Below are 104,071 nucleotides of genomic sequence, written 5' to 3'. Positions count from 1 at the left end.
TTTGACATAGGGCCCACATACAATACAGGTAGACATGAGAGGTCATAATGAAGGAGATGATGTTGTGCTTTAGTGTTGCATATTATATTATATATCAATACATCAAGAGTATGGGGCCCTCGGGGACCTTGAGAGGTCAGTTTGTCTATCCAGCCTTAAAGGTGCCAGTGGTGCATAAACTGAGCTGAGATGTGTATTTTGAACGCCACTCTGATACATGTTTGGGGTATAAATCTCGAGTTTAAGTATTACATTAATGCAACAATATCCTATAAATAATGTAAAATATTATTGTAATATACAGTATATTGACCCCAGCAGCCTACCACACAAAATATGACCAAAACCATGTTTTGTCTCGTGTGTGATTGTCAACTTAATCTAGCGAGGTGAAACAGGTGAATGGGAAAGCACCGCGATAACGCGAGATAACTATATCTTTTTCTTCTCTTTATGTGAGTCAAATGCACATTGGCTCGGCTCAGGAGAAAGTAACTAGCTAATACAGATCCTTCCCTGAACAAAACCATTAATTTTCTGTGTAGGTTGCATGCTGTTGACCAATTTCTTCCTCCATCGTCTGTGGGGAAGGAAGCCACAGCCTCTTACTACTCTTTCCCAGCAGTGAGCGGTGGCTTCCCAGGCTCCACGGCGTTAACACGACCGTTGGTGATTAAAAACATGTCTGACGAAGAAGCAAACATGTCGACAGGGAGGAAAACAGCGTTAAGGTAATAAACCGACTGTATTTGTGTTATCGGACGCGAGAAGCTCTGTACAGTTAGCCGCTGTAGCTAGCTGTTAATTCATGCTAACGTCTCTGGTGTTGAGGTAAACTGACAGCAGGAGGTGCAGGGTGATAAGGCGCTAAGCAGTTTGAACCTTTGAACGTTACATCAACTCAAGTATTCAGGTAAAACCGCTGTTAGCATTTAGGCACAGATTGTTCAGTCATAACGATGCTAACCACAGCTAGCAGCAGGAGAGGCTGGGTTCATCACATGACTGGGAGACAAGAATTGTCGATACATTTATCCAACCTGTTATTATCCTTTTAAGAAAAGATACAATGGCTTGTGTGGAAAATCGTCAAGTTTGGTGGGAAAGCAGCGGGAAAGGTTTTAGTTTTTGATACCAAAACTGATAACAAACTTTAACATTAGCAAAGAAGTTAAACATTAATGTTGCTGTCAGTGAGGTGACTGCTTTTCACCATAACGTGAAAGGATTTTGTATTTATTCAATGTTTTTTATTTAACAAATAAAAAAAAGGCAGGTGTCGCAAACTTAAGAGCTGTTTAAGTTATTAACATTTAACGTTTGTTAAATGTGAAAAAAGACAAAGACATGAAACGATTAATGTAGCAGAATATACAGTAGAAAGAAAAGCTGTTAAAAATGTATCCCGTGTCTTTTAATTAAAACATTAGCCCAGCGTCTCAATATCATGTCCGTTTCGCGTGTCTAATCATCCGTAATGAAGCACTTATTAGCATAACATTAACAGTGCTGGCATGCAGTTTGTGTCTTGTTGACATTTCGCATATTGTTAAGTGAACTGTGCGGCGTTCACTTGAGTTGTGGAAAACTTATTTTTCAACAGAATTATACATAGTTACGATTCTGAGTTAATATTTAAAGCCAGTAAGAACGAATGAGGACGTTTTCTACAGACTTGATTTGCTCTTGAATAAAACTTAATTCTCAGACTGTATTTGTGTTGTACAACACAGTCAATCAAAACTGATTTACAGTGCAGAGACAACAAAAAAGGACAAATAAGAAGAAAAATACAACAAAACAAATGTCACATGTTCATGACAGTGCACACAGAGACAGTAAACAACTTTATGCTTCAGAAGTAATGTGGGAGCAGGTACGGTTACGATTTTGACAGTAGGATAAGCACATGGGTAAATCATAAAATTAGGGTCCTGGTATTGTGCATGTTGGCACACTGTCAGGGCTTAATGGGACACTTATATAGGACAGAGCCGTCGTTAATGTTATTAGTAACACCTGTGCTTTTCTTACTGTGCATAGTTTTGGGGTGGCTGTTGAGAAAATCATGTCACCATAGCACCAGTCCTGCACCCAGGAACAGACAGGAGCTTTTAGGGAGGCTAGAATGTGAGTAATATGGTCCCTCTTGTTTGACCTTGTAACATATTTACACTTTTAATCTTTATAGTAAGCAAAAAAATGACAATGCCATCACTAACTGCTTAGTTTAGTTGACATTATGAGAAGGAGGACATTAAATCACTCGCTATAAAAGTGTCAAGGATGGCACAATATACTGTAGTCCAAGAATACTTTATATTCATTGTGGTCCTTGATGTAAAGATAGCAAAGATGCAGGTGACCAGGCGATATCATACTACCATCCACTCAACATCAATAAATACTTATATCATCATCAATAAAATCACTCCAAGTCAAACATAAATAGATATTATAATGACAATAAACAATTCAAATTATAACTAGGATGATAGGGTTACACTGTCAAGTTTCCCATAAACCCTAATTTGAACTTCTTTGAAAAAGTGTGATTGTTTGGTATTATTTTAATGTATGCCACAGAACCTAAAGGAACAGGTAAGGAACAATCTCACCAACAAAATTGAAAACACACAGGGATTAGGACTTTCTCTTAATCCCATTTAGATTGAATGGAATACCCATTTTAGATATAGAAGAGCTACAAAATCTTAGTTTGTGTTTTCTGATGCTGTTTTTACATTGTGTTTTTTATACAACTACAAAACTTGATGACACTTTCTATTATGATCACTTGACAAAATATGCAAAATGTGGATTTTTCTATATATAACTCAAATTGTTGAATTATGTGTAAATAAACACATAATGTGTTTGGTTAATCCCTTAATTTCAGATTAGTCCTTTAATTAGTCCTTTTTAACTTTATGGCTGGTATTACTGTTTTCCGCGGGGTCCTTCTTCTTTCCAATTGGCCCCAAACGCAGCATAGACAATTTTACAATAATGGGAACATGTGTAGCCACTCATATGCCCAGAAGATACTAAGGCCCGCCCACTTCCTCCACCAACCAGTCAGTGTTGGCCAAAGTGCAGCTGCAGTTCCTGTAGTCAAAAAGCACATTGCTTTGACAGAGAGGAACAAGCTGTTGACCATTTCATCATCAGGTTAGACTGCTGAGTTTTCTGACATGATGCCAACTCCAAGGTAAGATCCAAATGATAATATCCTTTTGTCTCTTTAAAAATAGTATTGCCAGTCTTTCAATAGGTTGAATGAACACTGCAAGCAAGCATATAATGTCAGACTTTTAGGCTGATGCATTAAGTTTGAATGACTTCAGTGAGTCTGGATCTTCTTGCATCCAATTTTTTACAGATAATTTAAAAGCCAAACGGCTGCACAAGAGCACAATTTTTTCTCTCTGTGATCTTCACCAAACATTCAATGCCTTTTTGTCTTGTGTTTTATGAAAGTTGGGTAACCTGTTATGAAGACTCTGTTGTCAGGAGTAGACTTTGACCAAGATGATATCTTCTTGCTGAAAATGTCCAGATGAAAGGGTCATGGGAGTAAAAAAAATGCTTAGTTCGAAATGATTCAAACAGAATATAGTTTTTCCTGCTTTTTGACCCATCAATTTTAGTCTAAACATGCATTATCCTAAAGCTTTTGCATGCCACACAAGCTACACATGTCTTTGCATGAGAATATTGACATATCAGTTGTTCAGAGAATGATGATCCTTTATTTTGATCTTTTCAATGTGCTGTAGTGCCTGCTTTTCATTTGACTAATCTCCACCTGAATGGTGGAAAAAGGAACTCTATCATTGGCAGTTTTATATTTGTCCGTTCAAACTGAGTAGTGATCTCTCCCAAAGTCATGCACATTAATTCATTAGTCTGTTATGAGCTCATATGTTTGCAATTGTATGTGTTTCTGTAGCTTTATTTTCTCGTGTGTTGGCTGTAGAGAGAAGGTTAGGTAACAGAGTTGTCGGTGAACAATAGTTCATCCCTCACCAAAGTTTCAGTGATTTAATTCAACAAATCAGAAGCAGATGATTTCCTGTATCACAGAAGATTGTTTGTGTCCACTGCTCGTGCAGAACTGGCGAGTGGGAGTAATACAATATGTTTTTGTCTCCCCACAGTGAAAACACACTCTTTGGGATGGGAAATCCCTTGCTCGATATTTCAGCTGTTGTGGACAAAGATTTCCTTGACAAGTAAGTCTAAACAGCTCATTTTGTTTTCACTGACATCTTCATATTCTGTCTCATCTGACTTATTTTTTGGCATTCTTTCCTAAAGGTTTGGACTGGAGCCTAATGACCAGATCCTCGCTGAAGACAAACACAAAGCCTTGTGAGTCAAAGCTTCACTGGGACACCACGTGCTTCAGTAGAGTAACGCAAAGTGTTAAAATTACGTGGAACCAAATAAGGGATACACTGGTCATTCATACCCGCTACTACCATCTTGACACTTAAGCTGTGCTCAAAATAGCCAAGTTATAAATCAACCCTCTGTAACTGGGAGCCTCAGAAGTTGACGCCCACATTTTTCACATACTGAATTTGTGCCAAACTATACCAAGATGCCTCTGAATTTACTACTGCTTTGGACTAAATAGTAGATCTACATAGATATTTTAACTGCATGTTTAACAGTTTATATTGACACAATATAAATTAATTGTTATTATTTATTCAGAGAAGGGTTTCATGCTCCTTTCCCAAACCCCTCCCTTCTTCACATTGCAAGGGGATACAGCAGTAATATTATAGCCTTCCTCGAAAACGTGGTTGCTTGTCCCTGAACGCAGCGCTCCTCTCTTTAGAAATACAGCTGAAGGTAAACACAGACTAACAGAAAAACGAACTAAAATTTAAACGGGATCAAGCCTTAATTACTGACTGACCTTACACCGCCCTCCGCTGTTGATAGAGTGCAGATGGTGTCTTTTCAGGGAATTTGTTAGCTAATTTTAGTGCTGACATAAAAAGTTCACAATCCGTAAGTAAGGTGATGGTGAGAGGCAGGTGTCATAAGTAGATCGCATATTCCACATTTTGGGATATGTGATCATTTGTTTAGTGCTAGTCTCTATAAATGAGTGTGAAAATGTTAATGTTTAATAATTACCTTGGTAGCAAAAGACACGAGACTGTCTGGAGCTTGAAAGTTTTACATTGCATACACAGCAACAGGTTTTTCCAGAGCTGTAAACTGTGGCATTATGCATTCATGGCACATTAGACTTTTTTTTTTAGGGATCAGCTCTATTCCAGTATGGCGGGCCCTTTTCATTCAACTAAGTGTAAGAGTTCATGAGAAAATGGGAAGATACTCAAAAATAACAAATGTCACGATGTTGTGAAAACCTTTTCAAAAATTCCTGCGTTCAGCTTTGCACCAAAAACCCACTTGTTTCTAGGCCAACGGTCCAACTTTTCAAGAGATGTTATCAACATTTTGTAACAGACGAGATAAACACTGAGAGAGAAAACATAACCTCCTTGGTGGATCAATGAAGTTTAAGTTATTGTTCCTATGAATATTTGTCACGATTAGTAATTTCTTCCCTTTTGAAACCAACATTTCCTTTAGTCATGAATGGGAAAGCTGGTACTGCGGACTCTGTGCTGACTCATGGCTTCACTGAGAGGATCCCTGAGCTTCTCTTGTCATTTTGCTCATGATGGAGCTTACCAGACATTGTATGTAATATTCATACATAGCCTGTAGCCAGATTGCTTGCCTTCACTTGGCCCGCTCTTTATTTAACCAGGGTGGATTCACTGAGCACAAATGCTCTTTTACAGGACTTCATTGCTCCACACTCAGGCACATTCACACCTCGAAGCCGCCCAGTACAACCACAGTCTTATCTGTTGAATGTAAGATAACCATGTAACTCTTATCTGCTGGCCACTGAGCAGCTCCACTTGAGCAGTTTGGTTTTAAATACCTTGCTCAAGGGCACCTCAGCGGTGGTAATGAGGAGGGAGGGACAAGTGCTGTTCTTTCACTTTCTAAATGCAAATTCATCCTTCTGGACTGGAGATGGAGCCAATGACAGCCCAAGGCAACCAGGATTTTCCCACAATATCTCCTGTTTGGTCCAGCACCTGTCTAAGACTTTTTTTTGTATGTGCATACATTTTGTGTCTTGACATAAATTGTTGTCAGGACAATCATATGATCAAGACCATTCATTTGAGATTTGTAACCATGATCAAATAATTTGCAAAGCTCCACACAAGAAAGCCAAATGATGATGATAACATAAAATATGGCCTTTACATCTGCCGAAGAGGTTATGTTTGTTTGTCTGTATGTTTATTAGCAGAATATTACATTGTTTTTACAAGTTTGGTGAACAATTTTTGGTTGGGTATCTCGTCATTTTTTTAATATTATGAGATGGTGCATTATTTTTACATTTTCTCATGGGCTACTAAAATCTGGCACACTATTCCATGATTATAAGTCACTGCTCGTACTTTGATACAGATCTGGATCCAGATGCAGATCCAACATTTGTAAGCGTGTTATTTAAATGGCAAATTTAGAGGATTATGCAGCCTTTGCTTTCTGGTTTGATGACGTCTAATTTTGAGTGCATGTTGATGGAACGAATTCAGACCTGAGAAGTGATGAATTGTCTCGTGTTGGAAATTCTAAGCAAACCACAGTGCAGTAATTGTAAAAATCGTAAAGCACCAGAGTAACGCATGCACAATATAACGACAGATCAGTACATCAGACCGTGTGTACCTTACAATAGGCTACCTTGTCAGGTCTTGTTACTTGACAAAGGGACACATGTGACCTTGGGCGGCAGCAGCAGCACAAAGCAGCATCATCAGCAGTGTTGTTCTCCTCCAGCACAAAGGCAGCTGTGTTATCTTTAGCCCCACAGACACCGTTCCCTCCGCATTCTGCACAAGGTCAGGGCAGGATTAACATGCGGCTTTGGTGGTTTATTCCCAGCACAATGCATTTCAATGCATGTCCCCTCCAATACCACACACAACAGCATACTCGCCCTCATATCCCTCAGTTTATATCTTAATGTCCATGTGGCATTTTTTATCACATTATCTATTAGCTTATAGCAGCACCATAAGCGTTTGATGCTGTGATATCAGCCACAGTATTCCTATTAAGGATGTTGGGTGAGTGACAGGAGTGCAAAGAGGTCATCCACAAGGTCACTGGTCCATGGAAGAAGGAGAACTTGACTGAAGTGTTGTGACAAATAACACCATTACTTAAAAGACCACAATAGACTTACAAGGCTAGTCGACTAACACTATTGTTGTGCTTCTGAATCTACAGAGTGTAACACGATTCATTTTTTCTCCCCATCACCCTGGTGGGAGAGAGATCATTGGATGCAGTGCACTGTGGCCATGCCTGAATTCAATTATCTAGTCACAGCAGAGCCCATATAATCCTGTTGTGGCTGAGAAATTGCCTGCTGTAGAAACCATCAACATCCCTGTTAGTACTGGCTGGGGACTTAATGTTTTTTTTTTTTCCTGAAAAAGCTTCAACTGTGACTTTTGATGCCTTTTCATTTCACTTCAAATGTTTTGCAAGTTACAATTAATTCCCACTTTTAATTAAAAACGCTTTAGTTTATCAATATGAAAACTACAGCTGAAATAAATAGTTGATTAATCGATTAGTTGATTGACAGAACAGATTTGCTTCTTCTCTCTGCTTTACATAATTAGAAATTGAATATCTTTGGATTTAGGACTCAACAAACATTCAATAGACTGTTACTTTTTTTACAAAACTATTTTGATAATAAATTAATTGTGAGTACGAAAAGATTAACTAGGTATGACTTAAATGTGAATATTTGTTGTTTTCTTAATCCTCTATGCTGATAAATTGATATTTCATAGACTAAATTATGAATTGATCAATTGAATTGCATTTCAGACTGCTCGTTTTCTGTCTGTTATCTACTGTTTATTTCTCCTATCTAATAAAGGCAGAAATGCCAAGAAATACTAACTTCTAATTAAAGTAAATTCATAAAACATGTAGCGCACTCTCAAGCACTGCTATAATCACGCACCAATAATGGCATCACTCCGTCCTCCCTATAAAGCAGCTGCTGCTTGTCAATACTTGTATTTTATACAGGGTTTACAGTGTGGTGGTTAGTGAGTCATGTTTCAGTAAACGCTCGGCTCTTGTACTGTAACTGCGTTTATTTAGATGATATTTCCACTGTGGTTTTTTTGAGCTGCAGTTGAAAGGTTTGTTTTTAGCAGATGCTGGTTTTACAGAGGACGCCTCAAGTGTTTTTACACTGGGTTATGAGAGGAAACCAACTAACCAAAGCACTGTGTTTGACTTCCTTTCTGCCTGCCGAGACATGCATCATTATATATTTCAGTGGGAGATGTCAGGTGTGATGCTGTACAGGTTTTGCTCACTTTTTGTAGTCACTGCTGCCATCATGTGGCTAAAAGTGTAAGTTTGGCACCTGCAGGGTTAGGGAACATGTGATGCTGTTTTGTGACTTGCAAAGATTCAGGGTGCATATTGTCTTTTTCTCAGATGATAGGACAAATTAGAAAAACAGTATATTATAATAAAAGTTGCACTATTCACGTCTTTAAGTGTTAGTTTATACTGTTGCATTTTATTTTTGATTGCAAGCCTTTAAAATATTTAAGTAGTTAGCAGCTGGTTGATCTTTTATTTCAACTTTTCACTTTTTTCTTGCTCTTGAATTGCAGTAAAAGGGGTATGTACCTTTCATGTCCAGCAGGGGGCAACAGTAGCCTGCTGTTTTTACCCCAAGGAGTCTCCATAGGAAACAACATGTCAACATAATGAAAGCAGGAGATTATAATGTGGACAAATAGGAATTTTATATCAGGATAACTAGGCATTACAGGTTTCATAATATACCATCCACCCAAACCCTCTTGGGCTTGTTAACCATATCATATTAGAGCTAATCATTATTAGTCTGTCAAATGAGTGAGTCATTGTTACAGTGAGTGCATTGTCACCTCCGAGCAGGGAAACAAAAAAAGAAGATCAGCTGGCTCCTGAATATTAGTCCCGCTCAAACATTTGTTTTATGACTCTCTCTGTCCGATGATAATTAATTGTTTACTTTCTCATCTCTGGATGATGGCGTGACTCTTTTCAGAGGTTGTTTGCTCACAGCAATTAAGTTCATCAGTGCTCATCCTCCCTCCTCCTCCCTCTCCCTCTCTCTACACCCCCCTTCCTCCCTCCTTTTCTCTCTTTCTCTGTGCTAAATGCAGATTAGCAGCGTCACAATCGCATCCAGAATGAGAGTAAACTCCTCATTATGCCGTGTGACCCTCTGCTGCATGAATAATTCAGGGGTGCAGCGTTAGTGGCTGGCTGTTATTAGCATTCCGGATGGCGAAGGAAGGAGAGAAAGAGGGAGAGAGAGGGTGAGAGAGGGTGGGAGGCTCATATCACTGACAGGGCTGACTCAGGGGGATCAGCCCTGGATTGAGACACACATCACACACACATCATCACACGACACAGGAGATCAGTGGAGGTGCCTCTCCACTCACACCCCGCTGTCTGTGTACATCTTACACACCCCTGCTGCTGCCGTGCAGCTCAATCTGCTTACTGGGAGGAAAACAACAAAGGCCTCTCTCACTGAGTACATGCTAAACACTCTGGCTCCTGGGTGTGTGTGTGGGATAGATTCTGCTCTGTAAACACACTTGACTCTACCCCTCTTTTTTTATTTCATTTTTTTCAATACATAACGAAGAGAATTGTGAGTGCTAGAAATCCCCGGCGGAGCTATCCTGGTGTGTCAGGAGGAGAAACACTTCTCCTTGTGTGTGTGTGTGTGTTTGTGTGTGCTCACATGCAAGCATGCGTGCAGAAGCTGCATGTGCTTGCCATGGTGCCACTTCACTGGATGCACTCATGCTTGACTGAGTGTGTAGACACATTACAACCCCCCCTTTTTTACTTCCCAGCTCCCTTGTCTGTTGCTGAGGCTGAGTGCTGTACTACAGTACTTAAACTCACCTCCGCTGGCCCGCTGGGGGGTCACAACATCCGGCTCCCGCTGCTGCTGTGGGCAAAGGTCATGGGCCTGCATCCATCAGCCGGCCTCTGAGCCAAAGAGAGAGAGCAGAGATTAATGGCACTCAACTGGTAATTGAGACATCAGAAACATGTTCAGCCGTCAGCCGCGCTGCTCTTAATGTTTTATTGATATGCATGAATCCGACGATTTAGGGCACTTTCATGAATCTCACCAGAGGTGTACTCAACTGTAAGAAATGTGGATCTAGCCCTTTTGAATTATAAAACAAGAAAACTTTTCAAGTACTCCAAATAAATAAGCCTCATATCTTGTTCTGCTGTAGTTGTTTTTTGGTGAAATAGGTTAACACACTGTGATGCAGGGTGATTGCGCTGCCTTTAAAGCATACATGCTGCATCATGAGAGATGGCTGATGCAATCATAATTAAGGCTCGTCCTCGCCGGAGCTGCAAATGCCTGCCTCTTATTGACAGCGGCTGCCAGCAGGTGGTGCCAGAAGGAAACATCACAAGTCAAAGGGAGTGTAACAAACATAATCCACATCTCTGTGCATGTGGGCGTCCCCCCTCCTCCTCCCCTCCTCTCCCTCCAACTACCCCTTTTTAAAAGAGCGTTTTATAATTAAAATGTGGGCGTCTCAGCCAGTACATACAGCATGTTCAGTTCAGAAAAGCATGCTCAGGGCTATTTTTAGTCATCTTTGATCCCCGGCAGCCACACAGGAAAAGCCACTGATGGCAGCAGCCGTGATACATGTAGGCTAGTTAGTATACTATCTGTGCTGATCATTTCTCTACACCTAGCCTGTGCGGGGGTAGAGATGGGAGGCCTGACTGGTGAGCAGCAACACTCCCCGTGTGTTTAAAGTTCACACTGGGCCATATGGTCCCCGCAGTAGGGGGTGTTGGTGGAATTATTCACACGGAGCGCTCTGAATCACCGAGATCCTGGTATCAACCTCCAAGATAAGGGGAATGTCTCAAAGACTCTGTGCTTGGGCTTCAAATCTCAATCCTCAAGAGAACACCAGAAGCTCCATCCTTGCTTACACACTCCGTCTTCCCACTCTCTCCCTCGATGTGTCCCTCTTTCTCTCTCTTTCATGTCCTCACACACACACAAACTCTCACACTCCCTCTCCCACATCCACACAGTACAGTGTGACAAACAACGCCACCCTCTGCCGCGCGAAGCCAAAAACCTGTGACATTTTAGAGGAAATAATATGAACTCATCCTCCATGACCAGATTTTGCCCCCTCTAATTCTTGAGTGCAGCCTAATTAAGTACAAACAGCAGTCGTCGGTTAATGCCAACAATAGGGCTGCTGCTGCTGGATCACCCGATTATTAAAGGGATGCACATTTGTTGTTTCTGCATTCTAATGCAATTACTCACCCATTATGACCATGTAATTGTGTACTCATTATTTGCGCATCCAGTCTAAAATACAGAGAGGCTCATCATGGCTGGAGTCGTGGCGTTTTCTGCACTGAGGGACTTGAGGCGGGTTGAACAGGGGTCGGGCTGAGATACCTGAACGTTGACAATATCGTAATGCTTTTGTGCAAATCAACATTCATCCCTCACTGTAGTATATTAGAAGATGTCAGAGGATGGGAACAAGGCCTCGCTCGCTGTTTGAATCATGACTCATTTGTGTTCAGTACTTTTATGCGCCTCATTCTTCGCCATCTATTCCCATCCTGCCCTAATGTTCCACTGATAAGAATGTCCTATTCATTCTGCGTTCTTCACCAGTTGCTACAGAGAGAGAGAGAGTGAGACTCTACAGGCATTGAAAGGAAGGCACATCTATTTCTGAGGGGGAGCGTGAGCATGGTAGAAGATAATTATTGATTTGAAATAAGAAAAGATAAGGCTCAACCTTGAGCGGCCCGGCGATAGCGCGCAGAACAGAATAATTAATGGGCCTGTCTTGTGTCGGGACAAGCTTTCACACTGAGACGAGCGTATTGATTTTAAACAGATAAACTGCGTAACCCTTTGTGAGGGGTTTGACAAACAATTTAATTGGGGGGAAAAACAACAATATTCCTCACCCTTTCCATCTCCCTTTCATCACGTCCCCGAGCTGTTTTTCCTCTGCCTGACCTATGGAAACAATTACTGTGCATCAGGCCTTGTACTGCCTCCAGACTACTAAGGAAGGCTGGTGTAGGATGCACACACTGATTGGGAATCTAATCAATGGTGGAACTGTCTCCACTCCAGATGCCTGTGTTGAAACTGGGATTACCGAAGCCTTTTAGCTGTATTACCCCCATCTCTGCTTCTGTCAGCGAGAGAGAAAGATGGATCTGCCTGTTTAAGTGTACCTGCCTGCTATAGCTGAAACAGAGATAATTTACTGTTCCTGTACAACCCTCCTCCTTCCTAATCCCCAAGGAGAGCAGCAAAGAAGCCCCAGTCCTCTCACTTCTTCTCCTTGCCCTCCCTTGATTAGTGATATGGGCTGTTTGATCATGTTTCCCTGCCTGTCCTTGTGATTTGTAAGCTGTTTAAACGTGAACGAGGCAATTAAATAAGGACGAACGGAGGAGAGTGGGTGCCGCGGTGATCATTAGCGATGAATTACCCCGGTGTGCACTCAAACACTCGGGAGGACTTTCGTGCGGACCACTCCCGAGGATCCAGATCCAATCTAGCCATTGATTAACAGAGACTTGTTCTTCCTGTGAAATCACTCGACGGGGATTTTAGGGCACTCATCCGGTCTTATCGAGACAGGCTAACATCAAAGGCGAATGAAGAGGGATTGGGTAAATGGGCTCGCCTTGCCCTCCATGTAAGAGACTTAGAGGAGCAAATCTTGAATTATTGCCTCATGTAAATAATCTACTTGGCTCGTTTTTTTGGGGAGGTGAGAGAGGAACTCATGAGTCACTCGGGGCAGAGAACACTCATAGTACTTTGGAAGCTCTCATATTTCCCTTGATGGGAAACAACGGTGGGGGCTTCATCCCCAGGAATGTAAACAACGTTGTTCCTGACTTGTGTGATCTGCCCCAACAATTTGAATGTGTTAAGCCAGGGAGATGTAGTGGTATTAGTTGTTGAGGAGGACTCTCATATCCATTGAATACAAATATTCCATTCAGTAGCCTAATTCCCCTAATTTGATTTAAGCTGAATAAATAAGTGCCTCTATTAGTCTCAAATTGGAAGGTATGAAATTGAAAAATAGCACAGTGAGTTTAGTTTAGAGCGGTATTTAACCAGAGTGTCAGGGCCAGTCTCTTGTAAAGCATGTGTTATATAACACAGGCTGTCTATACATTAGTGGAATGCATGGCATAGCTGGAATTGCTCTTCCATTGAACAACACCAGTGGGTTTTAAAAGCAGAGGTTACTGGCTGAGGACATTTTGTTCAAAACAATTTCTTTTTCTCTGCTCCCTCCCATCACAGAGTGAGCTTAGACTGCAGTAGATGGAATGGGATTTTCTCTTCCTAAATGGCCAAGGGGGCCGTTTACGGTGTCACTACTATGGGATCACATGATGTTTGAGGGTGTAAAGGTCTCCAGGCAGCTGCTCCTTTTCGGATGGGATTTTCGAGGCATCCAAGAGCAGGGCCCCATGCTGTCTGCACTGAAAGGTGGAGCAAATACTTCTAGGAGGAAAAAAAAAAAAAAAGCTGAAATCCTCAGAAGCTGTGTGTCTATTTGAAATGGGTTCTGGAGTCCCTCGGCTGCCTTCATGTTATAAACACCCACAGTGCTCAAATTCTTCCTTTGTCAAGGAGTCATAACAGGTGTCTCAGGAAGGATTTTTTTTTCCCGGTTAGCATATTTTCCACTTGCATGGAAAGTTTTTTTTCTTTATTAGGAACATTCTGCCCTGGGTAGACCCCTTGCCTTGAGACATGATATGCAGACTTTCTTTGAAGCAGTAAAGGTTACTTTCACACTTCGGCCATGCCTAGTTAAACCAGGTTGTGCTGAAGTATTGAACACCTCTGGCTGACATATGTTGGTAAGCCATGATGCACCTTGCATACATATTACTCTATGTTCACAGAGTACATGCAATAGACATGACATATTTCTAGGTTCAACCTTAAAATTCAAGTTTGCTCCCACAAAGCGTGCAACCTTTGACCTCCCCTGAAAATGTTTTTCTTTAATCCTAAAAAGGGAATGCAATGGCACTCAATAGCAGATCCTTTACATAACCAGCACCCCTTGAGATTACACTGAAGCATTTTCTCAAAAACCCCTCTTACGCAGTTAATTTAAGGTGAAAGTACACATAACAGCAGTGGGAATGTTAAGGTGCACCTTGAACTATTTACCATGTCATTGGAGTTTTTCCCTGATGTAAATACACTTACAAATGGACAGTCTTCAATTTACAGTTGAGGGAAAAAAAAGCCAAGGACCTCCTAATGTGGCGTATCATCTTGACTGCAGTTAGGTCAATTTCCTTAGCAGGGTGGATACGTTTATATAGCCAGCCCCCTGGGAGGCTGTTTGTGTGAACGATGTGGAGAATACACATTATTCATGTTCTCAGCTCCCCAGATAAAGACTCTATCTCTTAGCGTAGCCCAGCTTTGCATCACGTTACGCCTAAGCATTGAAGCTATTGATGTTTGAAATGGCAGTGTGATGGGAAAATACAAAAATGATAGAACCGGCTTCAGTATTCCACTGTAGACCCAAGGGTGTTCCTGTGTATTATGTTTGAAAACTCAGCGGTTGTTTACTCCCCATTCCCGAATGTCATGTCTGTTTTCTTGACTCATTGTGTTTAGTCTGTTACAGTCATTTCTAAACTCTGCTGTATGGTTCATACATCAAACATTTAATCACATGTGGTCTCTGCCTAAACAAGTTATTTGGCTATGAGGTTTTAGTACACAAGGACATTGTATAACTTGTTTTTCTAATTGCTCTGAAAACATCACCTATGAAATACAAAATAGCTGCTTATCTCTGCCAAGTGAAAGATGAATCGTTTCTATTATTTTAAGCATCCCTTTGAGGAAGCAGTTTAAGTTCCTCAGAAATAACTTTCTCTGCTCATCTTGCTTTAATACTGTATGGCTAACTACAACCATGTGTGGACAATGTTCCTCTTTTGCTTTTATCAAGCAGACATTTAGACCCTAACTGCCTCTTTCAAACTTCAGCAACATTTGTGGTCAAGTATCCTATTTAACAAAATCCAGCATTTGCTCGCTATTTTTTTTCTGCCTCTTTTTCTTTTCAAGCAGTTTATATAAACAGCTTGCACCTGGAATGTCACAGTTGAAAGATGGCAAAAAAAATGTCTGCCACTTTCATGTCGTTGACATACTGCTATCTTCTTTACAGCCCAGACAGAAAGGAAATAAAAACATTTTGATAAGTTAACCCAGTGATTCCCAACAAGGTTGTAGAGTAGCTCAATGAATTTAAAAAAATAGAAATGATGTTTTGATTAGAAAAGTATATCCACATAGAGTAAGCTGTAACACCTGAATATTATTTCTTGTGATTGAGAGTGCAGGAAATTAGTTAGCAAGCAAGCAACGAAGCAGAGAGCTCTAAACAGTTAGCTAAAAGTAATGTATAAATAGTTGAAATAGCTATATGTATTGGATAAGTGGTTGAAACAGTTAACTATGTCATGTATAAACAGTTGAAATGCCCAGCAGTAGTACAAATGCAGGCTCAATTAAGCTAAACTAAACATTGGTAGTTAAATTGTATGAAAACATTATTGTTTTATACAGTTAATAGTGTTAACCAATATTCAATGTAAAGTCATTTCAAATGAGAACATTTTATTTCATGAGTTCATCTGACAGGGCTGTGGGGGTACCATGTATTTGGCATGCTAAATACGTATGTAGCATGTACGCATGCAAATTTTAAGATGCTAACATTAGGATTTCAGCATGCTATGGTAGCCTGGTTCATATTAAGACTGAGACTCACTGGAATTTGGTTATTTTACTTGTGTTGAACTAGTGGAAAATATGACATGTTGATAGTGATAAAGGCTGAGGGATCACCAGAGTCATTGGAGACATTGGGATCCGTTCTCTGGAGACCACGAATGTCTGTACCACATTTCACGGCAATTTTTTTAGATATTTCACTCTTGACATTTTCACATCCTCTATGTTCGCAGCTGCTCCTCAACTGTACCCATGTAACCTCTCCTAATGGATATTGTATTGACTAATTTGTGGTGCTTATGCCTCACTCCTCCTACACATGTTGTAATATGACAAGTGCTGAGAAACCTGTTACAGGTGGTTTTATCAGGTGTTTACACTATGCCTTTTTTTCAGCAGGTCTGGTCTAATTCAGTCTGTGGTTAATCTTGAACGCTGTCTTTTGTAACAACTCGTGTACTTCTTTATTTCAGGTTTGAAGAAATTGTCAAGAGGAACAAAGTTGAATACCACGCCGGTGGTTCGACCCAGAACTCAGTGAAAATTGCTCAGGTTAGTCTCCTCTGGCCCTCTGCAGTGTGCCTGAATGTGTTTGGAATATACACTGGTATGCTTGTAACCTTAGATTTGTCAGCCTGGCAGCCCTGGGAATACGGAGCATAGCTGCACAGCATGTTGACACATTACAGTTTTAGGTGTTGTGAATTCATCAGACCTGCCATGGAAAGAGAAAGGCGGGGAGGATTCATAATATTTGCAGTGTTATCTAGTTGGCCTAATTTCCTGAGACATATCAAACATCAATTAGAGAGAATTACAAGTAGATGCAATTAACATGTCACAACAAATTATATCAAACAAATGCTGATCTTCTCCCTGGCTGTTAGACAGACTTGAGCATCTAAAAGAAATTGGTGATTGTCCAAATCTAAAATGGCAATCTGAATATGAGAAGATTATTCACTGAATCCTTTTTTTTTTTTTTAAGTGACTGCAGTAAGTCTGTGGATTTGACATGCAGTGATTAGCTGCTGATAAGGCTTTGGTCTGCTCACAATAAACAAAGAAAAAGCATCCAGCTGAAAAATAATTCTCTTCCGAGGAGAAATGAGTGCAGAAGCTAATTGAGAGGCTGATGTTTGTGAAAGCGCAGACTCTTTCTTGTGTGTGGGTTTTTGTTTGTACAGTGTGTAGAGTTCGTATTTGTACACATGTGCTTGTGTCTGTGTGTGTGTTTTTTTTGTGTATTTTGCACAAGATGGATACAGAAAGAGGAAAAGGAAAGCAGGCAGGCCCTCAGGCTGCCACCATCTCCATGCTTTGGAGACAGTAAGCATCCTTTTAAAAAGACATGCAGAGCTGTGCACCTCCATACAAACACTGTTAAATTATCAAGATCAAAAGCACTTACATAAACCTCAGTCACTCACAGACATTAAATGCCAACTTCATTTTATTCTTTGGGCAACAACTCCCCTTAGTTTTTAAATCTTGTGTGCTTGATGCTGGATTTTAAAAACTGGTGGACTCACTTCCACTTGAGTCAATTGCAACATCCAACGAGATTATCTCATCCTTACTTGTCATTGCACTAGCTAAAGCCAGCTAGATTTAGTTTGGCCAGACATAGACAGACACCTTTACAAGTATTTTTCATGTTTTATTTAAGAGGACACTGAAGGAGGTGCCCCAAGTTGTGTATCAACTCCCTTGTGAAATCAGATGGAGAAGGAGATTTTTATTGCTGGCCCTTGCTGGAGAAAGAGCCGTCATGGCCTCTGTGCCCTGTGAGAAGCGTTTAGTCAACTAAATTATTCTGTCTTGTAATGGCATGGCAGACCTCAGTCAAATGTTATTCTACTCTGTTTATTTGGATATTTACCCCCTTCCGAGGGAAGATGTAGAGCTGATTCTGAAATGCTCAAGATAACAAGAGTGTTTTCGTCCCACACCCAGAAGTCTCAGAAACAGTTTCTGTCAATATATACCTTGAAGCGCTGACTTTTCCACATTTCACTTTCAGGTGATGGTGTTCTTTTATGAAAAATGTATAATGCATAACCGGCTCCCAGATTATCACATTGTAGCACTTGCAATATGTGAAACTTCAAACCCTTCTGTATTGTGGAAGCTGAACCTTCAAACACGAATGATATGCACTGCAGCACTGAATCCACATCAAAGGGCCCAGTGACTAAATGAGATGCTCGATCCAGGGCAGGTTTGCTCAGGAGCACCATCGCTGCTGGAGGAGAGAGAGAAGTGTTCAGAGGCTTTGCACAGGAATCGCTGCACACGCTGGGAAAACCCAGGGTGTGGGAGGATCAATGCCTTCGCCAGTAGAACTCGTACTTTCCACCAAAACCCAACCGCTTCATCGGAGGCTGTAATAGGTTAAATACTGCCGCTTCATCCGAGTTAAGATTTCTGCACTATCAAGGAAAACCTAAACCTCGGCTTTAAGAAGATGCAGAATCGATGGTAATTGGATTTAGTCAAATGAGAATTGACCAAGCTGAAGCTTAGATGGATAAGTATTGTTTCCAACGTCTCTGCCCCACTCTTTGATCGAAATCATCCGTTGCAGTGCGTTGCTAGTCGTCAATTGGTTGCACCCAGTGCTATCTTTAGCACTGGGATATTACTTCTGCTTCTGTCACTACTTATCCATATTCAAAGCACACATTGTGACAAACTAGAAGTCCCAAGGTAGATGTATCAACACATTTGTACTTCCTTAGCTGTGCACCAGTGCTCCTCAATAAGCCTTAGATCTTGTTTGGATCAAGTCAGTGAAGTTGCAAGCTTGTATGCAGAGCTCTCTGGCTCTGATTCCTAAGGAAAAAAAATGCAATGATAGAAGTGGGTTGGAGGTTGTTGCCTTTGCCCAGGCTCTAACAAACACCATGCCCTGAAGGGGCATCCGACATAAAGGCTCACCTACTGGATGTTGCAGGGCTGTAAGGTAACAAAAACCAGCCCAGCGTTGCTTGCTCACATACAGCCTCACACATCAAAGGGCTTACTGTTCCGATACAGCACAGTGGGCAACAACAATCATATTTTTTTCAGTCATTTACAAAGTTGAAGGGGGGGTGGCCTTTTAGAGCATGTGATCCAGAATTTGGTACTGGCGAGCATGCATGGTGTTTATCACAGGTGACAGAATCGGTGAGGGGAGTCAGTTGACTGGAGGGCTGTATCAAGAAGCACAGTCAATTCATTTAGACAGAACATCAAAGTCCTCCAACAGCTCCTTAGGGCCCAGAGATTGAAGTCTGAGCAGAGACAGGCTCATAGGGAGTTATTGCTGCTGCCAGGGAAGTAGATCCTACTCTGAGTGCCTCGTGTAAACCGTGCATTCTCATTATGATCCTCACAAATCAACAGCATTGACATATTTTATTTCTTTGCACTGTAAGCAGCCTTTGTACCCGTTCACCAAAGGGAGAAATTGTTCTGTTTAAGTGCCCTAGCTGTGAACGCGTCACAAAAAGTTATGATTAAGTATGTTCCCTTTTTCTCTATTTAGATTGTGTGCGATGTTTGCAGTCTATATCATCAATTCACTGTGATGTCTTAATTATTGTTTAGAAAGTAAAGGCTTTTGAACATTCTGCCGTCTCTGTTATGGTTATGATGCCTGTTTAACATTTCCTCAGACTTGGTCAATCGTGGAAGGGGTGAATGGGGCCCAGGCTTGGATGTTGGCTCTGAGCTCTTAATTGGAAACGCATGTGCGCCACACTGTTGAAAGTTGTATTTAAAAAACAGAAAAATCCCACAGCTCTACTTGACTTCGAAAAAGGTCCTCACCAGCTCATATTTTGTAGGGGAATACTTAAACTGGGTTGATGTCTCATTGAAGGCATTGACTTATTTCTCGGGTTGAAAATATTCCATGACCTCATGTTTGGCTTTTACAGCCCGTTTTGTTAAATAAATAACGAACAGCAACTTGCCTCCATTTGAATGGGCTAAATGAAGAAATGCCTACGTCTGGTTCCACTTAGAGAAAAGAGGACAGTTAAGGAGAAAGAGTAGAGCTTTTGTGTTCAAGCTATGTGAGTGAACTTGCAGGAGGATGTGCTTATGTGCTAAAACGGGCATTCACAATTTTACTGTTTCTTTCTGTTTTTACTTACATTCTTCACACACTTTACGATTAGCGTTAAGACAAGTATTCTTTGTCTGTGAAGAGACTTGGAGGGCTTCTTTAGCCTCTCAGATCTACATAAGAGCTTTTACTTTTTTGTTTTTGATCACATTGAGTGAGCTTGTAGCTGCATAGATCTCGGCACAGCTGTGCAGAAATGAGCACGCTAATGACCGATTAAAACCTGAACCCTGGTGGGCCTTTGAGTTTCACGCAGCAGAAATCAACCCTCTCAAGTATGTGCCTGTTGTTAAAGCAAAAGCCTCTTGTTTGTTTTAAGACAGGTTAATTGCAGAACCACTGTTAGTACCCGCTCTGAGCCGTTTTATGGCACCGGGGTCTTGCCGTTTCCTTCCCATTACGAAGCAGTGGAAGGTCACAGTCTGTTAAGCTTCTTGTGAGAGATGCATGAAACCAAATGGATTTTTTCCCTCTCCTTTTCATTCCCATCTCCGCTCATTCTAGACATTCCAGGTGCGCAAGTGTGCACTTGAGGGGGGCTGCCATTGTTTTCCTCGGCACAAGCAGGGGAAGCAAAGAACGCCTCATTCGCTTTGATGAGCGATGTGTTCATGCGTGGGCTTCAATGTCACCCGCCATGAGGCAGCTGTGAAGTCGCAGCTCACGTCTGTGGTGCCATTTACTCAATGATGAAGTGGGGAGATCTCTGTTGGTTCCACATCCACCTCCCCTTTACACACACATGTATGTACACACACTGTCTGAGCATGTGTTCCTCCCACCTCAACTGTATTGTGATTGTATGTCACAGCTAATACCAGCGTGCATTAAATCTCAAGCTCTGTGATCACAGTGATAAAGGTTGACTGGGCGATTATGCAAGGCGATGTCATCAGAGGGATTTGTTAACAGCTGATGGCCCCGCTGCGTGGCGCCTTCTTTCCTGTGTTTCCTTGAATTTGACTTCCACACCAAAATAATTTGTTTGATTTAATTTACCTCTCAGATGCACAAGATTTGTGTTGCCCCGGCAAGAAAAGGCACAGATTGCTGTATAGGTGACATATTACCGTCCCTGTTGAAGTTAATTTGCCGTCAAATTTGCGACTTAATTTAAGCTGCCAAAGGGAAGACGTGGGGAGTAGATTGTAACTCATAAGTATGCATCGGAAAGAGTGTTGATTAACATTGAGGGCTCGAGAGACAGACGCACTCAATGTGTATCATCTGGCCTCAGAGGCTGGCAGTGGAATTGAATGTGATATCTTGCATAACGTGTCCTTGCTTTAAGTCCTTGGTTCCAGGCTCAGGAAGAAAGGCTGCACCATTGGCTTGCTTGCTTTTTGCTTGGCTGTTGTACAGTTCCAGGCGAGCTCTGAGTGAAATCTAAAAGGACTTGTGAAACAGACAGTAGTCTACATATCTGGCAGCATTTTCATGTCAAATTACAGAATGATATTTTGCACAGGACACTTAGTTCGCCTGCCACGTCGCTGTATTCTGCAGTTAAAAGCAGGCACTTGAAGGTTTTGTGCTCAGGCGATGAAACAAATCTGCTCACATGTCTGTGGAATGGTCTGAGAGCCTTTCAGACTGTAAACAATGGTTCATTAAACAAACTATTGGTTGGAATCATCTGTTGACACAGGTCAAGTAACTGATGAATGAAAGGATGATTGTGCATTTTACACAACTGTTCTACATTTTCATATGATTATGATTGAGCGATGCCCCTCTCTCATATTTCCCTGCAGAATGTCTGTGGCAGTAGCATTGATTTGGCACATTCTCAGCATGCTCCCACTCTTGCGGTTGAAGTGTTGCATAGCAACTGAGAAAAACAGCTTTAAATATTTTGGTTAAAAAGGTTTTAAGAAAATAAAGAACAGCCTGCAATTACTGTTCATTTCTCCCGAGTTCATAAGTTTAAGGAGCTGTAGTATTGTGCCAAGTAATAAATGAAATACCAAATTAGGCTTTGTGTTTGCTTGGAAAAACTGAGAAGCGGTATGTGTAGAATATTACATCCCCTTGTGCCAATTCAGTTATTCATCTATAGCTATTTTGTTTATCGAATAAATGCTGGCAGCTGTCTGTACCTTCACTAATTCACAACTGTTTTGAAACAAAGCTCACGGTAGTTTTCAGAGTGCAGCTTGGCTCAGTTTTCAAGCCAACTGAGTATATCTGTGACAGGATGGAAAATGTGTAGGTGAGTGCAAATTTGAAGTGATGTGCCTCAGGAAAAGGGATGGGGATGGAGCGACGGGGATGGGGGCGCATGTGGAGAGAGAGAAGGCTGGATGACGCACAGCAGGTGACAGACAGACACTAATAGTAATGGCTCTTATCAGTGCTTCGCTCGCTCCCTCTTTTCACATGGGCTCTGACATCCTCCTCCTACTCCACCCCCTCCATCTAGCAGGGGGTGCTGGGAGCTCGCTGGGTTGTGCAGCCCGCTCAGACGGAAAGAGCCTGCCAAACACCGGTCCCCTCACATATAAATTGCATCATTAACATCGCCTAGATTATTCCAAGCTCTCCCACCGGGTTTATGGCAGCACCGGCTCAACTTAACTATTTGACTCACTGAAGACATTCAGGTTTCCTGAGTGAGCTGTGCTCAGATCTGTGGTGAAATGCACCCTTTCTATTTTCTCTAAAGGTTTTAAACAAATCCAGAGGAAATCTGTCTGTTTTTTTTCACTCAGAGAGGCTTATTATATAGTCTAATGTGCTTTATTTTCTATCTTGAGTTGTCAAAACTTCAGTTGTGTGTTGTCATGCATGCCAAAGGAAGACTGGTTACTATTAGGGCTGAGCGATATCAATTTCACAATATTAATAACAATATTATCTAAATAGATATCACAATATAACATATTATGCAAAATCACCAAAGTGATTGCTATACATAATGTCAGACAAGACAATTTATGCAATTTATGTTTTGTCTAAGTATGTCTAAGTATTACAGCATTGTGTAAAATAAAACGTTCTTGATAATCGTGATAAGTTTCCATTGAAAGTCAATAGCGTTAACATCACCTGGCTGTAGATAAAATCCATTTCATAATATAAATACGACTTTTATGACATTGATATATATCACAATATTGCAAAATCACACATAAAAAAAAAACTAAATTGATGTTCATTACAATGAACTGTGTTACGCATTACTCCAGACAAAATTCTTCATGTGTAAAACAAAAACTTCAACAAATAATGTTGTTTTTAATTCGATTTTTCTGTATTTTATAAAACAATAACAAGGTATGATGCCATCACGATATGATTTAGTGCCGAAACGTGGAGTAATCGATTAGTCAGCAAAAAGAAAATTAAAGTAATGTATCAAGTAAAAATGTCAACCAACTTCTGCTTTTCTGTGTTTTAATATCATTGTAAACAAAATATGTTTGGGTTTTGGACTAAAGAAAGAAATAGAATGTAAAGAAAATGTGTTAGTTGCAGTTCTAATATGATCCCACTGAAAGTCGCTAAATGATAACATTGAATTACTGGCCAGCTCTAGTCGCTTTGAACTTTAACACCAAAAACTTTTAACACCAAACACTACTTGACCCAATGCTGCTAATTGTCCTTTCTTTAAATTATGTAAGGCAATCTGTGATCTATTGCACCGCAAAAGGAGGCTCTTAAGCCCAATTGACATCTGCAGTGGAGCTGGATGGAGCTTCCTCCTCAGATCAGTTGGCAATTAACTCTGTAATTACTATCCGAGGTCAGGGTTAAGCTCCGAGTTAAAGGTTGGAGCAGCAAACATTTTTATATGATCCTCTTACTCTATTATCCTTTCTCACTGCTACAAGGTTTTACCTCATGGGGAGAATACATTACATAAAGCCCCTTGGCAATTACTCTTCGATGAATATCCTCATGGTGTATAGTCCATATGATTAATCTGGAATCCCCTCTGCCCTGTCCAACTGCAGGCCTGGCTCTGCTTACCATGCAAGTTTCATTTTCACCTGAACAAATGGCTCCTTTAGACAAAAAGTGCCAACCTTTTACTTTTACTGGCTGCTTGGGAGAAAAAAAAAGAGAACAAGAGAGGGAGAGCACAACCTCCTGCAGTAAAAACAGATATTCCAACAAGGAGAAAAAGGAGGGCTGGGGTCAGAGTGGTTGGTGGTGGGGAGTTTTTTTGGAGGGGGGACGCTTAATAGTGTTGAATAAAGGAACATTTATTTTTGTGCTTCGGTCTGTAACAGCCTCAGGAAATAGCTCAGTCTCTTGATCGGGAGCAAATCCTATTAACTTACAGTTCTCTCACTCAGGGTAATGGGCTCCACCTTGAGACTTGGGAGAGCACTTTTCCCTCTGACACATTGATACCGGTGTCTGGAGGGCTCGGCGTTGGGTAGTCTAACACTTGGGCAGAGACTAATCAAGTCAAACAATCTGCCGGGCTGGAGCAACACGGAGTGAGGATGTTGATATCCAGCGAGCTCATTCAACAGGCCCCTTCACACGTTCCTAACCCAATACCAAAGGATCAGTGCACGGGATCAGTTCAAGATCAGGTTATTCGAGCCCCTGAGAATTGTAAAGTGATCCCTGAGCAGCTTTTGCTTTCTCAGGAGTGATCGGAGCTGTCGGCTCTGTTATAGACTGCTAGGGCCAGGGCCAAAGGGAACTCCTGGGGTCTCCATTTATTTCGGTCCAGCAAGGGAAGGACTGTGTGTCTGGGAAAGTGTTTGCACTGTATGTGTGTGTTTTGTGGGGGGAAGTGAGAAAGAGAAACTCAATTTACAGTATGTGGGTAACCACCATCCCAAAGCCACTTTGTAGAGAAACTCCAATATCCTTTTGTGAAAACATAGGGTACCTCTAGTTTATTATTTTCTGTCAGGAATCTGATGTTTTCAAAAATGGCTGCAGTTAGTTTAAATCTGCCACATACGGTTATTAGCCTACTGCGAGAACCTCCGGAGAAATGGGAGCTCTCTATCAAAGCATAACTACTCCAATTAAGAGACTGCACTGGATTTGTGGGTGGCAACTTACTTCTCCTCTGCTAAAAAGCAGCAAATTACTCGTTTCCCAACACACCCCACGTTTTTAAAGTATTGGCACCCTTTGAAATCCTTTAAAGCCTCATCTAAACGTGTCTTAAACCTGACCATGTTTGATGCTATGTGACTCCACTGATGGATCGCTTCAGTCTGGACCCGCTCATAAATCCATGTTCAATGGCATGTTCTTCTCCTTTCACCATTACCCCTTGTGCCTGCTGTCATCCTGCTGTCTTATGTCTGCAGAGTTACAGTGTGCACCTGTCAGATACAATTTATGGCAAGCAATTTGTTGTGTACCATGGGAGTTGCAGTTTCTTGAGAACTTTTTTTCTTTCTCCCTTTCTTGTATTTGTTGCACATTAGACATGGATGTTTCTGTTGCAGCATTTCTGGCCAAGAGTGAAAATTGAGTATCGGTTTCATGATTTGTTTTGTGTTCAGATGAATTGACCGATTACAAGCATCAGATCATCTAAAAAGTGCATTGTCACTTAACTTAAGACGAGGCTGTTTTTCTCAGTTCCTGAAGCGTTGGAGGTACATGGTTTTCTCCGGACAGCAACATTAGTTGGCTTGCGATGAGCTGTCACCAGCTTTGTTTGATACAATAAAAAGAAATGAATGCACAGCAATTAGATGTTTGTTCTGTCTTATTGTTGCACGACTGCGCCACTGCTGCTTGTGCTCTCAGCTAGGATTATCGTCCCTAAGAGGGGGAAGCATTACAAAATGACAGCCTCTCATGTCGAACAAGTCAAGCTGATTCAGTGAATATTGAAGAGTTTCCCACCACATGTTCTCCTGCATGTTAAGGGAGCAGCGTTAACCTTGTTTTGATTTGCATCTCCTTAGCAATTAAGATAATATGTCGTAATTAGAATTTTAATGTACCACTGTGAGATTTTTGATAATTATACAGAATTCTCCGCGGTGATTTTCTCTTGCCTGCTTGTCTTCACAGATGAATTCATGGCTGATTAGATCACTGCTCTAATCAGATTTGAGTTACATTGTAAGATATCTTCCCACATGTCTCTGTCAAGCTGAGTTACTCAGTGTAACTGTGAAACAGTAAATGTGACAACACATATGTTCGATAGAGATTTTACAAATTGTACTTTTACAAGCAGCAGGTTTCTCCATAACAACAGATAGACAGCTGAGGTGGAACTTCAGTCTGCCAGACCCATATAATTAGGTATAAAGGCTGGTTAGTTGAATACAGGGTTGAAGTGATGTCTTGTGCTATGTCTGAAATCACTCCCTCCTTCACTCATGCTCTTTACACAATAAACACTTGACAGTTTGCTCTTTTTGTGAGCAGTAAATTGAGATTTTGGGACATCACTGACAGGTGCAGCACATCTAGCAATGGCTCTTTGTTGGTTAATGGGATTTTTGGCTAAAAGTTGTGTAAATGTTTTACATTTTATTCCACTTGAGGTCACTATATGTTGTATAAGTTTTACTCTTAAGATTTGGGCACTCAAATAAAATGGAAGAAAATAACTGTAGTGGCAAACAGGAAGTGATTTTGGATGCATCATTGATCTTTGATTGTGTCTCTAGAACACCTTTTTTTGATGTTTCATGTCTGCCTTGGTCTTAGCCGCTAATAGATGATATATTTACCTTTTAGCCACAGTAGCAACTTAGATGTAGGGATCATAATTGCAGTCAGTTATTTGGCTGATGTGACATATCTTGACAAATATTGAACAAATATTGATTAAGGATAGTAAAGGACGGGGATCTTGTTTTCACCTAGGGCCACCAGCAGGTTCATGGTAAGATAGCCTACCTTAAAAACATTCATGTCAGCTAACTGTACACAGGTTAAAATGCGAACGTTACCATCTTAGCTAGCATTAATGTTGGCTTATAATATACCATGCTAACATTAGCATGTATCTTAGCATGCTAACATTAGCATGTATCTTAGCATGCTAACATGTCGAAATTAGCATGTTAACATGCTAAGTGTATGCAGTACTAATGCATACATGCTAGTGCTAATACTAAGATTTGAGTTGTACCAAAGATACCAAACATTTGCAACAGCTGCAAGTGCAGAAAGGAGTTGTTTACTTTTCACATCATTGTGAATTTACTACTCTGTTTACTAAATTGAAGTTAGATGGCATTGACACTGTCAATAGGAGATGTTTGACCTCACAAAGCAGATCAACATTTCTGAAAAGTGGTGGTTAAGTGCTTATTTTGTATTTCATCACTCTGACACGAATATAATGAATTAATTCCAAATTTAATTGATGGTGTTTTATTAGGTCAAACAGGCATTTTAGAATTGATGTGAAGGTTTTCCTGCTCAGATTGGTCTGTGTATCTTACAATGAAACACTAGGATCATTCCACAAAATACATATTTCATCAGCATACATAACCTCAATACATTAACTATGGTTGTTTGTTGTGTCTCTACCTGTTGTGTTTCACAGTGATGTTTCCTAGTTGCTTGTTTTTATTCAACAAGAGACACCAGCCAATATTCCTCTTGGCCTTTTCACTACAACAGTACAAACCAGTCAATATTGGCAGGAGAATATTTTCCTGCCCCAAGTTGCCACAGTATCAATACTTGAGGACGATAACAGGGGCCAGGGTAAATGAACAGAGATCTGCAAAGAAAAACTAAACCTGAGACCTCTTTGTGGTGCGAAATTGGCCACCACAAAGGAATTAATGACGGATCCTTCCAGCATAATTGTCTAATTATGCCGGGCAGATGGGGCACTGCTTTAACTAGGACACATTGTGCTACCTCTCCAGACTCTCCACAACAAAAGGCAAACCAGTGTGACAGCCTCTTCAGCAGTGAGTGGGAGGGAGAGTGAAAGAAAGAAAACGGAGAGAGAGAAGAGGAGAGGAGGGGGGAAAAACTGGGTCTGTCACAGAGCCATTCCTCCACTCGATATGTTACCACAGAAACAAATGTATGGTGTAAACACTGCGTGGATCACAGCTCCTGGGAGGTGAATCACTGCAGTGTAATGAGGTTGGTTTACATGCTGCTTCTCAGCTTCCCACCCAGGCTAACTCAATACTTAAACCCTCTAATTAAAGAGAATCGGCCACTCGATAATTGATCACATTGGTTGCCTCAGCATATGCCGTCACTGTAAGGCTTCACACCACTGTTTATTAGAGCTGTCTGCCTGCTTTGTCTCCTGGGAAGGAAGAGAGGAGGGAGATGTTGGAGGGGAGGGGTAGGTAGGGATGAAACAAAGGTAAACATGTAAAGAAATTAAATCTCCATTCTTGAAAGCTGCTGTTTAGGAAGCAGTGGGAGGAGCAGTAGATTATCACATATCAGTTTTTGTCTCAAGGGTCTGTCAGGCACTAAAGCTATATGTCACTCTGTGGTTACTACCAGTCTTTGGAAGCGTTACTTCCTGCATCAAAACGTTATTAAAGGGGCATTAAGTAATCTATGACCTTTGTTGACCTCTATCTGCAACCAACAGGAATTACAACAACACTGAAGAGACTATGTGTCCCAATTCCATACTACTTACTTTTTCCAAGCAGGTTTTGAGTATACAGTAGTCAAAGATGTACTTGATTTTGTTCATGAACATTATCGTTCTCGGATGTACAATGCACAAAGGAAACTAATCAAATTTCAGATGGTGGTGAGACAGCTACAGGCACATCTCAGAAAACAAAAGTAAGCATTAGATCCTTGTATAAAAACATTTTTTCTTATTGCTAAGTTTAATTAGCAGTGGTATTCCAAGATTTGATTGACGTCTGTTGAAGCAAGTCTTGTATTATTGCCTGTTGGTACAAAACAGAGGAGTTTCTTAATATACCAACTATATACCAATGAAAATTAGTATATTGTACATACTTTGTCATATTAGTATGTAGTATGAAATTGTAACAAAACTTCTGGTGCAGCTTCAGAGAGGAGAGTGCGTTTTGAAATCTGGTTTTCTAGTTTTTTATTGGACAGGTCATCGAAAAACACTATATATTAGTCATTTTATTGAGTTATTACTTGCTAGTCTCTTGCAAGTCGCTTTAAATAATTTTAATATATAAGAATGTGTAGCTTAGGTGGGAATCTTTGCATGTGTGCACACACATTAGAACATTGTGTAACACCAAGGCAGGTGTATGGATAGTTCTCTTGTTTTTCCTTTGTTTTCCCACCTACCCACCTCTTTTGCACTTGTGTCTAGTCAGATGGTTGTTATTGACCTGCGTTAGCTTTGCCACTGAGGTCCATCACTGTGTTGTGAAGCAGGTGGACAGGAAGTGACAGGACTGACTATTGAGCATCTTCAGGACCTTTGACTTATAGATTTCCTCTAACTCCCTGTGGCGTAGCCTAATTGCTGAGTTTTAAAAATTGATTTATGGAAAGTAAATGTATCATCAAGGCTGGGACTGGGAGGGAAGTGGACTGACAGTGAGGAGACAGAAGAAGAAGAAGAAGAAGAAGAAGGGCTGCTGGGGGAATAACATACAGTAGCATGTATTTGTGGTAAATGGGTCTGGAGTAAATACCCAGAGTACACCTGCAGAGCAGACAGAGCAGGTTATTACAGACGGACCTGAGCAGGTGTGGTGGAGTCGAGGAAGATGTATGACCACAGTCAGTCTGTTGAGCTCATTTCTTATGAAAGGTTTTTTGGACCTTTTGTTTGCTTGACTTTACTTCTACAAAACACTACAGTCGCCATAGGCATAGTATCATGCTGCTTAACTGTACCAAAATCAGTAAATAGTCATTTTAAATAAAATGACTCCTATTTAATTAACATTAAATGTTTGTGCCATGATTTTGTGCATGCCTTTATTACCTTGTCAAAAGGGCTACTAGGCATGAAAGTGTGTAATAAAATGTAAAGTCAAATAGCTATAATTAAGGCTTATTCATCAAACTGACTTTTAGAGTGGAGTCTACATTATTAGATTTGTTGTATAAGTTACATCTCATTTGTATTTATGAGCTTTACAGCGACCTGACCTTGACCTCAGACAAATAATTATAGTTTTCCTTGGCCTGATGTTTTTGTACAGAAGGATCTGATCAGTCTGTCATGTCTACATTGGCAGCAACCCATTTGGCAACTCACCAAAGAGAAACATATTATTACAAAGTGGGTGTAACTTCCTTATGCCAATCACAAAGTGCTGGTTTGGCATTTCTGAATTCCTGCGGCTGGCAGCTGTTAGCGATTTCTCTGACAACCTTTTTAAAGAAGCCTGCTGGGGCTTTCCCATCATTAACAATTATAAAAACAAAAATCTTCTGTTTGCATGCATGCACACACGCAGAGTGACTTTACACTTGGAGACCAGAAAAATAGAAACTGCTGCACATTGTGATACAAGACAAGATGCAAGGGTGCTTCGTGAACTCACTTTCATGGTGTGTTTTTAGGCGGTAGTTTGTGCTGCTGTGTTGAACTTCATTATATTTAAGAGTATTTCTAACATTTAAAAATACACAGTGACAACAACAATTAACGTTGATTTAACACCTCTCTGAAATAGTGTTAACAATTCAAGCTAGAAAACACTTGCTCTGCCAAGGCTGCATAATCCTCTAACCCCCAAAATATTGTTATTTTCAAATATGATTTTAATAATACGTGTTTATAAATGTTATTTTACATTTTATCTGTATCTGGATCAGCATCAATACAGAGAAAATATTAAGAATATTCTGTCTTGAATTATTAAAGGTGGTGATGTTCTGTATTTTTTTACTGTCAACAAATACCATGAAAATATCAAAGCCAACAATAAATTGATCGACTAACAAGTATTACTGTGTATGCAAAGTCTGGTATGCGCCATAGACACCCATTGTCGTCCAAAAACTGTTAAAAACACTTAAATGAGCCACACTCATGCATTTGCAGGAAATAGTCCCCAACAAATGTAACAAATTGTTTGGGGAAAACTACAGTGCCCAGCTATTTTAGGAAGTTACTGGGCCCTTTTAAAAAATGAATATTTATACGTGTGAGCTGTTTTTAAAGATTTATATCTTTATTAGGAACCAATGGGCTTGCGAGATGGACAAACGCATTGTTGGTTTTGGTCTTTTCATGGGATTTGTTGACAATATGAAAAACATAGAATAACACCAGCCATATCCTTTTAAGAAGTCCATTAGTCATTTCCTGGATATGAACCAAAAAGTCATTACTTGTTTCCTGGCCCATCGCCCAACTATTCACCAAATTTCATTGAAATTTTGAAAACAAGATTTCCTGCTAACTCACACACTAATAGAAAAACATTCTGGACCAAAAACATGATCTCCCTGGCAGAGGCGAGTTCAACAAACGTAGTATGTTTTTATCTAACATTTGACTGCTGTTGTGTTTTTGAGTGTTGTATTGGATTGATTTACAATGGACAGTACAGCGCTTTCTATTTGTCCAAGTTATTAAGCATGAAACTTAAGGTCAACTGTCCTTCAAATATGTTTTCTTGCCCTCTGAAGGCAGCCGTGTGACAATACATTTCCCCTGAAAGAGGCTAGCATGTCTGACATTATTACACTAACATTATATTTATGCTGCTTGGATTGGAAGCCACAACCATTAATCTTGAGATATAATTGACGTTGCAATGATGGAGATTGTTTTTATAGACACAGTTGGTTTATACCTGTATAATACCATAAAAACAAGCACAGCTTGTTAGCCTCCTGCTGGTGTAGTCTTTCTGCAGAGGTTACAAAGTGAAGTTAAGTTTATTGAACTTGGTATCCTTCTGCACTCATTGGTTTTTATTTCAAGGGTGTGAGAGAGACACAACACTTCCCCCTGGCTCTGAGCAGATACTCTGTGCTGTGTTATTGTAGTGGTGACCTTGGTTCTTCTCTAAAAGCCTTCTGTCAGTGCAGATTCTTACAGGCACACAGCCGTGTAGTGTTGGCTGAAAACTCATGGAATCTGCTTCGCCAAAGCCAACAGGGCAGAAGGGTGCAGGTGCTGCACTGAAATTGGTTTGCTTTTTGCTTAAAAAGTAAAGTGTGCTTCACCAAGAATGGCTCTCTCTAAACAGTCTCTGTAGCCAGAATTGGCTCCCCACTTTGGGGTTATGGTTTCACTGGAATTAAAAAGTCTGTTTACACTGAGCGAAACAAATATACAGTATGAATTGGATTCTGATACTAGACTGTATATATTTGGGTTATGAAAACTGCTCAGACTGTGATATGTGGCCATTCCAGTAAATATTAAGTGTGGGATGGGAGTTAGGTGAGTCAGTCTTGGCCCACGTTCACTTTTTAAAGATTATTATGAGACTGTGATTTCAAGGAGAAAATGGACTGAATGAGATCGAATTCGTTTTTTTGGCAGAAGGAAAGACTTGTTGGCACACCTAACAATATCTAAATAGAAATCACATTTTTCACTCAAGTTAGATGTAACTGGAGTGTATTGTCCTCCTTTCTGGCACAGAAACTTTGCTGTCTAGAAATGTGAAAGTTGCAGCCGCAGTGTTTCGGTATATTAACATTATTGGCACGCAGGGTGTTATATCTGGCAAGGAGAATCCATTTTGAGAGGTTTTGGAAATACTGTATATGTAAAGAGAATCTGCTACAGACCTTAGTTTCTTCTCTTAACCTGCAAAGCGTTAAATAGGTCAGTAATATTTCCCCTTCTTTTTGTTGTAAAACGCACAGGATACAGGACCAAATCATTAGCATGGACGGAATCCAGAGCATTAATGGTAACCAGGCAGAGTCGAATGACATTGTTATTGCAGCCGTTCCCGGGAAAGTGAGGGGAGCTGAAAATTTATATTTGATTTATTGCAGGGTTTGAATTTATGTTCCAACTCTCAATAGGAAAGTAAGTGATCTTCGCCCGGCTTCTCACAAGAGAGGGCCCCACAGCATCTGGTGCTGGAAACATCTCTGTATCAAACGGAGTTCCTTCTAGTTTCTCTTTGCATTGCTTAACCACCAAGAATTTACACCTGTAGGGGATATAGTATTACTATGTTTATTGGACTGGATTCAAGTCTGAGCCTTGAGAAATTATCAGATGAGTGAAATAAGCTCTTTGTGGGAAACGTCGAGCAACAGGTTACTAGGCACACTTTATTTTTGTTGCGCACTAACTGATTTACCTGCTATTTGCTAATACGCCATTCATGATTGCAAAGATGGAGCTTAGTCAATATTTACCTTGGGTTATTATGTACTAAATGGTATTTGATAGCTTGAGTGTCTGCTCAGTAATGCCAGTATTATGACATTGATATAAAGATCTTTAATTTAATCTGCTCAAGTGCTATTATTTATTGGAGTTCTTTTTCCAACAGCACACAGACAAGAGCAGAAATATACAGCTCACTGTCACTGTAAGTGTGCTTTTGAATACTTGAAACATCGTATCTTCACATTATTATCTGCTTGAAGTGATGATACGAATACCGTTCTTTATGGTTTGGTAATAACTGCCTTATTTTTCATAGGGACGCACGGCATTATTTATCACTGGCAGTGTTCATGGGGATTAATGATGCATAACTCTGTCGGAGTTGTCTGGCATACAGCACCAGCCGAAGGAATCTGGAAGGTTATCAGAGCAATAAATCCCAAGTTTTTCGCTGCTGTTTGTCACGATGCACTGCAGCAGCCAGTAGTTATGATGGTTTCAGCTTGCCCCCCCCCCCCCCGTAAGCCGTCAAAAAAATAGCACAACTTGTTTAAGCTGCCAGTTGATAAGGTGGAATTTGATCGCACAACCTCAGAGTTCAAAGCGGGCAACTGTTCTTAAATCTTGTCCTTATTACGTTGACTCTGTCTGCTTCCAGCTGGATGATGGGGAGTAGATAAGGAACGCACTGCACACTCTCTCCACCTCTGATGTTCGTTCTTGGCAATGAGAACACGGGCACAGTCTGTTCAGTCTTGCATTTTAACTGTTTTGTCAATTGCCGTTATCCAATTCTGTTATGTCTATAAACTGAAAATTAAATTAGGTGTGCAGACTGTTACACAGGTTCAATCTATGCCCGCCCAGCAGCAGTATTTCTTTCATCATGGCTTATTTTCTCTGTTTAATTTATTGAATCAATTGCCCCTTTAACTTGCCAAGCAGGAGGAAGCCATCCATGCATTGTCCATGATCCGGGCAGAGAGGAAGATTCAGTCTATTAGTGCAATGATAGGGCCTTTACTGCAGCGAGCTCACTGATTGAATGGCATCCTTCTCAAGGTCAGGCCGGAGCTAAGAGCTATTTTCTGCTTACCTGTGCAGCCAGCCGGCCACAGAATCTGCACACAAACTGCCTTTACACCAGCGAGCTTAGTAAGCGGAGAAGCTCATCACTGATATTTCCAGCTGGTAACATGAAGAGAAACCTCTTTGCCTGCAGAAAAGGACACAAAGGCATGAGTAATATGATAAGTGGGATTTTGCTACAGTGCGTAAAGACATTAGGAATGTTGTTTTTCGATCTGCGCCGAGGGCCAAATCATATCCTCCCATTGTGTCCCTGTCAAAGTAAACCAGTGTGTTAAATGTGAATCAGTTTGCAGAGAATGTGCAGAAGGGGTCAGAGGTCAAACTGGGAGCACAGCTGTTTTGTCTGCTTGTTTCTGATGAATGTGAATTGTATGCTGTTGCTAGCCTGGTTTCCTCGAAAACACAAGTATCTAGCTGAAATAATGCAGCACGATCACCATTAAGAGAATGTGTGGCAGTCATGTTTTAAGCTGCTTATGTTCAGAGACCTACTTTATATATGTCCAAATAACAATATATAGAAGTGTGTCAGTGATCCAACAATGGATATACTGGGAGGTTAGGGATAATAGTGTCTGGGATGGATAGTTGTTGTTGAATAATCTTGATCATTAATTCGTATTTTAAATGGTAAATTATGTCACAAAATGCAGTCATAGCACTCATTAGAGCCCACTTCCTCCCAGCAGCTAATGTTTTGAAGTGAATTTTCTGCACTGCCACATTAAATTTAGCCGGGCCTGACCTGTGCTAAGCCCTCAACTGGGACTGTCATTTGGTGTATGTTAAAAAAAAAAAATCTCCTCAGTAACACAAATCACCCGCACTGTCACCGTATCCAGGGGGGGCGCTGCCACCTTCGTGAGATCAAAGCACCGTGCAAATCCGCCATACTGCATACATGGGCGTTGTGGGAGGGGAGCGGAGGGCCAGAACTGATTCACCTGTGCAGGGGCCGAGCACAGCTGCTCTCCCACCAGCTGGAGCCCACGGACCACAGATAGGATTAGAGGCTTTAGCAGCAAAGGTCCCTCATCATCTCTCCATCTAAACCTTGTATGGCAACAAACCCCGCAAACACAAATGCCACTTTATGATCACTTAATAACACCCCCGTCTTCACTTCACACACACGCACACACACACACACACACACGCTCAATAAATCAGCTCGTGCTTTTATGGTCACCATTGTCTCTACAGATAAATAGGACAACCCAGCAGTCTGGGACTCCCAGCCCATGAATCTGGTGTGGAGGCATTTTCTCTCCTCAGCCCCCCCCCCCCCCCCCCACCTCTCAGAAAGGTATCACTGTACGCCCGCCATTGTGAAGCTGCTCCCCGGCTTCTGTATCTGAGCTCAGCCCCTCATGCCTGCCAGGTAAACCCGTCTGCCTCTTTGCTGCTGCGATAGGGGAGTTTGGCTCTGACTGACTGAAACAACATCACCTTGTTTATCCTGTAAATAATTCACCCTCCCGGGCAACAGAAACAAAATCAAGGTTGTGTGTTTAACAAGGGAGGCGAGGAATGAAGAGGAGCCAAAAAGAAAAAAAAATCTGGTGTTTCCTTTTTAGATAAACTTGCCGCCTGGGGACAGCGACACATTCCTGATTCCTATGCAGTGCGAAGATGCTGCAGTGAGATGTGTTAGGAGGTGTGTGTGTGTTGTGGGGTTTATTTTGTGTGCTCACTGAACTTGCCCTTTGATAGCTCTCTGAAGAGGGTGCAGAGATACTGTCGGGGACATTCTTGTCGTGTTTAACATCAGAACCTATGGAGTGTGTCAGCTCGTCATCGAGTTTGATGCTTATCATCGGGGGCTGTTCCTGGGAGCTGTCACCTCCCCGCCCGCCGCCCCGTCTGTGACACATGTGTATGCGGACACGGAAAGCTGTCTTTCGTTTGTTTTGGTGTTTTGTGTTGTCTAACATCACTCCCCTGGGGTAGTGTACCAGTGTCTACTATAGACAGACTGTTTATTCCCTTCTCACTTGTAGCATCCTCTCTGTTCTGGCTTTTTTTATTTGTTGGGTTTTAAACATGGCCTGTCATGTACAGTGCAGTTCATATGCATTTAGACAGTATTTGTTATTGTGTTTGCTCTGTACTCTAGCACATCGACTTCAAAATAAACCAATAGGTATGTTTTCATGTACCTGTTTACATACATGTTTTCAAATTGAGGATAAAAAGGAAATTCAGAGTCACCCGCCTGAAATGCCACACTTCTAAAAGAAAACAAATCACACAATAGGTTAGAGATGATGATACATTTTCCATCTCTAATATTGTCAGAGATGGAAAATTTCACATATTGTAGATAAAAAAAATAAAAAAAGATGTTCTTCGCTGCAACTTCCTCTTATTGTACATCGTCCCAGAAATCACATTCAAAAACAGGTTTATTGCCAAGTAAGTTTTCACATAAAAGCCTTGGTATTTTGGTGCGTAACGGTCAAAATAAACAAAGTAAGAGAAAAGGAAAGTACTGCAAGTTAAGAATCTTTCATCTAAAATAGAAAAAGAGCTGTGCAAAAGTTTAAAAGTGAAGAGGATGGAATGTGCAGATCTTCACAGTATAAAGAATATGTGCAATGTGAAAAAAATAATAATACAAAGATTTGCGTTAATGCAACGTAACACGTCAAGTCTTTCCCCAGTGGCTGATTAAAAATGTGATACAGTATACATGGATCACATGCATAATACAAATGCCATCTTAAGTGGGAATCAGCAGTGAAAAGCAATCATCAAAGATACTGGGCCTAGATTAATTATGTAATCTTGTTGTGGCTTCAAGTCTATTTGCATAACAGTAGTTGATGGAAACGCAAATTGAATTTCATTTGCACAATATTTTAATGCAAAATAACCAACTAATGAGGAAATGTATCCCCATGTTCATCTGGTTGCACTGGCACAAATCCATCCATTGTTCACTTGGTATGGATGGAAACACCTTCAAACACACTTAAAGGTCCCATGAAATTGTGTCATTACTTCCTTGATATGATTAAATTCCCATAGAAACAGGTTGTTGTGGTGGTTCATAGCACAGTGAACGATCAAAGTGTAAACCAATGGGATATCAGGATCAGTTCGATTCGATTGTTTAAAAAGTTGTGATGGTCTTATTGGCTGAACTCCTTAGTCACTAGTGCAACACAAGGTCATCATTGAAACTGAACTGATTTCCAGGAAGAAACAGTTTTCCGAGAAGTTAAAGTCTCCTTTTAATGGGATCTTTAAAGCTCAGCACTTCAACCTCAGTTAAGGTCTCAAATGTAATGCTGTAGTAGAGCCAAAACAATAGGAAATGAGTCACTTTCCAAATACTTGCAGATTGCACATAACATTTGAACATCATTAAAGCATCAGTCAGCTTTATATTGTCCTGCAGCCAGAGCCTAAAGCTGCACGACAACTGTGAAACAACCATTACAAAAGCAGACTTGAGTAGTGATACACAAGCCTCCCCACCACGCTGGTGTGTCAGCGAGGGACGAGCCAGGCACTGATCAGAAGACAACGTGGATCTGGATATTTGAAGCTCATATTGGGCTGGATTCCCATCGGGCTACATGCTATGCCTCCCCTTTGAGTGTTGATTGCAGAGAGGAGAATGTGGTTGACTGATCTGAAAGGAAATTACTGGAGAGAGAGCTTATCCATGCCTTTGACTGATAATCAGCTCATTATCGTGTTGATCATTTACAGCTCTCCCTCTCGCCCGCTCTCTATTCTTTTAGCTGTGTCACTGAAGCAGAGCACAGAGACTTTTAATGGCTTGGCAGGGAGCCTGCTTTGGTGAGGCAGAGTTAAAACAAGCATGCTAGCCCTGGCTAGTCTCCACTTTTACACAGTACAGGTCTCCACCCCACTTATCAACCCTCCCAGGGAAGAGAAAAAATTAAAGAAAAACAACAACAGCGACAACAACATATGCAACCCCGACGCGAGCAGTGCCCTAGCACCCCAACATGGCTAACTGTGCATGAAATTGAACTGATTGGAGTTATTGACCAGAAGGCTCCGGCCCCTGAGAGGACAAGAAGGAGGGTGGGGAGGGGTGGCTTGTGTGTTACCTGATTGAGTGAAAAATCCTCGGCCGGTTGCTTTGATGCCCGGCACTTTACAGGAAAGAGTGATTTAATGGAAGCTGCCAGACCTCATCAATGTCAGCGCTCGCGTTGAGGGCCCACCGCTCTGCCGTGCTTTATATAAAAGCGCTCGCCATGACAGGTCCTGATGGACAGATGTTTGCTAGTTGTTTTAACTGCACAGTAAAAAGAAACACGGATATCAGCCTCCACCTCTAGCTCTAAAAAGACAGACTGTGGAGTGAGAGGAGGCTGTTACAGGCCACCCCGGCGTGCAGCACCCTCGCCCTCTGCTATTTTAGGCCTCTATAAATAGCCCTATTGAATTTTTGCCGGGGGTTGATAAGCCTGTAATTAATGTGACCATCATTAGGCACGGACATGTTCTTCTCAAGAGGACCCCGCTGGTGAGGTAAAGTGAGGAGAATGGAGACTTCTCCTCTTTCCTTGTTTTGAGGATGCACTGAGCAGCGTGAGAGGGTGGAAACTGGAGTGACGGCCAGCCAGCGTTCCTGGTGATGTGCAGAAGGCGCCACTTTGTTGTCGAGCTGCAGGATAACACACAGCGTCATCTATCAACTCCCCACAAAAGCCCACTGTGCAGCGTCTTCAGTAGATCTGAATTGCATTGGAATTGCATCATTAATAGAGCAGAAATGATTCCCAGCAACTCCGGGAGAATACATTGACCCCTGAGGGAGACTAGAAACAAGACAATGTTTTTACAGGAGGAATATCTAACTAGAGGTCCCATTACCACTTCATCAATATACAGCAGCAAGTGAGCGAGGAGACGGAGGGGAGTAAAAAAAAAGAAAAAAAGAAGAGGGAATGTAATAGCTTATAGTGCTAATGGCAGTCTGAGCGCTCAAGTCCCAAACATTCAGCCGCCTCATCTCATCTGGGCTGTGTAATTGCCCTCCTGGAAGCTGCCACGCGAAGCGGCTGCCTCCGTAGTGAAGAGTGGCAGCTGTTGGATGTTCAGGAGCAGGCCTAGGTCAGCTCCCCAAGTGGGGCTCCTTGCAACCATGAGATGTCATAATTAATAGCTATCTGGGGCCCCTGGGGCCAGTGTTGGGTGGGCGGGAGGGTGAGATTATTTGGGTAAATGGAAGCCAAACAGAAAGAGACGCCAGACTTATTCTCCAGTTAACATAATTTACACTTATCATCACTTTGCCTTTAGCGAGTACGCTTGTGCAGCATCTTACCCCTTGCTTTTCAGGGATATTTTTCTCACTTGTTTGTATTAGGTTTCCTTTCCATATCTAAACGTACCTAGAGATAGTTTGTGGTGTGGTGTATCATGGGAATTTATTAATCTTTGGGGACTGCCGTTCTCCCTAGTTAAGTAAATATACATGAGCTACTGTGCAAGATACAAGCTCCCAGCACCTTCAGAAAAATCTGTTACTTCAGCTTCCCTCTTTCTTCCCATCCTCCTCCTCCTCCTCCTCTCTCTCTCATGCCGCCTGGGGGCAAATCTCACTCTGTCTCATCTGCTGCTTAATTTCACTGGAGCGGCCCTCAGTAATGAAGCGCCTTGATGTACATTTGCCAATTTCTGCCTCTGCCACTGCGGTATAATTGGGATGTGACTAAGCATGAATACCCAGCGCAGGGTTGGTTGACCTCTCGACGACCCCGCGAATAGCGCTTTTGTCATAATGGAGGTATTATCTCACATAATCTGGGAATGGAGAGGGATTGTCTGCAGGGTGCCAGGGATGGAAATGAATTGATATAACTCCCCGCTCCTGTGCACCATAGAGGATAAAAAAAAGAAACTGCAAGATACATTTTTTACATGCTCATAATGAAGACATTTTCTTCTTATCTATTGCTGCTTTGTGTTTATTGGAGTAGGAGAGCAGCTTCTGGCAAAAGCAGGGGTGGGTTTTTTTAGTAAGGGAGGGAGTTTTGATGGTGTGGCACTAGAGAGGTTTTAGTCTGTGTGTGTGTATGTGTGTGTATGTCAGCCTTTTCCCTGCGTGGGAGCACTGTGTACTCATGCACACGTTAGTGTGTATGTGTGTCTGTTAATGACCCTATAAAATGACAAGCTGAGCTGGCAGTGAGTACAGCCGACGGTCAGAGAGAGAGCGAGAGAGAGAGGAGGTGGAGGATGTAGGAGAGTTCAGATGGAGGTGGGGGGCGGGTATGGTTGCGAGGTCGGTGGTTCTGTTGTGATTCACCATGTTGTCATCAGAGGGACGGGGGCCCCTGAGTGGCCCTCTCTATTCCCACCTGAGAGGCCTGCAAATGGAGGGGCCGCGCTGTCATTATTTACAGCCCGCAGCTCCTAACCTTGGATTCGGAGCTCATCACGGCGAAGGGAAAATCAGATAGGACTTGACGTGTACCCGAGCCAGTGACCTTGATAAGTGTGAGGTGCCTGCAGCAAGAGGTTAGGGAAGAAGAGCTCGCTTCTGTCGGGTTTTGCTGTGGATTTGTGTGTGTACGTGTTTGTGTGCATGTGTATTTCAGCCAGGTGGGGGGGGGGGGGCACACGACTGAATGACTGAACCATGACTCAAGGTGACACGTGGTAGGCCCGCTTATGGACCAAGATACAGCAGTCATATGTGGCATTATTACTGTTCATTTTGCAGGCACTAGTACAGAAAAGATTAATTGATTAGTCTATTGAAAGAAAATCAATTGACCATTATTTAGATAATAATAGTTTGTCATTTATCAAGCAAAAATGCCAGACATTTGCTGGTTGCAGCTACTACTAAACATTAAGTTTTGTCACTCTCCTCCGTTTAATATTGCTCTAAATTCAGTACTTTTGGGTTTTGGACTGTTGGTCATACAAAACATGCAATTTGACGATATCACCTTGAGCTATTGGAAATTATGATGGGGAATTTTTCATCAAAAAACATGGATTAATGGATAATCAAAATATGATGTTTTACCAGGTAAACCACAGACCACCAGGTACCACAAAACCCTCCCAGATCAGATGTGTTTGTGAATTGGCAGCCTTGGTCTGAAAACACATCTGACCCTTGGTTAAAGTAATGAATTTTGTTTTTCTATTTGATTATTTATTTTTTTCCATCTGAACTAGTTACCTGGAGACCAGAGGGGGGGCGGCGAAAAATAACAGGGAAGCGCATCTCTGGACGGGTGATGAAAATGCATTTTTCTTCCCCCACCGAGATGTTATTTGGTCGTGTGAAATGATTAATTTCACACATATACAGGTCATCCCCAAAAGCAGCAACATCTCATTCACAAGGGGCCCCCGTCAGCAACAAAACAGGAGGCTGCAATAAAATGAGCAAACAGCAGCACGTACTGTACGTCAATAAATCTTTGGAGGTTAAACCTGAGCGCTGTAGAATTTGAGCGGCCCCCCCTCTCTCATCAGGTAAAAGTCACTGAGTACATCAGGACTGTCGAGACCAAAAAATGGCCGACGAGCAGCTCGGGGAGCGTCCTGTGGTAGCAGGTACACACTCTCTCACACACACGCAAGAGTCTGTGTTTGCATAAGTAGGATGGAGCCTTGAATTATGGGGTTTGTGTAAATACGGAGATGAGACTGTTTTTAGCACACAGGGAAGAGGGAGTGCTTGGATGAGAATAGTGTCTCTATGTGGAGTGGAATTGGTCTTGGGTTGTTTACGACAGCTCGCAGCCCTCATATATCACAAGCAGTATGTTTGCTGTGAAGCTACAGTTTGTATGCCATCTGCCTTAGCTGAACTTGACCCTTCAAACAGACTTATATTTTGTAAACTGAGCGCACTGTAACTGCTGTTTTTATTTTCTCTTTCTTAGTGGATGATCCAGAAACCCCACAAGGTGGCCACCTTCTTCGGGTGCATTGGTACCGACCGCTTTGGGGAGATCCTGAAGAAGAAGGCAGAAGAAGCCCACGTCGATGCACGTTACTACGAACAGAACGAGGAGCCGACCGGTACCTGTGCAGCCTGTATCACCGGGGACAATAGGTTAGCCAACTTTCAGACACCCTTGACCAAGAAATGACCCTCTAGCTCGGATTCGAAATAGTCCTTTTAGTTCATTTTCACATCCTCAGGCAGGCAGTTGACTCCTCGGGGCTGGAAGTCATAACAGGGAATCATAGCTCGGCTCACACATCAAAAGGAAAAAGAACAGCTTGAGTGTGTTTTTTCCAGGCCCCCACTCAGTCTGTGCCGCCCCAGTGGGTTGTCATCCATCTATAGGCTGACACTAGCAATGTGTTAGAGATGGCTGGGCTATCCCAGCTCTCACCTGTCAGCTTTTTCGGCTGTAAAAGGGGCTTTAGCGTCTCTGGCGACTCTCACGCTAGCATCATCATCAGCACGTCTGAGACAGCAGAGGTCAAAGCCTGCATGCACACATACAAACATACACACACACACACACACACACACACACACACACACACACATATATATATCACTAACAGCGAGGGCTCCAGTTCATGATAGACCAGGTGTGGATCAATAACCTCCTTCTCTAAACACTCCCCTCCTCTGCAGTCCTTCATTCGCTGCTACTGGAGTTGTCAGTCAGTCAACGGCTGGACCTCTACTGCCTCGGGAGTCGGCCCTGCTGAATGGTCTTAGTGGGCTTGTTTGATGTGGGCTCTGACACCTGAAAAGGTCAGGTGCCGTGCTCAGGGAGACGAGCTCTGTAATATTTCTTACAGGTGTTTAACAGACAGCTCAGGAGGCCAGAGGAAAGGTCGCCGGCAGGGCCAGATTTCAAGGGTGATGGCTTTGAAGGATTGGGAGCCAGTATGTCACAGCCCCCAGGCTTTGATTAGTCTTCAAAGAAGAAAAAAATCTACCTCCCCTACTCAATCTTACAATTTGAGTTCCAATCTGTGAAGATACTGTATGTTGAATAATCACGTTTTAGGTTAGGTTAGGTTATGTTTATTCTGCTCTTACATGTGTAATCAAAGGTTCAATCAGTCAGTCCCTCCGGGATCTCTGAGTTTTTGTGTGATAATTGATGCCCAAAATGACTTTTTGCATCAACTTTTCTTCTATTTGTGACCAATGTTACGTTATTTTGTGATAAATTGTGCTAATATTTTTAAACATTTGAGATGCTTAAAGAACCTTCTAATAATCTCTATGTGTAATAAGTTTCAGTTAGAGTAAAAGTTGTTGCTAGCCTGTGCAGTTGGCTATAAGACGTTGAATGGTCTTCTGTAAGGTAACGTTAGTGGCTCCTACCATACCATTTAGCATTGCCAACAAGCTCCATAAACCCAATGGTTAGTTTTATGTGTTACAGTTCACTCTTGGTAACTTTTAATTAGACATTCAACTGGAAAATCTTGGTTGGAGGATACACAGCCTGAGATGACAAGTCCTTTTCACCATCGTTACAAGGAAGTTTGATTATAGAGATTGATGTTTGATGCTCACCATGCTAACCGTGGTTAGCATTTTTCTCGCTGTGTGAGAACTGTGTGAGACCACTTCCTGTAGCAGCACCCTCCTGTCATATGGTCGCCTAACAGTTTTCCACTAAGTAGCGATGATGGTCGCACTCATTTTGATGGCCGCTCATAAAACGAGGACTGGCTAATGAGCTATGTTAAGATAATGCCACCTGCTTCACTTTCCAGCTCCCGCCACTCAGTACTCAACTCAAGTGTTCATTTAGTAATGCATGTGTGTTGTTTTTCCACCTTTGTTAACAGTGGAGCACTTTTCCAGGTGATATGATAATATGAATAATTTGTAGGTGGCTCATTGATGGCCTTGAAAATCCCTCTGCTTAGTTCAATCTCCCCTTTTTTTGGTGTTTGAGATAACCTCTTTCTTTTTTAAAGAAAAGAAATAAAGACTTCACCTTGGTTCAGACATTCTAAGAAACCATTATCATCCTTTTATATCTTGAAAGAACAAAAGAAAGTCAGGGGCCCGAGTGTTTTTAGGGATGTTTTTGAGACAAAATTAAGATGGATGATAAGCGAGGCGGAAGATTTATGGGGTCTGTCTCGGCAGGTCCCTTGTTGCTAACCTGGCAGCGGCAAACTGCTACAAAAAGGAAAAACACCTGGACTTGGACAGCAACTGGGAGCTGGTGAAGAAAGCCAAGGTCTATTATATTGCGGTAAGTGAGACCCTCTACATTCAAAATGACTGTTCCCCAACTCTATTGCCAGAAGAGGACAAAATGTTAAGAGGCTTTATTCAGGAAATGCCTCAGCGCGCCTTCTGCATTGTCAATATATCCATTCATCCTTTGTCGAGCGAAATGAGCTATGTTACCTATTGAGACAATACCGCTCCATTCGCTCTATTTTCTCCTCGTCTTTGTGCACGAAGCTGCACCACAGTGTGAAATTGTTCTACATGTAATGCATTCATTCATTTCTTTTATCGTGAAGACAAGCAAACAGGTGCTGTGAAAGTGTGAAAATTGATTATTCAAGTTCATTCTGCCTTACCCCCTCCTACACAATCTTCCCCTTACAGACAAAACACACACACAGATTGAGGAGGACAGATGTGCGCTTAGACATTCACACACACATTCAAGCTGCACCACTGAGGTAATGTCTTCACTTACAGCTCCTGGAGTAGGATGGCCTGCCATGCTCATGTTTCACTGTTTGGGATTACATTTAATTCTGGCAGATCAACATCTTCTCTGATCTCAAGTCAAGATGATAGCCCTGAAATTGCACTGCATTCCACGCCTTTAAGCAGTTCATTATCGGCATAAATCAGCATTACAGCCTAGCCATCAACATACTCCTTGGTATATTGTCCCAAGTGAAATCCACAATGCTCCCCCTGTCGCCCACAAGCCCTCTAAACATGAGTGTACTGTAGTCCAATAATGACAGAGGTTTCATAATTAGCCGCCCAGTCGCAGATACAAGCACCAAAACCCCCCCCCAAAAATGCTGTCAGTGCTTGTGCCAGAAAGCAGATCAGTCCGTCCTCCAGAGTTTGTGTGGTCTCATTTTTAGCCTCTGCTTCGCATTAGCAAACACGGCACATCCTCTGCAAATTGGCAGTTGGGTTTTGCCCACATCCGACAGTCTTGCGCGCAGGGAAAAGCTTCCGTGGGATTTGAGGGGGGATAGAAGGGCCACAAATGGGTGTTTGTCAGTGCTTGGAATCTCAAACGTCGTTTCCAGCGTCCCTCCTGGGCCTCTTTGTCAAAACAGGGGGATCATTCGCTTTATTAGAGTCCCATTCGCACTTCTAAAGTACTTAGCCAGATACACTGCCACAGCTATTCCCACTTAATACTGTGTGGCGTGTCTAGACCGGTGTTCACTAAGGCCTCCTCTCTCCATTAACCTTGTCGAGAGCACTCAGATGTATTTACCCAATTTACAGCCAAATTGTACATTTTCTCCCTCTCTCTCTCACTGTACCAACCTCTGCTGTGTATTAATGTGCTTTGTTGATTTTCATTAAAACGACTGCTGGGCGGTAGGCGCAGTCTTGTACGCTCTAATCTGTAAATGTAATTACCGAAAAGCGCGCATGTGTGTATGTTAGCATGTTATTTGCTCGCACGTGCGTCTGTGTTTGTTGGAGCATGTGTGTTAAAGAGGTGATTGATGATTCCTGGCAGAGGCTCTCAAGGTGCCTGCTACTATGTGGTGTGATTGGATGAAAACAGAATTATTAGAGGGCTCTTGCAGCCAGTCTGGCTCATCCAGCAGCAGCGGCGGCAGCAGCAGCAGGGCTGGTGGCAGACGCAGAGCAGGGAGGCAGCACTGCCATTTCTCACAAAGAGAGAGAATGTTGAACTCCTGCCAAATGTTTGGTGGCAGGCTGTTGCTAGGAAATCTGGGTCCTTAGGCAAATCATTGCACAAAGACCAATAACAAAGGCGTGAGGGGGAAGAAGGAATGGCTAAACGCATTTCAGGCAGGGGATATCTCTTTTTTTTGTTGAATGCCATCGCTGCTGCAGTGATGTTTACAGTTATTTCTTTCCCCGACGATTGTAAACATCAGAAATGGAGGGTGATGTATTGTGTGAAGGGGAGATGAGTGACTCTAATTGGTGGGGGTGATGTGTTCGTGCTGGCCCAGTTAGCCTCTTCTCCCCCCTCCTCCCCTTCGCTCCCTCTTTCCTTCCATCCCCATCCCCCTTGGCCCTCCATGGACACCCTCCCTCCTCCTCCTCTCCTTTTGCTGTCTCCTTTGCCTCCCCCCTCTCTCTTTCTCCAGTCTATCAGGCACACATACACTTGCTGCTAAACACACACAGCATGCACGCACACATTCTGCAGCATACCACTGGCTTGTTTTTCTTACCACTGAGCGCTTTGCCCTGTAATTTGATCTCCACTGCTTGATGCGTCCTCCATGATGCCACTTTGAATTAACCTATGGCTATACAGCTCTCCTTTGCCCCGGCTAATAAAATGGCCTCTCCTAACTTGTGCCATTTGCATTCAGGGGAAAGAAGAAGCACTTGGTCCATCTCATGGTCATGCGTAGAGCAAGTAACAGAAATGAAGAAGAGGGGAGACGGAGAAGACAATTGACTGTGAAAAGGCCTGTTAATGACTGGGCACAGATGGTCAGAAATAACCCAAGGATAGACGGAGGAGACACTCGCCTCTGCCAACTGGCGTGATACACAAAACTCACCCAATGAGACACAAGCTGCAGTGCTGTTAGGTCACAAACCTGATCACAGCTGTGGACGCTGTTCGTTTACGCCCTAAGCTAATGGCGCAATCCCCGTTAGCCTGCAAGAGGTTAGCCACACCCGAGGAAAACAGCTAGCCCACCTTTTTGTTTTTTCAAACAGTGCAGCAACTTGAAGTAGAATGCCTCACACTGTTAACACTGGCATACTGCATATAGCATTAATTGGCAGTTGTATTCTTGCCCTCACTGCAGGGGAAAGCTGAGTTCAGCTTCAGTCACCGTAGCATAATATGCAAGAGAAAGAGGCGAAGGGGAGGGCAAAAGCAGGGGGAAAAAGCGCGATACTGGCACCACAAGCAGCACGTCAGCCTGCTTACACTCCAGAGTGGCACACATATACACACACACACGCACACACACACACACACACACACACACATTGTTACTCCGCCCCACCAGCCCCTGCAATTTGCAGCCAAAAAAGCGAAGGGAGAGGTTTTCCACACACACAACTAACTGACATCTCATCAGCCAGCCGAAGGGCTGATTAGCACAGAGGTGACTGCGGCTGTGTCTCTGTCCAACTCAGAGGACTACACTGTCCTCACGCTGACCTTGAGCTTCCTCTCCCTCTATCCTTCTTTTCTACCCTCCTCTCTCTCCTTCCACTCTCCCTCTCACCATTGCTCTTTATCTCCCAATATTCCTCCCTTCCTCCTGTCTCCGTCTCCTCCCTCTCCTTTTCTGTCTTTTCTCTCTTTCCTCTCCACTCTGTACTGCACCACTCTGCACTGCCCCTGTCCTTCCACATAGCCAGGGAGGGATCACGAGGCAAAATGCAGGCATTGGAGAGAAAGAGGGAGGGAGGGAAGAGAAGTGGGGAGGGGGGGGGGACTGGCAGGCTCCCCCTTTGTCTGCAGGCGATCAGTTACAGTCTTGGTTGCCGATGAAATTTAATCCCCACCGCATTTACATGCCAAGTTTGACTTCTGGCAAGCCTTATTAAATAGATTTGTAAATCATTTCATCTTGATTAGAATCTGTTCTCAAGGGATCAACATTTTTCGCCTTGCTTGTGTTTTGTTATGTGCACAATCTGTGCCCACTGGTGTTAAAATTTGAAAGTCAACCCTTGGTGGTGTTATTTTTCTGTGTGAGTGAGTGTGAGCAGTAGGTTTAGGGGACAAAGAGCGATGGGTGCCAAGTCCCGTCCGTCACCGGCCAAGCCACTGTGTCAGCATGTCTCCTATCTCTGGAGGTCATGTCGGTGGGCGAGCAACTGCTATGATGTGTCTTCTCTTTATTAGGCTGACACCACAGTGTCTTTAGCATGGAACAATGTCATTTCAAATTGTGCCTAATCAGATGGCATTTTGTAATTGCCAGCAAGCATCTTATGAATATGAATTCATAATTGTTCAATTACAAGTCGACTGCATCATATTTATTGGCTTATTTATTTTTTTTCTCCTGCTGGCCTGGGCCAATTATAGGATTTAAATCTTGAGGCAATCAAGTGATAAGGGTGAGGCGTTTAGTGTTTGCTGTCACTATATAATTCTCTCGAATGTTAAACATGCATCTGGGAGGGCTGTATTTGTCAGAAGGCTGTGCGTGGAGGTGCACCTGCCTAATTGAGTGGTAATGAGCTGTCAGGAGCGCAGGCTTGGTGATTGGCTCTCGGCGGGGCATCCCGTGCCAGTGGGACGTATGGGCTGGCCCGGCCCGGCTGGAGGATCAGCCAGCTCCACAGCCCCGCAGGCCTGAGTGGGCGGAGCATAGTAAATTAGGGTGGAGAGGCCAAACGACGCTGGCTGCAGAGACATCCTGTGGCTTTCGCTTGTCTGTGGGATTTATTTAGGTTGTTTACAATTATCCTTACTCCTGATTTGGTTTCACTTCTTCATGTCAGAGGTGGAAGAATATTTCAGATGTTTTGCTTAAGTTATATTGCTTATATTATTGGATTATTGTTACTGATGATTTTTAATATAGCTGGAGATTTAGTTAACTGTTGGTACTCTAACAATGAGTCATATTTTATAAGATGATCATGTGCTTTATATAAAATGTTAATCTACAAAGTAATTAGTAATAGCTCATAAATGCACTGGAGTAAAAAGTACCACATTTCCCTTTGAAATGCAGTGCAGTAAGTATAAAGTAGCCTACAATTTAAATACTCAAGTAAAGTACAAATACCTCAGAATTGTTCTGTACAGTACCTTAGTAAATGTACTTAATTACTTTCCGCTACTGTCGATTGTTCCATTTGTTTGTTTAATTTAACCACAATATAAACACAGTAAACTTTGCAAAAGCAAATATGTTTGAAAGTTTACAGGATGTCAGGGCTCATCCCATTTTGTTATTACGGAGGAGAAGTTCTCATCAAACTGAATGGCATCTATTTTGGTTTGGTTTGTGTGATTTATTTTGATTTATTTTTTGTTAGAAATGTGTGTGGAAATACTTAAAAGTTGGCAGGGCTGTGCTGGTTTTATTTTGGGAGTCTTTATTTCCAGCATCCTAATTTGAAAAACAACAGAAAAAAATGCTTTAATCCACTGTATCTTGAGTAATTGCCTCTTGGGGGGGCAGATTTTTGGACTCTGGCAGGCTTCCAGGCTGTAGTCCATATTACTCTGCCAGCATGCAATGACTCTCTCCTTGTACACCCACGTTACCTTGTAAAAACAGTTTTTCTTCTTCAGCAGGGAAAACACCATGTCCTTTCACCCCAGATTACTGTGTGCATCTGCTCCACCGGCAACAAGTCTGTTTTCCACTGCCTTGCTGTAAAAGGGATGAAATAGTTCAGACTTAATGATATTTCTACTTTCCATCACCTTGTCCCTTCGCTCCCTGTGCATCAAAGCACCCGGCGTGTGTGTGTGCCTTTTTTATTCATGAGACCAAGTTGTAAAACGGAGAATAATGTTTCAGTCCTACACTGGGATGTTGTGGCCATTTGTGCGAGTTCCACGGCTTAATTGAATAGACTGAGTAATTATTTGTCAAGTAATGCTGAGCAGAAAATAAATAGCCACTTTGCGGCCGTGAATTGTGCCTGATGGCCATGTGTTGATACTCTCACCAGGGAGAGTAAAAACCTGCTCTACTGGCTAAGTATCTGATTAAGATTCACATGATGAAACCGCAGACGCTTTAGGATAGTGTGTCTCCTGGGCAAGGATAGTGAGTAGAGTTAAGTGTCAGACGCTGTTACATTATCACGCTGGAGCATAAAGCCTCGACTGAATAAATATTGCTGGAATATTGGTCCTTACCGCAAACCATCCGCAGCACTTGGGTCAGCTTGACGGTTCCTGAAAGCGGCCTACAAAGAATCACCACAGATGTGCATCTCTGTGCAGCAGATGCTGGACACTGTTGTTTGAGAATTGTTTCCTTCTGCAAGGTTTCATTTTTCCCTTTTATGTTGCTGTAATTTGTTTATGGTCTGTAATAAGCCTGTGCATATCTTCCTTCTGCCAGTTTGGCCCGGATCCATTGTAAACTGCCAGTAATTTTTTCCTCTCTATTTTTAAAGGAGACTAATGACTTCTGAGGATAATATAATATAATATTTTGTAAGGATTTGATAATTCATTCATTTAAATTATAATCCTCAAGATTTCCAATTGTATCACACCTCAATTTTGATACTATTTATGGCCGGCGTTTTTTCTGCAATAGCCATTCTATGTATGTGCATTCTGAAATTACCTTTCGATTTAGTTTCTACCGTTCATGATCCGCATGGGATGCAAATTTGACAAAAAAACCTTAAATCAAGGTATGCTCTCTAGTTTTTTCCAGAGCTCCCTTTAGCATCACACATTCTTCCTTAGCAGATGGAGCTTGCTCATATGTAATCATGTGAGCTAAGTATAAAACTTTATCGATTCAAATTGCCTACACATTCAAAAGGTATTCACAGTAAACGGTGCATGTAGTGGATGTGGTGTGGGAGCTGAAAGCTGGGGCATGCATGCATTTCGCGACCGCATTCGATCAAACGTTTAGTGTTACTATGTTGGCTTTTTTTCTTCAGTCCTCATCATTATCTTATGCAATTAGTTATCTCAGTCCATGGTTTTATCGGGCTGCGCTGATACACGAGTTTCTCCTCTGTCAGTTGAATGAAAATGACAAGTTGTTGTTTTATGGGTGCTGTATGTGGGTAGAAAATGCCCATCACTAGTTCCCAGAGCCTAAGGTGATGTCAAAGTACTTGTCCAAAGATATTCAGATTGCAAAAAATAGAAAAAAAACTTTAAAAGAACAAAACCTCAAATTTGAAAGGTTGGAACCAGGGAATGTACGGGATATTTGCTTGACAAATGCTGATTAATCGATTGTGTTTATCATTCTAATCGATTAATCAACAGATGGTTTCAAAACAACAGCAGAGTTTTGCCTGGGATTCAGTAAACATGTCTGGGGTTAGCACATGCAGTGAGAAAGTGTTTATTTTTCATACATGGTCCCACTCAGACATAGGCTAGTACTCTGACCTTATCTATTGTTTCTCAAGTGTATATTGTAAGCAGCTTTGGAGGCTTTATAGAGACTTAGCCGGCAGGGCTGCCGTTGCTCTGGTGGAACATTTGGACCTCTGGCAAGTGTCAGATTTTCAGCAGCACATTAAATCTCTTAACCCAGTTCTTTTTTCCCCTCCCCTTCCTCTCTCTGTCTCCCTGTCTTCCTCTTTCCCTCTCCTTGCCATGCTAACAAGCTGGCTGTGATTTATTTTTCATGTGTGGCGTTGTTAGCGTCCGCCATTTTTTTTTTTTTCGCCAGCATCTAAAGTCTTGTGCCAGTGGTTAGCCTGGTGCCCAGGCCCTGAGGGGCCAGAGTGGAAATGCAGCCAGAGCAGCTGCACATCCACCCCGACCGGGCAAAGTCCTCCAGTCGCACTGTGATCGGGAGGCCAGAGCCACTTTGATTAGCATGTCCGTCGTTATTGGCCAGCTTGAATGTCATGCACCGTGAGCCCAGTCATCTAATGCTTGGGCTGGCCAACGCGGCCGCTCCCTGCAATTACTGATAGGGCTGCTTGTTCCAGTGTGGAGGAGAGGCCAGAAAGAGCACCAAAGTGCCAAATGATTGTCCTCTGTAAATAAAAAGCAGACATCTTGCTTTTTGATGTTCTATATGTGCGTGCCTTATTTTCAGATGCTGTGGCGCAATCACATTTGAAAGCATTTTGCGCTCCCAACATAACAAGGGGGAACCAATCAAAACAATAACTGTGGTTCCTTTTGACAAAGCCCTTGGCTCACAATTGTCAGAAGATGTAAGCTGACTCATCCACACAAGAAGGGCATGTATCCCTGGGAGCGAGGGGCGAAAAGCTATGATGAATCTTCCCCTCTGTGCTCTCCTCTCTCCACTGAGCCTGCATGGATTAATTACATGACTAGTAGCTAGTTTAGTCCCATTATTTATTTTTTCTAATGAATAATTTTACTCTCCCTCTCCGCCTAGATTTTATTCTGCTCAGGACTTTTCGGCTTCACCCCGTGGAAATAAGAATGCATTGATTATTTTCCATCTAGCAAATATCCCACCAACTGAGGAATAACATGCCTTTCCCCTAATTGGTTTGTTTATCTTGAGCAACAGACTCTGGGTTTGTTTGGACTCTGGCTGGCATCCACACACTGCACCGCTCCTCAGCATGATTACTCACCTTGGGAGGAGGCTGCTGGAGCAAGGTTGATGTTCCCCGCATAGACATCAGGCTGTCATTCTCCCCGCTTATGTGACATCATTTGCCAAGACAGATTTGTTACAGGAAAAATAAATTCAGGCCTAAAAAGGGATTGATTTAAGGACAGGCTGCAAGTGGAAAAAGGCGACAGGAGGGATGGGGGCTCCCAGACACATTTCACCACTGAGAGGGCTCGGGCCGGATCCAAACAAGCTGCCAACAGAAGATGGATTCTGGCTTCATGTATAATTGATAAACTGTATGTTCTAGGTGTCAGCTTTAAAGAGGGAGCTAGGACTATATCAGGAAGCTATTTTTCCTCTCTGAGGCGAGCATCATTTTTATTTTGTCCTCCCCCGTTCTCTGGCTTATCTTCTCAGTTCAGAAAGCCCCGTTGAAAATTATCGTTTTCTTTGAAGACGACGTTCGGGAAGTGCGGCTTTAAAAGCACATCCTGTTCCTGTGCCTATTAGGAGTGCTAGTCCAGGGCAGATAGCCATCTGCAAAGTTGACTGTACATCCTGAGTTATCAGGATTAGCCATCTCACTCTTGACACCTTGCACATTAATATTAGCTATGGGAGACTCTATCCTGCTGAAAGCAGCATAAAAGGATTAATGCAGCGCTTATCCTTTTGGAAATAATGCCCTTTATTGAGCGGATTTGACACTGTAAAGGCTAATGATGACATTGAATGGAGCCAAAATAAGTAATGGTGCATCATCCCGTGTCATGCAGCCAGAATCGCTATTTGCATTCCGTCGGCTCAAACTGTATTGATTTTGCTGAAGGCATTTGGTTGTTTTTCCTCTGCAGCAGTAAGAAAGTGTTACTCAATCATTAACGTCCTGTAGCTAATGACAGTCCTCTCCCTGTAGGTCCAATGACATGCTTCGTTCGTCGTCATACTGTACGCTACAATCTCACCTCTGAGCACTTTGAGATGCAGCAATTACTGTTACATGAAACACAATATGCCAGCATGTCACCCTCCCTGTCTGTCACGCAGAGACTGTGGGATTAATGTGGCTTTGCCCACTCACTTTAATAGTGATAAATTTGTATCCTGCCCATCAGATCTATGCATGTTAGCGGCACACTTTGTGCCACAAAGGCTTGACTGTTTCAGTGGACCAGAGGAGGGTGGAATACTAACTTTGTACCCTATCATTTCCCATTGACACAATATAATAGCTGTAATAATTTCTATTCTAGTGTTTTACACAGGACTTGAAGTGCAAAAAGTGGCCTGATTCATATTATTCTTTTAATATCCCCGTTGTACACCTGACTCTGAATGTTGCTGGATGTAAACAGGAAATGTGCCTGCATGGGATCCCACCACACTGAGAATTCAAATCAAGCTAAAATTATTGTAATTCAATGGGAGAGAGTCTCCTTGAACTCCTAACATAATTTGATTATAAAGAGGTTAAACAACTGTAATAATAAATCTGTCAAATCTTTTATAAGATGTGCCATTTTGTGTTGGGCATTATTGCACTGCAGGGCAGATAAGTGGCCATCAGGGCCACCTGAGAACATTGGCTCTGTTCTTTCTGCTAAATTGCTTCCCTTATGTGTTTTTTTTTTTAGCTGACAAGATAGTAACCTTATCAATCACAGCTGCTTCCCTCTCTCTCCCAAGGACTTGTGTTGATATGTTGTAAGTGCTCTCTCCTTTGGCGGTTTTAATGGGAATATTGCATGCTCATTTGAGCGATGCCTCCCTGTTTCTTAATGAGCTGATAAAGCCCCAATTATGGAGGCAAATCCTGATTTCTGATTTGCATTACCGACTCTTGTTTCACCACACACGGCGGATATGTACATGATTGAGGTGCTGAGATGCTGGCCTTCCTTTCCAGAGACTTACACTGTGTGTGTGTGTGTGTGTGTGCGTGCGTGTTGATGTGCATGTGTAGGGACACAGGAGATGGACAGATTAGATTAGATACAGTAGATGCTGCACGACCCCGGCCGTTTGTGCGTAGAATGTGATTTAGTTGTGAGGTTTGAGACGGGCTGTGGGGCTGCTCGGGGCCCTGTGATGGGTGAGGGGACAGACTGGCAGTGACAGTGGGGTGGTAATGGCTCTGAATGAGGAGGAATGGTCCCTGTAAGGCCCCTCTCCCAGTGGCAGAGCAGAGCAGCCCTGTCCAAATACACAGCAAAATGAATTCTTCTCTACACCTGTGTGAGTTTTTTTCCCCCACAGAACTAGAAATCGAGGCTATTTATAGCTTCACCAATCTGAGAAGAAATGGTGAAAGAAATGGAAAACGCTACCCTTAAAGAAACCCAGCCTTCACTTTTATTAAGTATCAGCAGCTGCAGTAACGCCACAGCCCATCAGATGTTGAGACATGGATGTTGTATCACATTTGCTGTTTTTTGAACAGGACCCTGGTCCGATAGCCAAGAGGGAGACGCAAGGCAGATCAAAGTCAACCTCTGGATGTGTGATTAGAGATGTGGACATATCGATATGAGTGCGATTGCATATGAAATCCCAGGTTTGTTTTCATACAGCCACATATTTGCCTCTCCTGCCCTCCGTGCCCCTTTTTCGTCTCAGAGACTGAAACATCATGTTTAGAACTTTGGCTGGGGAGCTCTGCAGTTCATGAAAAATGCATTCACTCCGCTCTTTTTCTAACTCTTCGCCTCTGATACCCTTGTCATATCATATCCATGTCATGTCAGTGTGTGTATTAATTATGTAGGAGGCGCAGTTGAGGAGACAATATTGATGCATCTCAACTAGACGTCTTATGTATATTACTCACCCGTCGTTGGGAAATATAAACAAGACTTAATTAAGGATGAGCAGACGCTTTAATGTTTAGCTTTGTGAGTAAATAATTCGTAGCCAGTGTTTACAGGAAGCACTTCTTTTTCTGGCTACTTCTCCCTTGGGCTCCATTTTGCTCTCAGAGTCTCACTCTATTCAACCGTTCGTGGTCACTTTTTCCGGTTCAACTGAGGTGTTCGACCCGGTCATCCCGCCTGGGTTTAGCCTCTCTTTCAGTCTGCCGAGCTCGCAATCGCACAACATATTGTCGACGAACAGCACCCAATAGCACCTTTTGGAGGTGTCCCAAATTGCAAAGGTAATTTATTTCTCTGGAAGTAAAATTATGCATGAGTATGAGGTCATATTGTAATATAATATTGCTCAGCAGTTGCACACTTGCCAGATCCTGTTTGGGATTTGTGTTTCTGTTTATGAGTCCTCTCTGTGCTGTAATCATATGGAACTGTGATAGCACTTGAATATATTCCCTCACCAAATGAATATCAGGAGGGAACACAGTTCTGGATGGTTCCTCTTGAAATACAGCTGTTTCCCTCCGGTCCTCTTCCTCCTTCTGTAACAAACGGTCTCTCAGGATTAAAACCACTACAAACACTTCAGAGATATTAATCTTCTTCCAGGATCTCATTCAAAAGTTGCATTTAAAAGGGGGAAAAAAGATTTACACACTTGTTATGTTGAATGCCAAAGCGGATATCTGTGTTCCTTGCAGATATAGATTAACTACATCATGCTATGAAAGCATACTTTAAGTTGGTATCCCTGTTGTTGTCAACATTGATCCTGTACATTTTGTAATGCTAGAATGATTGTTTTACAGCGTGGTGATTGCAGCGGTTTGGCAGGAATAATTGGAAGTTCAAAGCGTCGATCCGTGAGTGTAGCCTGGGGATAGGTTTCTGGAGAAGCTGACACTTCAGACGTATTATGAAGCCATCACGTCTAATTTGCACAGGCCTCTTTTGTAATTTACCCCCAATTCAGAGGAACAGTCTCCTGCTCTGCAGTACAATGCACACTCTGCTTGCATTGTTCACGCTCATTGGAAGAGACACTGAGTGAATGAGTCTTGGAGCTCAAATAATGTGCAGCACCGTTCCTGTCATATTTGTTGCTGTGTAATGGCTCCTGATTTGTAGTTTCCTGCAGCGCCTTTTTCGGTTTGGTGCAGAGCAGACAGTGCTGCACGGTATACAGCAACTGTTTTCTGTGCATCCAGTCCAAGCAGCTTGTTTACAACTCGCTGTTGAATCAACTGCTTGACAGATAAAGGACCTCAAAACGTCATATAGTCTTTGAGAGGGGGAGGAAACCTCTTCAGAGGCAGGACTGGGGTTTTCCACATGCCGCCCAGACATTCTCACACATATTGAGTTTGTCTGTGCGCATCTTTGAAGATGCAAATGTGTCAACCACATGTAACCAACCACCCAGCGAGAAGCTGAGATGCTCAACTGCCTTTCTCACGGCTCTTAAATGGCTGCCAGTGATCTTCAGCAGCTCTGCGTGTCTGTGAAGCCTGCAGTTCTTTTTTAACCGACAGATTAGTTTTTGTGGGATATTGAATAATTTGTGCACATTTATCACTGAGCAAAAAACGTCAGTTTAGCCACATTAGGAGACGGAAGAGAGTTTGGCTGTAAGATTTTATGACCCCTTATGTAGCAAAATGTTACAGTAGATAGTATATGTAAGCTTTTATAATGTTACAGAAGTCATTGATTGGCCATGAATAAATCAGAAGTTACTAGTGTCAGCATATGGATTTATTAGTTCAACGTTTTAGATCTATTTTGCATGACAATACAGACAGAACACCTTTTACTTTGCACATGCAGTCGCTCCTTGATCAAGAGAATATTTATACCTCAAACTTGCCATCCAGCTTTGACATGTGCTGTAAGAGAAAAAAGACGGCACATCTAAGCTTGGCATATCCTGACAGAGAAGACATTCGTAAATTATTAATGTTTTCCCTTGCACTGTCACCTATCGTTGCACTATCCTTCTACTCCTGCGTTTTGAAATGCAAGAGTAGTAGTCCTGCGGTGTGGCAAGTCATGTTACTGGCTCTCATTTCAATATCTGAAGTGAAAGGTCGGGATGATATATTCTGTCCTGCCTCGGTGACAGTGACTTACATGCTACCAGTTCAAGATGGTACACTTTTACGAGGCCCACCCAGCCTGTCGAGCAAACTGATAATGAATCAATCTGTGTGAAACATTTATGGGTGCCCCCCCCGCCCACCCTCTCTCCTTGCATGAGGCCAATTAGAGCATCCTCTGTGGCCCCTGCTGTCTGAGTCAGGGAAGCCCCTTGCATTGTCATATCAATATTCCGGCGAGTCCGGCTGCTCTTTCCACACATGCTAATTTGCATTCGCCAGCATGTGTGGGAGATGGCATGCTGGCTGCTTCTCCTCCTTGTTCCCAAACCTACTGTTGCCTCCCTCTCTCTGTCTTCTTCTACTTTTTTTTTTTTTTTTTTTCCGAGAGGGAAAGGTTTCTTGATTCCTGGCATGCCAGAGAAGGGTCCTCTGAGGATTACATTGGCTAAGCCCTTATCACTCCAGGAAATTCACTGCCTGCTTAAAAAAGTGGTAGGAGTAGAAAATCAAGGGGAAGTGTTATTCTTTTTAAGTTTTTCCCTATTCCCATGGAAAGTTATTACGGGTTTGAAGAAAAGTCCTTTTTTTGGCACTCAAGTTTTCTTGCAACTGCATTTCATATTTCACCCTTCTTTTTTTTTTTTTTTTCCAAGCGGCTGGTGGAATTTTAGAAGTGGAAAATGTGAAGGCAGGTGCTTGAGAGAGAGGGAGAGAGGGGAGGCTTAGGGAGGGCTGTGCTCACTGGGAAGCGATGTTAAACATCCAGGGGAAATGTTTGTTATTCTAATGGGATACCACCATGGTAACAGCTTTTAGAGACTCCCAAGGCTTTGTGTGGAGTATATGCACGCTTTCATCAATCTCGCCTAATTTCTTTGGGGATTAGCAAATATAATCAGTCCTTTCTCCAAGTCGTCACCTGCTTATCGACATGAATATTATGGTGAAATTTAGCAGAACACAGCCCTGATGGATGTGGAGAAAGCAATACACGGGCCATTAATATAAATCACAAATTGAAGTGAGTCACTAAATGGATTCAAAAGTCATTAGTATTCCTTTTGTGCTGAATGACATGCCAGACAGAATAGCTTACATTTTGCACTTATTTTTTTAAAGAATCCTTGCCACCGAGACCAAAGCACTTTTGCTCGTATTACATTTTCAAGTTAAACATGTTTCAGACAGACGTAATGAATTATGTTATTTTCAGATTTAATACCTTTACAGGGGTTTTAAAGGCAATGGAGTGAACTCATTTACAAGACTTGGTGAAAAAAGGAAACCCTGCCTGATGAGGAGCCTCCGTGTTTAAGAGGCTCCAATAACTCGTAAGCCCCTCTCAGTTTTATACCTTTTTCTCTCCCTCTGCAGATTTCCTTAAGTGGCTTATGTGAATTGCAATTGCCACATTGAAGCCGGGAGTATACAGAATACATTTCTTTCCGGCCGTGACCAGCTAACAGCGCGTTGAACTTGTGCGTGCGGTGATGGAGAGGTTTCACACACAGCACTGCAGCGCCGTGGGAGTATAACCTGACCTAAAGCTAAGCCCCCAGCCGGAACAGCCTTCCATCAAACCCACAACACTGCTCTCTTATCTACTGGCATTTCTGTCTGATACAAATAGCCAAGACGTGATATAGTTGGCTACATGTCATATCTGGCTTTGTACTACGCTCTATCTGCTCCCCCCTCTGTGAAATATAATGCTTTTAACTCACCAGCTTTTTGCCTTGGCTATTTTTTCCATCTGTAGCAGAGACAGAGACCAGTGTGTTTGCTCGTCTTGGCCAAAGGCCAAAGGCTCTTTCTGATATAATCCCCACCATCGATCAGACTTTGTTTACTCTAACATGGTTTCTCTCCCCTCCAGCAATTAGAAGGCAACCTTCCACCTCCCGCTCTACAGACCAGCTTTATACGTTTATTTTTCCCTTAAGTGGTAATTTTTCATGTTGTGGCTAAGCTCTAAGAAGTGTGGGTGTATATTAAGTAATGGATACTCTTCAACCAGACTGACATGTTGGATACCACATTTTTGTTAATGTTTCTTTGTCTTTGAAGAGGAGAATTCTCCGGTCCAATCAGTGTGCTGTATTATTTAGGGATGATTCACACATTTCCTATGTAGCACTCCACATCCTGTGTGTTTCATTTAGGCTGCTCCACTTAAAAATCTCAAGCACTTTGAAATTTTAGAAAAATGGATGTGGCTCTAGAAGCTGGGGATGACTCTCCTGTCCATCTGAGAGGCTCTCGTCATAATAAATCAGGCGGGAGAGAGACTGGTCTTCTCTGTGGTCTTGGCTCAAGAGGTTTATAATCCACACAGAGAGGAGAACATTTTGCTTTATTGGTAATATTGGGATCACAAACAGAGTTATGACCACTTTAAGCTCTTGGTTTAGTGCTAAAATATTTACCCAGACAGAGTGAGATGAATCAGATGTTGATTTGGGTCTGGGTTAATGAAGATAGACTTTGACTTTGTGGCTCAGATCTAAGAAATTGTCACATAGACGTTTAAGTTCATCAGCTGCTCAAAGCTCTCTCGTTGTTATATTTTAAATAAAGCTTATTTGCTATGAATTCTAGGTAAATTAAGACTTCACTACCTCTTTTCTACCTATAGCACTATATTTCATTTTCATTGATTCGCGTGACTCTAAGCGTGAAATTTATGCAGTGTATATAGAGGCCTCATAAATTCCCACAAGAAAGTTTTTGGGCTTTCCTGAGATGGAAAAATTGGTGTATCGATAAAAGCAAAATGCAAGAGAGTGTGATGGAAACAGACGAGGCACGTGACTTATGGAAACCTGCATTCATTTGCATTTCCTTTTGCTTATTCTCTGGAAATTCTGTAAAAATCTTCACTAAATTTGGATGAAAACTTGACTCGAGACTTTCTAAACTAAAAGACACTTCAAGCTGCTTAGCTCTACTCATTCCAGCAGAAAGCAAATTTAAAAAAAAAAAAGAGTCAACCCTTAAAAGGACGCTTCACTGTGAACATTTGGTATGAAGTGTAACAATACCAGACAAAAAAATACAAACATGGTGCAAAATGCAAAGGAAAAAAACACTTTTAAAATAAAAAATCAGCCAACACAGCATTGTTCACTCATTATGAGCCATGTTATCCTTTTTTTGTTGAGTTGGTAACACTGGTCAACAAGTGTCACTGATTGTTACCATAGAAACACAGTGTCTCTTATCCCTGAGTCAGCCTGTGGGTAGGGCAGCTACCTTTTTAAGCTTCATCTTGGTTAAGCTGTCTACATTGTATTATAGACTAAGAGTAAAATAAGACTGTAGATAAACATGTCTTCATAAAACATCACCTTATCCTACAGGGAGGCGACATTAACAACACTGAGGCTAATAAGTCTTGAAGTCAGAATTATCAAAGGCATGCCACATGCTAATGCCTCTGAACAATTTTGATTTAACTTGTAACACGTCGCTGCACCCTGTTACTTGTGCTTTTGGCAGACAACCCTGACGCCTACCAACAGCATCTGAATTTGTGAATTTTAGGTTTTGTGATTATATCCAGTGCTCAGTTCTAAGTTCTTAGTACACTACACTACTAATATTTGAGTGCTGTGATGGAGGAAAATGTCTGCTTAGCCCAGTGGAGAGCAGTATGTTTCACAACAACTCACAGACAGAATATAAGTAGGAATGGTGGCCAACTTTTAATGGTATTATCATGCTTTCACTTTAGAAAGTTGAAAGTTTGACGTTTTAGTAGAAACTGACCCCGTCTCTTAACAATCAAAACACCACAGCAACAAGAGTGTCTATGTAGAACTTATTCCTGCATTGACAAGACCAGTAAACTTTCTGCTCTTCCTCTTTGTATGTTTATATCAACTGTGTGCACTCAATATTTCTCCCTCTTGGCCTGAATAAAAACAAAGACATTCATAGTTGACATCATCACAGCACCAGGAAGATAAAAACATGTGGAGTGAATAAACAAGCTCTAAAGTTTCCTAGCCTTGACGGTATTTCTTACCAGTTGTCATTTTATATAGCTGTGTCATTTTTTGCATAATTCCACGGTGCATTGGCTTGGCTTGATTTGATTTAGGACCTCCACTTTCAAGGAAATTGGGCTTAGGGTATGAAGGTTCACACTTCGTGCCTCCAGGCAATTGATTTTTCTGAGCTTGATTTTAGTGCTGTAGCAATACCAGTCGTGAGTGTGAGCACCGTGTTGTGTCCCTGTGGTCCAAAGATACTGAAATCTTAGTGTGAGTTCAGTGTGAGTTTATAATTCTGAAGTTAGCAGGTCCAATGTTATAGGTAAAATGTGTTGATCTAGCTCTAAAACAAGTAATTGATTAGTTGACAGAACATTTTCAACAATTTCTTCAAGTAAAAAGTTATTTTTCAAGTAAAAATGTAACAGCACAATTTTTTTTTGTTTGACATGATTGGTAAGTTGTATTATTTATTTTTACCTAACCAGGAAAGCCTCATTGAGATTAAAAATGTGTTTTTATTGTGGCCAACATAAATCATATAGCACAACACACCAATTATACTCATGAAGGTCAGTTTACTAGTAGTGAGGAGTGCTACTCAGTCTGTGAAAACAGTTTATACTATAACGTCTTCTGTGGCTCTGGAGAAGCTTTTCAAAGGCTTGAGTTTGGACACTACAAATGACCTGAGAGCCTATGTTGGCATGCTGGAGGCATGAAGTTTGAGAGTCATGGGCATTAACCAGGCAGGCAGGGTTTAATGAAAAGAAAATGTGGAAAATGGAAAGTGTGCTTGACCCATAGTAGTGATTAAAGTCAGGATATTTTGGCCTCTCCCCCTTTGACTCTGGCCATTCTTTTTAAAATCTGTCTCTTGGATGTCCCGTAACTTTATGGAAGTGCAATGCTAAACCTCTAGAGTGACCCTTTCGAACTTGTGACACGTTCAAATCAGAATCATATAAAATATCGTACCATAGAAACAACCTAAAGCAGAAGTAAGTATTGAGTACACAGCAAGTGATCGTCCATGTTTGGCAAATAAAATGTATTTTTGTTTGCACTCTGCTGCAACTTTTTACTCTATCTACTCATTTCGAATTCTAATTTGGCGATTAGGGGAAAAGCTGTTGATAGCTGTTGGTGTTTTCACCCGGGGGCCATCATATTACAGTTTCAATTAGAGGATTTTTTTTTTTTTCAAACAGGCATGAATAATTAAAAGTTCTTTTTCTGCCACGTGTTCTCCTATTTTGCTGGTGCTGAGCGCACACAGTCAGAAGTTATTATTAGACCGAATGTAAGCGGCCCCGTGTCCTCGGCTCTGAGCAGTGGGCACCAAGCTCCTGCATTGAGTTTGACAGCCTTCACACAATATTGTGGAAGGGCGCTCCCTTAGCTTCTCATGCTGGTTAAATGTAATATGGCAGATGGATAGTATTTGCAGGGAGAGCGGGGGTCTCACCCTCCCTCTCACTCTTTTTTTTTTTCGCCGTCTCTTGCCAGTACCTCAGACATTTCAAGGGGGAGAAATATGTATCAAATTAACTCTTAGCAACAGGGCCTCCGAGCTCCCTGCCCTTGTCTTTTCAGCAATCAGAGCTTTGTTATTTCAGTCTTTCAACCAAAACCAAACTGGATTCAATGGCTTCAGCAATTACCTGCAATTTTCCAACCTGGTGCGCTAGCTTTCACCGGAGCGACTGTGAACAGTGAAAGATTGTCTCCTCGGTTCCTCATTTTAGTGTTCAAGTTAAGTGCACTAATTCATTTACATCCACAGAGTGGCACATTTGGAAATGTTCACTTCCCAGCAGCAGGAATGTCTGTGGACAACCTTCGAGTCACTGAAACTAGAAACCCCTCTGCAGTGTCGACACTCCGACAGTGAACCTCTGCTTTATACATCTGACCCATATATTAATACATCCTTTCAAGCCAGTTCAGAAGAGACAACTCTGAAGCCCCGACATCTGTTTTCACATTGCAGACTTTTATCCCGTTTTTCCATCGACCCTCACAACCCCCCCCCCCTTTTCCATTCCCCATCCTGTTCTCGAATCGTGTAAGAAACTACAGGAGCTCAACTTGACTCCATACGTGTATATGTGTGTGTGTGTTTGTGTGAGTCGGAGTGATGTTTCCCCTTCAAAGTACTGAAGGAGAGAGAACTGCTCGCACTAAAATGCTAATTAAGTGCAGTGTGGCAGACAAGGACACTTGAGAGTGTATGCATTAGCAAATTTTAACTCCCTGCAAACCAAACAGTTTGTTCTTGGCTAATCTCCCAATGATGGAGGCAAGAACAACAGTAGGAACCAGAGAGAGTAGAAATATAGACTAGCTTTAGAACATGAACACAGAGAGAGAGAGGCCTGGTTTTCTTTTTCATTACCAAGATAACACAATTTTAGGAGAAGAAAGCATCTCCTCTGGCATCGTTTTTTCATTTCATCTCCTCACAGAGGTAACATATGGTATCTGTAAGGGAGAGTCAGTATGTGCTATGCGGTGAATTATTTTGTGGATTAGTATTGGCATTTAAATGCTCTTGGCTTTAAATCTTGTCTGTTTTAGATCTTAAGTACATTCCTTGGCATCCCGCTCTCCCGCTCAGCCTGGCCTCTTCCCCCGGCCAACACATTTTTGAAACTGTAGAGCTTAACAGGAGAGCAAAACGCAGCCATTTGAAAAGACCCTGAAGCTGATCTCGAATTACTTCTAGTGAGATACCACTCAAATCTAACCAATTCTTCCAATGTTGTGAAGCCAACAAACCCTTAACCTCAAGTTGGGGTTAAAAACCTATTTTTTGTTTTTTTTCCATCCATTATTTTACACAGTGGGAGCGTCTGAGGTTAATGTAATTACGGTCTCTGATGGTTGTACAAATTGCAGGCTGGTAGTGTGACACACGCTCCCCTTGAGTGTTCTGTGGTTGGCTCTAATGTCTTGTCTTATCCATGCTCATTAAGACGACCTTGGCCAGGTATGTTTGGTTGTCGCCGCGACCTTCTAGCTGCGTCTCTGTATTTCACGTACACCACAAGAGACCTTCACGACATCACGGCAGAGAAAAATATCCGCTAGCTTGAAAATCGGGTAATATTTAAACCAGAGAAAATGTTTTAGAAATAAATAGCGCAGCAGTTTGTAAGTGATGTCTCTGCCCAGTTGTTAAATCCAGCGTTTGTGGCACATTTATGTTGCCCCAGAGATCCCGGCTGACATGATAGCCCCCTTTCCTCATCTCCAAGCGGCCTTTAAAAGCACAGCCCTCCCTTCTGTTTCCAGTACAGTTGGCCTCCCTCCAGCTCCCTCAGAAGAAGTGGATGAATTCCTAGATGTCTGATAAGCTTCACCAGAACATGATTCTTAATGGAAGAGAGAAGAAGAAGAGGCAGATGCTATCAGCGCAGTCGAATTGCCTTGCAGTCAGATCAAACGTCCTAAAAGTGCAGGGAATGCCGAATCATGTCACGAGTTTGTTACACATTTATCTTCTCTGTTGGTTTAATTGAACTTGTTTCTAAATGAAACCAACTGGCCGTTTCGATGCAAACAAAACATCATTAGCATTGTGAAAATCCCAGCTGCTTTGTAGCTCTTTTCCCACTCATTTTCCTTTGAAATGAAAAGCCTTAAATGAGCTCTTTTCATCCTTATAATTTTTTTTCCTCCACTCAAGGCACTTTGTGACACCATTAATCACTCACCTCTGTTTGTTTGTCCTCTTTCTTTCTCCTGTTTATCGAGCCAGAGACTGACACAGATTCCCCCACCCCTCATCATGTGTGAAGGTCTTGTTTGTCGCTGTGTGTTTGTGTGTAAAACAGCAGGACCTTCAGGATCGGGGAGTAAAATATATCTCGCAACACTAGCGTAGCGTGCCAGAGGTGTCTTGATGGCGATGGAGTCATACTGAGCTAATGAAGCTCCAAACCTCAGCTATCGATCCACCTCGCAATGGTGCTTTACAGAGATAACTGAGGAGGCGAGCAGTGTGTGGCCTCACGCGCGCTCTGATCTGTGTGACATCTAATTCTGTGTAATGAACCCTGTGCACCAGAGAGCATGATGGGGGGCTGTCTATGGTAATGACAGGGATAGCATGGCCTGGGCGGCTTTTGAAAAGCTTTGAAACACTTTCGGTTAGCTCACAGGGCTTTCCTGACAACAAGGAATTTATCACTAGAACAAACGCCTCTATAAAAGAAGTCCTTCTCCGTTTCTCTATTTTGTAACTCTGCTATTGTTACTTTCTGTTTTCTACAAGCAGCACCTATTTCATGCTTGTTTGTCCTAGTAGAAGGATCCCTCCTCTGTTGCTCTTTGAGGTTTCTCCCATTTTTATTCTGATAGAAGCTTTTCCTTGCCTAAATTGAGGGTCCAAACTTACAGCCTTAAAGCCTTCCCTCTATTTAAAGTCAGTTAAAAAAAAAAAAGTGATATCGCAGTGTCAATTTAGGTATTATTGAGCAGTGAGCTCACAAACTGTGAACAGTGTATCAGAGCAATAATGTGGTTTGTAGGCAAGTAGTCAAGTCAGTTGTATTTATATAGCCCAATATCACAAATCACAATTTGCCTCAGGGGCTTTAAAATCTGTACAGCATACAACACAACACCCTCTGTCCTTGGACCCTTGATTCAAATGAGGTAAAACTTCCCCCAGAAAACCCTTTTTAACTGGAAAAAGCCTCAGGAAGAGCAACAGAGGAGGGATCCTTCTCCCAGGACGGACAGACATGCAATAGATTACAGATAGATTCACTACAGAAAATCATAGCATACAGTGCATCCGGAAAGTATTCACAGCGCTTCACTTGTTCCACATTTTGTTATGTTGCAGCCTTATACCAAAATGGATTAAATTCATTTTTTTCCTCAAAATTCTACACACAACACCCCATAATGACAACGTGAAAAAAGTTTTTTTGAGATTTTTGCAAATTTATTAAAAATAAAAAACCTGAGAAATCACATGTACATAAGTATTCACAGCCTTTGCTCAATACTTTGTTGATGCACCTTTGGCAGCAATTACAGCCTCAAGTCTTTTTGAATATGATGCCACAAGCTTGGCACACCTATCTTTGGGCAGTTTCACCCATTCCTCTTTGCAGCACCTCTCAAGCTCCATCAGGTTGGATGGGAAGCGTCGGTGCACAGCCATTTTCAGATCTCTCCAGAGATGTTCAATTGGATTCAAGTCTGGGCTCTGGCTGGGCCACTCAAGGACATTCACAGAGTTGTCCTGAAGCCACTCCTTTGATATCTTGGCTGTGTGCTTAGGGTCGTTGTCCTGCTGAAAGATAAACCGTCGCCCCAGTCTGAGGTCAAGAGCGCTCTGGAGCAGGTTTTCATCCAGGATGTCTCTGTACTTTGCTGCATTCATCTTTCCCTCTATCCTGACTAGTCTCCCAGTTCCTGCCGCTGAAAAACATCCCCACAGCATGATGCTGCCACCACCATGCTTCACTGTAGGGATGGTATTGGCCTGGTGATGAGCGGTGCCTGGTTTCCTCCAAACGTGACGCCTGGCATTCACACCAAAGAGTTCAATCTTTGTCTCATCAGACCAGAGAATTTTGTTTCTCATGGTCTGAGAGTCCTTCAGGTGCCTTTTGGCAAACTCCAGGCGGGCTGCTATGTGCCTTTTACTAAGGAGTGGCTTCCGTCTGGCCACTCTACCATACAGGCCTGATTGGTGGATTGCTGCAGAGATGGTTGTCCTTCTGGAAGGTTCTCCTCTCTCCACAGAGGAACTCTGGAGCTCTGACAGAGTGACCATCGGGTTCTTGGTCACCTCCCTGACTAAGGCCCTTCTCCCCCGATTACTCAGTTTAGATGGCCGGCCAGCTCTAGGAAGAGTCCTGGTGGTTCCGAACTTCTTCCACTTACGGATGATGGAGGCCACTGTGCTCATTGGGACCTTCAAAGCAGCAGAAATTTTTCTGTAACCTTCCCCAGATTTGTGCCTCGAGACAATCCTGTCTCGGAGGTCTACAGACAATTCCTTTGACTTCATGCTTGGTTTGTGCTCTGACATGCACTGTCAACTGTGGGACCTTATATAGACAGGTGTGTGCCTTTCCAAATCATGTCCAATCAACTGAATTTACCACAGGTGGACTCCAATTAAGCTGCAGAAACATCTCAAGGATGATCAGTGGAAACAGGATGCACCTGAGCTCAATTTTGAGCTTCATGGCAAAGGCTGTGAATACTTATGTACATGTGATTTCTTAGTTTTTTATTTTTAATAAATTTGCAAAAATTTCAAAAAAACTTTTTTCACATTGTCATTATGGGGTGTTGTGTGTAGAATTTTGAGGAAAAAAATTTATTTAATCCATTTTGGAATAAGGGTGTAACATAACAAAATGTGGAAAAAGTGAAGCGCCGTGAATACTTTCCGGATGCACTGTATATAGTTATGATGACAAAATGTAGATCGTAAAACGTAAGTGAAGAGGATGGATCCAGGAGGACAATTAGTGTAGAACTAGTAGTGTGACATTGCCCTGAACAGGGTGAGGCACACAGCTAGTTAATGACTTATATTTTCAAACACAGTGCATAAGTGTTTCCATTGGCCACAAGAGGCCAAGAGTTGAACAAAGGTCAACTACAACCCATGAGTCTGCTCGAGCCGGTCGGAGATCACCAAAACAGTGAACACATCCTTGAATTTGTTAGTCGTCGTACTGGCTTAAGTTGAAGTGAAGGAGAGCATTCACAGATTGGTGCTTATGTGACACTGTAAGACTTTGGGCTTTATTCAGACTGAAAATAGCACCGCGTTAAAGAAATGCAAAGGGATGCGTTGGTGTTGCTGCTGTGCAGGTAGAGATGAGAAGATAAAATACGATCCAGGAACTTCCAGGACTCTAAGGGCTAATCAGGCACCAAAACAGCGTGTCATAATACTCAGAGAAAGGATTTTACAACTGTGGAAAGTTATCACGTTGACAATTAAAGTCTCGACAATCATGTTAATAGTCACGTGTGCATTTGCATTGCTGGATTATTTTATGACAAAGGTTAAGCTAGGTTCAACTTTTTTATAAACTTGTCTATTTACACATCCAGTAGAAGCGGAGCAACATTAGTGTTTATTTGGAGTCGTGTTTCTGGCTCCATGGCGAGTGGAAGTCCAACATTCCCTTTTTTGTTTGTTTTTTTTTTTGTTTGGTCTCCTCAAGTTTTCATCAAGTCTTGAGGGAAACATCTGGCTCTTTAGCAGCTAAACGCTCCACTATGTTCACCAGCTAGTCGCTATCTTTGTCTGTCTGCCGTTTGGTGCTGGGCGGGTAGAGTACAGTGGGATTATCAGAGCTTTCTCACTGAAAACAGCTGCCTCCTCCGTCTGGAAAGACCTCTGATGAGAGAAACTGAACCAAAACAGTAAAGTTTTGTGCTGTAAAACCAAAACAATGAGATGAAAGACGCTGAAAAGCTACATAGAGATGAGAGGAACTGAAGAGTCAGTGATGAGCGACCCCCTTTCACATTATACATAGTAATTTCATCCATTTTTGATATAAAATATTGATGAGAGCTTTAAGGATAGAGGGTCTTTAGCTTGTAAAACCCTCTGAGAGAAACTTGTGATTTCTGGCTGTACAAATAAACTTCAGTTAGATTTAGTACGATTGCAGTGGCCATAATTACTCTTTTCACTGAGGTGGTGATGGTTTAAATTCCCTCCATCATTCCTGAGTAATAGGAAGTGTCAAACAAAACCTTCATGACACAGTACTTTGAACACTCCCCCTTATCCCTGCAGAATTAAAATAGACCTGGAAAAAAAAGCTTTTCCTTTTCCATGACCACCTCTGCTGCTGGTGCAAATGAAAATGCCCTTCCCAAAATAGATCATTTTTACCCTTCAGATGTCCACTTTTATTTTAAGCTCGGTGACACCATGTCATCCATCACACCCAGCGTTTCAGTCGTGAGCAGCCCTGGGGAAAACACAGATACAATGCAGGGAAAGTGTGATAGCGTGCTGCTGCTGTGTAGTTAGGACCTCTATGGTTAGACTACCACTAATTTCATCTCAGAGTAGCATTTAGACATTTTCTTTGTGTGAGCAAAGTGGAAGTCATTCCTCTTTTTAGGGTAAACATTGAAAATGGATGCCCTGCCTTTCCAACTCTTCCCTCAAATTACCACTTGACATGGCCAAACATCGCTCAGCATTATTGTCTGCCAGGAAAATGCATTTCTGAATGCTTTATTGAATGTTTTGGCTGGGTGAAAATTGTACGAAGTGTACCCAGTGCTTTGATCATCTTGACCTGGAAATGCGATAGTCACCCCACTTCACAGGGCTCTCTGACACCTGGGAAACTGGATCTGGTATTCTTGATACACGATCTGCACCGCAGCACTAAAGACTTAACTTCTCCTGTTTCTTAGTCGGCAGAGACTACTGATGGGAACTGGAATTTCACATGGATCAGACTGAGGCTTTTTTTCCCCCCACAAGCCACTGGAGAACATTTGGAGCCTGGTGGAAAAAATGCCCTGTATGATTTTTATGAACGAGATTCCTGCAGCATTATTTTGACTGAAAACACAGAAGATGCACAAAAAGGTTTTTACTTGTTTTGTGCATCAAAGCTGATGAAGGATTTTTGACAGATGTTGTGAAGCAACATATAAACGTGTACACTGAAAGACAGATATAGACTTCAGATTCTTTAAATCACCAATTAGATGTTTGTTATTGTTGTATTTTAACATTTTTGATATGGGTATTCGTTTTTGGGTTAGTTTTCAGGGTGTCCCACAGCAGAGGTTAATTTCATAGATTAATTTATTGAAATAAAACAAAGCCTGCCGAAGCACTATGCACTACTAAATGCATCGCATCAGATCAAGATGGACTTGAGTGGTCACATAAGAATAAAGTGATCGAGTATGAGAGTTGTTTTAGTGTTACATGGATATAATTAATTCAGAAATCAGTTAATGTATTACAGTGCTGAGCAATTTAATGTGATGGCACTGGCAGCGGTTGTGAGGTTAGAAGTAAATTACACAGAGCCAGTGTGTGATTAGAGAAGCTGTGGCATGGCTTTTAAAGTTCACCGCCCCTCAGGATATTTGATCGAGCCGCCGGCCTTTGATCAGCGTTAACATTACGGTAACCATGACAGTTTATTTTCAACTACCAAAAAAAGACCATTTGTGTCAGAAAACAATCTCCCCTTCCTCTGACACGTTGGCACGCCACAAAAGAAAAATGTCAGGGTCAGTGATGGGCCATTAGCCCAGAGTGAGTTGCTTTTGTGCTCCAAGATCCATTTAAAACACCTTTTTAGTCTTCAACAGATGGTACCGTGACACAGCAACCACAGGCGCTGACCTGGGCCTTAACTTGAAGACATGTCCAAAAACCCACAGGACATTTAGCACCGGAGAAGACCAAGAAAATCTGCCCTGAGAGTGAATGTCACCATGAATGTGTAATACAGAATTCACCTGCTTAGCACGGCTGTATTGTAATGCCTTGTACATTTGATTGACTACACAGTCACCCTCCATTCATTGGTATTACACCCTTTTCTTTTTCATGGAGGTCGCTCCTTCGTTGCTGCAAATGTCATAGTGCTTTAATGAGAACTGCACTGTAGCCCACAATGGAAGCTTTTCAGCCAGATTAAATGTATCACTGTGCTGAAACTTTCCTTTCCTCTCTCCCCCCTTTGCCCCTATTGTGACACAGTGGTTTTACAGAGCAGCTTGTTGCTGAAAAACAAGGTTAAGAAGATCAGTATCAAAGGAGGAGTGTTTTTGTGTGGCTTGCAGGAGAGTCTCGCTTCAGGTTTCCACCTGAAACACAAAGGTGTTTTCTTACCTGATTTGTATTCATTCACACAATGAGTGGACCTGCCTCTCTTGTTTCCAAGTAAGGAGAGTCCAGACGAGACTTTTGTTCGCCCTATCATCGGATACGTGCATGTTGCTTCCTCCAGTACGAGCCTTGGAGCCCAGCCATAGGCTTTGTCCTGGATGGATTTTTTCTTGCCCTTTTTCCTCTCCTTTGTTGCTCTGTGTATGTTCTAAGAAACCATTTCAGATAAATGTTTCAGCACTACTGCTGTTTTTTTTCCCTTTTGCTCCTGTGTTATTTCAATAATACTAAGCCTTGTCACCCTAAAATTGCCTTGTCAGAATCCAGTTCCCACAAATTAGCAGTTTAAAGGGTTTCAGTCCATAGGAGCGTGTAGTTCAGTCCATTCTGGCCCATGTTGTGCTGTCAAAACACACATGATGCCACAGTGGTACTGTACAGATTAATTTGTTTGATTCAGTAAAACCACTGAAACATGACGTAAGTAAATATTATTCTTGTTTTCAGGGGTTTTTCCTGACTGTGTCCCCGGAGTCAATCCTGAAGGTGGCGAAGCACGCTTCAGATAACAACAAAATCTTCTGCATGAACCTCTCAGCACCTTTCATCAGCCAGTTCTTTAAAGAGCCCTTGATGAAGGTCATGCCTTACGTCGACATCTTGTTTGGCAACGAGACGGTAAGTGAAACGAGACATGTGTTCAGGCCTCTTTAGGACAGATATTCTGTTTGCTAACATGTTGTTTTGATTAAGATGTATAGTGCATGTGTTTTTGTGTGTGTATATATTTATCTCCACAAAAGAGGTTCTATTTTCAGTCGTGTCCAGATACTAAGTACTTTGTTTTGTCTCATAACTCCTGAAAAGTAGGTCCAAATTCCTTTGTCCATGTCAGAAAAGCCATGCCCATTTCTGCCTTAAAATATTTTACTACATAATGAATTTGAACAAATGAGAATATAATGACGTTATTAGCCATGCTAGTGGCGTGGCACTAGGGATGCGCTAGTGAAATGTCCTGACAACTACTGGATGGATTGCCCTGACATTTGGTACAATCATTCATGTCCCCCACAGGATGAATTGTAATAACTTTGGTGATCTCTTGGAGTTTTTATTCTCGCGCCATAATCAAAATTAATGACAGTTCCATCAGCCTCAGCTGTACTTTGTGTTAAGTGCTATTTATTAAAAATTACCACACTTGGTGGTGAAATTGGTAAACATTAAACTTGCTAGACATTTGCATGTTAGCATTGTCATTGTGAGCGTGATGGCATGCTGACTAACATTTAGTACATATTTGAATGAGCCTGAAAAAAACTATTAATTCACTGATATGCCTTACCAAATTCTTGTAGACGTGGCCTGTTTGATGTAAACAAACATAACTCTTGAACCCCTAAATCAGGATGTATCAGCATTTAATGTGTGGTTGAGATTCAGAACCCAGAACTAGATGCAGATTAAATGCTTCTGAATATTTTTATTATTACTAATACAAGCAATTCAAAGGATTGTGCAGTCTTGGTGGAGGTATGTGTTCTCACACTATATCCTCTCACCTTGTTTTAAGCAAAATAAAAATGCCATGTCCATTTCATTCCACTCATTGCTCTCATTTCACCTCAGCCTCCATTTAACTTCTCACTTATCACTGCCCCATAAAGAGATGAATAAGAATTAGCCCCAGTAATCATTCATCTCAATCGCGTCACCATTTCATGCTGGTTGATCCATTGATTTTTCTGGGCTCTGTGGAAGTGAGTAGCTGGTCCGAGGTCAAGCTGTGGCCACAGACCGTGGTGCTGCTGTGAAGTATCCTCTAACAGGCCAGCTGAGTTTGTCTCGGAGGCACCGCCTGGACAAACTGCACCTTAGAGGGGGGAGGAGGGGAGTGGATGATCACTGGACTGAACCCCCCCCCCCCCCCCCCCACTGTTAAAGCTACTAAACAGAGCCTTGTCTTCGGGTTGGAGATGGGGTCCACAGAGCAGGACAGAACTGAAAGAAACTGCTCAGCATTTGAGGATTTATTGCTGTTGCTGACTTCAGCTTTTTCCTCTTTTCTTTCCTCTCCCAACATAAGACCTCCCTTTTACATATGCACCTCTCTCTCACTCCCTAATTGATGTGAGGAACGATTCTGTCTCCTAAACCACGGTGTACATTTTGCTAGCGTTATGTATTTTCGGGTGGGTGGTACTGTAACTGTTTGCTTAAGAAGAAGTTTGCTCACACCTCCAGTCATTACAGTTTAATGACTCCGGATAATTGCAATGTATGTTTGTTGAAGGAGATTATCTTTTGGAGTCTCTGTCAGTGCTCGCTCTCCGGAATTGAACCCGGCCTGGACCATCAAAATAAGGGATTCAGTGGAAAACAGAGCAGATATTCACTGCTCAGCTGCCTCAAGCAGTGAGGTCTTCCAGGGTCTATAGAGGACTAATGCCTGTCCAGAGAGTTTTGACTCCTTTTGGCCTTCCTCTGTGTTGGCTGCTGGGAAGAGGGAGCGGGGAATGACTGCTCATACAGTAGAGCCCCAGACCTCCCATTGTGCACAAGCCAGACAAGGTTGGCGGTCATGCAGTGGTGCATGGTGAGTGACAGGCAACAGGGCTGCCTCGCCCACGCTCGCCCATCCCCCTCCCCCCGGCCGTCCTCTCACCCCAACTTCCACCCCCCTAAGTGATGGATCAGCCTCAGCCCGCGATGCTTTCATAACAAGTCAGTGACAGTCAGGATCATGCAGACTGACTCCTATAGCCTTGCAGAATGTGCCATAAGGGAAGGCTAATGTGTCTGCCTGTCTCTGCCTTCCTCTCCCACACTTACTGAGTCACGATACAGAGCTACGCACACTTGGGGAAATATGTTTGAAGCAGCTGTAAGATCTCATGTTTTATAAGTGACTAATAATAATTTTCGGGCAAGATTGAAGTTTTTGAGAATCGAGTGCTGCATTATTTGCCCTGACTGGGATCTTATTTCAGTCAGATCACAATTCCAAAACAGTCGTGCAACACCACAGACTCCAAAAAATGTCAATAGCCTCCATTTCTTCTCTTGTTTTTGCCTGCTTCTGATGTTGAAATGTGTCTGTGTTTCTGACTGAGTCTACCCTTGGTAATTCTGCTGTAACTCGATCCTGCTGGTACTTGTTTGAAACCTGGCATCAGCAGGCCCTTCCTGGCCTATCGGCAGCCTCGTACTTATATAACAGTCTCCCATCCATCCTGTAATTACTGCCTTTTTGGGGCATAGTGTAGTGTCTGTTCCTTCACTGGTGGGGGTGGGGGGGTTCTGCGTTGCCAGGGCCTCTGAGATGGTGCCGTCGAAGGCACATATACATCAGACACTGCTCCACTTAATTGGCAAACATGTCGTGTGATAACCTGGGAACAGCGCAGGCCTAATTGAGTCCTCCTGTGCTGTCCTCCTCTGACTACCTGACATGGAACCCAGGGCATTACATTTCCCTCCATTTAATGGCTGCAGTTAATTAGGCCCGAATGAGGGAATCATTACCGCTGGAAAAACCACATGCCAGTGGATTCGCCGATAAAATTAGCCACAATTTGCTTTTGCTATTTGAGCATAAGAGATAAACCACACAATGGGGGGAAAGGATTGGACCATTACTGGCGGATTTGTATTGTGGAAATTTAGACATATCATAGACAAATGGAACGATTAATCAAGACTGAATTAATCACCCTGACTGATGTTTTTTTTTTTAAGCCAGGATTCATGGCTTTCTCAATTTAGATCATTTCATGTGTTTGGGCTCTTTTTTTTAATCTGTGCAAATGGTTTAAAAATGTGCTTCCTGAATAAAATGGTACCGCAGATGAGGAGCTTAGTTTTTTTGCCCCACAGTCAATACCCAACAACCTCCTTGCTCCTCTGCCATTAACATTATATACCACCCCCATACAGGAGCTCTTCATGCTTTCCATTGCTGTCCAATGCGTTCTGCAGCTCCACACTCAGAGGGAGCTTATTTTTATGGGTCCCAGCCCCATCTTCCAAACGAGAGACAGCCATTGTAATTGAATACTCAATAGGTGAGCCATTTAACAAAAGTGGAAATGGCATTCGGCTATGTATTAATGTGCTTTGCCGAGGCAAAAGGAGCCATCATCATTTCAATGTTCAAGCTGTTTTAAAAGAGCATTTAGCCTGCCATCTCTCCAGGCCATGAGAGCAAAATGACACGGATTTCTTCCTCCTCTGTACTTTGTGTGAATGTTCCTCGCCTAATATTTTGTATGGTTATCTCGCTTATTTTCCCATCCATCCCTCAGCACCTCTCCCTGATCTAGGTGGAGGGATACAAGCAGCTCTACAGAAGGTTACTGTCATGAAAAGCCCCTCAGGCGTTTTGGCTCTCAGCCCTGTTTTTCTCCATCTGCATGCAGTGTGTGTGGGGTGGTGGGGGCTCTAATGATTTTTCCAGGACAGGCTGAAGTGGGTGTACAAGTATATATATATGTGTGTGTGTCTGTGTTTGTGTGGATGGAAAAAAAGGCAGGCGGAGGAGATACATGGACAATATGGCGTCATTTCTTAACATCTCTCCAGATTCGTCATTTGACTTTGTTTGTTTGATAGACTGCTTGGAAGCCTTATCTCTGTGGCGAGGCCTGTGGCTATTTATCGCTTGGTGACGTATCCGCGGCCATGGAAGTGCGTGCTCTCGGCTGTCAGTATGTGTGGATGACGGCAGGTTCACTAAAGGCCCCTTAGGGTATGAGGGGTGTTCTCGCAAAAAAAAAGAATAGGAGAAAGAATTTCCCCTTGACAGCTCACCCACAGCGGACTCGAGATGTACTTCTCAACGGTAGCTTGGGGAAAATATCCCGTCTCACTGCCTAAAACAAAGAGATGTGAGAGCCAGATTAGCGTATTACCAAAACAGCTTTCCTTTTAGGCTCTTCTCTCTCTCCTCCTGTCAGAGCTGTCTGCAGAGAGCAGGGAAGAACATGAGACATTAACCTCCATGTGTTTATTCACAAGGCCCCACAGGCCAACTGGGAGGATGAACACAGAACCATCTCTAAAGCTAGCGAAGCGGAACAATCACAATGTGTCATTGGAGGAAAAGACATGAAGTATTAGCCGCTGCTCTCCTTTGTGTCTTTCACAACTGAATTTTAATTGAATGTGCTATTTCTGTGTTGAGTCACGTGCCTCCCGTTCAGTGCCAGAGTACATTGACCTTCAGTGTGACGTACAGTCAGTTAGTTGTATGATGAGTCATAGCGCACGTTAGCTGTGATGATTTGCTAAAAAGCTGCCTTGTTTTACATTTGTTTATTTTATTTTTTTATTTTTGTGAATAATAGATCAGTGGTTCCCAACACCGGGACCAGGACCCCCCAAGATGCTAGATGTTTAAAAATAAGGAAATAATAAAACATTTTAGCCACATGTAGACACAAAATATTAACAAACTAAAGTACTACTACTACTACTAAAATAACAAAAGCTCAAGGAAATAAGAAGCATTGCAGCAAGAGAGTGCAATTAAAAACCAACAAAAAAACAACAAATTCAGCTTATTCAGGCTACAAAACATATTCTTACAACATAACATGTAAACAGGCCTGATGAAAAGAACAGGGCAGTTCAACAGCTGCTTTGCTGAAAATTCATTACATTTCAAAGTAGAGTTTTTTTTTTTGTTGTTTACAAAGTTGACCCACATACTCACAGCCCACTCAGAATGCACCTGTGGTCCACTTTTGGGCCGCGGCCCACTAGCTGGGAACCACTGAATTACATCATCATTAGGCAATCTGACTGAGAGCGAGTGGAAGTGCTTGGCTGTGCGGCAATTTTGGCCACAATCAGAGATGCAAGTCACATGACGTCCACTTGACCAAAAATGTTTTCTCATACACACTCGTTACAAAAGAAACGACTGAGTCATTTTTATGACAGTGACTATTAGTATTCACAGTCACAATTTTAGCCATTTGGTCCGATAAAAAATGTGCCCAGTGAGCAGCTTTCATTGAAGTGAACATGTCGTCATCTTAGAACACAGTCATCCATGGCACCAGCAGGAAACAACTCACAAGTCTCCTGGTGTGGTGTTTACTTCTTGTTTGACAAGCTAAAGTGTACTCTAACGGTAGCACAAGGAAGTAGTAATGTATTTTTGGGTGACTCACTAATATTAGTGTCGATCTAAAGTTTGCCATAACATTAGCAACTATATGCTATTGATCATGCCCAAGTGAGAAAAAAATATTGAATTGAGCAACGGTGTGTTTTATTGCTCATGAATTCAACTTTTCATTTGTAAGATTGTGTTATTTCTTCTTTCAAAGGTTACACAGTCTCACTTAAAAGTGTCACAAGCCTCTTTACTAGATCAAATGAAGTGTCGCTACAAGATGCTGTGACTGCTACAATTGAACATTGAGCCTTTTCCTGTGTGCATACAGGCAGAGAGAGGATTCAGTACAGAAGAATGATCTCTCCAACATTCCTCTGTTTTTCCTGGCCTGTCTGTTTGCGAGTCATGGTACTTTGGGAGCCAGCATGGCTCCACCAGAGGAGTCCGACTAACCACTGTAATTGTGCCGTGCTGAAGCCGCCTTCCCCAACCCTGGGATTGAACCATGAACTATTTGAAAATGCTGGGGTTAAGAGAGGGGGGTCTTTGGCAGTGCAACGTGAAATGTGAGACCATAGAGCATCTTTAACAAGGAGGCGGATAGAAAGCCAGCCATCCTGCCAGTCGGGCAGCCAGGGCACACGGTGGAGTCCTCTGAAGGAGAATAATTATGGATGTAAGAGGAGATATTGCGCTGGGAGCAGATCAATAGTGCCCACGTTCTGCTGGCGCTGAGGCCAGTGTATTTCTGTCACAGCAGGAGAGAGTGCAGGATATCAGCTTGTTGCTGGAGGGACTCACAGAAGTTTGAACACCGGCGGGCTTCCCAGATAGCCTTACAACCCTCATGCCTGTCCTCCCCCCAAATCACTGCTGCTTGCAGTTTGGCTGGTTGCTTTCCCCCCATCTCCAATCCTCTTATCCGCACAGAGTTGGCGGGAGCACTGGCCTTTGTCTACTCATGATTGTATTCCCACAGTCCAGGCTATACAGTCATGTTTTCCAGTGTCGTTTGGAGGACTCTATTCTCCTCACGGTTAGAAAATTCTGGATAAGTAAATGACAAAGACATAATCAACAAGCATAATCTACCCACCATTAATTTGCCTCATGCCATGGATAATGAAACCTATTATTTTAGAGATGTTGCTCAGCTCAATCTGCCCGTTGATCCCACTTGAACTGAATGACATTATTGTTTTTCTCATTTATTGTGGGTTTATTTTCCGTCCAGAGGAGCCATATGGTTATTTCGCTCTCTCCCTGCAACATCTATCACATGTTAGCCGTGTGCATAAATGTGAAATTATTTAGCCTCCTTGTTGAAGGGCCCCTGCCCTCCATGCAGCTTTTGGCAAATGGCCATCTTATGCCACATCAACAGATAACACGTTGGACATCATCTCAATTTTTGTATGGCCAATTTATTTGGACAAAGCACTCATGTCCCTTGTGCACACAAATGGTTTGAATTACTCTGAGAGCTTTTTTTCCCCCTCTCTGGGTTTTTCATTGTCTGAAGCATGCAAGTCCCTCCAGAGCAGATCTTTGTTTCTCATTAGGGGGTAAATAGAGCAGGCCAAATGCTCATATGTTTATTATACACAGGAGGGCATGGTCACTGTTCACAACAGTTCACTGCAGGAAAAAAAAACGGTTTGCTTTCTTGACCTTTTGTTAGCTGCGAGAAACTGATGGACTGCGATGACATTGGGTTGAACCTCATCAAAAGTTTTTATGGCGCACTTCTCAACAAAGACGTTTTTTACCCAAAGTGAAAATATAAACATATAAGCATCATCACCATACACAGGTCATTATTTAGAATGACCTGGTCAGAAAGGTTTACACATGATGAAACGTTTGCAAAGATATCAAATGTGCATGCATATATTATTAGAAAACAGAAAGAAAAGAGAATAACCACAATGGATGACACAAACGTGACAGCAAAATGATAGAAGCAGTGAACAACTAGGTTTTAAATCTCGTATTTTCTTAGTTAGAAAGAACATCTTTAGCTACAAATTAATAGATTAATTGTAAAACCAAATGGTAACCTAATCTGGTTCATCAGGACTGTGTGGATGTGTTTAGATGAAATTTGACTCACTTACAACATAAGCAAACAACTGAAAGTGGAAACTTAATTGTTACTTTCTCATTGGTGCATGGAAAAACACAATATCACCTTTTTCTTCCCACGGAAAACCAGAGAGGAGAACACAGGAAAAACAATACATAAATCTTTCATGTGAAATAACCAGTATCATTATAACTTGGGCAGATAATAGTGTTTATGTAGGATCCCATCACTACTTGAGAAAATAGATTTTAAAGGCCTTCAGCAGCAGGTTATAACTAGAAGGCATTTAGAGTACTTAAACTCCTTGAGTGCTAAACAATTCCCTAACTTGTTGCACCCAAACTCATTATTTATCACGTAAATCCTTCGATAAATTGATGTATTGACCCTGAAAATGTGCCCCAAAGAGCTGGGATCAAGATTGCTATTCAGTTGCTTTCATATGCGTAGCTAAGAAACAGTAATCTCCAAACTGTGGAAGTCCTGGATCCTGAAAATTCAATCAGGTGGACCTTGACCAAACCAACTTCCAAACAATCAATAAAACCTACTGAAGCAAAAGTAAAACTTCACTTGAGAACAAATTGAATTCTCAGTTGTACTAGCAGCTCGTATTTCCTCAAGTAAGTTGTTCAGGTAAATTTAGGGGCCCTGATTGCATTTGCTTGATCACCTTTCGAATCCAGAGTCCAGAGTCAAACTACCAAGAGAGGCGAGACTATTGTTTCCATAAGCTAACCAGTTTATGTAATAACCAGTAAAAGTAATCTAAAATCAGCTCCACAATAAAGTGGAATTAGTTATAAGAACTAGTTAAAAGCTCCTGCATTAGCTCTGCTTGTTGAGCAGACCCGTTCATCCACCATTTTTCCTTCATCCAGTGTCGTTCCCTGAGAGATAGCCGGTCTCTGGCAGTCTGACGTTGTGTGCTGACCCCTTGTTAGAGCCCAGAGGTGAGATGTGTGATAGAGGCCCTCAGTGCTGATAAGGCCATCAGGCTGATAACTAACTCCCCCCAGCACAAAGCTGCTACTGCTGCTGCCCCGGCTTCCATTAGCCCCACCAGACCGGCTGAATGCCTGCATGTTCCCTCCTGCCCTATCTGAGGTTACATCCTCTGTTCTGAGCCCCTTATGCAAACTCTGCTTTCCCATGCTGAGATTGCTATCAGCGGAGATATTTATGTACTGCACATGTTTCCGATTGTTTAACCTTTGGACCTGTGCTGTAGGTGCTGCTGCCGTCCCTGTGGGCTTGCTAAGAGACCTCTCTGCTGCCCTTGTAGGCAGACTGAAATAGATGGGAGCAGAGGCTGCTGCTAGAGGTGTGTAATGGACTGGCAGGCAAGGGCACTGTTGAAATTGGTCACATGAAAGCTTAGGTCAACCCTGCACTTGCTTTCAAGTTTGGACAAATATCATCAAAATGGATTTAAAGGGAAACATTCAACCCAATTATTGTTTGAGTAGTGTTTTTTCTTTTTCCTTGATTTTTGTTCAATTTGAAATAATATTTAATGAATTGGCACAATTCAATACTACCAATGCTGAGGAATTTGCACACCCTGTATTGCTGTATATTAAAACGTTATAGCTATTCATTTAAACACAACACATCTCCTTAGCGTGTGACATTAAATACTTGTAATCAACTGTATGCCCCAAAGGCCAAAATGAACAGGCAGTACATTTTTTAAGTAAGTTGTTAGGGATGTCCTGATCAATTTCTTTTGGCCCCGATCCCTATCAGAATCCTTTTCAATATTGGATATCTGTCCGATCCAATACTTATATTTAATTAAATGTTGATAAAACATGTATTTGACTGACACATTGAAATCAGCTGTAGACTACTTTAAATCTAACACTTTATTATAAACAAGCTACTCGATCCAAATACTGAAGGTACTGGTTCAAAAATATTACGTTTATTAGCTTAAATTATCGATATGATATTAAGGAAAGCTTGAATAATGTGACGCAGTCATGAACATTTATTAGCGACAGTTGGATTTGCAGCCAGCTACGTTTGTCATTTTAACGAGTGAAAGCTAAAAATGAGAAGCTGTTACCTGAATGTTTTGTACACTGTTCTTTGCTAATCATAAATAGCATTGGAATTTAGCGAAGCTGTCCATTTTGCCAACCTCAGTGTCTGATCTCCCACATTCACACACTCGAATTTTCACTGGCATGCGAGCGAAATGCTGTACAGCCTGGACGTCATAAAGGATAGCAGCACTGCATCACAAAACACAGTAAAATTCAATGAAGAAAGGATCAGATTTTGATCAGCTTTATTTTAGCCAATACGATCCATTAAAACATTCCCGGATCGGCTCGGGACATCTCTAATGGTTGTCCTGAATCGGGACTGAGACTGATCCTGGCTGTGTAAATCACAGTCCATTTCCATTGTTTGCATCAGAAACACCAACTGTCCAAAGCTCTCCATTGAAAACTGCGAATGAACTTCTTTGTTCATGCTTTAGATGAAGAGAGGTTGACATTTCACACAATATTATAGGAAAACATTATGCAGACTATGTTTTCATTAAGCAGAGCTATTCAGCCATCAAACGTATTTAGTTTTAATGTAGGCTTACTGTAAGTGTGCATTGTGCAGCTGTATTATGTACAAAAATATACACAATTTAAATAGATATTGAATCAGATCCACAAATACTCAATTTTAATGGATTTGGATTGGGGGCAAAAACATGATGGAACATCCCCATTTCTAAGCAGAAGTGACATTGGAGTTTACAGCAGTGCATTATATAATGAACATATCCTGAGGCAAGCATAGAGATTTGACAGAAGTTGAAAATGAATACCATGTTATGCGCTGCAGAAGGTATTGCAAATGTAAATGCTCCATCTCACAACAATCCACCATCTGGTGAACAGTGGACGAAGTTGTATGAAGTAGAGGGGAAAGTAATGGAGTTATTTAAAAAATAAATAAATAAATCTCAATTGCCAGTCTGTGTTTTTTTGTGCTTTTTCACAATTTAGCTTCAAGACATTTAGAGAGAAATGCTGATAAGAAGACAAATTTAAGGTAATGCATTTGGGAGTTAGAGGATGCCATAGTTTGGAATCTGGCTAAACTGTCTGTGCATGACAGATGTGACAAAAAAAAGACTTTATTGAACCTGTACGATCACACCTGAATGCAAGAAAATAAATTGGTAGAGATGAAACATACCACTTAATGGCTCATTAAAAAAACGAACGTAAGATGCCATCAGTTGTTGTTGAGTAAATTCCCAGAGGCAGTAAAAGTGACTCCTGCCCCTCTGGAGTGTGTTGCTCTGTGTGTGTTTACCCTCATGTTTGTGGCATGTCATGCTTGAGCAGGATTGCTGCATTCTCCTGGGAGCTACAGGAGCGCTCGGTGCAGGTGATTTATTCCTCCTAATCTGTCCTGCACAGTAGCAGGCGGCCGCCTTCCCTCCACCCAGCATGAGTGAGGTTCTATCAGCTAGTATGATCATATTATCAGCCCACATATCTTTGAGGTGGCAGCTTCCTGTTCAGCAGCGACTCGTGCTGGGGGCTGGCATCCTGACATCCAGGAGTCATGTTTGTGACCCAAAGGCCAAGTCAAGGGCACTAACAATCCCCACTGATGCCATCGCCTTGATTAGTTATTCATTCTCCGCCCCCGCCCACCACCCTGTAATGTATGCTGTAGTAATCTGGCTGGAAACGCTTGAGTTGAATGCCAGATGTTGTTTTTACTGGGCATTTATGGAAGCTGTCTGACTCGCCTCAGTGATGTCTTACGCTTACATGCAGGGAATGAGGAAAACATGTCCTGTGCCATTGTTATATATATCTGTAAGTAGTGATAATTGGCTGAATTATTTAAGATGTCATGACCCAGTCATGCTCAGTTTAGTTTAAAAGGCTTCTACAGTAATTGATTTGTCATTTCCTACTGATCTATCCAGACCTGATCATTTGTTCTCCTCTAGTTTGCACAGCTTGATGTGGCATATTCGATATATATATATATATCAGGTCTCCATTAAATGGTTGTAGGCTTAAAACTCTGATGTCCTTGAAATGAGCTCTTATTGAAATGCCCAGAAAGGAAGAAGAAAACAGGGGTGTTGTTGTAAATAACTTGTCAGGGCTATACCCTCCTCAGTACCACCACCCCCCCCCCACAACACAATGTCAAATACAATTCAATTTCTGCATCAGCTTAGGCTACACACGGTCAAGCAAATGCCTATTTTCTGAATGGCCTGGGGGAGTTCCGCTTTTCAGCTTATCAACTTTTATTAACCTTAGCACTGAGGTTTGCTCTTTGATTTAGATTCTTTGGGAAACACTGAAATTGGATTTTTTTTTTTAACTCTCACTCCTGCTGTGACATATGCTCAACAACTTGTTACACAGTGGAGAAAAAACAAAATGCTTGCTTTGGTTTGTTCCTGGGAATATTTTATCTCGAGAGCCAATGACTTCTCAGTTTTATTAATTTCTTTTCTTTTGGGTTTCTTCATCTACCACGGTGCTTTGGAGTAAACATGCATTAAATATTATGGGCAGTAGGAAATGTATGTTATGAGATGCAGAGTAAAAAAGAGCCATGGATTTTGAAAAGTAAAAGTAAATAGTTTTCTTTTAATAAGAAGTGATGAATGATGAATGATCCTGATGAATGAGCACCATAGGAAAATATAACAGTAGGGTTGGATTATTATTGTGTTATGTCCATTGGCGATATTTAAAATAGCTATAAGCAATATTTTTATATATCCATATTTAACAATGGATTACATGACTACTTGTGTGTAAAAGGGGTTGCTTGTAGTGAAGAACCCACAGAAAAAAGTTAGCGACTAGCTGGTGAATATGATAATTTAGCGCCAGCCATTTCCCTCAGAAGTAGGTAGAGACTAAAAACAGCTAAAAGGAGAGTGACTAGTGGGCTTACATTGACAGAAACGTGGCTCCAAATGAATGCTCCGTGTCTATTAGATGTGTAAGTAGGCAACTGTTTGCTAGTAAGTTCACCATATCAACTTAGAAGGTGATCATTTGTCAGGGTTGTGCTTGTAGTTTGTTCGCTGACCCCAAGTGGCCAAAAAATTTGCTCTTGCAGCTTTAACCTTTGCTTCGGATAAATCATATTTTACTATGTGTTTGGATTGCTGAATTGCTGTAAATACGCCAGTACTTATGAGCTTCAGCAGCTTTTGCTACAGAGCGATGTGTAATTTCTAACTTCTGCAGCCATTTAACAGCACAGTTTACCAAATTTTAAGCTCAGCGATTGAATGTGTCTTAACCACTATGCTCACTGGGAGTTGTAGTTGAGTTCTCTCCTCGTGTTTTTATACACACAGTCTTGTGCCTTTTGGCTTGTTATCATCAACCAGAATTTTAACAAAGTTTCTCTTTGTTTGTACTGATGATTCAACAGGAAGAGTTTTGTGTCTATCCAAGCCTCAGAAGTGCCCCAAGTCACCCAACATAATCTGTGAAAAAGTGAATAGGGTTTTTACCTCCAGAACCCTGAATGCTCCTCTATTTATGAGAAGGTATTAGATAAAAAGTGAATGCAGATTGAGCAAATAATCTTCATTAAAAGGAGGAAAATAAAGTCTATACAGCATACCGAGAATACCCACATACTGTGTCAGGAAAACAAAGTGTGAAAACTGCCCTTTGCATGAAGTGTGTATTTCCTCTTTCATTTTGCTTGGCAAGATATTGTAGACTCCCGCCCCCCTGACTGGGCTCTGGATTATTAGCTTAAGCTCTCTAAAAATATCCCTTTGACTGTTTAAGCCTCTGACAGCAGCAACATCTCACACATTCTGATAGCTTTATACTAACTATGGCTGCAGAGGGCTCATGCACTCAGCCCGCCTTGTTATCTTTTACCTTGTTTGCCCGAGGAGCAGAAGGAGGAGAACTTATGGGCCCCCGAAATCTGAAACAGTCCTCTCTCCTTCGGAATCAGACTCGGAGCGGATCATCAAAGGCGAGCATGCAATCACAGCAATCTCCGAACAAACGAGATGCTTTTTTGAGCACGAGAGGATTTTGCCCAGATGTCACTCGAAGCACTTGTCATTGTTGCGACAGCTGTAGAAGCACATGGACCGTCATTTGAAAAGCGTCTACCGCAACATACCAAAACAGCACACGTCAAATGTGAAACATACACAGCCTGAAACATAAGATTTTTGAATATTAATGCCGTAAGCCCCTTAAGGAATTATGACTTTTATTGCTTATCGTTTCAGTTTTATTGGCTTGCCTGTGTAGTCCCGGTAATTGCATATTTACCACCGTACAGTATTTATCATACCAATACATTAGGTTTAGCTGAGCTTACACTACCAAATATTTTTGATGTTGGCATTCATAACAGCTCATAGAAATTAATAAATTCCTGAAAGGGATTACGCTGTACACATGTGGCTCATAGACATCGCTTAAATTATCTTTTCTTCTAACACCCACACTCTCTCGAAAGGCTTTTCTCACAAATATTATAGCTGCTAACTAGAGAGAGACGAAGGGTGAGATAGAGGCATGTACCGCTCAACAGCACCATTGTTATTCCAGCCTTCATTCATGTGTCTTTTTTAAATGCTTTGAGATGAAATATCACTGTTTTGACAAGACGTTTTCCAAGCTGCTCGAGTCCCTGCGAGATGCCTCATGCTGGTTGGTGATGGAACGTTCCTGAGGAGAGAAGTCAATATGTGGTTGTAAATAAATGAAAACAAATGTGAGAAAAAAGGAGGAGAAAAGAAAGTACTACTCATCTTTACTCATTATAAAACTGCTTCTTGGCTACAGAAGCTAATTGACTAGCCTCTCAACCTCTGTGTGTGTTGAAGGAGTGTGTGGGGGGGTTGATGAATTGACATATTGCTGGCACTGTGATGTTGATCCAAGGCAGAGAGCCATGAGGCTTTCCTCCAGGGATCGGTAACCTTATTGTTCCATGTCATCTCCTCCCCTTCTGTTTGAGGACCAGGTTGTCAACCTCTCCCCAAGGTCACACAAATACCAGCCCCCCTTCTGCAGATAATTGGATTATTTAGAATCATAGCATCAACTTATTGCCCCGTCTGGGGTCAAAAGTGAATTTAGTGCACAAGGTTGTCTGTCATGATTTGTGACATCGTTCTGAAATGACAAGCAACAGCTTCTGTCACCAGTTCCTACCTGTGGTTTTGCATGTTTTGGCCTCTTTACTACAAATCACAAATTGGACATCACAGCTAACCATATTGCAAACCATGCTGGTGTGTTTTACATTTTTGGATGTATTTTCTCTACTATTACAACATACATACAATATGAAAATCAAATGGAAGAAAACTTGGGTTGTGTAAAAATGCAAAAGATGTAGAATTGTACCTTCTAATGCACATTTGATGTTCCCTATGCTGGGTGAGAAATCAACGGCTGCCTGAAATGGTAAAAACGAAATCTCAGAATTTAAAACTACATCATATATTTGACATAAGTGTTACATGATTTGTAGTTACGGAGCATAAACTTGCATAAACTCTGGTATGGGTCTTTTTAAAGTGCACCTGTTCGGAGACGAAAGAAACATATAGTGAGTGTTGAATTCCTGCAGTGTCGGGGATTCCCACATACCAGCACATATTCATGGTTTCAGTGGTGGTTTCATGGCTGGAGGCTGACGGGGTGTTATCTCATGATGCCGTGGTAAGACGAGATGAAGTGGGGCAATAGATTAAATGGGTGGGCTGCATGCCTATTAAATCAGGAGTTGGCAGAGCCACACTAACTCAGGTTACTTACTCTCAAGTGACATGGCCGCACATGTGAGGAGCGGAGGCAAGCGAGATGTCTTTACTTCACATCTGGGGTGTGACATTGTGCTCTGTTTGTGACTCTGTAATTAACTGCTCATTTGTGTGTGTGTGTGTGTGTGTGTGTGTGTGTGTGTGTGTGTGTGTGTTTTTTTTTTCTTTTCTAGGAGGCGGCCACATTCGCCAAAGAGCTGGGCTTTGAGGTGAGTTGACCAGCAATTGCACACTAAACAGATCCTAAAGGTTTATTTTTGCTGATAATGAAGTTCTTTTTGGACAGTGATTGATGTGCTATTATACTCTCCAGGCCTTGCAGCAGTTGCTATGGAAACCTGGCAGTCGTCATGGTTTCTTTGTTCAGCCAGCTCTCTGTTATGACGCACTCTGCTAGGTCTGCACCCAACATCGCCTACAGATGTTATTTATTGAATTTTGAAAAGCCTCTTGGGAAGCTGAGAAGTTGGGCATGGTTTCAAGCCTTTCTCTGCAGGCTTGGGGCTCATCAGGTTGCCTGGTTAAAAAGCCTCCTCATTATCTTCATTGCACTCAGGGATGATACTGTATGTCTTCCCTTCACTGCTTTACACTGAATCACACTGTAGTCTTTTAATAACCAAATTACAGCCACCTGTGGTTTTAGATTATGGAAATGTAAATTACAGTGCTTGTTACCCCATAGAATGTACACTATGTGTTTCAAAGTGGGGCTGCCTCTTAAGTGTAAAATGAATCGGTCTAAATTTTGCTTGTATTTTGCATATTCCTCGCGCTGCTTTTTAAATATGAAATCAAAACAACAAATAGCCTGGTGTGTGTGTGTGTGTGTGTGTGTGTGAGTTTTTCAAATGGGCTCAGGTATTTTAAGTGCCTTCTCTCTTTCAAAGGTAGAGCTGCCTTGAATATGGCTCTGCACTGTGTGAATAATTGTCATCCAGAATCACTAACGGTGTGATCAACGTGACTGGAATAGAAATGCAATCCTGATGGCAGTGACAGGTTTAAGAGAGGAGAAGGGATGAAGGCAGGAAAAGAGGGAGGGGGTGGTGCAGGGGGGTGGCTAGTAGTGATGGAGGGGGGCCTCACATGGAAAAAAAATACACAAAGGGCAAAGTGTAGACTCTCCTAGTAGTTACAATTCTTTGACATTTTCCATGTCAACCTGATTTGCCAGAACACTCTGCGAAATTGCATTGGATGAATGTGATTTCTTCGATAAAATCAGTGGTGTGTACTCTACTTACTGCATTTCTAGATGGTTCGCAGTTGTCTTTTTTTTTTTTCTTGTCACTTTCTGATGACAATTTGACTGTCTTTGACTGAGTCTTCAAAATATTAATAAATATATATGCAGTATACAGTAGCAGAAAATAACAGTTGCATTGTTACAGCAGTATTATTGGAGGAAGTTTGTCATTCACACATACACAATGCAGTATAATATATATTATGAGTATGAGCAGAACAACCCTGCTATAATCAGTATAATAAGGATATTTTTCCAACCCTAATGTACAATATGTGAAGTGTGTGGAAAGTCACATACTATAATCAAAAATCACAAGCTTCAAGATTCATTATCTTTAGTTTGACAAAAGACTCCACTTCCTGCCAGACATACCCTGTGGCTTTCATCAGCAGAGGGAGTTTGCTCAGTTGTCACGGAGATTGTTTGTTTGGTCTCTTGCGTCAGATCCGACCACCTGTTATCATGTGACCGACATTACGTAAAACCAAATGAACCGTCTCCATGACAACCGAGCAAACTCCATCCTCTGATGGAGGTCACGAGATGTGGTTGAAAGCTCCGGACAAATTTCCAGTAAGTGGATCTTGTTAAATTCAATGAATTCTCCTCCATTAATTGGTGTAATTAATTAGACATTATAATGTGATTCTACTAGCCAATAAACAAAAACTGAGAATTATCATCCAGTTTGTAGCACAGAAAATACTTTGTTTTATTCTAGTTGTTCTGTCCAATTTACACTAAACATCTGAAAAACAACAAAGTGGTAACTGCAGTCAGAAACCCCATGTACAAGTTTGATTCTTTTAAGGCCAGTGAAGTTAATTTAAACTCCATTTAATTAGTCAGTGTGGCACTTCATTTTATTATATTTATTATTCTATAATTGGGTGTTGCTGTAGTTGCTGCCCAGTTGTGAATATCTTGCCCAAAAACGCTGCATGATGCATTTTTAATGAATTCTGAAACACTGTTATCACATTATGGGTGACTAACAAAAAAGACTTCTTCAGTGTAAATACAAGATAAAAAAGCTTCTCCTCTCCAAAACAGCAATCAGCAGATCTGAACACAGTCGCCTGATTGTGATCTGTTTCCTTTAAATGCTCAAAGAACTATCTGCATCGCAGCTCTAATTGAATCTTTCCCTGGCTGTGTTTTCTCAAACTGCCTGCAGTGGAGATGATCACTTTCTCGCTGGCTTCAACACAGAAACACAATTTAGCACCACTGTAAAGCTTTTATATTTCACGGTTTGTTGATTCATGTCAATTGCCGTACAATCGTAAATATTGCCATTCGTCAGCTGTAAACTAAATTGACCAAATCATTTGTCAATTCATTTGTTATGTACTTACGTTATTTTTCTGCATTTTGTTTGCCGTAGGAATTTAAGTCAGGTAAGTGTTTCTGCCAGGAAAAAAGTTTGTCTGTGTTTGTGATAATGTGTGTTTATGTGAGTGTAGCTTGCCCTGCTCAACAGCCATGATGCTTACCCCACCACCTCTGGCCCTTAGAACCTTTTAGCTCCTGAACCTGAGTAGAGCGCCTTTTTTATGTCGGCGAACATAAAACCGAAGGGTGACAATGTGCCGAAGCCTTGTGCGGTTGTCTGGAGGAGTGCTTGTGGTTACATCCAGTCACAGTGACAAATTGCCTTTTTTTTTCACCATCGCCTGCTAACAGCCTCTGTATTAACCTCACCATTAGCACTTACTTAGAGTGTTACACCCATTTTTCCTCGGCCCAGGGTCTCCCCGGACCTCTCAGGGCTGATTAAAGGACATTTGGGAAGCATTTAGAGGTGTAAAAGCTCATTGGTTTGAGTGAGCCAGTGTGGCTGGTGGTATTGGAGCCTATCTCTCTGATTACTCCCATAACCACAGTATTTGCTCGCCCTGAAGGTGCTTGAGTGTTAGCTTTGATACAGATGCTAAAGGCGTCTTCGACCCTTAATGCTAGCTCCTCAGTGTGCTGTATTATGGAAAAGCAGAGTCCACCCCACTGCGAGACGGCGATAAAGACATTCCACCTGCTCATAGTACATCATGATGAGTTAATAATAAAGTAGCACTGACAGGTGTGGGTTTTTTTATCCCTCTCATGATCAAAGGCAAGCACTCCGGAGAGTTCTGTCGTCTCCAGGCGAGAATATCCATTCTGTGCAGATGCTGAGGAGAGATGGCCTGTTTTAGGAAGAGAATGATACAGTACACGCACCAGCTATCCCTTCAGCTCGCTGAAGTAGCTTTATCTGACAACAGCATATCTTCACACGCTTATTTTCATCTCACTTAGGGAATATGACATTCTAATATTTTACAGCTCTCCTGTAACTGCATGGAAACATCATCGAGCGCTCCTATTGATCTTTTTTCTGAAAACGGTTTCACAGCCCATCTGGTTTCATTATCACTTGATCCATCTGCCAGGATTGGAGAAATCTGACCTCTCTCAGCCACACTTGTGATCTTTGATTAACTCCTCAGAAATTGCTCTTCATGATGCATTCATTCAACTTAACATACTCACCCAGCGGTCTGGTGTTTTGGGGTTTTTTTTACAGACAGATGACATTGCGGAGATTGCGAAGAAGACCCAAAACCTCCCCAAGGAGAACACGAAGAGGCAGCGAGTGGTGGTCTTCACCCAGGGCAAAGACGACACTGTTGCGACTGTTGGTAGGCCATTTTGTTTCCCTTTTTTTTGTCTGCTTATCTGCACATATTTCCACTTAAGTACCACCAGAAGCCGTCCCAACTTTGGCCCCTTTTGGCCATCTTTACCCTTCACTTAAACCTCATATCTTAAAACGGCAGAATGCAGCCTTAAATAGATGGTAGATCACCGACTGAAGAGAGCAGAATGCTATCAGTAATTTCTTTGAAGTTAACCTGCAATATTGACACCAGATGTTAAAAAAAAAAAAAAGAATGCTTGCACTACATTCTGTCATTTCAGAGCATAAAAGAAGTGTGGGGGATGCAGAGAGCAGGCATTGATTTGTGAAGTACTTCTAACTTTGTCTTGGATAGACTCCAGGCCAGTCCTCAGCAATTTTTAATGCTTCAACTCTTACATCCTGCCCTTTCCCCCCCCTGCAAAATGCTGGCAGAGTGACCTTGAGGAGAGGGTTGACAGTGTTGGTCCTTAAATCAATCCAATTTCCTTTTGATTCAGGGCATATTTGTTAGTGGGACATTAAAAGGCAGTGTCATCATAACTGAGCCGGGGTTGCAGGTTTAAGCGGTGTGTGGAGAGACGATAGTTTCCGATTACTGCTGGGAGCCTTTGCCTTTGTTTGGAGCCACAGGGCGTCTCTCCTCGTTGCCCTTGCAGTTCAGACTAGTCGTGCACGGGGAGAGATGGCCTCAGGTAAAGACTCCAGCATATCACTCATCACTGGGGACTGCAGAGAAGCACAGCTACAGCAGGACGGTTAGCACTGCAGGACACTCTTCACATGTGTCCAGTGTCCTCAGTACCATACCGCTGGCAAGAGTATTTACGAGCTGAAGCTTTGTACAGTATGTCACTGATGGCATTATTAAACAATCAATAATTAAACGTGTCTATTCTGTATTTTTTTGTGTGTAAACTGTGCCGCCATTTTTGCCAGGACTGTGTCGAGACTGTCTTGGTATAATAAAGGTTAAAGTGGCTGTGATCAATATTTTTATATTAACAATTGATAAAATAACTGTAATTTGAAAGATGACGCTTTTAGCGATGAACCCACCGAATTATTACCCGACTCTGCAGTCCTCCCCAGCTCTGCAAAGGTTTTTAGCTTCTTTTTTTGGTTTTATGGCGCATGACTTTACTGTTTTGGTTCATTCTCATCAGTGTTGTTTACGGCCGCAGCAGGCAGCTGTTTTCAACGATAAAGCTCTGATAAACCCACTATATACTGCCTGCCCAACAAACAGCAGACAGACGACGTTAGCAACCACATGGTAAAGCGTTTAGCAGCTAAAGAGCCGGATATATCCCTCAGCAGTGGGCGGAGAACAAAAACAGAGCTAAAAGGAGAGTGAATATTGGACATAAACCCAACTCTAAATGAATGCTAATGTTGCTTCATATCTAAGATATCTGGTGGATGGTATCTTCTCTGTGCTTAGTTGTAAAACTGCATGATATGGTTCAAGTTGATATCACAACATTAATAAGAATATTTTTGGAATAACAATATATGTCACGATGTGCCAAATGTATGCAAAATAACACATAAAAAAGTCTAATTGATGTTGAGTGCAGTGAACTGCCTTCCACTCCTAAGGGCAATACGAACTGGCCGCATACATTTTCAAAGTAGAATACCTGGAAGTGCATTTCCTTTCATGAGAATTTGAAATGAAATCTTTAAGCAGAAGCCCGTCAGTTAAAAAGAACAAGAATCCATCCATTGTGCTGGAGGTGATGGATAATTCCTGGCTGCGTCTCTCATTGCTCCTGCATGAAGGCAGAGCTGCGCGCCGCTGTGAACTTTATATAAAATACATGATGAATGCAGGCGGGATGAAAGACAATGTGTTTCAGATGTCATCTACAAAGGCAAACATGATAAATGTCATTGACTGTGCTATCATTGCAGTGGAGCAGTTACAGTAGTCTCGGTAGCAGCAGAATTGGTGTGTGTGTGTGCGTGTGAGAACATCGCTATTCATGCCAGCCAAATAAATGTCAATGTAAAAAGAGAATTAAAGATTTTCATTTCCCAGAGGCGGCGCTCTAATAAACTTGATCTCTCATTTTGTTTGCAATTTGTCCTCCTGTCAGGATTTGATCATTTGCCAGCCTCTGCATGTCATGTTAAACCATTTTATAGTGATTAAGGATGGGAGAATGCCTTCCCCCGTGGTATAATTCTCCAAAAAGAGATGTCAATTTGTTATTGTTTTTTTTTCCCTGCCCTTCATTTGGAGCCTTTCATCACACCACCGCTTCAGACGTGCCTTTTAAGAGCTTGGAGCAGGGGAAATGGCCCTTTATTTAGCTGCCACTGACACTGCTGAACTACACTGGGCTTTTGCTTATACACCCATTAAAGCAGTAATTAAGATCATTGTGCCCTGAACCGTAACGGTGAGGAGATCTAATAAACGATCATTCAGCGGGGGTCGCTGCTCTAATCGCTGATAAGGATTTGATAAAGCCTGACTCGGCTCCTCTGTGAGGTTTAGGGCTCTCAAGGGGGCCAAGCAGGCAGATTTCAACTCCGGAAAAAAAAGGGACCTGATCTATACATGTTAATCACATGAGGTAGACTGAGGAGGGAATACTGACTACAAGGCAAAAGGCTCTTTTCTCTCAGGTTTTGTCATTCTCTCCAAAGGTACAATAGCTTAAACGTTGCAGAATAATTGAAAGATCTACTTTTAAGACGTCTTAATAGCGTGTAAAAAGCGGGATGTTTATGTTCTTTACTTCACGATAGACTAAATCAATTAACATCCTGCGCTATGAGGAAGGCCCACCTCTCTTCTCCCTTGGCATCTCACGTTGAAGTGTTTTCTTTCATGTCTCCCTGAAAGGATATTGGTTGGCGATGATCTTTTGCCTGTGGTTACAGTAATTACAGGCATATGTATATTTTTTTTCTAACTCAATTGTGAACAAAGATGCTGGTTATGATTGGGGAACAGATTGAATGTCAACTCGCTCCTAACCTGTCGCGTTTGCCAAGAAAGCGGTAACGTTGTTTTCCTCTCCGAGGCTCAGAGTTTGGCTGAAACGCAACAGGAAACATTCCAGAAGAAGTATTCTCGGGGAAGTTTTCTCACATGAAGATGTTGTACTTAAACTCTACTTTAGCTCCTGCCTTTTAGCTAAATAGTCATGTGTAATTCCCAGTCACTTAGTGGCTCGGTATTTAAAATGGTGCATTAATTGTCTTACTTGTGTAGATGATACAGTGTGACAGGATCAAAGTTAATTTTAATGACCCGCCAACTATTTGATCTACCTGCTTTCTGTCAAAGCAACAATAGTGAGTGCTGGAACACAACCAAGGGAAGCGTGTAATAATTTCAGAGTCAGAACAGCGCTCCATATGCTCATTTTCCAATAAAGCCGAGATCGTCTTATTTGCATGTACAGTTTTTTTTAAAGGAGAGCATTTTCTCAGTCAGTGTTGTGCTGTGAATTGGCATTGTTAAAAAGAATAGCCAATAATAAAGGACTTAATTGATACTCATTTCAAAGAGACGCCTGTTGAAAGAATTTCTTAAGTTTAATCACCACCATTCAAGAGTTGTAATGAGGAAATTATGAAGAGTGAATTAACACACAATTATAGCTTATTCGAAAGAAGTATTTGAATTCCTTTGATTTTTTTTCTCTGTTGCAGGTTACCTGTCAAAGCACAGCCATACTACTCTCCCACGTATTCACCGGCAATCTGCTGCTTCACTCATTTTGTCAAACCAACTCTAGGAACAAGAGTATGTTAGTGTTTAAAAAAAGAAGCACAGCAGAGTTTTACTGATTGAAAATAATGTTGCCGATCTCATTACAGCGAAATGTGAAGTGAGTTCAGCAAAGTGATGTTTTCAGACGTTGTACAAGCCAGTAACAACAGAGTCAGAGTATTTTGGCAGGAGTGTTTTTTTTTTTTATTCTCATTTTTGCCAATTGGATCTTTGTTACAAACGACTGGGGAATTGTTGGACTGTAACCCGAGTTAACATGTCAGTCAAATTTAATAATTTGCATCGATGAGGTTATGTGAACTCTCCCCTAGCAGCAGAGTGCAAACTTTGACTGTGATGATAGAAGGAAGAGAAATGTTGGATGTCCTTCAAGAAACAGTGCTCAGAAAGTTCTGTAAATGCCATCAACAACATTATGCCGCCCACATTGAGCCGATCAGTCAGAAATGTTAAAGAGCATGTCTCTTCGGTACTGAAATTCAAATTCACATGTTCACAAAATGTCTGTATTGTCATTTTCAAAAAGGACCAAAGTATCAAGGTACAGACAGTTAAATGTACCTGAGTAGTGTCATTGTGATTTGTCGACAAAATCCTAACCCTTTGCATTAGCTTTTCAAGTAAAATTGCAGCATATTTTGTGACCATCTTTGTGTTATTTTGTAATAAATTGCAGTGATAGGGGGCCTAAGGATAGAGGGTGTTGCATGTCGGACAAATTGTAAAGCCCTCTTAGATATATTTGTGATTTGGGATATATAGATAAAGTTGACTTGATATTTAAACAACACTAAGAGTCTACAGCCATGCTCGTGGCTCTGTGAGGCTGTACTTAGGCACAGCGGTACTACTTAAAGTAAATGCTAACATCAGCATGCTAACATGCTCACAATAACATTGCTAACATGATATTTAGCAGGAAATGTTGACCTTGTTCAGTGTGTTAGCATGCTAACATTTGCTAATTAGCACTAAACACAAAGTACAGCTGAGGCTGATGGGAATGGAACTAGTTTTGTCTAGACAAGGCCAACAGACCGACATTGCCAAGATGGCGATTTCCTGGAAGGACCGGTTGAGTGAAATAAGAGGAAAAAAACAAACATAAAATCCAAAGTGCTAATAAGACACAGCAGAGGAAAAAAAGAACAGCCCAGTGCATGTTAAAGTACAATCAATTCCCAGTGTATTCAAAGGATCCAGATCCAGAACTGTTAATTGCCACAACATAGCAATAGGTCTAACAAATTCAAAGATTTCTGACACCTCTGGATGTCGTGTTATCACAAAGACAAAGAGCGTCGCTTCATGTGAGAGGTTACCTGGTTGCAAACTAATAAGACCCGACTCCTCCTCTACCACCCACACTGGAGAGAGTAACCGTTTGTTTCAACTACTGTGAACACAGTTATTTATATTTGATTTCTTGGGTCTAATGAACTGCAGAACCTGTGCTGAACAAGTGCAGCAGCTTCAAATTTTAAAGCATCCGGTTTTATCCGCCTCAAAGTCCGTCGCACAAGCACGACCACATCTAATGACTTGAGTTTCTCGACTGTGGAATAACTGACAAACAGTAATTTATTGTTAGCACATTTTCCTTTACACTTAATCGTTTCAACAGGGAGGAGGATTCTCCAGCTTCATCTGTGGCATTAATTAAGCAAAGTCGTTATGCTACTAATTACCCGATCCTAAAAGGATTCTTGTCTTATTATAATTTATTATCAAAGTGACAATCACCTGCTTTCCTTTAAAAGAGGAAATGTGTCATTATGAAAACACACTCTAACTCTTTATCTGATAAATGTTTGGTACCTGACCTGTAATACAGTCACAGTTGGCACTGTAAGATGTCATTTTTCAACCACAACTTGATGGAGTTTCTCTCACAGTTGGTGTATTACAGTCATTTCCTTGACATCATGTGTTGAGCATATGCTCCGCTGCGAGTTGTGTATCTTTTGCCCTGTAGGACAATGGCAGAAATGTATTCAGAAATGAATAAGGTGGGGTGTCTTATCTGCAGCGCAGATATTCTGTGAGCCATTGTTAGATTAGCAGGGAGCCTCATTAAACAACTTTTTTGTAGTTTTTTTTCTCATGTTCTCCTTAAACTCCAACCTTTTTTTCTCAATAAGAGGTCTGTCAGCCTCCTCGTGTTCCTTTTATCCACATGTCAGTCTTTTGTCTCCTGCACCTTTTTGAAGGTTCACGTCGGCACCAGAGCCCTCGGATTGTTTGAAGATTGTGTGTGTGGTTTAGATTGTTCTGACATAAGTTGCTGATTTAATGTCACTCTACACCTCTAGACTTTGTCATCTGGTAGATTTTTGTTCCCCCCCCCCCCCACCCCCCGCCTCTCCTTTAAACTGGAAGTCTCTTTGAAGTGCATATGCTACTGATAATTGAAGCAATATAATCCACTGAAGATAATAAAGAGACCCTCATTTATTGGGTTCTGTTTTGAACTGAAAGGACTTACAGTAACTGTTCTTGCATTGTTTTTAATTTATCAGAGCACTCACCTAAAGCGTTAGAGATGTTGAGAGTTTTTGCATTTGATCATCTGTTGCTTTTGGAGCATTTATTCAAGCCACTGCAGCACATTGCAGTATTTTATTTACAGAAGTTGTCCCTTAGTTTAACGTCTAATTATAACCTAGTTATTTGTGCTGAAACGATAGTTCAATAAGCCATTTGTCCATTTATCTAGCAAAAATGGCAAACATTCACTGACTACAGCTTCTCAAATGCTAGGATTTGCTGATATTCTCTGTTTTAAATCTTTGTAAACTAAATATGTTTGGATTTTGGACTGTTAGTCAAACTATAGGCATGCTAGCAACTCTGTAAGGCTGCTTTGAGCTAAATGATAATGCTAATGGATTGCTAATGGCAATCCTTGATGACTAGCTTTGAGCTGTTACTCAACAATAATTATGTAGTACACACTGTATGTACTGTGAGTCATTATCCTCCATTTTACGTGTCATGAAGTAGCCAAAAACTAGCATGCTGAAGTGCTAAAATGAAATGACCAACTACTCCCAATTAAAACAAAGCCTTGCTGTGTGAAATGACCTTTTTTTTATATATCAAGTTACAGTCAAAGAAGTAATACACCAAAACACTGGTGTTCAACTTTAATTAACAGCCCTCCTGTGTCTTGACCACAGGTGAGAGGGCGACCATGTTCCCTGTTTTGGACATCGACCAGAACGATATTGTGGACACGAACGGAGCGGGAGACGCCTTTGTGGGAGGTACGGCATGAAAATCATCTTCCACACAGCTTGATTTCTGTGTGCATTCCCAATTAACCTTTGATACCGACCAACTATGCAACACAGTAATGTCTCCAGATTATATCAACGTGACATTTCGCCTGCTGTTTTTACTCTGTATGAGCTTATCATAGCACCACATAAAACAGTCACCATTTGGGGTCCTGTTGAGGATGAAGCAGCATTGTCCCTTTTTTCCAGAAATCCATTAGTACCTGGCTCACATTACTGCTCCCCATCATTTTGGAGCTGATGCATGGTTACAGGTTGACCTCTGCTCTTCTGTCTGCCCAGGATTCCTCTCTGCGTTGGTCCAAGAGCATGCGTTGGAGGAGTGTATCCGGGCCGGACACTACGCCGCCAACGTCATCATCAGACGGGTCGGATGCACCTTCCCAGAGAAGCCAGACTTTCACTGATGCATCCAAGCACTGCATATTTGTCTTTTCCACAAGATACTTGTATATGTATGCTTCAGGATATTATGTACATTTTTTTCTATTTACAGTAACTGCCTGCATGGGACTAAGTGCTGCAGCTTGAATATTTCATCAAGCTCGAATAAGCAACTCCGATGTTTTAATACAACTCAAACAATGTACTAGTATCAAATATTGGAATGGTATGGCTGTGGTTAAAGGAGCATTCCACCGAAAATCTGTCTTTTAAGTATCAAAAACTGAACGCCTGTAGGCCTGGAAAAAAGTGTCAAAGTGTATCACCACATCTGTAGGAACGTATCCGCCATTGATCCATATGTTTTGTATGTTTCAAACACTCAGGATCAACACAACAGAGCTAAACACCAGGGTCACCTCCACTTTGCTCTGAAGCTGTGCCACATTCAGTGATTTATTTGGACCATACTGATGAAATGTATCGGTGGTGGAGAAGTGCTTTATCCTGCAGGATAGGTCTGAAGAGTTTCTATGGACTATGAAAAGTTAATTGTTTGCTCCCTCATGATGGACAATTCACTGAAGTTACAATTCTAATAGTGACCCAGAGTCATGGCCCGAAAAAAATAAATTCATTTAAACCTCCATAGAAACTTCTCAAACCATTCCTGCTGCATAATCCACTTCTCCGCCGTTGATCCGCATTGTTGAATATTTTCCAAACAGTTATAGCTTTGCCAATTAATTGCTAATTACACTACTTCCATTGGAGCTTCTGAGCTGGCACTAGTGTGGCACAGAAGTGGTGTGTTTAGTAGTGTAAACTACGAGTGCCATTTTTCACAAAGCAGAAAGCTAATAACTTTTCAGAGCCTTTTTTCAAGGCTGCAGGGGGGTGAGTATTGTGATGTTTTCAGCTGAGTACTCCTTTAATATTCAGCTATCATTTATGGATGGATAGATGGAGAGCCATTATAGGTGGCTTTCCACTTCCCTAAGTGACAGTTTTAAGGAGACAAAGCTGGAAAGAACATTTTTTGTTTTTACACAAATAAAACAATATCAGACTCATCCTACCAAAAGTCAGTTTCGACATATAAGATTTGTTTTACCAGCAGTTGAAGTTTCTTTAAATACAAAATGCAAAAACAACATTATAACACACAGGGTTTGTGTATTTCCCCATTATTTAATCAGCCAGAGGCTCCCTCATGCTAATCACTTTTGGACAGCTCAACACCCTCCATTATGAAGGGGACTGGGAGGGGACCAGGACCAGCCTGGTGTCCTGGCTCAGCTCAGTCAGCCCCACTCATGCCTGTTGGGTCCTAACTGGACTCTCGGGGGTCTGGAGCCACACTGCAGGGCTACAGGAGATCATTTTTCTCAGTTAAGGGATTAGCGGTTGCTCTTCTTGGCGATCATTAGAGAAGCCTGAAAATTAGGCTGATCCTTCGTACCCAGCTGTGCTGTCGCTTGGGGTTGGAGACTAGGATCAGAGGGAGGCCCCTCCCCTCCCACCCCCCTCCTGCTGACTGTGGGCCAGCAGAAGTGTTGGGCAGTGTCTCAAGTGTTTTGTGGAAAACAATTCAACACTCATCTCTTCTACGAAGAAGTGTGTTTGAGAATAACATTTTTTGTTCCCCTAGAACAACCTGTTACATCATATTTTCTTTTCTTTTCTCTGAGCATATCAGGAGGAATCTAGTTTTTACACACCCTGCACAAGAGCTCCGTTTTCCCTAATGAGGCATAGTTTATGCATTTATGCTAATAGGGGGCGTCTAGGTGACAACATTCTCCAGCCAAAATGTTATTAACAACTTTGAGACACTTTTTTTTCATCAGCATTTTTTAAGGTTTCACACAGATGCGCTTTGAAAAGGACCACATTTCTGATTGGGCAAGATCACACTCCATGGCAGCTGGTTCATTTGCCTCTCAAGATGACAGATGGCAAAACACAAACACAAAAAGAGGGAGCCATGATCAAGTAATGAGAATGCCTGCCACAATAAGGAAACTACTAAACGTACTTTTCTCATTTTTCCTGGTAAACTTTTGCTTTGCTCAATGAATGCAAGAGGTGGAAAACAAACATTAACTCTGTGCATTTAATTCACTTTTTACAAAACTATGCTGTCTGTTTTGTAAACTAGTGAGCCCAAGGCATTTTGAAAATGTTTAATGCCGGTTTTATTGTGTAGCGGCAATCTACAAAATCTCTTTTCATTCACTGTTCTGAGTTAAATATACTGTTAACAACTTTGAAGTAGGGAGAGGAACAAAAACTTGACTTTGCGATATTTGCCTACAAAAGCGAGTTCACGACCAGAATATATTTTTCTGAATGCAAAGGCAAAGGAGTAACTGGGGCCCTGGCCAGTGTTTTGCCCCGCAGATGGGCAGCAGTGTTTGTGAACACCAGTGTGGCAGTTGGCAGGGTTTGAGGAGGGGGATGGGCAGATTGCAATGGCACATGCTCCAATTCAAATTATCCCTGGACCCATGCAGCAGTGGAGGACCTGCTGGGGCCCAGGGTGGCATTCATTATAACCAGACACAGGCAGGTTTGGTCAGTGCCTCCATCATGACACCAGTCCTACAAACGCATCAAATCAGAACCCCCTTTTATTCACATTTCACCTGCTTTAACTAAATTTAGCAGCGCCTCAATGAAATAACAATTTAATAAAATTTAATTTGTGCAGATTTACTACAAATTAACAGAAATGATTGTAAAGGACTGAAAAGCAACAAGACACTGAATGATATAAACACTGTAAATGGGGCAAATATAAAAAATCAAATGAGGGCAAAAATCAATGAGGTCATCAAGGTAATAAGAAGAGCATCTGATGAAGATACAGCATAATGACAAAATGACTTTACACGTGAATTAAATGAATACAAATCAAATTACACATCAAATATGTATTTTTTTTGTAAGGGTTAAATGTTTTCATTTGAGGTCTCTTTATAGCTGCCTGTACAGTACAGCATGTGTTTATAATCTGATGGGAAGTTACCAATTATCTCTCTAATTACATCTGTATTACTGCATGAAAAATGAGCTTTCTGGCATTTCCAATGCTGCTGAAGAGTTGGTGGATGAGTGATGGCGAGCGCAAATCTAAAGACTGAAAATTTAATGATCTACATTATTGCTCACAACTCTTGCTCTTCCTTGGGCATGGTAAAGTTAATTAGCAGATTAAGGGTGTTAGTGTATAATATCCCATACTGCCCTGGGTAGTATTGGCCAGTGCGAGAAATTAGCTCATTTTATAAAATAAATGTCTGGATTGATGTGTTTATGTCAAAATCAATCACATTTGAGCTTATATCTACAGCACATCAATGGAAGTTAAAAAATGCCCATAGGGAATAAATGTTAATAGGCGTGTTATGACATAAAAGTGTTATGTACCCTGCCGAGACTAATCCGCCAAACATATGAAGTGTAAAAAATGTTCCTCTTGGCTCATCACTGGACATGTTGATGGAGGGGGGAAAAAAGTGAAATTGACAATATCATTGTAGGAGCGCACTAAAGGGGCGACGGTCCGCTCCACTACACTGAAGTAGGGATGTCTACAGTGGAAGAAGAAGAAGGGGGAGGGTACCACTTTGTCACAGGCTGCTATGTAGATTAACCTTTCAATTAGTTGTTATCAGGTCCTCTCCATGTCTCGGCGCAAGCTTTTCAGCCTTCGTTTTAAGAGATCAAATCCCACGAAATCGCTCGGATATGTCGCTGCACATTTATCCTTCGACGTTTCCCCGATAATGAAGAGGAGTATCCGAGGGGGGGAAAAACTTGAAGAGGTAAACTACCAGCAAATATTTACGGTAGCCTGTGCCCTCGTTTTTTCTTCTTCTTCTTCTTCTTTCATACTAGTTATATGTTCATCCTTGCATGAAACTTGGCGTTAATTTGTTGTTGCCTTCTCGCCCACGGCGGCGGCAGATTGCATAGGTAGGTCGGGTTTGTGTAACATGTTACAAAACGATGAAAACCCAAGGAGGCTGTGTATCATTTCCTAATAAAATATGGAAAACGAGAGCGGAGCTGAAGCTGAGAAATGGGAGCTAAAGAAACTAGCGATACATAATTGAGAAGCCGTGATGAAGGAGCTACTCTCCCAGCAGTCGTGTTAACTTGTATTCCCCCCTGAACATCTTTTATCTCTCCAGGGCTCACTATTTTCCCTCATTGGAGATATTTGATAGTTAATGGTGATAAAGAGGTCATGCCATCATTGCACAGCGCAGCACAGGACGTTAATAATGTCGCTGGCAGACGTGGAGCGAGCAGAAAACCTACTTTTTAGCCTAGCGGATCGTTTATTTATCGCCCCCAATTTAACGTCATATAGTTTAAATGTTAAATATCTGGAGAATTACGGCTCCTCTCGGGGAAATAATGAAAAGGGAGGAAGATAAAGAGGGGGAAAGGCGATAGCTTAGACACGTTTAGCCTGTAGGAGTCTTGAATATGCTACCTGGTATTATAAAAAAATGAAATGTGTTCCACTTTAAATCAGCGCTAGAGCCTTTGCAGGTTTTATGCAAACAAATGATAGATTTAACAAACAGCCAATTAAAGTCTAAAATGTTCCAAATCACTTTCAAGTGTAACCAACTGTTTCAAGGAGGAATCTAAGTAAAGGTGGGCCGGCGCTAAACGCTTTGCAAATGAGGTTAACTATGTATCTAATTTAATAGTTACTCATCCAGTTTATGCCTGTTATAGTGTATTTATGACTTAATAATATGCTGTCGCTGCGGTTAGAGCTGTAAGTTCAGATATTATGTGTGTTGGCGGTAAATGATATCAATACATCACTGAAGGCACCTTAAGAGGCGGGTCAATTGAGTGAAGTGACAGATCATACAGCCAGTGCCGTGCCTCTTAGAGTGAGCTCATACATAAAGATTGACATGTGCTTTATCAAACCAGAAATCGGATCTTGTCTTTACAGCCAATATTGAAGTTGCTAGGGAGGGCA

General features: G+C 41.9%; 1 protein-coding gene across 2 annotated transcripts; it reads left to right on the top strand.

Moving 5' to 3' along the window:
* Positions 1–604: 604 nt before the first annotated feature.
* Positions 605–100,141, top strand: LOC139303209 (adenosine kinase-like). Of its 2 annotated transcripts, none has more exons than XM_070926945.1 (11): positions 605–731; positions 4,161–4,235; positions 4,321–4,374; positions 16,483–16,561; positions 42,324–42,496; positions 44,519–44,627; positions 72,164–72,334; positions 87,862–87,897; positions 91,507–91,621; positions 98,554–98,640; positions 98,956–100,141. In XM_070926945.1, exons 1-11 carry the CDS (start codon positions 682–684, stop codon positions 99,078–99,080), a joined length of 1,074 nt encoding a protein of 357 aa, XP_070783046.1. In that variant the 5' UTR covers positions 605–681; the 3' UTR covers positions 99,081–100,141. The 2 variants fall into 2 exon arrangements, with proteins under 2 accessions (XP_070783046.1, XP_070783047.1); XM_070926946.1 differs by lacking the exon at positions 605–731 and adding an exon at positions 3,198–3,211.
* The last annotated feature ends 3,930 nt before the right edge of the window (positions 100,142–104,071 follow it).

The sequence above is a fragment of the Enoplosus armatus genome, chromosome 20 (genome assembly GCF_043641665.1).
Source record: "Enoplosus armatus isolate fEnoArm2 chromosome 20, fEnoArm2.hap1, whole genome shotgun sequence".
Lineage (NCBI taxonomy): Eukaryota > Metazoa > Chordata > Actinopteri > Centrarchiformes > Enoplosidae > Enoplosus > Enoplosus armatus.
This window is presented reverse-complemented; position numbering and strand designations above follow the sequence as displayed.

Bases quoted from the DNA above. Each gene is read 5' to 3' on its own strand.
- LOC139303209 (XM_070926945.1), top strand. From the start codon at position 682: ATGTCTGACGAAGAAGCAAACATGTCGACAGGGAGGAAAACAGCGTTA. The intron at 72,335-87,861 runs GTAAGTGAAACG...TTTCTTTTCTAG, and splicing joins TCTTGTTTGGCAACGAGACG to GAGGCGGCCACATTCGCCAA. The intron at 91,622-98,553 runs GTAGGCCATTTT...TCTTGACCACAG, and splicing joins CGACACTGTTGCGACTGTTG to GTGAGAGGGCGACCATGTTC.